Source organism: Rhamphochromis longiceps, linkage group LG7, assembly GCF_057381845.1.
Source record: "Rhamphochromis longiceps isolate RC_006_pf linkage group LG7, R_longiceps_female_GT1.1, whole genome shotgun sequence".
Taxonomy (NCBI): domain Eukaryota; kingdom Metazoa; phylum Chordata; class Actinopteri; order Cichliformes; family Cichlidae; genus Rhamphochromis; species Rhamphochromis longiceps.
The window spans coordinates 67,079,240-67,192,030 of record NC_140563.1 but is presented as its reverse complement, the minus strand read 5'-3'; the positions used below and the strand labels follow the sequence as shown (position 1 = coordinate 67,192,030).

General features: G+C 41.4%; 4 protein-coding genes and 1 long non-coding RNA gene across 6 annotated transcripts in view; 2 read left to right on the top strand and 3 right to left on the bottom strand.

The window, feature by feature from the left end:
• The window catches only part of LOC146666797 (mitochondrial inner membrane m-AAA protease component AFG3L1-like), a 9,496-nt gene extending 9,371 nt beyond the window's left edge, over nt 1-125 (bottom strand). Inside the window, exon 1 of the mRNA XM_085414915.1 lies at nt 1-125. This exon is cut by the window's left edge and continues 146 nt beyond it. The gene's annotated coding sequence lies outside the window, so the exon portion shown is untranslated.
• Nucleotides 126-3,294: 3,169 nt separating this feature from the next.
• LOC146666796 (5-hydroxyisourate hydrolase-like) lies at nt 3,295-6,116 on the bottom strand. 2 transcript variants are annotated; one of them, XM_085411426.1, is made up of 4 exons: nt 6,006-6,116; nt 4,389-4,522; nt 4,029-4,164; nt 3,295-3,562 (listed from the first exon to the last, which is right to left on the bottom strand). In XM_085411426.1, exons 2-4 carry the CDS (start codon nt 4,514-4,516, stop codon nt 3,473-3,475), a joined length of 354 nt encoding a protein of 117 aa, XP_085267552.1. In that variant the 5' UTR covers nt 4,517-4,522; nt 6,006-6,116; the 3' UTR covers nt 3,295-3,472. The 2 variants fall into 2 exon arrangements, with proteins under 2 accessions (XP_085267552.1, XP_085267553.1); XM_085411427.1 differs by having other exon boundaries at nt 4,389-4,519; nt 6,006-6,095.
• A 1,578-nt stretch (nt 6,117-7,694) lies between these two features.
• Nucleotides 7,695-79,512, bottom strand: LOC146666795 (RNA-binding protein Raly-like). Its single transcript, XM_085411425.1, has 8 exons — nt 79,446-79,512; nt 70,441-70,513; nt 45,637-45,687; nt 23,802-23,983; nt 18,437-18,550; nt 15,621-15,772; nt 13,361-13,406; nt 7,695-11,471 (listed from the first exon to the last, which is right to left on the bottom strand). The coding sequence occupies exons 1-7, from the start codon at nt 79,480-79,482 to the stop codon at nt 13,374-13,376; spliced, it is 642 nt and encodes a 213-aa protein (XP_085267551.1). The 5' UTR covers nt 79,483-79,512; the 3' UTR covers nt 7,695-11,471; nt 13,361-13,373.
• An 8,082-nt stretch (nt 79,513-87,594) lies between these two features.
• Nucleotides 87,595-93,343, top strand: LOC146666794 (uncharacterized). The gene is made up of 2 exons (XR_014912801.1): nt 87,595-87,792; nt 93,159-93,343. It is a non-coding gene; the product is annotated as an uncharacterized LOC146666794 (long non-coding RNA).
• Nucleotides 93,344-98,581: 5,238 nt separating this feature from the next.
• On the top strand, nt 98,582-107,278 carry LOC146666793 (fibulin-7-like). Its single transcript, XM_085414913.1, has 7 exons — nt 98,582-98,730; nt 100,727-100,877; nt 101,098-101,268; nt 101,348-101,608; nt 101,780-101,917; nt 102,014-102,149; nt 106,410-107,278. Exons 1-7 carry the CDS (start codon nt 98,632-98,634, stop codon nt 106,768-106,770), a joined length of 1,317 nt encoding a protein of 438 aa, XP_085271039.1. The 5' UTR covers nt 98,582-98,631; the 3' UTR covers nt 106,771-107,278.
• The last annotated feature ends 5,513 nt before the right edge of the window (nt 107,279-112,791 follow it).

The following is a 112,791-nucleotide window of genomic DNA, read 5'->3' as shown; positions in this document are numbered from 1 at the left end:
GTACCCAGATTTTCAGGCCACAAAACACAACTTTTTTTATTTAGTTGGTCTTACTTCTGTCCCTGGGATCCTTCATGTAACGCCTGCAAGTGTTATTAAGTAACAGCGTGAGATGTCAACCGGAGGATGATGTAAAGGCCCTTGAGGCTTCCCATAAAATGCCTGTCAGAAATTGTTACTGAAGGAAATATATTTAGCAATAATGAAACAGTCATATTCCTCATTTTCAAATGTACTACAGCAATATTACTATTTTGAATTTATTCAACAAAATCACATTTATTTGTGTTAAATATAAATTTATTACAATCAGGCATCATACAGGTCCTCATAGCACAGCATGTCACTTATTGGCTTAGAGAGAAAGCCTGGCTCGAGTGCTGTTACCAAAACATGCAATGACTTCGCTTCTTTCCTCATGACATTATTTAATACAGTCCCGATCAAAGGTTTAGGACCACATGCCTTTAAAAAGCCAAAATGTGGATTCATTGTCATTTTGTGTCAGGTAGTCACACTGTCATGAGTCATGACTGATGGCAAAGGAGAAAGAAAAGTTCCCTTTTTGAATGTGGTCGGCTTGTTGAACTGCATAAGCGGGGTCTTTTGCAGCGCGCTATAGCTGCTGAGGTGGGACGCAGTAAGACAGTCATTTGCAATTTCTTAAATGATCCTGAGGGTTATGGAACAAAAAAAATCAAGTGGAAGACCCAAAATTTCACCAGCACTGAGCCGGAGGATCCAATTGGCTGTCCATGAAGACAGTGGAAGATCCTCGATCCAAATTAAGGCCGTTACTGATGCTGACTGCATCCCCATAACCACCAGACAGCATCTGAGACTGAAGGGCTTCAAAAACAAAAATGTCTTCAAAGGTGTCGTCTCCTTGAACGCCACGTTTGGTGCTCTCTTGCATGGGACACTGAAAGGTGGAAGAAAGTTTTATTCACTGATAAGAAAAAATTTAACCTTGATGGTCCTGATGGCAGATGTTTTCTACGCGCAGCGGTGGAGGGGGCACCATAGTGGTCTGGGGTGCTTTTACTTTCAGTGGAACAATGGAGCTTCAGGAGATGCAGGGGCGTCAAACGGCCGCTGGGTATGTCCAGATGTTGCAGAGACCATCCCTCATGACTGAGGGCCCTCGTCTGTGTGGTAGGGCTGCCACAAACGATTATTTTGATAGTCGACTAGTCACCGATTATTTTTGCGATTAGTCGACTAATCAGATCACCATCCATTAGACGTAAAACTACAGCTTATTGCACCAGCAGCATCTGCTCTTATATAACTATCATTAGCTTACAGCTTTAAGTGTTTAAGGTCTGTGCTAACTAAAAATAAAGACAAGATGATAGTTTATTAAATTTTAATGAAATTTGCAGATTGTTTCGGTGAAGTTTAATAAACTCCTTGCTATCTAAAATATAACAGGACACTGGAGTATATTCTGGAGCATCTCACACTTCTGATAATCAGCTGTCTGCTTGAAGTTTATCCATCTGTGTAAAAACTATAACTTTAATCTCAGACAAACTGATTTACTCAGGAACAAATAAAATACTAAAAAAAAAGCCAAACAATAACATTTTAAGTTATCTAAGTGACTCATATATATTTAACCTGAGTAGCGAAAGACGGCGGTGGGTTTGAAAACGATTTGCGGGGAGTCCGGTGTTCTCACGGCGCTAGTGAGCCTAGCCCCCGGCTCGCTAACGAGCTAGTGGGTAACAGATGTCTCCGAAAACGTCGGAGCGCTTTTGAAAATATGTGGTGTCCTGATAAACTGAGCAGATATTTGAGGTTTACACAGCTACATTCTCGCCTGAAAATATGTTAAACGTTTATTTTGTGACCCAGAAAGAATAATAAGAGTAACATTAAAACTAACTAGCTGCCGCCATTGTTGGAAACTGCGCTGGGCCGCGATATGAATTCTGGGACACAGCTGCTTCTTCTTCTTCTTCTTCTTCGGGGTTTAACGGTAGCTGACATCCTTGTACATGCAATGCTGCCATCTTCTGTTTCAGTCCGTTATTACACTCTTAAATCCTGCCACTTATTCCTGCGTCTTTTGTGATCGTACAAAGTTTCAAACGACGCGTCGACTATTAAATCAGTCGTCGACGATTTTGATAGTCGACGTAATCGTGACTAGTCGACAAATCGTGGCAGCCCTACTGTGTGGTAACGATTGAGTTTTTCAACAGGACAATGCGCCAGTACACAATGCCTGCAGAACAAGGGACACTTCCAGGAGAATAACATCACTGTTTTGGACCATCCTGCTTGTTCCCCTGATCTAAATCCAATTGAGAACCTTTGGGGAAGGATGGCAAGGGAATTTCACAAAAATGGACAACAGTTCCAGACAGTAGGTGCCCTTCGTGTGGCCGTCATCACCACTTGGAAAAATGTTCCCAATCACCTCATGGAAATGCTTGCAACAACCATGCCGCAATGAATTATTGAAGTGATCAACAATAACAGTGGAGCTACTTATTACTGAGTTCATGTTTGGAACCCGTTTACAGGGTTTTTTTGGTGGTGTGGTCCTAAACTCTTGATCAGCTGTAAAACAGCCTGTTTCAGTTTAAGCATTGTTTTCAATAAATTGCAGGCTCAAAAAATGTTTGGTCTCTCTCCCATTTCTTCTTATTGCATGTTGAAGCTCTACTTGGAACCTTGTTAAGAGCCAGCCATGCAAAATAAGATTTATTTGCCATTTTTCAAGTTGTCTTAGACTTTTGATCGAGACTGTGTTACATAAAAATTCTGTTCAATTTAACATTCAGTAAATTATATATATTTTAATTTTAAATCAATCTAAATAAAACATTTGGTCACTTTAAGCAAAAAGCTGTGCTTCTGTTGATTTGAAAAAGTGTTAAGTTTCAGGTGCAACTAACTATTAATTGATCTTGTTATTCAAAGTGTTAATAAGTTACTGTTTGGTATATTAAATATTAGAAAAAGGGACACATATTGCTCTTTAGCCACTGATTTTAAGAAAATCAGCAAATACAAAGAAAAAACTAAAGCCAGCAAATGTTTTGTTTGCCTTCTTTTAAAATAATTTCAAATTATTGCCTAATAGAAATGGACTTTTCACTATACTAAAGGAACACTTAAAGAATAATAATAAATAGAGCAAGTGTGTGTGTACTATTGCTTTAAACATAATTCATAGAGATATTAAAGATAAAGAAAAATTAAATTCATTCATGTCACACAATAAGAAGAAGGGACACCCGCAGAGAATCATCAGGTATTTGTACAGAGTGGCAAGTGACCTATAATGCAGACTGTAATGGAGGTTTTAATGTTGTTTTTGATTGGTGTAAATACACTCATGAAGTGAAACTCAACAAATAACAAATGTAGCACACAATAACACCTGAGTAAAATATAAAAGAAGAGAAACCTAAGTCATGAATCTATAAAACAGCAGAAATCCATCTCTCTGCAGCTTTCAGCTTCCTCTGTAAGTGCTGTAGGAGAAGCGACTCATCAGTAGAGGGATGTGAAACCTCTGCTCCAGCTCACTGATGGTGAACACAACCTGGAAACACACAAACGCACACACAAATGATTACAGCAAGATGAAAAATGCCATTTAATGTTTGATACAAAAATGATTTCAACAAAAACATTGGTTGTTGTAGACCCCACTGTCTTTGATGTCACAGTGTTTATTGGACATGAAGATGTGAATAATGCTGTGACATTATTATAAACACTTTGTTGAAGTAAGTATAAGTAAGTAAGAATGTTTTTAAAATTTAAATTTTCCTGTTGCTCATTTGTTGATAATGACATTTGTGTGTTTTAGGAGATTTGGCGACCCCTTGTGGTGAACAAACTAACTGCTACCAAACTGTTTCTGTTCCCAAATAAATGTGTTGTCTTTACATCTTGTCCTACCCGTGACACTTATAAGGATCTATTCACATGTGTGCGTTACTATATACCTAAATCAGACCAGTTTATTTCTTTCAGATATAGGATAGTGACACCTCATGACCCACCTCCACATAGGGGTAGAAAGAGGGCTGACCAAGGCCTTCCCAGTATGAACCCGTCTCAAAGCGGAGCTTGTACATGCCAGGAGTAAAAGTTTCTTGGTTCATGAGTCCTGGGCAGCGGCCATCTTGGTTTGTTGTCCTAAAAATTAATAATTAATAAATTATTAATTAGTTCTATGTGCAGGTTTTCGTCAGCTCACCTGGAAGAAAAGCTCTTCCCTGATTTCTTTAGTTGTCAAAAGAAATCCCCCACCCCCCCCATTTCTGGCCTTTTCAGTTTCTGATTTTATCCAGCTTCAGGCTTTGAATAATAAACACGTTAAGCGGAGATTAAGCTACGTGTAAGAATGTATGAAAGCCTACCCGACACTCAGCATGGCCCAGATCATCAGCTTGGAGTCCAGTCGGTGCAGGCTGAGGGCCATCCTGGCTGCCGGGACGCCGTCGGTAGCGTTCAGCACGTGAGTGGTCAGAGGGCTGGACTCCGCCATGATCTGCTGGATGGCAGGGGACAGGTCAGATTTAAATGTGGGACCTTTAGTTACAGTAATTGACGTCATGACACCATCGTATGGAAGAATGTTCAATCTGTGAGGCCGTTCTGAAGGCAAAAGGGGATCCAAGCCAGTACCCAGTAGCAAATTGTGACCAGTGAAGATATAGAAACAATGATTTCCCTCTTAATACCAGTCTATGGTGGTCATCTGATGCTCATCTACATCTAACACCTCCATGTACAGCAATCACAGTCCTCTTGACACCAAATAGGACAGAAAAAAGAGCAATGCAACAATAACCTTAAGCTTTATTAATGTGGTCAATGATATTATGTCTGCTAACTAAAAAAAGAAACTATCAGGAATCCTCCTCTGTCTAACATAACTGTTTGTGTCTTGTTTTTTTAGATTAATAAAAGTACAAGGATAAAAACCTTTTTGTCTCTTCAAAACTTCTAAAAAAATAGCCAGAGGTGCTTTCATGATCGCTGCCCACCACTTATGCAATAGTTTGCAACTGGTCACAGAGTGAAAGAGCAGGATTGTTAGCAGTGAGTCTGCACTTAGTGATCTGTCCGAGAGAGATTTCTGTTCAGAGACAGGTTGGCTCCCACCAGGCAATGCGCACAATCGGCTTGCGATCAGAAGCAGTTACCTCGGTCAGCCTCTGCGTGTGCAGTGATTACCAAAATTCTTTTTAAAAAAGAAATCAATCACCCAGCAATCCTCCCATCTTATTTTTATAGTGTGGCTGGAGCACAAAGCAGCGTTTTCTATACTGCAGCCAGACACCAAAGGGAGCTGAAGATGCTTTAGCTTCACTTTTGAGAAGCTGTGACATTCTCATCTTTATTTACAGCGATTCAGAATGAATTTACACTTCAGCTCTTCGACATCAGAGTGTTTAATGTAGCAGTCCAACGTTTGAGTGTCACACCTACACTTTCTCAATATGTCCCATTTTAGCAAATGATCATAAGGACAGATTTTGCTATAGACTCTGGTCTGACACCTGCAAATTACAGCTCCGTGCTCCAAGTTTAATAAACTACTCAGAAGACAAGGATTATGATGTCATGATATTACCTGTCAGTCATGTGACCATGTATCTCATGTTTATTTTCCTCAGCGATCACTTTAATGTAAACAAAAATGACTATGAGTTTCATGTGACACCTTCTGTGTGTTAAGACACTGAGTCCATATCAAGAGGTCTCAACACAAACAATTATTGGAAACTTTCTTGAGGAATTAAGGATAAATATCCTTCAAAATAGGAATAAAGAATATTATAAGCCTAAAGAGTTCACATATGAAGCTTACATATCATTATAAGATGACCAGAGGACACATACCACTTCTAAGTGGAGACAAGAGCAGCACATACATGCACTGGTGACACTTTAAAACACTGAAGTGCATCAGTGTGAAACAGAAACACCTCAGGCCTCATTGCTGTAGTCTATAATAGGAGAAGCCTTACCTGTGTGAGAGCTCTCCCCTCTGTTGCAACCAGTTCATTCAGTATTCCAAACTCCTCCAACCAGCTGTGGTATCACTACACACTCCTCCCTCATACACCTACCCACCATGCACTTTAAACAGACCCAGTCTCAAAGGTTGTCCTGATTCTAATAAATCATTAAAACCAGCCAAGAGAGTGCAGCTTTCCTTCAGTCAACAACACGTGATTCATTTAATCACTGGGATTGTTTTGCATGATTAGGCTCATTGTAATGTCAGACATCCCCTACTGTGCACCTCTGACTACGATTTCTTCTGATACCATTTGACTGGAAGAGACTGGAACAATCCCCACTGCCAGCTAGCATTTTAGTTCACAGGCAGAGATTAAATGCAGAAGCTTTAGTTGCTATTGTTACTGGCAGGTTAGGAATAACAGATACTGGGTGAGGCATGGGTAAATTCACAAGTTTGAATACAGTGTTTACCCACATGCAACATAAAAGATGGATGTAAAGCAGGCTTTTGCAAGTGCTGTTCAATGCTGCAGGTTTTGGTATCGATCAGATGCCAATCACATACAGGGCGATATCGATGCCGATATCAATTCTTTTAGCCTATAAAGGAAAATCATGTTAGAGGATGAAGTGTATTGTGTATTTTGTTGTACAGTTATTTTATTTTCAACTTTAATTTATATATTTATCTTTATCTTATTCTTCCCAGTTAAATTTACCCTTCATTCTAATTTGTGTTGTACAGTTATTTCATTTTTAACCTTAATTTATATTTTATTCCTTCCTAGTTAAATTTACCCTTTTTAATTTTTCATATTTATTTCCTATCTTATTCATAGCCTTTTCCTTTTTTGTTCTCTTTAGGTCACGAGCAGTTGTCCAAGCATTTCACTACATATCGTACTGTGTATGACTGTGTACGTGACAAATAAAATTTGAATTTGAATTTGAAGTGCGTCATGATTTACATGTATGAAATGATGATTCATCATCAGTTTGCAAATTCTAAACACATTTTAATGATCACAAAATCACTGTGAGACTTTTACGCTCCATAATCTTAAGTTAATACAACAAATCATAGCTTTCAACTTTCTGTGTGTTTTCAAACTGTCCTCTAAGTTCAGTACGAGCTACGATCGTCCAGGATATGCTCGCTAGCTAGCAACCAGTGTTGCCAACTCCTCAGTAAGGAAAATCGCTATTGGTTGTCCTAAAAGTCGCTAGAAGTCGCTAAACGACGTCATCACCTAATTTGCATAATTGGTCATGCTAATCTAATTGTAACCTATGTTGTTGGAGAGAGAAATAACATCGTGGAAGAGACATAAAGTGAGTAAAAAACGTCCTAAATGCATTTAGAGTTTATTTAGAACTACAAATTAAATTTCTTTTAGCAATTATTGGTTTTTTTAATGTCACAATTCCAAACCTGCTCCTTTACCCGGGCTTGGACCGGTAAAAGTGACCCGAAATAGGCGCTCTGGTGGAGTTACTTTGTGTGTGTGTGTTTATAAGTAGTTTTAAAAATTGTGATCCACAAAACAGCATAAGAGTAAAAGAGTAAAAGAACTGACTGCGTTACAGCACCCGCTGCTTGTTGAGAGTAAAAGCGATACGCGCTTTCACGTCTTTTTTTAGCTAAGGGGTCTGAAAACTCGCTAAATATAGCAACAAAGTCGCTAAGTTGGCAACACTGCTAGCAACCTGTCAGACCCAGTTTCATTGATCCTTTTGCACTAGTTTCAGCCCGATACCAATACCAGCATTGGCATTAATGCTATCGACATTTGGATCAATCCGCCCACCTCTAGCTTTTGCTTCTTTTGTTTTGAAACACCAATCTGACAAGTTGCTAGCTAGCGAGCATAGCTCCTTTCACAACCACCAGTCTCCCCCTGCAGGACACGAAGAAGAATGCAGGTTTAAATTCCACTTCCATGATGGTTTTACCTTTCAGACCTGTCTTTGTGTCTAACATGGATGAAGGATTCATTTTTTAAATTGCTGCAGTGACTCGTCCAATGATATACGGTATATGGTATATCCTTTCATCCAACTCTGCCAAAGGTTTGGATTATTCCCTATGGATAAAATGTGGGAGGTGCTTACCTTTGATTTTTGTTGTTTTTATTTTAATGTGATGCAGTTCAAAATGATTGTCTTTTGTTAAGAGTTCCTGTAGGTGGCGCTTAATGTTTCTGCCTCTACTTATGCAGTTACCCTCGTTTTTCTGAAGATTTTTCATGAAGCTCATTTTTAAACTTGACCTCAAGTACTCTGGTTGTTTATTAGCAGCATCAGATTCAGAGAGCAACTGGTTTTGTCCAGCTATGTTGAACTGTTTCTGATTTTAGCTGGCTAAATGGTAATACTGATCTCTACCCAAACCTGACCACTCACCTGCCCTCTGAAGGGGAGACCTAATTTCCATACAGTAAACTTAAAAACAAAGGAGAGCATTCCAACATATCAAATGATTTGATATGTTGAATTACTACAGATAAAATTCATAAACTCATAAAAAAAGAATCACACCAGGTCCAAATGCACCTCGTTTATGAAAAATACCTTTATTACACTCACAGTTAAATAGGTTACATTCAGCACTGAACAAACACAAAAGCACTGACAGGAGAAGCTACGGCGACGTCAAATCAAGGATTTCCAAAATGAGTCTGCGTCCAAACTCACTGGATTTCTTATTAAAACATTTAGTGTCACTTTGTTTTTAAAGTCTGAAATAAGGTTTCAGTATAAAGAGCTACTACTGTACACATGAATGTGTTCAAGTGTCACCTTTTAAACTGACAAATATTTAGAGCGTATTTACACTGACGGTTGTTCCTTTTAAAAGGTTCAGCAACTGTTTGGTGTCTGTGCTTGCCATTAAACCAATAATAAACATTATTTCATAAAATGAAAGCCACAACAGAAACCAGCAACACTGTAGTGGGAACAACAGTAATGTGTTATATATTGAATATTTTATGTGTAACTGGTCTGTCTTAATTGGCAGTGGTGTATCAAATTGTAAAAACGGGCCATCAAATGTTCAGTAGCATGTCTTTTCAGTAGGGTCATCTATTTTTTTCTATTACCAGTTGAGTCTTTCAAAAATTCTTATTAGCATCAAAAGTACAGTTTCTGTAGCTGTAGGTGTGTCTGTCACTTCTTAGGTTTCATGTATCAATCTGGTCCTTATCAGGTCTTAAAATGACTTAAACACAACCTAAGATGAACACCAACATATGACATATTACACCGTGTCATTATTTACTGATAAAAATTGAAGCCAAACTGCAGAAGCAGTGTATGTACCCTACTAAGTTGCTTTTAGGACCTAATTTAGGAGCAAAATGTTGCAGCAATGGTTTTCTGGGCGACTCGTGTCTCACGTCATTGTGGAGGAACTTGTCTTTACAGCGCTGCTGTTGTTCATTCATGTTTTCAGCATTCATTCATGCACAGCTCTCTTAAACCAACCACAGCGTTTCAGTTGAGATGAGGTCTAGACTTTGGGCCACTGCAGCACCTTGATTTTTTTTGCTTCTTCAGCCAATCTGTTGGCGATTTGCTGCTGTGTGTGGGATCATCGTCCAGTTACATGACCCAGTTTGGGCAAAGCTTTAGCTGCGGGACACACGGCCGCATGTGTGACTTTAGAGCAGTTTGGTGTACAGAGGATTTCATGGTCGACTCAGTGACTGCAAGCTTCCCAAATCATCGTCCCTCCACCACTGTGCTGACAGTTGATGTAAGGTGTTTGTGCTGATGTGCTGTGTTTGGTTTTCTCCAAATGTGCTGCTGTATATTATGAAGAAACAAAGCAAACTTAACATATGCTGCCATGTTGTTTTTAGAGGGAAGAAGTAGCCTCCTAGGAACCCTTCGTAGTCACACTCACTTGTTCAGTCATTTTTTTTCAGTTGATCTGACTTTGGGGTAAATTTGCTGGAATATTTCCTCCTGAGAAGTCTGGCAGCTGTCTTGAATGTTTTCCACTTTCTCGCTGTGGAATGATGCTGTGCTTTCTTTTTACCAGGACTGTAAGTTAAACTTAACTTTTTCATTCAGCTAGATATCTTAGCAAACATGAACCCAACAGTTTTAGTTCACGTGAAGGATATTGTTACCCACACCTGCCAAACTAATCCATGAAATAAACTGAACTCAAACTGTTTGTCAGTTTATTTGTCAGTTAACCCAAGCTAAACTGAAACAAGCACATGAAACCAACTATCACTCATGATCATAGAAAAAGTACATTTCCCTATTCGTATCTACTACATGGAGCTAATGAGCTAATGCTCATTTCAGGAAATTGTCTGGGCCTATATATAACTTTATAAGTGATTTCCTGAGTGGACTGAACAGTGAAATTTACCCAGAAAGTCATAAAGCCGTGCTCACTGAGCCTGTACCGCAGAAGCATTATGTGGTCACACAGCTGGTTACACATAATGAAAACAGGCCTGATGAAAATAAACTGTGCGATAAGGAGCCGCCAGCTGGTCCCACACAGACTTTAATAACAGTGATGAGTCTGACATGAGAAGCAAGGTTAGGGTGATGAAACAGACTCAAACGTTAAGGAAATAATCCAACAGGCTCATGAGTCTGCTCTTGCCTGTGTAGCCCACTAATGCAGTGTTTTCTGGCGGTGCAGAGGTGTTGGCCCAGAGGCCAAAATAAAATAATCTGCTGTGAGGAGGTATTTAGCTGCAGAACCATCAGTATGTTTTATTAAACTTTTCTATGATGTTCAGATATTGTCTAATGTGTCAACATGTGAATGTGGATCACTGGAATGGAAAACATAGGTGACGGCAGTGCAACATACGGTGGCCCCGAGAGGTCAAACGGATTGCAACTTAAGAAAACAACCATCAATTAGCAAAAAACGCTGCAAAAGCACACAAGACACAACGGAAATAGGAAAAAACAGATTTCCAAAAGCACAAGGGAAGTGTTTCTGGGGAGACAATAACCCGTTGCAGGAACCAAAATATGCTAAGATTGCACTGGGAGACACTTAAAAGAAGTTGAGGATCTATCGGTTTTGTGACAAAAGAAAAGATGAGAGATAAGTGTGTTAGCCTAACTATTAGCCTAAAAATCCAGCAAAAAAAAGTTTGGGAACCACTGCGTTAGGTTATTGTCTCCCCAGAAACTTCCCTTGGCTTTTTTCCTATTTCTGTTTCCTTTTCCCTATTTATATTTTGTTTTTCCTGTTTCCGTTTTGTTTTGTTTGCTTTTGCAGCGTTTTTCTTATTGCTGGTGTTTTCTTAAGTTGCAGTTCGTTTGGCCTCTCAGGGCCACCATAGCAACATAATAAAAATGTCAAAGATATGTGAAAAAAATCAAAAATCAGGGGTGGAGGAGAGTCAGTCCAAATGCAGGTCGTGTTGCCAGCGTCGTCTTGAAGCTTTGTCCATCCCAGCTGTTACAGATCTGAGCGTCTGCTTCTGGAAGGAAGTGAACATGGACACAAAGGACACAAAGAGAGAGTAAAACATGCAAAAAAACTCATAAGTTGGCATGAAATACACTTTAAGGTCAATATCAGTGGAGCCTGATGATTTTAAAGATTTGGTTTAAACTACAATAAGGTTTATGTGTCCTTCTTATCCACCAAAATGACTAATCATGAAGTGACTTAAATCTAAATGACCAGCAGGGGGCGACTCCTCTTGCTGCAAAAATATGGCTGTTCCATAGAAGTACAAGGAAAAAGTGTGATCTGTTCCCAGGATTTGTACCTTGGTGAAACACTTTGCTGTTGAGTTTACAGTCGTAATATTTGATTTGAAGTCTTACTAAAAACAATATGATGTTAATTTTGGCCACTATTATTATTCTTGTTGCTATTTTTTGAGTGTTAACTGTCCCTCAATTTCTCAGCTCCACTCATCACCGTCTTGTTTCGAAAAATTAAGATGGTGAGAAAAGTCAGCATGAGGCTTCACAAATAAGATTTGTCAAACTGATGGGTGAGATTACCGTGTCTACAATAATCTTTTATAGTCCATTAACTATGTGCTGTAGGTATTGGGCAGTAAAGGAAAGAGAAAGCAGATCTATCTTCATTATAGGGCTGGATACTTAATGCGCAAATGTCCAACTTCCAATTACTGCTGACCACTGCCGAATGTGTTTCCATGTGTTTTACCACCAAACAGTCATTGGCTTTAGTTGGATAAACTTACAAAGACTCAGAACCACACAGGAAACAGTCCGTTTTTTGCATTCTTTGTTGCTTTAGCAAAAACAAAGAGCAAACACACGTTAACTGCAAAAATCAACTGATGTAAGAGCTAGTTGAAGTCTTCCACAGCAAAGTAAGTGCTACGTTACGGTAGAGGACAGATCTGGAAATAGTTTAAATGATTCTACAATAAAAGAATATTTAAAGTTATGTCATATCATATTATTATTACATCATACTGCTCTTCCTTCTGAGCTCCATTTTTATCCAAAACCTATTAAAGAGGACATATTCTGTTCATTTCCATCTCCATCTCATGCTATAAAGGTCGTAGTGTATTTATATTTGTACGTCCCCTATCTCCTCCTAAGCCAGTGAACAAATCTTGATAAAAACTTCTAGAAACATGGCTTAATGCACAGTGAGTGCAAACATCTGTATGTTTATATGCACATGTACACATGGCACTTATTCTTTATTGACCTAACATTAAAGTGTAGGTTTGCACATTTTTATTAATGGACTCTATTAGAGTAGCTCTGCAGGATTTTTTTTTTTTTTTAACCCATCTTCCTTCAGATTGGCTGCTCCTTGGAAACAGAAGGTTTAAACTGTATGTAGGCGGGGCTTCTGTGCTCACAGCTAGAGCTGTGCACCTGAGATGACCAATATTATGGATAACCTCTATCTTTGACATGATGCAGCTCTAAGAATAGGAACAAATGTCCAAAACTAAGTCTCATGAGGAATACTTGTACAAATGCTGGATCCTTTATTTGAAAGTTTGGCCCTGCTTAATAAAAAGACAGCTGTTACAGAACACATTACTTTTGGACTGAGTGCATTAGCATTATTGAGCCTGAAGTGGTTAACAAGCTGTATTCATAAACTGTAAGGGTGTAATCCTTCACAGTTAATATTATTTCCCAAATAATTTCAATGAAGATGCTCAAAAATGCACAGAAAGCTCAGTTATGTCTACAGCCATAAATTAAAGCACAACGCCCTCCAAACCCAAACCCAATTTTCAGTTTGTGTTTAATTTGAGCATCCAACATTAGATAGACAGACATGAAAGAAAACAAAGAAAAGCAAAGCAGGTTCATTTCAAAGGAACGTATAAGGCCAGGCAGCTTGCCACCTTCATACCTGAACTGCAGCATCACAGGTCCTCCTCCTGATCAGACTGCTTTATCTGAAAACAGAAAGAGAAAGTTACTCTTAACAGGACAGTGGGTTAATTAAAACACTGCTTTAGCCTCTATTTGCACATCGCCTCATGTTCAGTGCAGCCGGAAGTCCTTTATCCTCGCAGTCCACGTAAATGCTCATTTCCTGTTCATAATAACACATTGTGTTACACACACACACACACACACACACACACACACACACACACACACACACACACACAAAGAGGTAAATGGTAATTAGCCTGCTAAAACACTCTTTTATTCATGTACACTCGGCTTCTTCCTGTCAGAGGAACAATGCGACAGATTAAGGGCCGGTCTGTTCTCTGCCTCCTCTCAGATTAATGAGGCAGCTTTGCTCTGTCAGGCAGGTATAGGAAGCCTGCAGGCTAATTCTATGTCATTATGTTTCCCTGTAAAGAAACAGAAACACTGAAAGCATCGCTCCTCCCCTCGGCCGATCTGCTCCACTCCGGTGAGATCCTGAATCAAAAGACCTGCGAGGCGACTGGTAAACACATCTTCCACCAGGAATTATACAGATGGTGTCTCTGCAGTGTGGGTGAGTCACAGATTTACTGCTGGTAAGTCTATATGACTGAGAGATTTAGGAAGACAGGTGAAAGGATGGACTGGGACAGATGAACTGTTTGAAAAAACAAACTCTAACTGGATATATGGAAATCGTGGCGGACATTATTTTTTACTTCTTACTTTCTGTTTGGCAAAAGAAATGTTTGACTGATTATTAAAATAATCTCCATAATAACTAGTGAAACACTGAAAAATAATTCTGAGAGTTTTGACAGTTTTGTTAACGCACCTGAGTCAGAGTTAGCCAATTCTCCACAAGAGGGCAGCATTGCATTAGCTGCTATTGCAGAGCTGGCCACCCCAGAGGTTGTTGAGGTTACCCTGTGGGAGGTACATCGTCTTGTTTGACTAGCTTAGTGTGTAATAGGGATACTTATGCATTCTGTGGGATAGTGATTGAGTATTAAAAGGCTTTAACTTGTTTGGGTAGTAGTAAAACATCTGTACTAGCAGTGATGGTAGCAGGCATGTAAAATTACACTATGGGTAGCTAAATTCATCCTATAAAGTAACTGAAAGGGAAAAACATACTGTGTGTTTACCCTGTGAAGGTATATTTATCCTGTGTAGTAGAATGGGTGAGTAATAGTGATACGTATTCCATGGAGGAGCCTATATATTAATTGTCAGGACCGCTATTGACAAAAGACGCTACCAGTGGCAGACATTTATAGTGGTGGTATATCTCTGAGGGGAGCAGCAAGACCTCAGCACAGAATAGAGAGGGCAGCCATAACAACAGCTCCATAAATGATTAAGTTAGGAAGTGCATGAATGGAGTATCTGGAGGTCGGTTGCAAAGAGGCTTGCAGATTGGATTGAGACTTTCTAAACAAGTCACTATAAATCAATGAATGTCAACAGGTCTGTAGGAGATTGTTCCATCTGCCAGGATTATGGCTGAGCTTTATTTTGTGAACTGTCTGTACTGAAACTATGCTCCATATACTCCATATTTGCTCTGCAGTAGTGGCAACAGTAGGAGTGGTGGTATATAGAGTGAGTAATATATGTTTATCCAGTACTGTTGTGCCATGGGAAAGGGTTTAATTTGGAATTTGTGACAAGGGAACATTCCCCAGAAGACTACAGGCAGAAGAAAAAGGAATAAAAAAATAAATAAAAAAGTTGAACCACTGAGCAAATGTGTTACTGTAATTACTTTTTATTAGGCTTACCATCTGCTGTCTTATTTTCATTTACTTAGGCAATTAGATGAGTTCAGTGAATGCAATGTCACACCATTACTGCAAATATTAGCGCACTGAAGAATAATCGCTGTGTGTAAGCACAGCACATCAGCTGTTGTACTGAAACCCGTTCAAGCTGGTTTTGTGAGACCACAGTGAAACGTCAGGAAAGTAACTGATGGAGTCCCTGCTGCCGTAACACCTGCGTTAACTGCTTCCTGCTGCTGTGTGATGCCACAGCTGTTTAATATCATTAAAAGAAGAAAACAAACTCCTATTTATTCAGCATGAGACTGTGTCTGAAAGCTGGGAGCTATTTGAAGATCGGGAGGCAAAGCTAAAATTTGGCTGTATGTGAAATTGATTGATATTGATTCTGTAAGTCAATGGTAGCATGGGTGTAGCTGTGGGGAAGCAGGGGCGTATATTTACCCTGTGGGTGTAGCTGTAGGGGTAGTAGTGCTGGTAGTGCAGCGGCTCGTCCTCACTGGCCTCCCCTGGCTCCGGACTCTCTCGCTCCAGACTGCTGACTGAACCTCGGCGAGAGGAATCCGACACACTGGGCTCCCTGCTCTCAGGACACTCTTACACACACACACACACACACACACACACACACACACACACACACACACACACACACACACAATATCATGCCACCTAAATGCTACATCTATTCTTGGGTATTAATATGGAGTTGGTTCCCCTTTGCAGCTACAACACTCCTTTGAGAAGACTTTGAAGTGCGTGTGGGGACTTCTGCCCATTTAGAAGAACATTTGAAAAGACAAACACTGATTTTCGAGTTGATCCTATAGGTGTGTCTTTATGAGCCTCTGTTTTGCACTGGGGCAGAGTCAAAGGTGGTCCATCCCCAAATTGTTCACACACAGAAGCACAGAATTGTCCAAAAAGTTTCGGTAAGTGGAGGCATTACGTTTTCCTTTCACTGAAACTAAGAGACCCAGGTCAACTCCAGAAGAACACCCCGCAGCGTTATCTCTCCTCCACCAAACGTTATAGTTGGCACAGTCTTTCAGGTAATGTTCTCCATTCACCTAACCCAGATTCGTCCATCAGATTTGTCACATCACAGAACACGTTTCAATAGCATCCCTGATTTCATACGATCGCTTTTGGTGGAGGATGTCAAAATGCTAACACTGATACTTCAAAGTCCAGAAACCAAATGGGGTGTTGCCGTGGCTACATCCATCTTTTAAATACAGTCCTTTTCTAACAATTTTTTTCTTTAAGCCTTTAATTTCTCCTCATTATACAGAGAGTAGTCACTGTGACAGTTCTCTGTCGATAAATAAGTGGACGTCCAACAGTGTCGAGACGTGGTTATGGATGATTTTAGGTCTCATTAAAGCAAAATCACAAGTCATGTCACAACAAAATATTGTAATTTAAATTTTTATTTGAAACATTTTCAGATCTAATGCAAACCTCTAAAAATGTCAGTTTTGTAGTGAATTTGAACCCTCATAACTCGAATACCCGCAGTATTACCTCCCTCTTCGACGACTCGCTGCATGTGTGCGAGAGAAGTTCTCATTTGAGTGTTGGAACACATTTCTAGGAAATAATCGCAAAAAACTGAAGACCGTCAACGTGTCACATCGGATAATTTCCTCATCTATTTATCAACCCGAGGAGATAAAACCCAAACACACACACACATGCACAGGGACGACACGATAACTCCTGAGCGCTGAAGGGGAGCTTATGAAAGGTTATGAGGACCGTGTTTATCGCTGTTTACCTCACTGTCATAATCCACGCTCCACTGGTGGCAGTTTTGTCATTGAACCATTACTCACAGATGCAGTATGATAGCCGGCTCACATCTGATGGTAAACACAGCGACTCTCTCTGCATCACCGAACGCTCCGACGGATCATTTGCCGTAATAAACTCAAATTTAGAGTTCAGGAAGGATTAGACCTGGATCAGTCTGATGTTTGAGGTTGATATAGGCATTTAATAAAAACGGGATGCGTGTCAGTGTCGAACACCTCTAAAGTAATGACCGAGACTGAATACGTTAGATGTTTCTCATTCGTTTGTAAACAGAAATGTAGTCCTGAATATATTTCAAAGCCTGGTTTTACATTCCTGCTAACAGGCCTTTTCATATTCTGGCAAAGCACCAAAGACAACAACTAGACTGTCATGGGCTTAGGAGATTGATTTCATTGATTTCAAACAGGCAGAAGAAGCCAGCCTGACTTCTTGAAGTCAAGTCTGACCTTGGGGTGAATTTTCTGGGACATCCAGTCCTGGGAAGATTGTGACATTACATCAACACCTGAATGCTGCAGACCAGCAAACTGCCAAAGACGTGTTCACACTTACTGATGTTTAGTTAATCAAGTACATTTGATTGGAAACACCTGACTGCTACTTATATACAGTCTATAGTTACTGTAAATCAGTCCTCCAGGGAAGCTCCAGGGGACCTGGACTTGAATCCACTGTGCAGCCAGGGCCTTTCTGTGTGGAGCTTGCATGTTCTCCCTGTGTCTGTGGGGGTTCTCTCCAGCTTCCTCCCGCAGACCAAAGACATGCACTTAGTAGTGCTAGGCTAACAGGTGATTCTAAATCGACCATATGAATGTGGGTGTGAATGGCTGTCTGTGTCTCTGTCCAGGGTGTACCCCGCTTCTTGCCCTGTGGGAGCTGGGATAAGTTCCAGCACCATGGGGGGATTAAAGAAAATAGATGGATAGATCTTACCACTACAGCACCTTGACAAATTTTATCTATGATGTGCGGTCTGGGGGTCAGTTGATGCATTTCAAAATGGAAGCAATACGTGTAGCAGTCAAGTGAAAAGTCAAGGTCTTCAGTAGCAGATGACTCATGCGGAAGACATGGAAGTAAGGGAAGGTTTGGGGTGAAGCTAATTATCCATCCATTCTCTTCTCCTTATCTTTATCAGGGTCACAGAGGGGCTGGAGCCTATCTTAGGCTTAGGTCACCAATCTGGCATTCACACTTATGTGCAATATAGAATCACCAGTTAACCTAACCCCACTAACTGATGTCTTTGGATTGTGAGTGGCAGTTGGAGTATCTAGACAGAACCCATGCAAACACGGGCTGTGTAAACAAACTCCACACAGAAATATTGCTTCACACACAGACTAAATACAGCAGCTCTAATTTTGAAAATAATTGCAATTAAGGCGTTAGGATTAAATTTTATTATTATTATTTTCAGCACAGTTCTTTGTCTCTACCTGAGCCATCCTTCCTCTGTCTGTCCATCTTGTCTACGCAGTCCAGCAGGCCATCGATCTGAACCTTGATCACTGTCAGCTCCCTTTTGATGGAAAGAAGCTCTGCCATTCTCACTGCAGAGACAGGGAGAGATGTAAGAAAGAGAGGGGGATTAATCTGGCTCATGATGCATAAAATAAAATAAAGACTGACGCATGAGGCTATAACGACTACTCAGGTTAAAAAGTATTCTATGTTAAAATCAACGGATAAAGTTATGTGAATGTGACCGGCTAATGCATGGCTTTATTTACATGTTGTCAAGTGTTGAGAAGATGAAGGCTCAAGCTGCCTCAGTGACCGCACTTGAGATTTGGTTTACTAACAAGGTTCCTTTAGTTCAACAGGAAGCAGAATGACCTAAACGTAGAAGTTGTCTGCACCAACCACCATGTGAAATGTAGAACCCAGAACTTCCCTCCCTAAGCTAATGGGGTAAGAACATTAAACAAGCAAATAAAGCTGTGAAAAACAGACAACCAGAACATTCATGTCAAAAGCAAAGGAAGTAAATCCCCACAAAGAGGCAGGGATCGATCTGAGGAAGCCGAAGAGCTGCTTGGTCTGGGAGAGGGAAAGAGACCCTTTTCTCAGCCTCCTTTAAATAGAGGCAGAACAGTTTATCAATTACTCTGTTACACTGTGAGAGATCTGTGAGAGAGGAAAAAGGAAATGAGGAAACAAACACAAGAGGAGGGTGCATAAAATAGAATACACACAGCTTTTTAGTATGCAAATGAATGCATGTAAAAACCTATAAGCAACAAATGTGCAGTTGTTTAGAACATAAAGCTAAATCTGGGTTTGAATCCTGGACCTGCAGTTTAATGTCAAACCTGCATTTGAAATTTATGTGGTGTACAGATAAGACATAACACGTGGACAGTGACACTAGTTATTAAAAACTAGGGGTGCAACGATACTCGTATCGATATTGAACCGTTCGATACAGTGCTTTCGGTTCGGTACGCATATGTATCGAACAATACAACATTTGTAATTTATTTTATCAACTTTCCTTCTGACGATGCTGTCTGTGTGGAGCGCTCAGTGAATCTGCGTTCGACTACTCTGCCTAGGCTGCACTGTCGAGCGCAGATCCACTGAGCGCTCCACACAGACAGCATCATCAGAAGGAAGAGCGCAGGGCAAGCTAGCGAGACAGAAGTTAAGCTCTCCTTGCAACATGGACCTCCCCCACCCTCATTCAGATCTGGCGTTTGGAATTATTTTGGTTTTCATGTGACGTATGACCCTGAAGGTAAGTGAGTCATGGACTAAAGTAAAACAGTATGTCGGATGTGCCACGCAATGCTCAATTACATTGGTGGGAGCTAGTGTGTTAGCGCAGTTAGCTTGTTAACGTGTTGGCCGTCTAGTCCCATGCACGGGGCGATCAGGGGTAGCTCGTTAACGGAGATTTGCCGTGTTGTGGCGTTAAGGTCATTTCAACGAGATTAACCTGAAAGCACTAGTGGGAACACAACGAATATGACTGCACATTTACGCCGACATCATCCTAGTACAAAGACAAAAACAACAAGCATGCTACTAACTTTAGCCGAGTCATTTAGACAGCTGTTAGCACGTGATTCTCCTTATGCTGCTGAGAATATAGCCCAGAAGAAGCGGATAGTATAGCTTTTATTTTGGAAAGAGCCATTTCTCTGTAATAAACTCTCTTTTCCAAAGATGAGTGATTCCTCAATCAGATACAGGGCTCGCAATATCGCTAGCCCGACGTCCCGGGGCTAGCGTTTTTCCAGTCGGGCTACCAAAATCTATCTCTGCCCTGCCCGTCCGGCTATTGTAGGAAGGAAAAATCTATGTCAATGCTTTTGCATTCTTTCAGAAATGTAGCTGGGTAATTATGTCATTGGCATCGGTGAGCCACTGTCAATATGTGACATATTGAAATTGCGTTTGAATTTGCGCTTGTTTTTTGCTTTCACTTTGCAATCGTGCGAACTGTGTATAGAGAGCGACAGTACTGATTGGTGAGTGATGATAATTTGCGCACCAATTCCTCTGACATTGTCTTATTAATCGTTAGCTTACTACGCAAACATGACAAGTGAAATCTCCCGCAGCAAGCTTAAACATGTGAGAGGTTGATCGCGCAGAGAATCGCTGAGCATTATGTGAGTGCGCGTGTAAAAGCAGCAGGATATATATTTTAGTTCTGCTGAGCCAAATAAGACAGGTCAGGGTGAAGAAGTGACAGCCAAAGAAAAGCTTACCACAAAACGGAAAAGTTATGACAAATCAGACTATAAGGCAAAAAGAAAGTGCAGCTTTATGGTTTCATGGACAAAATAATTTCTGTGGCTGCAATATGACGAGCTATATAACCAGGGCTGCACATAAGTGGTCCGCAGGTGCGCATTTGCTGTCAAAATAAAAAACACGCACAAGGGTTAGAGTTAAATTTAAAAACTGTACTTTTGAGTTAAAATATATATTTATAATTTTAATAAATGACAAATTAAAAAGGCATGAACATTTTTTTGTATCGAAAAAATATCGAACCGTGACACCAAAGTATCGAACCGAACCGTGAATTTTGTGTATCGTTGCACCCCTATTAAAAACATGGGTTTAATTTAAATTATTTGATATCCTAGCGCTGACACACACAAAGTACAGCGAGGGCTTAGAGAAGGGTGTAAAAAGGGAAATTAAAGAAAAATAGATGGTACACCCCTTTGTCTTGCCATGTTTGGGGCATCTTAGTGCCAGTCTAGACAAATCTGCAGCAGACAAAAACATTTTAGACAGCAGTGATTTGTCTGTTTCAATATCAGCGTGCATAAATCCAGCGACATAAAGAAATGTTTCTTTGCAGCTGGGTGTGGAAGAAAATCTCAAATCTCATCAGCAACAGTTTTAATGAACCTCTGTAATCCACATTCCCACAGAGAGAATCAACAACTGGTAGATGGTCTGAGCCCACAAATGACAACAGAAACCAACATGTAATGTAAAACAACTCTGAGCAGTCCTTTTTTCTTCTTCTGTCTTTGCTGCGCTGATGTGTTTCAGGGTCATTTTCTGTTATAAGTGGGCCGATGCAAACTCAAAAGTCAGCGCTGACCGCAGTAGGATTTTACAGCTCCATGCAGATTCAAGTGTCATTCAGTGACCCGTGCAGTCGTCAAGGCCGCGCTCCTGCACCATCAGTTACTCTTAGCGCTGCGCTGCCGCCTTCTTCAGCTGCATGAGCCCTCGCCCTCGCTGTGCTCCGTAATGGACTGACTCTGCTGCACACAGCTCTCCAAATGACCCTGAAAACTACTTCAATCCTGAAAGCTTTTCGACCTCTGAAGCTTGCAAAGGCAATCTAATTTCCTTGTGATGGGGCGCAGTAAAAACTATTAAGGCTTGTAATAAACTAGTATAAACAATTCTTATTTTCCATGCACTATTAACTCGGTCTAATTGTGAGAGCTGATAGGCTCGGCTGGGTTATAGCAGGAGAGGAGAGCCCTGCGGTACAGAAGCTTTTAATGAAGAGACCATCTGGAGCACCCCCCCTCACCCGCCTTCTCTCCAGCACCCTGGGGCCTTACCACTGAGATGAGCTGTCACACAGGCGGGAGATAACATGAAACAGGGTTTTGGAGAGGAAATATCCTCAGAGTGCAGCAGGTTTCCACAGGAGCTGCAGATTTAAAGGGGGGGAAACAGGCTGAACATCACAACTGTGTACAAATGTGAACATCAAGGCCGAGGCTCATGTGTGGGTCTGAAATTTAAAAGCCGTTAATTGGTGAGGGATGTGGCGTTAAACACCCCTGCGTATCGTCCTCTGACAGCAGCGGGGAGTTGGTGTCTCTGCCCTTTTTCGATAAAAGCCTTTTAACAGCTGAACTTCCTGAACTTCTCGTGCCACAGTATTTCCCTTCGTCCTTTACCCTCGGCAGAGTTACAGCCACGACTCTGGATTTAATGTTTGCTGATGTTTTCATTAGGTTTAACGGTCATGTAGCTCTCAGTGGATGGATAAAGTGCACGTCTCTCTGGGACATGAAAAACAGTTTACTGGAAAAGCGAGAGAAGAAGACTCGGAACAGTTTGTGACAACTAGGCGCTGTGAAGGTAAAAGAACGCATATGTACAGTTAACAGGCAAGTGCTAAGCACAGTATTATTTTACTTTATTTATTTTGCCTTGTAAACAAACACGCTTATTAAGTGATTTCAAAAATCCACATGTTTGATGGAGACTTTCTGTCTTTGGTTAACAGAAACTGCCATGACGAGCCTACTGAGCTCACTCTCTGAAAGTGCAGCACCTGTTTAAGTGCATTATGAAGGACTTATAGATATGAGCACCATGTGATTATTTCAGGAGTGTCTAAATGATACATCGAAAAGACCACGTTTTTACACAAAAAAGAGGAAAAGAATAAAGACAATTAAATCAAACAAGGATACAACTTGATCATAGGAATCATAGGATCATAGTAATTGGTCAAACATGCTGATTATAAGTTTCTGTATCTGAACATGGTGGGCAAGGGGGTTGATTGTTTGGGTTTTCACTATATTATTCTCGGGTCTTTACCTTACAGGAAAAAGCACCTTGAGGGCACTGTTGTTGTGATTTGATGATATATAAATAAAATTGAATTCACTCTTTCACTACCAGCAAACAGCCTCCTGCAACCACTCGCTGATCAGGGAATACTCATTTTCCCCTAGCGACTGATGGTTGCCAGGCAGTTGGCAGTAGGTGTGTGACTGGAGCCTTTTCTCAGCACCTGTCCTATTAACCATCTTTCCTTTCTGAATTTAAGCTGAATGAAATCCAAGGTGAAAGATCACTGTGATCACTGCCACTCAACTACACATGTGCAGGCCGGAAAAATGGGCCTTCAACAGAGTTTGAAAATAGCTGGTGAAGAGGAAGCGATGCACGGCCGCCCAAGGCTCCAAACAAATGAAAAACTGGGTTTTTATGTTGCTAAACACAAACATAGAGGTTAAACACACATCTTCACCACTTCCAAGCTGGTGGAGACAAAACTAATTTTCTTTGTTTTTGCAGGATATGAGAATGTGCATAAATATCAAAATAGTGAAATGTTACCACTTTAAATATAGAAAATTAAGCATGTCCACTGCCAGTATTGTTCAATTATTTGGGGTTAATTTTTGTACTTTAATGCCATTTACTTAGAGCTAATATCCACGGCTACATCACCCTATAACTGACCTATAATATAAATAATACCAGAAATATAAACCTTGTAATTTTGTATCTGAAATTGTTTAAACTTTAAAAGTTCAAAGTCATTTTTCTATCAGCACAGCATCCTCTTACATTTGCTGCTGGAGGCGGAGGTGTGTGTGTTGTTGCTCCTTCTGGACGGCCTGCTGCTCCTCATTCTCAGAGCCGCTGTGGACAATGAAGAGGAGGAAGATGACGAAGACGAAGGGCGGGGCTGTTTTACAGGACTGGGATCCGCAGGGACCGAAGAGGGAACTCGCTGATAGTCAAACGCACTGAAAATAAACACACACACATGCAAGCTTTAAATACTCACACCCTCGCAGACAGAGTCCCATGATGCACCAGTGCCTGAGGCGGTAGCGTCATGCTGCTCGTTTCCATCTCGGCTACTTTATTGTTACAATGAAATGAAGGCAAATTTATGTTGTGAGCAGAGTTCATCTTTATGAAGAGCAGCTTGTTTGAAGTCATTTTTATACACAAAAATCTTTGTTATTAAAGTTTTAAAAGCAGAAAGCGGAGAGGAAACAAAGAATAATCTTTTTATTTTTTAAAGGCTTTTATTTCTCTGAACTTTCCCTGCAATGTTTCTGGCTTGCAACTCCAAACACAAATCTTTAGAATGAACTTGTAAAATATATACCTTCATTTAAAAACAACAGTCAATAATTTCCTAATGTAGCTATTTTTCTTAATCTGGAGGAATCAGTGAATTTAAGTGGTGGATTAATCCACATTTGATGCTTCAGTATTGCGTCAGTAAGATGTCTGAGTGACCGAGAGATTTCTCTTATGATCTGCAGAAAAAAAGTCTCAAGGTTAATTTAAATATCTGACGACCAAAATCAAAGACAAACCAAAAACTCATCAGAACAAATAGGAGAATCATTTTGGAGTCGGTGCCCCAGCCTACCATCGTGCGAGTGTTTGAGGTCACACAGGTGTCTCAGAAGGGTTTGCATTATAAGGTGGCTGACGTTCACGTTATAAACCTCCATCTTTGCTCATTGGTGGTCGTCCAGGGAGACAGCTGGCCTCTTTTACACCTCTCTCAAAGCATTTGTGTGAACACCTCAGTGCTCTAAAAAATGTCCCTCTGCACAGCTGACTCTACGAGAAGATATGACTCTACTACTGTGCACCGTGCATCTGTAGAGTACCTGATGTGGTCTCTCCTTGATATATGCCCATGCACTCACATGAGGAAATTGAGCTCTTTTTAAATCTGATCTCCTGAGCCACGTCTCACCTGTCAGGGCCCGGAGAACTGAACCTGTAAACTTGTACAGTACTTGGGAAAAAAATCGAATAAAATTTGCGTTTCATTTCAGTTTTGGTGAATCAAAGTCCAAGATTTTATTCTGTTATTTAGCCCTAATTAGCAGCTATCCGTGTCTTTATGGATACAGACTGCGTCGGTAACCAACAAAGTCATCCTTTGTCCAGATTTGATAACTTCTGCCTCCAATAACCCAAAACGTTGGTGACCAAAGTGTTAATGTTGAGGCTTCGAAAACCAGTGGCCATGTGGTCTACAACAAAGCTGCCCGTGTACCTATTTGTTGCAAATATGAAAGGCAAACATAAGGAAAACAGGGAATACATGCAACATAGGTGCATGGAAAGTAGATTTAATACATTTCCTGACTAAATATTTGCAGACGGTCTGATGTTAAGATTTAGTTCAAATAACCGTCACACTGCTCCCTCCATTCAGAGGTTGAATATGCCAATCAAACTAATAGAGGAAGAGGTTTAATATGGGGATGACATACAACTTGTAGAGCATCACTGTGGATGTGAACCAATTACAGGCCTCAATACTAAAGAGCAGAGACAACAGGGCAGTCTGCTCAAGTGGACAGGTCATGAGTCGTCCTTCAGCTCCTCTCGTTCATCTTCTTGCAAGAATGCTTCATTCCTGATATGAGAAACCAAACTATGAGGCACTAATGTGCTCTATTAATCTGCATTGAGAAGCTGAACCAATAACTTCTCCTCAAACTATTTGTATAGATTTTTTTATGATGCTTTAATGATTTTGTGATCTTTGAGTTTAATTCCCAACTAAAAACCAAATTTCCTTTTAATACTTTCAGATGCAAACGCGTATAGAAGGCTGAGGTTAGGGTAGGTTGCATGAATAAAAAAGTATTTAAAGGTTAAGAGTCTTTTCAAATAAATCTCACACACAGAGACAAACCAACACTGAATGCATCCAAGTGAAACTGTTTGAGTACATTGCATTGCTTTATGCCAAAGAGCTGCATCATTACTCCAAACTATTAAAACCCCATTAATAAGGAATGTTCCATATTCTTTCGTCACCATAAACACTCACACTGTATTTTATTTTAAAATGTTCCCGTCGTGCTTAACTCACTGCTTTAGCAGGATATTAATTAGATTTTTGGAGAACCAAAGTTGAAGTAATATCCTGCTAAAAACATTACCTACACCTTCTCCTCCTGTTTGTTAAAAGCGATGCTGTCCAGCGGTTTGTAAAATACAAATCCATACAGGCTAAACTGTAAATATTTGGACAGGAACATGTTCTAAAAGTTATATATTTTATAGTTTATTTTTCATGCATGCACTTATGCAGTTCTTTCTGAACTGTATGTGAAATACAACACATCAGAATGATGGGATGCTGCCATTCTGTACAGGAAGCCCAGTTTCTTTTCTGTTTTGTCTTTTTTTTTACTTTTTTATTATTTTAATGATTGATGATTGTAACAGGAGCAATGAAGCTCAACAGTAAGACTGATGTTTGTAAAAACAAGCAGAGATATATAGCTTATTGGATAACTTGATGCGAACTTGACATTCATGTAAGACTCATTTAATGCAAAGCATTCCTCATGGCTGGTCTTCGTTTGCATCCAAATCAGCTGATGAGATTAGAACTTGTAGCTTTTTCCAGTTTGATTTGAAAGTTCTTGTTTATTAAAGTGTTGCCTGTTTAGCTCTTATGCTAGTTTTTGAGTCCATTTTGAGTTTTATCAACTAGTCCTTAATTACAGTTTCTGAGTTTATTCAGTCTTTCTAGTTTATTCTGAATTTCCCTGTTCTTGCTTCTTACGTCCTGCTTTAGGTAGTTATTTAGCTCCGGTGTCGCGTTTTTAGTTTTACTTTTCCCTTCTCTGTCTTGACTGTCCACAGCTGTGTCTTGTTACCCTCCTATTCCTCTTATACCTTCTCAAATAGGGAAAATAAACCAGAGTTCAGGTGCAGCTGTGAAAACACTCTTAAATTGACAGGAAGTATACAGAACATACCAACCAGCATTTACAGGGTGTTTGGGAAAAATACTTTTTTCCCCACAAATGTCCAAACTAATTGTTGTGCATCACCCAGAGAACCAACGCTTTTCTCATGACACAGCATAATCACTTCTGTTTCTAAAATGTTTTGCTTATGAGTTTCTAAATTTGGGAATTCAAAACCGTGACTATTTTAGATGGTACGCCATTATTTATTTTGGTGTGTGTGTTAACAACCGTTACCTTGGAAACTATTAAGTAAAATATATAGTAATGCAACACCTATTTATCAAAGGGGACTCTTGGACTTTACCAGCATAGCTTTGCATGAATCAGACTTCAAAATCATACATATGTAAGTCGTCTTGTGGTCCTAACTTCCTTCTGATTGGCTGCCTCTTGCAAACCGTAGGTTAGGACAGCAGCTGTAATGACCATATATAATGACCATGAGCATTTAGAGTGATTGGCTCACACTTACTTGCTGGCCTTGTTATTTAAAATATGAGACACATCTGTCATATTCCAGGATATATATGGTAGAAAATAAAGAAAAACTTCAATTTAAAGCTGTATTTTAAGACACAGCAGGATAACACAAGTGTTTAAAACCTCCCCCTGAAGGAAGTTTTCATACAGCCTAGTTTTTCTCCTTACTTGTAATGAAAGTATCAAATTGATTTATAAGGAAATTAATTGAGAATGAAAGCTGTGCCATTTGTATGTAGCTGCAGTTGAAAGTCAGCTGAAAGTGAATTTGGTCTTAAATCAGTTGCAGCTGCTCCCTCTGTCGGGCTGCGTTACCTGCTGGAGGTGAGATGAAACTTTCTAAAGGACAGAGTGATTTATCTTCTATAAGCGGATAACCAGCACTGATTTCATTTCATCAAATAATCCCAGATGCCCTCCTTTCAGCACTCGCTGCACCTTCTCCCTTTTGGTGTTATGTCGCCGCTCGCTGATGCCGTGTTTTTTCCCGCGGTTGTTGTGGTCTGATAGAGTGTGCTGTGCTGCGGGTGAGAGCTGACTGACAGCTCCAATTTGATGCAGGGAACGATAGAGGAGGCGACTGCGAGGATGAGGAGAAGCCTTTCGTCTCGCTGCCAACCTCTGCTGCCTATCACAGCAGCCATCTACAGCTGGAGGGGCAATGACTGCAGGGGGAACATGAATACACTTCATCTCTTTCACTGTCACACAAATAGAAATGCATACGCACACACACACACGAATATGTCTGCTCAGTACATTTTAAAAGGTTCTTCTGTGACATGGGAAAAAAAATCATTTACACTTTAAAGGCCGGGGAAAGAAGCTGTGTGCACCTACAAACATGCAGAGATATTCAGGTTCAGAATTTAACTCCATCTAGAGCCTGTTTTCTCCCAGTTTTGAGGATTTCATGCCAAATTAGGAAGCCATGAATGACTGAAGGCCACACACATCAGCACATTTAGTGTTTGTAACGTGTCAGAGGATGGCAGCGTATGTTGGGAATAATGGTTGCTGCTTTTTAACAGTTAGTGAGGTGCCATTTCTTGACACCAATGCTGAAAATGTACGTCTGCTATGATGGCCAGAACAGAAGTAGTGAAACTGAAGCAAAGCTGCATGAAGCTATGGAATCCAATGACCACAAGGAGTGTGTACTGCTGCCGAATTTATACACATTCATAGCTTTGTAAATTAAAATGGGAAAAATAAATGCACCCAAGAACCCAAGAAGAAAAAAAGCACCTGGAGGTGACTGTTGCTGTGTTTTGGTGCTCGGCAACCCAACTTTATGTGGTCTGATGTTTCCTGGCTGAGATGATGTGGTTCCTACGTACTTTCACAGCTGAAGGAGAAATAACTGTTGCAACAGTTGCATCCTATTACAGCACCACCCTCCAATTCACCAGCTCTTTACAACAACCCAAATATTTCACAAATGTTTCTAAGGGCAGAATGAATGGCTAGGTGCTTCATTTTATATACCTGTAGCAAATGGACTGGAAACACTTGAATTCAAAGACTAAGAGGTGTGACCCAATACTTTTGTCCATACCTGCCTCTTAAGTCAAGTCCTAAGTTGATGTCTTCCAGGTCCTGGATGTTTCCAGGTCAAAACTCTTCAGTTCCCAAACTCAAAAATACTCTACAGCATGACTGAGAGTTAAAAACTGTCTGAATTCTCTCATATTTAATAAAGTGATCAGTGTGGCTGCTCTACCAGATGTGACCATCAAGTTTAACATCCAGGCATCCATGAAAAACAGGACATAAAGTTATCTCACTGGTTTCCACCTAAAGATGATACACCATGTTCTGAATTAGGGGTTTCTGAAAAATTAAAACCAACAGCTCTGCTATCACTTCAGACATAAATGAAGACAAAAAACTAAACAACAGCAACAGTATGGTTACTGACGTTAGGATCCATGCACACCATCAGCTTAGTCATAATACACTGTCATTAATCTACTGCTGCATGGTTGAGATTACTCACTATATTAAAATTCCTGGTTCTTGGCTTCATGTACCCATTCATATCTTTGTTAGCCTCAGAGTGATTCTTTTCTGACCCGTTCAAATATTTGGTGTCTTGTAATCTGTGAGGTAATGGGGTGTAGTTACATTATAAGGTTTTAAAAACTAAGCTTTAAGATGTCCTGCAGACAACTAGTGGTAATAAAAACCCAGAGAGGCCGGCACTGATCACTGAATATTTTTTGGCAGGGCTTCAGATTAAATAAAGCAAGATACAAAGCATTAAAACACTTCACTAAAATGACAACAGCTTTAATGAACCAGGGATTACATGTCATCACTTAACAACTGGATACTGTATTATTGTATTAACTTCAGTTTTATACTGACTGTTACATCGATAAGTACGCAAATAAAGGTTAAAAAGCAATATAAGTGATGACTTATACATACGTATAAGTACATAAATAGTGTTTGTGAATCTTGTGTTTAATGCTCATGTCTATGGAAACCACCTGAGAGGGAACCTGATAGTTTTAATTTATTAGAATTCAATAGAGTTTGAAGTTGATGGGGAAGGTAAAAGAGAAGCTAAAAATATCAAGCAGCCCTCGTGCAAAGAGGGCTGGAACATCGTGTCGTTAAACAGAAACTTTACTGCCTGCGTCGCTGACGGTGCCTGACAGACCTGACATCTCCTCAAAGAGACTTTATTTTTATCTCCTAATAAAGTTCAGCATTTTGGTTTTTATTTTGTGTCACACAAACAGTTCAGTGCAGTGAAAGCAAAGTTCAGGCATACAGCAGATGTTTTAGGGCATTATCAGCACCCTTGATTTGTGGGTTTGTATGATCTGCACGCTCACAGAAACACACTCAGACGTCCCGCTGTGTTTGTCCCTGCAGTCACAACACATCAGGGTAACAGGTGAACGTGTTGTGCTTGTGTTGGTCGGGGGGCTACTGTACCACACTAAGCTGATAATCCGCAGCCCAGCAGATAAACGCCTATAAATATTTACAGGGCAGCAGTGTTGACACAGCTTTGCATCCTGCCTAGCTTCCTACAGAGTGAGGCAGGGCGGACTAACATTGAAAAACTTCAGTAAATCTTCAGGAAGCTAAACAAATGAATACATTACTTCTGATTATTGTGGGGGGATCTTCACAGAATGCAGCACGGGTCATATTTTGTTCTTCAACTGACTGAAAGGCTCAAATATTCTAATGCTGGACAGTTTTGTACAAAATGACATCTGATCCATGGGTAAAGCATAAAAACAAGGTGCTCAGTCTTGGCAGGAAGACCACAGACTGTATATGAAAGATGTACACAGCGAATGTGAACTTGACTAGTACTGTAATCCTGGTCTGTTAAATATGAAGGCGCATGCTGAGTGCTATTACTGTTGCCAGGTTAGTGTTTTGAAACCAGGTGTGACAAGCGAGGGGCGGATCTGTGAAATTGCACATTTTGTGATTGACAGGTTGTTAGCAAATGAGCAAATCCTGGAAAATCGTCCTTATAAACTTTCCTGGATAAAACCTTCCCATTGGTAAACGATCCACTCTACCTCCACAGCCACAAAAACACAGAAACATTTTCTGTAACCAAAACTATCACCCCCTACTGGCCATTACGAAAAATGCAAACTTATTTTTTGGCTGCCCCTGTGTTGGATTTCTAGTGTCAGAAAAGGCTACAGCTGCTAAGGTACTCATTCTAGCCAGCTGGGTTAGTATAAACTGTATACGTGTAAAATAGATGCAGATCAAAGCTGCTTTTTGGATGGTCTGTTATTACAACTAAATCTACAGGAGGCCATATTACTTCTCAAAAGGCACCAACACAGTCCAGACATCCAGATAAGAGACTCCAACTAGCTGCAACAAAGCCCAACAGACAGTAAACAGCTACAGCCGCCTGTGTGACCCTCCATTAGGACATCAACCTTCAAGCCTCACGTTATTAAAATGGATGTGTTTAAAAAAAAGTATATCCACAAAAATTAAAACCATTTTTGTCGCAGTCTGTAAACACGGCTCTGTCTGCTATAAAGTTGGACATGGAAGTCTACACGGACTGACTCACTTTCGTAGACAGTCTCAAGTGGACATTAGAGGAACTGCAGGTTGGATTAATTTCTGTCCTTTTTTTTAGCCTTAAAGTTGTCCTTTCTTCAGATCAGGTGTACTTTTTCACCTTGGACGGAGTGACTGGCTTTAGCTCTGCACAAACTGGGAACTATCACAGTTTTTAATTAGTCTTTAAACCTCCTTTTCTGATCCTGAAATTGTAGCTAAAAAGACTCTGGCACAGGGCAAACCCCTGAGAGGCATAAGTGTACATAATTGCAATGCATGAAGCACAACCAGAGCTGCCCCACACAAACAAATCATGTGGAAATTGGGCCACGAGTGAGGAGACGTGTGAAGGAAAGACAAAAGGATGATGCAAACTAGTGAACAGAGATAGGATAAGGCTGAGGGAGGTAAACAGTAGATGAGAGAGAGAGCGTGTGGATGTAAAGTGAGTGGAGCGTTTATCTGCCGGCTGCCAACAGATTTGTTTTTAATGCCGTCAGCCTCTTTCTCTCTCCATCTTCTGTTCCTCCCTTTCATCTTCTTCCTCTTAGTCTACAGCCTCCATACAGTTATCCTCCTCCTCCTCCACCTGTCCTTGGCTGCCTGCAGTGATCTGTGTTTTCAGCCCATGGCGGTGAGGTCAGACGCTGTCAGTCCACTGCTGTTCAGGTTTTTTTATTTTTTTTTATTTTAGTCTTTATTTAACCTTTAACTGGGGAAAGTCAAGACAGGAAATGAGGTTGCTGGTTTTCACCAAAGACGGGAGGAAGGCGTCTGAACAAGTGCACAAATCAGGCTTTTAATGTCCTTAATGCAATTATTAAAGCTCCTAATGCTACACTAACAGGTAATAAGTAACTACAACCTTAAACCATTTTAATATTTTTTTTTTTAGCCAAAACTAAGCAAAAGCAGTCTGTGAAAGCCTAAGTACACTTTATGGTTCAGTAACTTGAGGCAACGACTGCAGAATCTTGATTTTTTCATTTTTCAACCATTCGATTTTAGATTTGCTGCTGTGCTTTTCATCAGTGCTGCATTGCACGACTCAGTTTAGACTAAGCTTTAGCTGTTGCACAGATGAACTCACATTTGACTCTAGAAAACTCTGGTACACAGAGGAGTTTGTGGTGTCGGTCTTGAAAAGGCAAACAGCCTGAGGTTATTCATGCTCCGCTTTTGTTCACGTTGCATTTATGTCCTCGTTTGAACTATCTGCAAGGAAATCCGCTGTTTGACTCTCACTGCCTCTCAGTGTGTGATCTGGTTCATTTGCACCCTTGCTGTGAGTTGAGCTTTCCACAGCCGGCAGCTCAGGTGAGTTCATAGCAGGTGATGGAGGGAGGAAGGATAACTGACCGAGTGAGGGGAGATGATTTATACGCAGCCCGACTCCTGCTTTGCACTCAATTGTAGACTCTGTCACGCTGAATTGCTGTAGTTGCAATTTTTTCCAACAAACACGGGCGCAGTGTTTGTTAGTTTCCCTCTGTTGTCCAGAATTTGCTGTGCACACACAAATAAGTCACCTTCAGCAGTGTCAGGCTTTTACAGGCTGCAGATATCCTGTAAAAATGTATCTGGAGCAAAACAAATTAACTTGTGCCACTCCCGTGTTTGCTGATTTGTGAGCTGCTGGTACTGAGAATAATACAATGAACTGTGGCATAACCTGAGACTGACAAATGTGCCGATGAAAAACACCTCAATAAAGAAAAGTACAACTCAAAATTACATTTTCAGGAGGCACAGCATCACTTGAGCTTGTCTGCTCCACAGTTTTTACTGAATAAATAACGCAATTTTTTTTAAATTGAATTTGCTCCAGACATTCGGCAACAACAAGCACTGAGACATGTCATTTGTTTTTAAAATCAATTCTATTCTTTGAAAACAAGTCAGTGAAGTAGAGCTGTGTCCAAGCAGATTTTCATTTAGCATTAAGGTCAGAGAAAAGGAATTGCTCTGTGTCTTTAACATCCATGTAAACTATTAGTTGCGAGCATGTGGTCATCAGTCACAGTGTAAAAACCACAGGGCTACTCATGATCCTTTGGATCCTGTGTGAGTTTGGCTAATTTTAGCGCTGCTGTCTTCTCTAACACATCCACACCCTGGTGGGTGGTTACACATCGCTTCGGTTACCTGGTTATATTTCACTTTAATCTGACAAACAGATATACAGATAGTGAATTTTAACATCAAAGCACAACAGCACTAGTTAGCATGGCTTTTGTCTCTTATCCTTTTCCTCCTTTTCCCTTTAAAAATTTTCCATTAAAAACAAGAGCTTCTTTTTTTAAATCAGTCAATCACAGCATAGCCAGCCAGATCTAAAATCTCGATGTTATGAAAAAAATGAGAGATTGATTGAATTTAAATAAAAAACCAAGCAAAAATAAGTACAAATGAACTGAAGAAGAAACATGCACTTACAAGACGACACTTCTATTTTCCCATTTTCCACATCACTACCATTTTAATTGAATGTAATTTCGTGAGAAAGAAAACCTTAGCTGTGAATTTAGTTCCTAAATCACAGCAAATGTGATCTCATTTTAATGAGGTTGCTTTTTTGTTTAAACTGATGCTTTTATTTCAGTTTTCCTTCACCCAGATCTCGAAAAAAAAATTGTTCTTATTTTCCCATTTTAGAGATGATTAACCAAGGACAGAGATTTACCTGATTATTACAGAATAATAAAATACTAGCATCTCACTCAACAACACTGTAGTGCAGTAGAACACTTCATATTAAACAAGTACTATAATATTAATATGTATTCATATACTTAAATTTCAGTATGATTTATGTCTTTAATATTTTATGTGTGCATGTAGAGAGATGAAGACATCTGGGTATATCATTGTCCTTCCCAGAGGCACACGATGTTAAAGCCTATCCTCATCACTGGTAATTATGAGAATTTTCAAGTATAGAAAAAAGTGGGCAGACACAGTAAAAATAGTTTTTGTTTCTGTGCAAACTACAAGAGGTCATATCTGCCAACAGCATCTCCGTGTTTGTGTGACTAAAGACAGCTGATAATGTTATTAGACAGTGTGTAACTCACAGTCTATTTTATCATTTGTAAGATAATTTTAATAAGAGTGTTTGAGGTACCGAATTCAGTTACCACTGGGTGAACCTTAGTACCAAGCAACTCTAGCGGCCTTTGCAGGCACACCTACTTTAATTCATCTATCATTGGGGGATTAGGGGTGGAGCCTATGCCAACCTATCCTACAGGGCTCCAGACTGAAATCCCTAAAGTTGAACTGAGTAAAACTTTTACTGTTAGATGTCAGGAGATTGCAGTCAACTGAGCTCTGTTTTAATAACCTGCCCAGTTAAAGTGCATAATCCTACTTACAGTGGTTTATCTCAGCTGTCAGTATGCAGAGGGAGAAGCATCCACATCTATTTACTCTGGAAGAGGCTGTAAAACTTTGTCTGATATGGGTCAGTGATTCAGAGTAGCACACTTCTGACCTATGACGGTGATAATCAGGTGAGTTGTTGAGGATATGCTGAACTTTTCTGTCATTAAGACCATTTTTGTTTGTTTGTTTTTTGCCACTGTTAGCTGCTGTTAGCGAAACTGTCTTTGAAGTGGATGTAACCTTGTTTAACTCTGACATTTAGTTAATGAATTCTCATATGATGTGAGAATACAAGCAACACTGTTTATCAGAGGAAAAAGTGACATTTTTAGGACACACAAGGCTAACATTAGCTGGCATAATGTTTGTCTATAACCAGCTGTTGTTGCTGTCTGTAAGTAACAATATCAGAAATAAATGACACAAACAAAAAGAAGCATGTTTGTGCTTCATTTTGTGTGTTAGAGCCCTGACTTCAGTTCTGAGGTTGTCGTCTGAGGCAAAGAGGAAAAAGATAATATTTTATTAATGTAGCCGGATGGACTACTGGCCTTTCTCTTTCTCTCTCTCTCCCTCGCTTGCTATACCACCCTCACTCTCTCCTGCGCTCGCTCTTGGCTACGCAACTAGGTTAATTGTGAATCCACCTGCATATTGATTGCAGGGCAGCGTCAGTCTGTATAAAAGGAAGCCAGTTTTCTCTTGGTTCATTCCTCCCGTGTTTTTGGCGAAAAGCAGAAGTAGATGCTGGGACTGATGGCATGCGAAATGCAGAAATATTGCCTCGAGAGCAGTTTGTGTAACATGTTGTTGACAGTGCTTAAAAAATATGTTTGTCGCGTTGGGAAAGAGAAGGGTTTTCAGGCGGGGTACGCGACCATGGCTATTCCAACCCGTCAGCGTATGGTTTCTAGTGTGGGGTGCACACTAGCTCTAGGTCTGCTCCTGTTGGTACACCCGAGTCTGAGTGGCGTGGGCTAAAGGAACTCCTAAAGCGCCAGCAAGAGCAGTTAAATCAGCTCACGGAGACAGTGGTTTCTTTGCAGAACCCCTGAAGAGGTGTTCGTCCTTCACGGGGTGGCCCGGTGATTTGTCGCCAGTGTCAGCAGCCAGGACACTTTGCTAGGGAGTGGTTCAGGCCCCCCTCGTATGGCAGTTGGCAATCACCTTCCCGCTACCCAGTCAGAAAACTAAAGCCCTCTGAGCTGCAGAGCCACAGTTCAGGTGGGGAGTTCACTGGCTCACCAGAGGATAGGATTGGTCGGCTAATATGATCTTGTCCAAAGAGTGATGTGTTGATTAGCGGGGTGACAGTCCCTTGTTTGATGGATACTGGGTCCATGGTATCCACCATCACAGAGAGCTTATTTTTGGCACAGCTTTGGGCTGCCAATGGGCTTGCCATTCCGTACAGTGGCTATTTGGAGCTCTGTGTACTCCTGTGTGGCAAGGAAATGCCCTTTTGTGGGATCCTTATAGTGAAGGACCCTCCTGGTGCCACGCCCTCTGTTCCTGGCATCTTAGGAATGAATGTAATCCGCCGCTGTTATCAAGAGCTGTTTGGGGCTTTCGGTGGCTCCTTGTTTAATTCACCTTTTGTATCACAGGCACCAAGATCAGTTTTGGAGGCCTTACATCAGTGTCACCAGTCTGCAGCCCAAGCCCCAGAGGACCCTGTCGGTACTGTCAAGGTACAGAGCCCGCGGGCCATGCGGATACCTGGTGGCATCATGCAGCTGGTGGCTACCACCTGTTCTCACCTGTCAGGCCAGGCCGTGCTTTTTGAACCTCCTGAGTCTGGGCTGCTAGTTGGGTTGCTGGCCTCTCCATGTTTGGTCCAGGTTGACCCGTTTGGGAGTGATAAGCCAAGCTACTGTTGTGAGCCTCCCTGCTGGTGTTAGCGAGGAACACTCCTTTCCCGTCACAGTTTCCTCCCATACCACAAGCAACCCTGCTCAAGACATGGTGGATGCGATCGACCTGTCTGCTCTCGCTGAGTCGGAACAACATGAGGTAATTTTACTTTTGCAGAAGTACCACTCTGTTTTCTCTGCTCACGAGGGAGACTTGGGCTGCACCAATCTGATCTCGCATGACATACCTCTACTTGATGACGTACCCATCCGGCAGAGGTACAGGCGAATTCCTCCTTCTGATTATGAGGCTATCAGGGCCCACATCATTCAGCTATTGGAGACCCAGGTAATCAGGGAGAGTAGCAGTCCTTATGCCTCTCTCATTGTCCTCGTCCGCAAGACGGATGGAAGCCTCCATCTGTGTGTTGACTACCGCTTGCTGAATAGCAAAACGAGGAAGGACGCCTTCCCCTTACCTCGCATCGAGGAAAGTCTGGATGTGCTTGCTGGCGCACGCTGGTTTTCTACAATCGATCTGGCCAGCAGGTACAATCGGGTACCAGTTTCTGAGCAGCATAAGCCCAAGACTGCGTTTTGCACACCGTTTGGCCTGTTCAAGTGGAATCATATGTCATTCGGGCTGTGCAATGCTCCTGGTACCTTCCAGTGCCTAATGCAGAGGATGTTCGGGGAGCAGCAGTGCCAGTCGCTACTGCTGTACCAGGACGAAATCATTGTGTTCTCCTCGTCGGTCTTTCAGCACCTGCAATGGCTGGAAATGGTGCTTGCAAGGCTGCAGCAAGAGGGGCTCAAGGCTAAGCTAGAAAAGTGTGCCTTCTTCAGGCAGAAGGTTAGCTACTTGGGCCATGTCATCTCTTGCAAGGGCATCTCCACCGATCCAGCCAAGGTTGACGCAGTAGCCAAATGGCAGTGTCCTCGTTCTGTGTCAGAGTTGCGATCCTTTTTGGGTTTCGCCAGCTATTACCGGCGCTTTGTGCAAGGGTTCGCCACATTGACGGCTCCCTTGCATCAAGTGGTGGCTAAATTGGCTGGCACCAAGTCAAAGAAGGGCTTGGGACAGACTTTGAGTGCCATCTGGACACCTCAGTGTGAGGAGAGCTTTGAGGCCCTGAAAGCGAAGCTCATGTCTGCCCCTGTCCTGGCGTATGCCAACTTCACACGCCCATTTATCTTGGAGATTGATGCCAGCCACAGTGGTTTGGGTGCGGTTCTCTCACAGGAAACAGAAGGTGGTGTTAGGCCAGTGACTTATGCTAGCCGAGGTCTCCGGGCCCATGAGAGCAACATGGACAATTACAGCTCCATGAAGTTGGAGTTTCTTGTGCTCAAGTGGGCCATGACCGTAAAGTTCTGGGAGTACCTGCTGGGGCAGAAGTGTGTGGATTACACTGACAACAATCCACTCAGTTACCTCTCTTCAGCTAAGCTTGGTGCCACCGAGCAGACATGGGCATCCCAACTGGCGGCCTTCGATTTTGAGATTAAGTATCGATCAGGCCACAGTAATAGGAATGCTGATACTCTCTCCCGACAGTATGAGACAAGCTCCAGCCTGGCCGAGGGCATGTTGCCTGGGACTCTTGTCCCAACTTTGCTTCAGCAGGCTCCGTGTCCAGCAGTGTTGCCCTCCATTACTCAGTCGGAGATTGGGGCCTTTCCTTCTCATTCTCCATGGGATATTCGTGCTTTGCAGGAGGCTGACCCCCTCCTGAAGGGTTTCTTGGTATACTGGAGGAGGCAGTCCCTGCCCTCTCGGGGGGAAAGGAGTCAGGTCCCTAAACCAGTCATGGTTCTGCTGCATCAGTGGGATCATCTGGTGGAGAAGGATGGCATCCTCTATCGCTGGATTTTGCGTCCGGGTGGAGGTGAGGAAGCCCTCCAACTTGTTCTTCCGGAGGCTCTGAAGCCTGAGACCTTGAGGCAGCTACATCAGGATCATGGTCCAGTGGTCCTGGTACCTTAGGTGGTGGGTCGTTTTCACACTTTCCTTTGTACAGCACTGGGTGCCGGCTGTCATGATTTTCTTTTCGTGTGGTTTTCTTTTGGGTCCACAGCTACTGGTAAGTCACGGTTCCATGGTTGTTTTATGGTACTTTTAGGACACTGTCAACTATGACGCTATATTCAGTATTTTCTTAATGTTTCATTTTATTTTTGTCAGCATAAATAAAACTGTATTAATATCGGAGCCAACCTGCCTCGGTGTGCATCCTTGAATCTGTGGGTCTCTTTCGTTTTTATCTATTTTTCTTAAATATATATTTCCTGGGGGTGAAATTCCCCTAGGTGGCGTTGTTGTTTTTATTAGTTTTTATATAACCCCTCCGACCACTTGGTCACATTAAGATACCGGTGGTGCTGTCTCTTTCCTTCGCATTCTTGTTTCTTTGGTTAAGATACCCTCTCAGACGATAAAACAAAGCTTTGATCCTTCATATCTGGAGAATGAAAGTGCACACAATGCCTTTTGATTCAAATTGAAATGACACGCGAACGTCTACAACTCCTCTTATCCTCCTTTGACCTACTGCATACGTAAAACACGATTACTTCAGAATACAGATGGTTTCCACAAACCTGCTCCTATGTATCTTTTAATACATTAATTATAAGTGAGTGCATCAATCTGTTAGATGGCATTATTACACAGTATCTATGTATATTTATGATTATAGTATCCTGTTTTTAAGTGCTAACATCTGTGAACTGCAGATGTTAGCACTTAGTACTATAACAGTTTCCTGATGAACAGTTTTCCTGACATTATCTATAACTTGCATGTCAGATCATAACATAATGTTCACTTACATTTGAGACAAGTGAACAAAAACACATTTCTTTTTGAAGTTTTAAGACAGTTAAATTTTTAACTGTGGTCTGTTTTTCAGCTCAATAGTGCAATCTGTCATGTTGTAGAGAGAGGCAGCCATTTATCTTGTTTTTGATTGTCTCTTTTTATGAGTAATTTACTCATATTTCTGTTTTTTATATTTCTTTTCATTCTCTTCATTTTCTTGACTCTTGACATGCATCTGTCTGAGCTTTCTGTTTCTTTTACCATCTCTATCTCATTCTTGCTTTTCTCTTTCAATAATCCTGCTTGATTTTAATCTTCCCAGCTTAGCTCTGTCATTTCCTCCTCTCTGTCTGTTTGGTGCCTGATATTTGGTTCTTTATGACTGTATTGTGTTGCTGAATGTGTGCCCATTTCTGTTTTTATCATAGAGCAAAATATTCTGAGCTGGTTTGGTGGTTTGGTGGATGAGAGGCCAACAGCTGCACTCTTCTTCACAAAATGCCTCTTCAAACTGGCTTAAGTTTGAGCACAACAAGGTCAAACTGAGATTTTTATCTTTTCCCAGAGCCATGAAACAGCTTTCTGAGACAAGCAGATCCTCTCCTAACCACAGTCTTGTGTTGGCTGCCAACCAACAGGAAATCACTTTGCCACTTTGCAAGAGTCGAGACAATTCATGTTCTCAGAGGGTGACCAATTTTCACCTCTCAGCTGTAAAAGTGCAGTCTGAGTCACTCTGAAAATAACTTTTAGAAGATGCTGAAAAGCTGCAAACGTGAGATTGGAGGTGGTTCAGACCTGATGAGCAAATTGTTTGGGGAACATCAAAACAAAAATATCAGCTCAATTGTTGTGTGGAGCGTCATTTTCATTCTCAGGGTGTCAAATGCTGCCATTAGGTCAGAATCTGCCGGGCTGTCAGAGAAAACCTGTTACACGGGGATATAGCACGGGGATATAGCAACTAAGGATACACAGAGACACGAACTAGACAAGGGGATACAGCTGACAGGGGAGACAGAGCAACTAGAGAAGACAGAGACATAAACCATAAGACAGAACTCAAAGAAACCAAAGACTAGAAATTATAAATAATATAATAAACTCAAAAACCCTGGGTCAACGACCCAGGCATCCTAACAATATGCTGCAATAAATGCACTGCCCGAGTGTCCCCTCTCCCCACTGCCTTTCAGCAACAGACAGCAGCAAACAGGTCGTCAGAGGAGGCCAAGATGATGATTACGTTTAACATTTTCTACAATATTGAGCACTTTAAGCACAAGTTTGTTAGTTAATAATTTAGAAATGAATATTGTCTGTATGGACTTCCCCCCCAAAGAAAGTGCACATGTAAAACTCAGGTGTTAAGCGATGCAGTTGAAAAATTGGAGTGCACCTAACTTTTGTGCCGGTACGCCTAAATTTTTAAAGTTAGGCGTACCGGTGCGCCCATGTCAAAAAGTTAGTCTAGAGCCCTGCATATACATATATATGTATGTATATATATGTATGTATGTGTATATATATGTATGTGTATATATATGTATGTATATATTAGAGATGGACCGATCCGATATTACGTATCGGTATCTGTCCGATACTGACCTAAATTACTGGATCGGATATCGGAGAAAAATAAAAAATGTAATCCGATCCATTAAATATCACGAAAGCACCTCACAAAACTTGCAACACGCCGTAACTCGCCTCAGAACGTTAGCACGTCGGAGCAGTATGCATCACGTGATAGAGCGGCTGTGGCATGCGGGACCTGTCGGTGGTCTGGATAGCATGACGGCTGGTAACTGTGCAGGGGCGGAGCTAGCAAAGTTTAGCCAGGGGGGCCGATAGGGCATTAACAGGGAAAAGGGGGCACAAAGACATACTTTTCTTTCTTATTCTCATTTAAAATGTCGAGCTTTTAATAAATAATTATCTGAATCTTACACCCAAAGTTTTAATTTGATGTAAAATGAATAGAAGTCAATTACTGTATATAGTGACTATTAAGTCTAATATATATATATATATATATACCCTAGTAAGCTATAGTACTTTTTCCTTTGGGAAGGTACCATCTGTGCAGTCTGCAATTTTGTTGAAGAAAGATGTTGAATCTATTTAATATTTCTTGAAAAATAATTGATTTCTGTGCATTTTTTTTCACACTGCATCAAATTAAGGTTGATTACGTCGATTAAGCATCATGAGGTGGAGCGTGATGGGTGGTTCCCTATTTTTTATTTATTTATTTTTGTTGTTGCTGGGAGTTGGAACCCTATTAGTTAGGTTGCTTAATATTTACGCTAAGTACTCTTTAAAATACCAGAATAGGGAGGATGGTGTAGGTTTAAGTTTATTAGATTGATCAGTATTGCTGAACTATGAAACATTTTTTTTTTGCATACAGGTATAACAGAATAGCTTTAGTGTAGTTGTTGTTTTAAACTTGAGTATGAACTTATACAAAATGCAGCAAGATATTTAAAAAAAAACAGTTTTGTTGATTAAAAAACACTATATCGGATTCATATCGGTATCGGCAGATATCCAAATTTATGATATCGGTATCGGTATCGGACATAAAAAAGTGGTATCGTGCCATCTCTAGTATATATACACACATATGTTATGTGTGTGTATATATTTTAGGGGTGCAACGATAAATGTATCGATATTGAACCATTCGGTACAGTACTTTCGGTTCGGTACGCATATGTATTGAATGATACAAAATTTTATATTTATTTTATCAACTTTTCTTCTGACGATGCTGTCTGTGTTGAGCGCTCAGTGGATCTGCGTTCGACTACTCCGCCTAGGCTGCATTGTCGAGCACAGATCCACTGAGCGCTGCCCACATGCATGCACTCAAGCTAGCAAGACAGAAGTTAAGCTCGTTGCAACATGGCAACTGCCTCAATGCCACCCGAAGTTGAACCTCCTCCACCGTCATTGAAATCTGGCTTTTGGAACTATTTTGGTTTTCATGTGAAGTTATGTCGGATGTGCCACTCCATGGTTAATTACATCGGTGGGAACACAACAAATATGAATGCACATTTAAGCCGACATCACCCTAGTGCAGAAGCAGACAAAAACAACAGCAAGCACGCATGCTACAAACTTTACCCGAGTCATTTAGACAGCTGTTAGCACATGATTCTAAGAGGGCAAAAAAGATCGACAGGGCAATTGCTACTTTTATTGCTGTCGACATGTGACCCTTTTCTGTTGTAGAAAACACCGGGTTTCAGGAAATGCTGAGAGTACTTGAGCCCCGTTACAGTATTCCTTCACAAACCTATTTCACTGATACCGCAGTTCCTGCTATGTACAAGGAGACAAAAGCCAAATTAGAGATGGCAGTGTCAGCAGCACCCGCTGTTGCTCTAAACACAGACGGCTGGACGTCAAGAGCTACACAGAGCTACCTGACTGTCCGGAATGGCAGATGAAAAACTGTGTTTTGCAGACACACCTGGTCAAAAGTCACACCACTAACGACTTAGCCAAAGGTCTGTCTGAAGCTGGGGAAGATTGGAAGTTAGTGCAACCATATGTGATAATACCTGTAACTACTGACAATGCTAAGAACATAGTTAATGCCGTCACAGCTGCTGGACTGGGGCCACAAATCGGATGTTTTGCGCATACTATTAATATAGCTGCTCAGAAAGGAATGGCAGTGCAGAAGGTTTCCCATCTCCTGGCAAAGATAAGAAGAATTGTCTCCTTTCACAGAAGCACAACAGGATGCAATGTGTTTAAGAAAAAACAGCAACTGCTACAGCTTGGTGAAAAAAAAATGATTCAAGATGTTCCAACTAGGTGGAACTCTTCTCATGATATGATGGAAAGATACCTTGAACAGCAAGCAGTGTATGCTGCTATGGCCGACAACACTGTGAAGAAGAGTATGAAGTACATTCAGAATCTAACTCAGGAAGAACATGCACTGTCTGAAAATCCTGTTACAGTCATGAAAACCCTAAAAACTGTGGCAGTCATGATGTGTGAAGCGTCATCTCCAACAGCTTCCATGTCCTGCCACTTAAAATGAACATCCTGAACTCTATGGCGCAGTCTGGTGATGACAGCCCAGCAGTGAGAAATGTAAAAAAAAAAACAACATCAGGGAGAACCTGGAGCAGAGATACGCTGATCGTGTCCTTCAGAATTACCTACACAAGTGCACAGCTTTAGATCCACGATTCAAGTCCCTGTGACACTTGGATGATGTCACTCAGCTGAGAGTCTATGGAGCACGCACCACAGAGCTTGTCCTGAGCATTGAACAAGTACATTTTTTTTTTCATTTTTGAAATTTTATTTTGCTACTGCTTGATTTATAAATATAAAAATTTATAATATTATTTAAACAAATACAACAGTTTGGTCGTTTATATTTCCTCAGGACCAAGCTGCAGGCACAACAGAAACTGCGAGCTCCGCAGAGACTCAAGCAGCAAACTCTTCAGATTCCCCAACAGCATCTCCACCAGAGAAAAAGTCGGCCATGAAGGAGTTGTTTGGAGAACTGTTCATGGCACAGGAGCCAAGGACCAGGTCTGCAGCCGAAGTGGCAGAGGAGGAAATTAACTTGTACAGTTTAGCAGACTGCATTCCCACAGATGATAACCCACTGAGATGGTGGCAGGAACATCACAGCTTCTACCCTCATCTTTCCAAGTTGGCACAGTGTTACTTGGTTGCACCTGGAACCTCTGTCCCAAATGAGAGGGTGTTTTCCACAGCAGGTGACATTGTCACAGCAAGCAGATCTGTACTGTCAGCAGAACATGTGGACATCCTAATTTTTCTGAAGAAGAACATGGAAATTGTGTAAACTATGTTTTAGTTTGTATTTAAGTGGATCTTTTATTTAAGTTGTTTTTGTTGTATATGCAGCTAAGTGCTAGCACTCCAGAAGATGAGTGTAAGGGGAGGTCCATTAAAGAGTGGTTCATTTTATGGAGACCTGATATGTTCAATATGCTCCCTAGAATATACCCCAGAAGAAGGGTATAGCATAGCTTTTATTTTGAAAAAGGACATTTCTCTGTAATAAACTCGTTTCCAAACTCTTTTATTTTTTTTAAATTATTTTGTTGTTTCAGCAACATTTAATTTAAAAACTGTATTTTTGAGTTAAAAGAAATATTTATGATCTTAATAAATTACAAATTAAAAAAGGCATGAACATTTTTTTGTATCGAAAAAATATCGAACCGTGACACCAAAGTATCGAACCGAACCGTGAATTTTATGTATCGTTGCACCCCTAATATATATATATATATATATATATATATATATATATATATATATATATATATATATATATATATAGATACACACACACACACACCCGTTGTGTTTTGGAGTTTGTACATGCTTTGTCTCTAGAGGCCCCCGTATATATTTATATATAAACGAAAGAGCCGTCTGTTTTTAGTGAGCCGAGCCGAAAGAGCCGCTTCTGGTCATCCAGAAGTTGGAAATGCAACAACCTTCACCTCTGAAGGGCAATCAGTGTCAACCACCATGTGACTGCACGGATTACCTGCCAAGAAGCAACCTGTCTCCAAACAGTTGCAGTCCCTCCCAGTCTGACTGCACACACACAGAAAGATTGTCGAGGGTCTGCAGATAACTGCCGTCTTATTTATAAATGCAGACAAATTGTTTCTTTGATGCAAACATTTCAAAAGCAACAAGGTCACAAGTTCATTGCATATGGTAATCATTTTTGGTCATGTCACAAGCTCCAGCCGCTGTTTTCCATAGTTGATTGCGACTGTGTGGGCTGAGTTTGGGGCACCAAAACTACTTGGACAGGTTTAGAAAAAGGTTCAGTTTTGAGTTAAAATTTGAAAATGCAGTGTTTTTTGTTTGAGTGGCAACAAACCAAACTGAACTTTACCAAAGTGCCAGTGCAACTGAACAACACACATTTAACTTTGTATAGATCACTGATCATTGATCCTTCTTGGGGTCTCCCCCATTTAAAAAGCAGTTCTATGAACCATTCATGGACTTACCGGTTATAGCAGTCATCCGGGTATTTGTCATACTCCATGTCATAATCAGATCTGAGGAGAGAGCAAGAATAAAGAGCTTAGAAATGATTGGAGGAGGATATTCTTCCAACCTGATGTTGGAAAACTATTTGTATTCATTACATAAAATGTTAAAGATTGGACACGTGCCGTCTTCTTGGGACAAACTGGGTCATTTGTTCATGTTTTAATTATTCTGAATCAAATAACAGAGAATGTCAGGTTAATGTTGGAAGGTGGATGGATGGCTCAGCAGACTTTGAAACAGAAGAGTGTTTGTTTCCTGTTTCCAGTCACTAAAGGTTTTCCTTTAACCGTAACCAAAAATCACATCATCACTGACTTCTATCAACAAAATGATACAGTTGCACTAAACATACTGTGATTTTGTGCCAGGCTTTGTCAGCATTGTCACCAAATAAGAGGGGTGTATTTTTGAATTGTGAGAGACAAACGAATCAGTCCTGCTCATTGGGATGTTCTAGATGTAGTGGAAAACAACTACACTACTTTTGAGATGCACACACAGTAAAGCTCACTAGTTCGAGGTAACCACTGATTCTGTTCAAATGTACACACGGTTTAAGGTATTTTTATGTTCAGATCTGACACACAGTCCTTCTTCAGTCTGAGCTTCATGAAGCTGCTCAACAGGCTGAGCAGACCAGATGGCATCCAGACCTACTTATCCCAAAGAGCCTCTGGGCAGGGCTGCACTAGGTTCATTACATCAACAAAGCCACAGGCTGCTTGTACATGTTCTCATTTTCATACTTCTAGGCTGTGCTGGCCCAAATCCCCTAAAATAGTCCAAATGAAGCAGTGGCATGTGACATGAAGCAGCTCAGATTTGGGCAGAACATTTTTGCAAACAAAGGGCAAATGTTTGGTCACCCCTGCCTCATCCTGACCACATCAGAGTTACATTAACTGACTATTTTCCAGCACCGATGGAGTCTTTTCAACAGAAAAACCTCAACGCTGAACTGATTGTGGCTCTTAAATGCAGCACTATGAAGAACAGTGCTGTCAGTGTTGATGGTTTGCAGGGTTAATTTTAAGAGCAAATTTTGATTTAGCTTTAGTTAGAATGTGGGTATTGTTTTAGTTGACTGAATATCATAAGATTATAGTAGATGAATGATACGGTTGACCAAAAAGTGTAAAGAATTTAGTGTGTTCCCTGGAGGGGCTCACAGAGTTTAAACAGCATCTGTATATGTATCCATGTGTCTACTGTTCTCTTCCTCCCAAGGATTGAAAAAAAAAACTGAAGGGCGAGAGAGTGGCGAGCATCCAGGGTGTACCCTGCCTCTCACCCTAAGACAGCTGGGATAGTGGAAGAGAATGGATGGATGTTTCAAATGTGATCAGCTGTACAAGGAAATCACTTCTGATTGGATCACTTCTAAAGTCGGATCTGAATATTTTATAGTTTTTATTCGTTGATGAAAGTAGCGATTTTATCATAGTTTTGCCTTTGTGCATTTATTTTTATTTAATCACTTTGTTGTTTTCATCAGAAAAAAGGTTATTAATGAAAACTAGTTAACCATGTCACAGAGTGCTTGAGCCTTTGGATTCAGCTGTTATTTTGCAGCAGTAATATTTATCAGTAAAACCCTGATTGGCAACAAATTGCTGCACAAAGATTATTTTTAGTTTTTATACTTTACCTACAGTTTGTGAATAATACAGTTTTATGTATAGTGAGGTGTTTTAATAGTGTTTTATTGCTTCCTTCGCTAAAGGAATAAAAAAAAATTTAACAGCATTTTTTGGTAACATAGTAGCTATTTATTTAATTATACAGTTAATAATATTTTACAATTATTCAGCCAGGAATGAGTGCAGAAAGATGAAGAAATCCACACAGAGTGAAGCAAACTGCAGGAGGCTGTCAGCATATTTAAAAGAATAAAAGACAGGCGGCACAAAATGGCACGTTACACTTCTGTAAAAGTCACTGCACGCCACTGCTTTCATAACATTAACCCTACACTGCTGAATCCTCCATCACAATCTTGGATCTTCTGCGATCACTACAGGGACAGAGGCGTAGGTGCTCCTGGGTGCAGAAGCAGCGCACACTACCGGATTATCTGTCAGTGAAGTGAGATGCTTCCTGGTTTAGCAAGCTCCTTATTGGGAGACTTTTGATCACAGTCTGAAATGACACCGGTAACTTCAGCACACACTGCGGCAAAGAGGGGTGAGCCATCAGAATAAAATAAACAGGAAAATTTATCTACCCGCAGAAATGCATAAAACAGAAAAATATATCAACTCTGCATCAACCTCCCTTGATGCATCTGATTATGCTCAAACACCGATTTAAGTCCATTTAGCTTTTATTTCACCTCTTTAAATGCACTGACTGCAATGTTTTAGAGGCTCTGTTTTAAATGCAGAAAAACAAAAACTTCTGGTGGTTTTGACGTGACACCGTCTGTTTTTTTCTTTACTTTTCACCATGAATGTCTCTGTCATAAAAATATTAAAATTTAAATAATTGTTAAAATGTCATTATGAATTATTTGTGGGACACTGAGACGAGTCCAGTCATGCAAAAATCCCAAAAGGTAACAGACATGGAAACTCTGAAGTGATAACAGTCAGAGAGAATCATCGAGACAAAGGAGAGAAGAATCCTTTTTTAATGTGTAAACCACTCTGAAAACAGGTGGCACAACTGGACCTGATAACAACACAGAGAAGAAAAGTGCAGCCCGGACTTGTGGCACTATTCATCCATCCAGCTGTAAAATCAATAACCGTCTCACACAAACACAGCAGAGATGAACCTCTGTAACTGAGGACCGAGCTTAATAAAGATAGGACAGGAGGAGACGCAGCGAGGCGTCCAGAGAGCCGCACAGGGATGAACAGACAGAAAGGGGAAGGCTAATAGGAAAACAGGAGATTTGGGGCAAAATCCATGTCCTTCCACCATCACTCTGGCTGCTGCCATCATTCATCTTCATCAGCAGCTATGGGTATTAATCAGCATTTAACAGCGGCATCGATCAGGCGCCACCTTAGAGCTGCGGCTCAGTCGTGCATCTCCTATCGAGCTTTGTAAGAGCAAAGCTCTAAACGTGACTATTGATCTGTGGGGCAGTTCTGCTCCTCTGCGCCGGGATCACACTAAACAACTCTGTTATGGCGCACACTGCTGGTTTATCTGTGCAATTAGTTTTGATGTTACAGCTCACCTCAGCGGATGTGCGCCGCTTTGATTATGAGCACATAACAGGCCATATAACTAGCTACAAACTCCTCTTAATCCCAGTAAAAAATATCCTTCAGGCTGTTCTGCATTTTATATATGCGCTCAGGCCGACTGTGGCATGTTTAGAAAAATGAATTTTTTCTTCCTCGTGACTCCTGGAGGTGTCAGAGCACTTGTCGCCTGACTGATTCCACAGCAGCTTCATGAGCATTTAAAAGACTCCAGTAAAAGGAATGAAGTGAAGATGTTGTTTAACTCTGATCTAGTTTGAGTGGGCACATTTAAAGTTAATGTATTTCCAACACCCAATTCTACAGGCACTTTGAGAAAAAATTATTATTATGGGGTTCACATGCTTTATGATTATCTGGTATATATTTATCATGTGTACCATCTATTCCCAACTGAAGTCATTCAAATTTTACCTTCATACTCTGAATATTTTTATAGAAGAAGGTTGTAACTTGGAGCCTTTTTATTTACCTCGTTTATTTTTTATAGAATATTAACCCATCATAAAAATTCAGAAGTACAAAACACGCACAGAAAATTTCCAGAATGAAAAACACATTTGAGCATTTCTACGACGTAAATGTTACTGAGATGATGGAAGCTGAACGAGAACTTTCACATGCTCTGTCTTGGTTTGAACAGCCACCTATTCCATAAAAATCCATCCTCTGTCACAGACTGTGAGTCGCTGCAGTTTTGCTACTGAAACGATGATACCTCATGAAAAAAAATTGTCACGGCGGGGTGCGCCGATGTGTGTGGAAACAGGACCCAAAAGCAGATGATGACGAGGAGTTGTAAGGTTAAACAGAAAAGTGAAGCTTTATTTAAATGACGGCAGGGATAAACCAGGAAACCAAAACAAACTGGCAAAACACTAAGAGGTACTAAAACCAAAAACTATAACTGTGGAGAAAATAAACAGGCAAAGACGAAAACTAAGGCTAAGGTCAACATAACAAACGACCTGACAATGACATGCAGAAAACAAAGGGCTTAAATACATACAAGAGCTGATCAGGGGAAGTGAAGACACATGGGGGAACAGCTGACAAACATAACCCTAATGACAGGACCAAGAGAGAGTGAAACTAAATACAATGACCAAAGAACACATGACACTGTCAGAATAAAACAGGAAACACTGAAAACTAAACATGACAACACAATAAGACAGACCTAATACGTGATGAATGAATACAAAACCCCAAAACATAGAAAACCCAGGAACAATGACCAATAACTGCCCAAACTAAAGGCAAAATAGGAAATAACCCAAAAACTAATAACATATCAAAAAATGAGAAAAAGAGAACTCAGAGTGCTGGGTCGGAGACCCAGCCTGTGACAAAAATAACCTGAAAAAGGGCAGATTTCAGCCTTAGAACTTAAACAGTGCTATTTTTTAACTCACCCATATGTTCAAGGGCTGGACTCAGAAAATATTCATAGCATGAAGGTAAAATTTTGCATAACTGGCACAAAAACAAATCAACCAGCTGGAACGGAACATAACTTAAAAATGAAACCATATGCACAGTAAAGTGATGTCCTTGTAGATGACAGCGGGAGGAGGAAGAAAGTGTGTGTGCACTTCAGAAATAGTTCAGACTTTGACTAACCGGGTCACGAATTCTCTCCAGAAATGGCTGATGAGCTTTCAGATGTATTTCGTGGCAGTTTGAGTAAGTGCCATTTAGTTAAATTATATTCAAGAGAACATAGATGTCTACAGCCAGGTAATATATTCAATGCTGTGCAACACACACCAAAATATGGATAAACAGCACTGTGGCCCAGAGAAGTAATTTAAACTCAGGCCTCTTCAAAAATAAATGTTCTGCACTCATATAGCACGTTCGAACTTTAGCGTTTCTGTGAGTACTTTGCAGTGTAAAACACACACACATGCATGGCTAACAAGCAGCGGGACACACTACACAAACATGCATGAACTTTGATCATCTGGACAAATGCTCTGAAAGCAGTCCAACACAGACTGTGCTTGTATTTTATTTCAATATTTCATTGGCTAATCAAGATCAGGAAGAATTTACAGATTGGAAATTTTGGTTCATTCAGGACTTTTTGCAGCTCATCACAGATTAACACAACCTCTGCAGCCGTTCCAGATTGGAGGAGGATTGGAAGTAATCCCATGACATACATCTCAGCTGGCAGTGTTCCTGATGAAATTACTCAAATCCACCTAATCGGTCCACAGTATTTAAAGATAGAAAGCTTTTATTCAGCAGTTTTAACACTTATATTGTGGAGTATTTTGGTCCTTTCAGGGGCATTTCACAACCTCTGCCACAGAGGTTAAGCTGCAGTCTCTCCGTCAGCAGCTTTCACTGAGGTTTAGTGGACAGGATCAGCCTCAGGCTACGACAAGCTAATTAGATCAGGAATATCCAGATTTGAGTCCTGAGGGGGTAAAAGCGGGGTCAGGCGCTGAATTCAAATTAATTTAAAAGTGCCAAAACACTTTCCACAGCCCTCGGGGTGGATTCTAAAATATTAATTTGCCACTCTCTACAAATAAAACACCTAATTTGAAGCACTAATTGCTTTTTAAAAACAAAAAGTTCAGGAGTGTAACACACATGTGACGCCCTGAAATAATAAACATAATTAATCAAATCAGGGGGATATGTTTAAAACAAGTTTTAAAATAACCCTGAAGCCTATGAAGTCATGAAATTAACAGGGTGTTTCCAAAGGTCAGGGTGGCGTCTTCCTAGCCTGTGTGTACCTACATGGATATACATTCCCACATCTTCACTGTCATGCTGAACGATGTTACAGGCAGCATAACGACTTCTCCAGACCCTTTCATGTCTGTCACGTGTGCTCGGGGTGAACCTGCTCCCATTTGGGAAAAGCACAGGGTGCCAGTGATGGACTTGCCAATTCTCATATTCTGTGGCAAATGCCAATCGGGCTCCATGGTGCTGCGCAGTGAGCACAGGGCTCACTACAGGATGTTGGGCCCTGAGGCTATCCTCATGAAGTCTGGTTCTGATTGTTGGGTCACACTGGTGGCCTGCTGGAAGTGATTTTGTAGCTCTGGCAGTGCTCATCCCGTTTCCTTGCACAAAGAAGAAGATACTGGTCCTGCTGGTGAGTTAATTGCGTTCTACTGCCCTGCCCAGTTCTCCTGGGATCGCCTCCATGCTCTTCAGACTGTGCTGGGAGACACAGCAAACGCTCTGGCAGGGACACGTATTAATGTGCTATTGTGGAGCAGTTAGGCTACCTGTGCAACCTCTGAAGGGTCTAGGTATGGCCTCATGCTACCAGTAGTGACACTGACCCTAGCCAAGTGCAAAACTAGTTTAAAAAAAATTGTCAGAAAAGATGAGGAGGAAAGAAATGTCAGTAGCCTCCGTCTGTAAAACCATTCCTGTTCTGGGGGCTGCATCATTTTTGCCCTTCATGTGCACAGATTTGCATGAACAAGTGCAGAAGTGATTAACTCTTGATTTTAATTTAGGAGCTTTTAAGTTTGCTTTTATCAAACAGGACAAAATTAAACTTATTTGTGTCACATCTTCACAAATATGAAACTGTAACAAGAAAAAATATGATACATGATTTAGATTTTCTCAAGAAAATATCACAAAGCCATCTGGATCCAGGGACTTTTCTTTGGTGTCCGTGTCATTTGGTATTAAATTAAGTAATCTTAGTGTATTTATCAAAGACACTGAAAATGTTTACCTCAATATTAAGAATATCTCCAGATTAGCAGGAACAAGCATTTGTACTACTTGCTTCATCACAGACGTTACAATGAGGAACCTTCGCGGTTGAGACTATTTCCTGTGATATCACTGCTCAAAGTTAATGTTAGAAAAAAATTATCCTGAAGAGAAACAAAATGGTGAGATGCAGATGCTTGGAGCTGGTGCATTGATGTTGTCGGAGTCTTTAACAGAGCTTAAATTTGTTTTTCAGCCCTGAACATTTAATGTGTGTGTCTGCCGTGCTTTTGCTGTACAGGTCCGTCGTGGTGAAGATGGAGCACGGTGGAGCTGTGTGTCTATTACACTTTTTAGAGCAATAGGGCTTTGGAGCGTGATGTCACAGGGGTGGGCGTGGAAAGGATTTTGGCCCGATCCGCCATTTTGGGGGTCTAAGTAAGGAGCGAAAGCATAGCCATGGTTCGTACTTGCTGTGTGGTCGGCTGCAATGTTCGATCTTACGACCGGCACGGGAATAAGTTTGGATTGTCTTTTTATGCTTTCCCAACCTGGAAGCAACATGAAGGAGCTCATGTATCGGATATTACCAAACGAAGGCGTCTAGCCTGGATAGCAGCCGTGAGACGAGCTGATATCAAGTTCTGTTACGTCTCCAGATATCAGTTGGTGTGCTCAAGACATTTTCATTCCGGTAAGTTCTAAATATGTTCACATCACACTTTATAGCTGAATAATATCATCGTTGGTGGTCTCGGAAGTTATAGAAATTGCGATCAAACATAGAATGGAGTGACTTGATTGGCTGATGTAAAGACAATAAATGAAATGAGACAGGAAGGACACAAATTGGCGTTAATAATTTGCCCGATTATCAATGTGTTAATTTGCATGTACTTTACAATTATGGGCATATAATATGATAATGATATTTTAGCAGTTCAATGATAAATGTGTAACATTAATTATGGTGGGGGGTGGAAAATGGCTATTTCACTCGATGCACTCCAGCTGACTTACTTTGACGACGTACTCAGAGTTTGGCGGCTTGAAAATAGCCAAATCTTGCACCCAGCCATTTGTAAATTGGATGTGCGCCTCCAGTGACTTGTAATTACGAAACTGGTTCGCTGTGTAAGCGCTTACTCCACAAACAAGATACGTGAAGATATCGGGGTAGGACAGTGGCGGTAAGTCGTCTGGGTCTTTACTCCACTGCCGTATTTCATATGGGTCCAGATTTGCGATGCACTCTATTTTTTTTCCAAGTACCGCTGCTTCGCCTCTGGACGCAATCGGTCTCTATACCGTCCGTTTTCTTTTGAGCTGCTTTTAAGCATCTTTCTTGTCGTCGTCGTTCCAACACAGTGTGTTTGTTTTGATTCGTAGACCCCGAAAATGGAGCTGCGCTCCCACAATGCATTGCGGCGTGACGTCAACTCCAAAGCCCTATACTGGATTGGGAAGCCGCTGTAAAATTCACACTGCAGCTCAACAGAACTATAAATGAAACAACTCATTTTGATTCAGAGTTCGTTCATTAACTGAATTCTCCGACCACTTCATTAGTAAAACAAACCAATCAAATCGTGTCCGTCACTGGCTCGGCCAACAGAGTGCTGCAGGAATGAGTCTGAAAACCCAGAAATGAGTTAGTATTTTTGGCTTTTTGGCTCCCTGGTCAGTGGGTTATGTTGATGGCTTTTTGGTTAGATGCCTGAAGTGTGTTTAAGATGAGCTTTAAACATAACACAGAGTTTATCTTCTGCATTAATCCAAAAGCTGTTGGAAAACCCCACTCACAGGTTTGCCCGTTTTCCATGTCTCACTGACTGATTGCTGATGTATTCACTGACTATCCCACTCCCATTTATCATTTCCCACCAGCTAAGAGGAGAAGTCTAAATTCAAGAGCTCAAATATTCTCAAATGTGATAATAATTAATGGTGTGCTGATTCTTAGCAGTAAATTGTTATTTTACAAAGCTCTTTATTATTATTGTGTTTTTTTTATTGTTATTTAATTTCTTTGTAAATGTTTCCTCAATAGTAGATCACTACACGCGTTGGTGCTGTGGTATAAAATCCAGGACGCTATAAAAGTGTAGAACCGAGCTCCTAATCACACAGAAAAGCCGTTTCAGGTGTTAATAAGGGCTTTAATTTGCTCTGCACTGCACTGCTGTAGACCCTAATGGTGTTATTATCGAGCTCCGTGGCTTTTCTCCTGATGGGAATAATTACACAGCAGCGAGGAACGTCAATGAACATCATGGACAAACACACTGAGAGAGAGCGTTTGTCGAGAGCGGGAGAAATCAATGATGTGTTCAAACATCCCTCCCCCTCTCCACAGAGGGGGATGAGAATCTGCTCGCCGTTTTGTAAAGAAAAACGCGGAGAGAGAAAAAAGCATTTGAATGTTTACAAAGTGAGCAAACATGGCTGAACTAAAACGAACAATGGGAGGTGACACGGCGAGGAAACGACGAAGAATTTGCATTTTACCAACCACCACTTAATGCTAACCCTCCTCCGACGCTAATGATAGCATTCAGCATCGGGAACCCCCCTCCGCTGCTTGCGCTCTCACGCGCTGAACATCAAATCAGTGCGTGCGCGCTCATCAATATTCATGTGCTCCTGAGTGAGTGTCAGACGGCAGGTGAGACCATGCTGTGCACTTCCAACGGTTCCATTTATTCTGATTTACCGCTCACCCTCAGCAGCCCGCCGCAGTGTCATAAATCAGGCGGTGTACCGTAGCTTGGCGAGGAGGAGGTTAATGGGCCATTCAGCCGTACTCGGTCCGAGCAGAAAGCCAGGGCAGGGGGGAGACGTGGCTCGGCTGGTGAGCGCCGTGAGTGTTGAGGTCACCGTGAGCTGGCTGCAGGAGCACTAATATTGTTTTACAAATACAGCTTATGTCAACATCTGAGAAAACCTACAGTTCAGCAAATACAACAAAAAAGTGTCTCAAAAAGTAAAAGAAAGCAGTTTAATATGCTGTTCGTTTATATAATTAAACCAGATTTAACAGGGCTATGAAATTTGAGTCGCCTATGGATCTGAAAGTACAAATCCATTCACTCATCCAAAAGAAAACTCACAGCTGAAGCACTTTGACTCCTTGGATTGCCGTAGTAACACATTGCTGTACATTAGGAAAAATCCCCCAGTAAAGCACTCCAATCAAATTATTTGGATACATAATGAATGTTTCACACCATCAAATTGAACAATTTCTATGAAACTTGAAAAATTCTGCTAATCTCCGTGTTCTTCTTACTGGGCACTACCAGAGCAGCTTTGCAATAGTCACAGTTATAAATAATCCCTGTTTAGCCTAACCTGACCTTAATGTAGCCCCTCAGTACATCCTGTGCCAACTTTCTCCTCCGAAAAGATTGTGAGGCTTCTGTGCACACCACCAGTTATGTGCGTAATATGAGCATATTAGTGATATCCACTTTCTACAATATCCAAAACTGAGTAGGGGAGACCGGGGATAGTTGTAACATTTTTGACATTTCTGTCTGTAAATTGGAGCTCTTTTAAGGTAGTGGATTCAAAATGTAATGCAAAGTATTTACATGTCTCTGCTATTAAATAGTGCAGCTATTTTCTCTGCAGCACAATTACCCATTGCATGGTATGGTCTCAAACACGAAGAGTGAAATGTTACAATTAACCCCATAGTCTGGGTTAGTTGTAACATATCCTGGGGTAAAATGTAACACAATGAAATAAGGGTACTAACAAAACATTAACATGTAATCTTTGTTTATTCAACACATGAATGCACTTACATCCATTTATGTAGCTGTGTGTGTGTGTGACAGAATGCAGAAATCTAACTTTTGAACATATTCCAACCCCCCAAAAAAGATAAATTATGGAATTTTCTATAACTGAATATTTCATTCATTTTGGTTGGTCTTCCTCGAGTTTGGCCTCATTGGCTCAGTGGGCATTATAACCTACAACTCTTGCACCAATTTTGAACATAACAATGAAGCTGAAAAAATGTAGTTGTTCACCAGCATCGCAATTCCATTACTTTTTATCCTGGCTTACCTTGGTGTGGTTTGCAAAGAGCTTCAGAAAGATGAGGAAATCTGTTTCGTGCACCCATCCTGATTTATTTCCACTACCAGTACTTCCTACTGGTCCATCTCTGACACAGTGGTCTGCATAATGTATGTGTGGGAACACAAACAGTGGAGGAATTGTGTTGCCAATGGCATTAACCGCATATACAAAAGCGACCAGTGAACCTCTCTCTGCTGATGTCGTTGCCCCAACTTGTTTAATATAAGTTAAAGTAATAGTGTGGTAAGTTGTAACATCTGCATTATTGTTACAACTAACCCAGACTGTTGCTGTTACAACTGACCCAGACTCCTATAGCCATGAACTAGCTAACATTACAGCCAACGGCTAAAACACTAGCACTAAAGACTTACACAGAATATATCCCCATAGACATACAAATAACATAATTTAAGTTTGATGAGTTTAACTGCAAAGCAGATAATGCTATTAGAAATTGAAATAAAGTAGAAAAACTTACTTTTTGGCATACAAATTACTTTTTTTCGTGTTAAATTGTCTGTGTTTGACAAAATGTGCTGATTTTTCACATGTGATAGCAGAACTGAATTGGGCGTGCACAGGATGAGTCACATCATTTGAAACTTAGCTCTGATTGGAGAAATTGGAAGTGTTACAACTGACCCACGTTACAACTATCCCCGGTCTCCCCTATTTAAAACTGTAGAACTGAGCTCATCAACAGTCTGTGGTTCAGTCCACAGCTATTTGGAGAATAACACACATTTGCTAATTTTCTGCTTCCCTCTGTATACCACAGTGCATTTTAAATCAGTGAAGACGTGACTCAAGTACACATTTCCAGCTTTAAGTCAGAGTATTTACTCGCTCAGTGAAAAATACTCTCGAGGAGGTAGGTGTCTTCTTGTGAAGATCTACAATCAAAAGGCTCCTTTATGAATGGAAATAGACTCTTTTTAACAATGTGCAAACCACTGGTTAGGTCAGATTAGCTCTTAAAAACATCTAAACGCACCTGCAGAGTCCAGGAAAAAAGATCTTTGGGCAGATGGAACCAAGGTGAGTGATGGGAAGAGAAAAGCATGGAGACGGTGAGAAACGTAACATTTACCCTGTCATTTCGTAGCTCAAATGGCTCACACTCCATCACTCTTTACATCTTATTGCCTGAAAACTGACAAATGTGACTTTGATCTTGAGCACAACTTGACTGAAAACAGATGAGTTGATCAACATGTGTAAGATTGCCTTCCTCTCCCTGAGCCTGGTTCTACTGGAGGTTTCTTACTGTTAAAAGGAAGTTTTTATTTCCCACTGTCGCCAAAGCACTTACTCATATAGGATCATCCGATTGTTGGGGTCTTCTCTGTTTTCTCTGTATTATTGTAGGGTCTTTACCTTAAATTTGGTACTTGGAGGCAATAATATTTAAATCCTAAACCGTTAATGCGATACTTTTGTTAAACTCTTTGCAACACTGTGCACAAACCTATGGCTCTAACTGTGACTGTAATTCTAAACTCACCCCCCACCCCAAATACTACTATGTACTACTAATACTATGTATTAGTAGTACATAAACTACTACAAGCAGCATTCAGAAATGTGTGGTAATAATCCCAAAGACAAGTTTCAGGCAGAATATATCCATGGCTCAAACTTCTAAAGCTATTTATTCTGAAGCTATATATGCAGAGCACGCATACAGATGAGAGGAAGGAAGGCTGTAGTTCAAGGAGAAAGACAAAGCACAATCGGATGCGAGAACAGGACAATGTACGGCCTGTGCTTAAACCCAAAAGGTGTAAAAATCCCGGGAAGTATTCAAAGTGGGAATTCAGACTAATTATGAAATATGAATTGCACATCCTGCATTGTGGTTTCTGCACTTTGCTAGATAAATGCTTTAATACAAAAGCACCAAAAACATATTTTAAAGTGAAAAATAATTTGTTTCACTGCATAATAATGGACGATGTGGGGATTATCCTTTTCTCACATTCAGTGAACATACAGAAAAAGATGACAGACGTAAACAGTTTTAAATCTTTTCTCACTGTGAGCTCCAAACAGGACCTGCCGGCCAACCTGCGTCCACAGTCTTATCTTAATTATATTTAAACTGCGTGTTTTGTTTGCATGTAAACACACTCGGCCATTTCAGAGTCGATGAGGTGAAACCGGCAGCCGGCAGCACAGCTCCATCAAAGGCGACATTTAAATTTAAACAAGGAGGCTGTTTAGTTTCCCCTCTTTATCTTCCCTCCGAGTGTGTGTGAGTGCGTGAGTGTGTGTGTGTGTGTGTGTGTGTGTGTGTGTGTGAGTGCGTGAGTGTGTGTGTTAAATGGTTTTTGTTTTCTTGGGAGTTTTTTGTGCCGCCTCTTTATCGAGCCGTTATTTTTCTCCTCAAAAGAAACGCTGATTCATCTCTTTACGCTAAACGCTCATCTCAGCAGGGCGATCGAGGGACAAGAAGACATAATTACAGAGTTCTGCTCGGTGCCCTCGCTCTGTGTCTCTCCCATCATCGCTATCTCTCTCTCCATCTCACCCTCGTCCTCTGTCTCTCCTTTGATTTCTTTTTTTTTGCCCTCGCGTAGTTGATGTGAAGTTAATCAGGAGGTAGGAAAACACACTTTGCAGTCTGAAGATCTGCCTCCAACAAAAGCGCAGATCAATGTGAGGACTGTACAACCCCAGAGCTGCCGGGAACCTGAGAGGCCTCCCCATCGGTTAATTAAATGCTGATTCACATGGATTCAGGAGGCACCGACCTGCAGGCAGCCCTGCACGTGGAAGGAGGAGGCTTCACTGAAGTCAAAAGTTCTCTAAGATTTTTGCAGCTGATAGAAAAAAAGGAAACAAAATAACGTCTCAATTAGAAAATGAGACAGACAGCTATGGAGCTGCAGGTGAAACGGTGGCTGGAACCCACTGAGCGTTTCCCGTCAGGGACACAGTTGTTAAATGTTTCCCTTATTGGACGTTTACAATATCATCAAAAATACAAAATATTGCTTTTAATGCCGTAATTTCACTTGATAGTTAAACACATTTTAAAGTGGACCTACTAAGTAGATCATTACCAGCTCCATGTCTTTATTCTTGGACTGCAGTAGAGCAGCTTTGCATCATTCACAGTTCTACACATTCGTATGTCTCATCCACGTTATGCCATGAACCATTTTAATGTGAGGAGCAGCAGAAAATCTGTAGCTTCTTGTGAAAGTGTTTTTATTTAACTTTATTTAACTCCCAGGTATGGCACGAAAACATCGAGGGAATGTGTCCTGTCATCAATCCTAAATCGACCAACAGCCTGCCTGCAGAAGAAGAACGCTGGAATTCGATGTTTTATGTGTAATTTAATGGACACTGGCAGCAATGCACATGCTCAAGTCTACCTTGTGGACTCACACACACCACTCATTTACATGTACATTACATCCACTCATTTCATACAATAAAACTGTGCATTCATTTAAATATTGTGCATATTGTAATTGGGTTGTATTTATACATGTGTGTGTATAGTATATATCTGTGTATGTATCCATATTGATTGTACTTTGGTCATTGTTTGAGTCATATACATTTCAATAACAATAAATTGAATCTAATCTAATCTAAAATTTCTTTCTCTCTAAGGAAAAACTAGAGAATTAAAGTGACACTTTATTTAACTACAGAGATACAGTCCTGTGAAAGACGAAGTACGCCCTGAGATTCAGTCGCTTGTAGAACCTCCTTTAGCAGCAATAACTTGAAGTAATGATTTTCTACATGACTTTATCGCCCTCTCACATCACATCACATTTTGGCTCACTCTTTACAGAGCTGCACTGAGGTTTGCAGGATTCATTAACAGCTCTCTGAAGGTCCCACCACAGCATTTCGGTCAGTTTGAGGTATGGATTCGTTGGCTTTGCATTATTGTCCAGTTGGTTTGGTCTGAGCTTTAGCTGTCAGACATGTGTCCTCAGATCTGACTCTGATATACAGAGGAGTTAATGGTCAACTCAGTGACCCCCAGGTGCCCAAATCATCAGCCCTCCATCATTGTGCTGACAGTTGGTTTGAGTTGTTTGTGCTGATATGCTATTTTTTGTTGTTGTTGTTGTATTTTTCTCTCTAATGTCCTGCTGTTTATTCTGGACAAATATCTCCACTTCTGGTCTCATCTGTACAAAGGACATTGTTGTGGTGGGTTTTTCAGATACAGCTTGCAAACCTAAGTCATGCAGCCTTTCTGGAGAGAAACAAGCAACACTCGTTCAGTCTTTTACGAATTTCACTGTCAAGAACATTTAAACTGCCGTCCGAGGCCTGTAGAGGCTGAGATGGAGCTCTTGGGTTTTTTGCAGTTTTTCTGCTTGGATGAAGATTGTGGCACACCTGAATGCTCCAGACCACCAAACTGCCAGAACCTCTGTTTTTCTAAAGGTGCTCACTCTTACTGGTCATCAGTTAATCAAGTGCATTTGAGTAGCAGCACCTGACTACTACTTGACATTTTAATTCTTATGTAAGTAATGAGGGTGTACTTAATTTTTCACACGACTATATATCTCTGTCAGGGCAAGGGGCTGAACATGAGCCTAAAATGTTTGTCTAATATTTTTCACCCCAATTTGCGACATTATATTACAAAATACAAATTACAAATATTCTTGATTTCCTGTGACCCTCCTCCCGTCAGCAGACAGGTTAAAAAGAAAATCATGGAAACAGCGCTGTGCCAAACTGGCACATCACACGAGTGTGGGTCTGTCATTGTGTGCTTGGATCCTGAGCAGAGGACTGGACGGCAGCCCCAGAAACTAAAGCGTTGAGCCCGGATCAGTTTGGAAACACCATCTGTCTGTACATCAGTAATCACATTCCTCCAGCATTAGAAAGCACAACCATAACATCGATGATGCCTTTGGAAAGTGACGCCTTTTTTTGGAGACCTAAAATTTTTCAGGAGACTTGATTTTAGAAGAAGAGCACAATTAGTTTTAGGCTGTTGATTAGCCATTAGGATTTAGCAAAAGTGCTAAACAGGCCGAAGTGCAGGACATCGACAGAACACAAAGAGAACACATAAATGTTTAAATTGAGAAAAGTTACCATTTTAGGAAGAATGTTAGCTCATTTTGACTAAATAAAATAAATAAATGGGTTTGTGAGAGTTGCAAATCATTGTGTTCTATTTTTATTTACATCTTACACCCTGTCCCCACTTTTTAAGAGGTGGAGTTATGAAGAACAGCACTGAGAACACACTCAGCATTAAGGATAATTAACACATATCGTTTGACACAAGAGTCGCACGAAAAAGCTAACAACCATGATCCATCCATTCTCTTCCACTTATCCAATCTTAAAAACCGTAAAACCCTCAAGCAGTCAGCAACAAATTCAGTCTGAATTGTTTTTTTTCTCTTCCAACACCAAAGTGAATGTTATTGACTGGCCTGCACAAAGCCTGACTTGAATCCCATTGAAAATGTGAGGGGTGAACTGAAGCCAGGCGACCATCAAATCTGGAGAAGCTCAAGAAATTTTCCAAAGAAGAATCCGCTGGGATCGCTCAGGAGACGCATGAGAGACTCGCTGAAAACTACAACAAATGACTGCAGGCTGTTATCCATTCAATTCAGCTTTATTAATTGAGTGCCAAAATTACAACAACAGTTGCCTCCAGGTGCTTTATATTTTAAGGTAAAGGCCCTAAAATAATAGACAGAAAACACCATAAGAGTCCCGCATGAGGAAACACCTGGCGACAATAGGATGGAAAAACTCCAATTTAACAGGAAGAACCGAGCTCAGGGAGGAGTGGCCAACTTCCGTGACTGGTGGCTTTTTTTTTATCCCACAGAAAGGATACAAAAAGGTTAAGTACTGACATCAGAGGATATAACAGTTTTACCCTGGTGGTTCTTGTTTTTTGTGAAAAGTAAAATAATCCAAGCTTTCAAAATAAAACTAGGATGTTTGGAAAAATGATTCTGTTCTCCAGAAGACATCAGGTTTCTGATATTCCACTTAGTAGTTTTGTGCTTACTGGAAAAAAGTCACAATAGTTAGAAGTGACCAAAAAAATTCAGGGTCCTCAGAAGTACAAAAGTATTTGTGTGTCTGCATGAGTCCCAAACACAGAGGATGCAGCCATCGATCATATCTGAGAGATTCAGTAAAGCTTCTGTGAGAGGCGGCGTAATCGCACAACAGTCCCTCTGTGTGTGTGTGTGTGTGTGTGACTGTCATGTCATGTAAGCCAGCAGCTGCTGGACTTTGTCACACGGCTCATCCACCATGATGACAAACACCCTCGCCTCACACTGACATGCACTCAAAATAAACAAAGATTTGGAGCGAGACTAAAAAACTAGAGCAATTACAGTTCATTTGGGTTTTCCACAGCTGTGGAAGTTTCCACAGCTACTTTTAGAACTATTAACACAGAATTAACACATCAAAAAATGTGGCAGTCCAATAGAAACGGACTTAGTACAAAGCAGCAAGAAGAAGGTGAATGAAAAACCCAAATGGCATCACTTCTCCACCTGTTTTCTAATCATATCAGCTTTTATTTGAGTTACATTCAAGCAGAAACCTCCTTATGGGAACAATGATGTCAATGCAGTTCCTCTAATGTCCACTAGAGGCTCCAGCAGTAAGTCAGACTTCAATGTTACAGCACAAATAACCATGTTCACAGCCTTCTACAAAAAACAAAATTGATTTTTATAGATAATGTTGCAGTTTTACACATTTATCTCTTGCATTTAAACTGCGTGAGGTAAATAAAAGTTGCAGTAGGTGGGCTCACTTACGATCACACTGAATTAGGGACTCACTTTCCTAACCCAGCTAATCAGCTCCGGTGCTAGAATTAGCTGATGACTCTCTAGCTGAGCTTACCTTAAGCCCACCAGTCCCACATCATTCCTCACCCTGTCATCCTCTCAGCTCCCAACAATCAGCCATGCTTTCCACCCCTATCACCAGCCAGTCCTCTCAATACTTTCCAGTCATTTACCCACATCGGCCAACTTGCACTGTCCACAAGCCTTGATCCCTACAGAAGCACCATAAACCGTGCTGTGCGATGCTTCTTCCACTTCTTTGCAGTAATAACAGGTGACACGTGGTATTTTTGGTATTATTTTTGCCAGCATCTCCCTTATGACAACACAAACAGCGTGTTAGGCTATCATAACAATGTTAACAACAACCACTTGGCAAAATCAGGATGTCCTATAGGTTACAGTGAGCTTTCTGATGCAGATCAAACAGTAACTGGATTTGAATCAATCCTGTATTACTGATATAAGAGTAAACTGTGCACTACACTGTGTGGAGGCATCTGAGCAGTTAATTGTGCCCTTTGATTAACGATCATCAAACAATTAAAAAACACAATGCCACCTGCGGTCGTGCTCAGCTCTCAGCATCCCAGAGAGAGCCATGTTTTTTCCTCTGCACTGTTTAACATCACCGGTGCAGTGAAGTATTGATAATGTATAAGTCACGCCACACAGCCCCACTTCCTTCACCTCAGACTGGAGCTCAGAGCCTTCCCCCAGAGTCTCGGTCTCTGAAGCTTAGAGATGCATACGCTGCTTTTAAAAAGTCTTTCTTGCTAACATGAAAGGACGTCTGCAGCGAGGAAAGAGATTTAAAATGCAGGATGGAGCAACCAGAACCTCTCAGAGGGCTTCAAACTGTGAGACAGACCTTTAGAGGATGAGGGACAGAGTTGAGAATCAGAGCGTAAATAATTATTCAGACGATCACACATTTATCAGTGATTATACACCTAAGCATCGCAGTTAGGAAGTTTATTTTTCTAATGTTCTTTATGTTATCTTGCAAGAAAACTGTCATAATAGTTGAATTTTTCAAAAAGAAAACCCAAAAGTAACAAAATTATAAATTTTGAAACTAGGATAATGATAGATTGAGCTACAGAGAAAGCAACGTGTGGCATCATTCAGTTTGCCAAAAACCTCAGACACAAGTTTACCTCGTATCCAGGGCAACAGAGCTGGAAGCTAAAACAAGAAAAAACATGCTAAAGCACGGCGTGTTTTTAATTAACCTGAAAATACTTTCACTATGGGCAACATTTAAAACAGTTTAAGTATGATGATTAATCTACGTGTACCTTTTGATTACTGTTAAATCAAAGTAGCTTTAGAGAAAACTCAAATATTCTTAGTCACCCTGTCATCATATTGTAATGAAATTTCTTTTCTCGGGATGCTTCCTGCACTGGGGTCGGTGCTCTGATGCACTCCAAAATTGGCTGCTGCGAGATGACGCTCCCATTTCAGAGATGTGCAAAGCGACAGTGTAATTTGGAGGGTTAACAGCCTGGAAAACATTGTTTGCCTTCCATTGAGACATTTGTGTTTTGCACTTTGCTTGGATTTTTACTTTCAGCTTGAATGCTGCATTTTTATTTCATTTGACTCAACTTTGTACTTTGAAACGTGCAGTACCTGCAGTACTTTTGTCATGCAAAACTTGAGTGTAAAGAATTTGAAGTCCACTTTGCGGGTTTTTCTTGACTGAACTCTCCTATCTGTGCTAACAGTGTGATTACAATAGAGGTTTGGAAAAAAATATTGCCTGGTCTGATTAGTCTCAGTTACTTATCCAACACTGAGATGGTAGGCTCAGACTTTTTATGTAAACAACACGACACCATGGATCTGTCCTGCTTTGTATCAGTGGTCCAGGTGCTGCTGGCTGTGTATACCTATATGTGTATATCTATATACCTATGCAAATGGGAATACTGTTTTTAGGCACTGCAAGCTAATGAGACAGTTGTGCACATGGTTCCCATTAAGACTCCTTGTAAAACCCCTCCAAGACCCCCTGAAATTACACCACGTTTTTGATTACAGAAGAATTCTCAGGAAGTTTGGGGCTTCCGCAGCAGCTGTGACAGACTCGCCAAACTACTATTTTCCTCTGATGAGCAAACATTACTGAACTTGGGTCGACACGCTGCCGGTTTTTGCATCATCACGTGAACTTTCTTGGCTTGCTACCTGTGAATACTTCTGTCAGTGATAAATGTTGTAGCTACAATGAGCTGCTGTGTGTTTGTACCTCAGGCGAGAGCTCTGCTGCTCAAAGCAGGTTTGGTGTCGTTAGTTTTGATTAGGACACGGAGAAGGAGGCCGAACCCATCTGGAAGACAAGCTGGGGTGTTCAGACGGAAAAATGTCGCAGAAAACACACACTGATGAATAAAAGTCTGTGTACCTGCTCTCCATGTGGCCAAAAGGCTGAAACTTTTTTTAAAAACAATTAGCACATTTGAAAGACAAATCAAATGTAATTTGGCGGGAGATTTCTCGAGGTCAAATTATATAAAAAAAAGACAAAGTGGGAACAAGCTTTGTCCATTTTTCTGTGTTTGTGGACGTATTGTTAATTCTAGCATCCACAAATATTCTCTGGATGTTTGGGCTGAGCTCTGACTCTCCACCTTAGTTTCTCATGATGGTAGAGGTTTAAGAAGTAAAGCTTATTTAAGCCTGCCGCCTTTTGCAGGCTGTGGTAAGTGAATTATGTGAAATCCTGAGCAACGAGGGTTCACGCACAGTGAACTGTTCCCACTGGCTCCCTCCACAGATCCTCACAGCCTCTCTGGGGGTTGGCTGTGCGGCTGCCTGGCTGTAAATCCCAACTCTGGCCGTCGCTGAGTCGTGTTCGTCCCGGCTTTAATCCGTCCAGCGGCGTGCGGCGGTGGGATTTGGAGGACAGTTTGGCTTTAGCTTCCATGTAAACAGAGAATGAGGTTAAAGCTGGGGACAGCTGGACCGTCATTCACTTTCAGCCTCAAACAAAATGCCAACTGCAGCACTAACAACCACAGAAAACCAGCATTGATAGAGCTGCTGTTCTGGTGGTACTACTATAAAAACACAAGTTTAACATGTAATGTTAGCAAAATTACTCCAAAGAATTTAAACGACATAAAGGATCTCGAACACTCAAAGATTCAAATGCACGTCCCTGTATCGCAGAGGAATGCTGTCTCTGTGAACCGCTCATGGATGTCTTCTAATGTAAATGGATTTACTGAAGCAACACTAGTTGTACTTGTTTTTTGGATAATTTGGATTATGGTATAATTCCCTGTAATTAAATGGAATTATAATTTAATTACGTTTAAATTACAATTATATGTACCTACAAATACATAAAGGTTGGTTCACTAGAATAAGGGGGTAGGGAGTCAAGTTTTTACAGGAAACAAAGAAATATTTATACTCTAAATACATTTATGTAGTGTGTAACTTCAGATATTTTACAGGAAAGCAGACAGAAATTATTCTGTACATAATTTTAACTGCAGTGTAAATAAATTAAAGTCTGTAATTTCATGGTAATTTTGCAGAAAAACAATGTTTCTCCATCTCACCTCATAGGTCTGCTGTAGCTTTTGGTCAGGGGCCATATCATGCACAAGACTAATGTTTATTTATTTATTTTAACTTTAAACAAATTTCATTAACTAAATTATCAATAAACTGTTTCAAATCTCTGCTAAATAATTACTAAAAAGTGAGGGAAATTGAATAATAGAACATCATGTACATAAACATAATGATGATAGAGATGTAAAAGTGCAAGATTGAACACTCAGTAATACGGGCCTCGCTCCTCCTATTGTTTGTTTTTCCACAAAATTCCTATTAAATTGTGCTCTACCTAAAGGTACGCATTGCTTTACTTAGTGTAGTGTTTATCTATATCCATACTATGAAGTAATAGCCTTAAATAACATTAAGCATTAAATACATTTAATTTGATAATAATTCTTTCTTTGATTCCTGTAAAAATCAGACTTGTTAGCCCCTTATTCTAGTGTACCTACCTTTAAGTATTTGTAGGTAAATGTAATTACATTGTAATTCAAAATAAAATACCTTTATAATTATAAATGAAATGCAGGGGAGTCGCATGTCGTATTGTAAAGTTTTAACAGATTATGTGTCAAAGCTATTTTGATAGAATGATACAAGGCTGAAAAACGGGGCCTCAGCAAAGGCTCATCAACACAACACAAAACACTATTACTGGCCTTCTTCCTTCCCTGGATTACACTTCTAAAAACAGGGAGGGAAGTTTGGTCTGAATTTCCAGAATTACAAAACATAAGTTTGCACTTGTATGGAGACACTGGGAACAGCACATTTTCTTAGATACAGATTTTCATCCAAATAGACTTTTCAGGTGTCATATTTAAATAGTCAGGTAGGTTGTGTGTATAAGCATCACCTTGATTTGTTATGCTGTCTACTCATCAAACGTGTCTGTTAGATATTAATGTTTCTATTTGTAATAAAGGTTCAGTATCCATCAGATTACTGCAGTGAAGGAAATTAAGCAAGTAAGCAAAATGTATCTACATATACGTCTCTGTTAGTTTTCATTCTAGAACAAAGAACCATTGAAAGGTTTTAGTCGGATGACCTCAATGACCTGCATGATATTTATTAATGCAGGAGTTCACTAATGTCAGCAGACGTGACTATGCAGAGCTCTCAAAGTAATCACCACTTTGGACCATTTATAAGTGACTTACTGAGACTAGTTTACAGTGAATTACAATTGGACACGGGGGAATGGGAGGCAGAGCCTTCAGTTTTCAGGCCCCTCTTCTGTGGAACCAGCTTCCAGTTTGGATTCGGGAGACAGACACTATCTCTACTTTCGAGATTAGGCTTAAAACTTTCCTTTTTGCTAAAGCATATAGTTAGGGCTGGACCAGGTGACCCTGAATCCTCCCTTAGTTATGCTGCAATAGACGTAGGCTGCCGGGGGATTCCCATGATGCATTGAGTTTTTCCTTTCCAGTCACCTTTCTCACTCACTATGTGTTAACAGACCTCTCTGCATTGAATCATATCTGTTATTAACCTCTGTCTCTCTTCCACAGCATGTCTTTATCCTGTCTTCCCTCTCTCACCCCAACCGGTCGCAGCAGATGGCCCCGCCCCTCCCTGAGCCTGGTTCTGTTGGAGGTTTCTTCCTGTTAAAAGGGAGTTTTTCCTTCCTACTGTCACCAAAGTGCTGCTCATAGGGGGTCATATGATTGCTGGGTTTTTCTCTGTATCTATGAAGCGCCTTGAGGCGACTTTTGTTGTGATTTGGCGCTATATAAATAAAATTGAATTGAATTGACACCATTCAACTGAGGCACAAAACATGGACAAAGTAGTATGACAAAGACTATTAACATGGTTATCAAAGCTAAGAGCCTGGTCCAATGTAATAAGTACATTTCTGACTTTTGATTGAACCAATGATGGCCAAGATTGTTGATCACAGTGGCAACAAAGCTGTCAAGAGCACAAACAAGAACTTATAATGATAATGATAACTGATAATTATTTTTGCAACATTCTGTGAAGAAATAAAACGTATAACTGGATATCATGTCATATGTAAGATATGTGACACCTTTAAAAATGCCCAAAACAGAACCTTGAGACACACGACAGGACAAGATAACAGAGGAGAACCCAAAGTTTTCAGAAATGATCAATGTGAGGATTTGGATGATGCTGTTAAATCAAAAATGTTCATCTTTCCTCGTCAAAATTTCATTAGAAATTCTAAGAAGAGCAGCTTCTAAAGAGTGATGATGATAAAATCAAGAACTGCATATATTTTTGTTGTTGTTTTTAATGCAGTGGCGTCTGATTCACATTTGGTTACTAAACAGCTGTGAATGAAGCAATAAAACACTTTTAAGTCAGTTACATGTGTCTGCATGTAAACTGTCTGATTTCTTTCATGGCAAACTTCACGTCTTTATTGTCACACTCATCAACTCTGCCACCTGATGTTATCATTGTAAACCTGTGATGGACGCTAATGATGCTTTAATTAATTAACTCAGAAGGATGAGAAAGAAGGAGATTTGGTCGTTAACTTACTGTTAGGGAGCAGTATTTTTGACATTAATACTAATTTCTCGATGGAAAAATATGAGACAGCTTCTGAACACAAGCTTTGTTTTCTGGAAAGTCTAAGGAGGACATCTAGATGATGTTTAAGATTGATAAATAATCATCTCAACTATCAAGCTCAAGCTATCAAGAAAGGCTGCTGGCTTGTTTGTTTGGATATTCTTTATCTTTAGTTGTTTTTTTAACATTTCCACATTACTTCTTTTGAGTTCTTTAAGATTTATTGGTATTTATAATAATAAACGTATTAAATTATGCACACTTTTCAGTAACCGGTGCAAGATAATGTACAAACGTGCAAACTTTCTACTCCAAAGCAATCAAAGTGTCTTCCTAAAACCGCCTTTTCTCTACCTTGATGATGTACCACTTCCACCTGCACTGAGATTATGAGATGCTACTGCTTCTCTTCATCTTATCATGTCTCTAAGGCAGATCTCTAAATTATCAAGAATGCATAGTGACAACTGCAAAGCCCATTTCCAAGCAATCCCTAAACTTCATGCTGGAAGTTTCCTCCAAGATTTCCCTCCAAATGTGTTTAAATGTCAACATAGAACCAGCATAAAACAATTTCCAGCTGAGGATAGTGAATAGAATTCCTCTTTAGGACACTCTTTAGTCAAACTTTCATTATTTTTAAGCTTATTTCATAGTGTTGTGAGGGTGCAAGTCATGATCTTTTTCATTATTTTTAAATTGAAGTTTCTATAAATGTAACCACAGAAGCAATATCTGTAACTCAGGTGGAGTGGTAGATATGCAGACGCACCTGTCAATGGCGCTGCTTCCTCTCTTGGCTGTCGTGGTCCGACCGGCTCTCAGTTCACCGTTCATCCTGGCGTCTGGAAAACAAACCGTCAAATTAAGTTAGACACTGAGGCCTGGTGTCTCAGCACCTGACGCGAGGAAGACGGTAATGGAGTTAGACATAAAACACTGCCTGAACCCACAGCTGACACACACACACACACACACACACACACCTGTATTACTGACAGTACACTATCCATCACGTTACGTGGCATTACACTGACATACTTTCCTAGAGACTCACTCTTACTTTGGCCTTAAAGCAAGTCTACAAACACTAACTAAAGCCATAAGCCACACACAGCTCTCACACAGCACTTGCACGACTCCCAAAAGTAAATTAATAAAGAAAAACTGTACCACAAACAAAGTGCACAGCTACACACCCTCCCTGTACACAAACACACACACACAGCCCCAGCGGGCTCAGCCGGCGGCCCTAACGAGTGGCCAGAGCAACTAATTGGCTTCCATCTGTCAGACTGGAGTTAATTTTCTCTCACATTCATGCTGCTTTCCTCCTATCAACAACAAGCATGTCTGTCAGCCAAAGAGAGCACAAAAATGGGGTATGCCCTAACAAAAGGGAAGCAGAAAATTTGATTTCAGAAACCCCTGTAAACTCTTGTGCCGGGCTGTTACGTCATGCTGCCGTGATAAATCTCTGAGGTTGTGTCTGGAAGTTACAGCAAAGAGAACGGGCTCCAGAAAAATGAGAGAATTACTCTCCTGAGCAAGTTTCATAAACTGAAAGTAGACATAAATCTGCAAAGGGGAAAAAATTGAAACCTTATCCTGGGGCAAAGTCCTCCAATTTGTTAAATGTTTTTCATGGATTTGTTTATTCATACATACAGGACACGCACAGTTTTTATGTCGCTCTGACCACAGAAGTTGATACTGAGGCTCTGTCTTCATCCATTTAGATGGGAGCTCCCCAAACAACTGCCCAGACTTATTACCAAGTATGACTTTGAGTTAAAAAGTTGCAATCTCTGGGGTCACTGAAAGTTTCACTTCCATTTCACTTCTTAACATCCAAAAAGCTATCTGTAACCATGCAGGTATGCTTTGGTTTACATCTACCTCATGAGAGAAAGTTTCTCAAACAAGACTCACTGGCTGAAAAGATGCTAAAATATACCCGACTAGCATCTATTTTTTCTAGTCGGGTATATTTTATTTTATTTATCTCAAAGTTGGAGATGCAGCATTGTCATCATCTAAACCAGGGGTGGGGAACTCCAGGTCTTGAGTGCCGGTGCCCTGCAGGTTTTAGATCTCACCCTGGGTCAAAACACCTGAATCAAATGATTAGTTCATTACCAGGCCTCTGGAGAGCATCAAGACAAGTTGAGGAGGTAATCTAGCCACTGAAATCAGCTGTGCTGAGAACAATTTAAACTCCAATCCTCGTCCGCTGAAACCCATTTCACATCTGAATGCTAAGCTAACTCAGAAACCACAAGTTTATAATGCATCAGAACAAGCAAGCTAATGTACGACAAGTTCACCATAACGAAATTTACATGTATGCACCAAAATGGTTCAAACTCTATATATTATATGCATTGTGTGGCCATATATATTTATGTAACATAGTAACTCAGTTATTGAGCTTATGCTCTTTACATAAATGCCTTTTTTTTCTGCAAATGTGCTACAGTCAGCTGGCTTTTTGTTCATGTGCTGTGAGGTGGGAAATTTTAGAGTGATTTACAGCTTAGGAGTAGAGATGTGGACTTTTATTTATTTATTGCATGACAGGACACTAACGAGAAGCTAAATTGCAGAGACAGCTGCAAAGCACACAAAGCTAGTTGTGAAGAACCCAGAGTGGTGTATGCAGTCTCCAGCCCAGGAGCCAGAGCCTGATTTTCAGTAGGTAACAAAGCAGTGATGAGCAGCCTTATTTCTACAGTAGAATCAGTGTGGTGATCACAGTGGAGTGCTCTCTGGATTAATATTAGAATGAGTAGTATAATAAATGACGTTTTATCTAAGGCTGTACATGACCCTAACCCTATGTTTGTGAGAAAGGCACAACTGGCATTTTGAAACAAATGTGAAGTTTTTGATGTGTCACTTGGAATTAATTTTTTTTTTCATTCCCCCCAAGTTCAGATTTGGTCTCGGCATTTATGATGAGGTGGTGACCATCTGGCAATCACTGATCAGGAGAGAAAAATGTGTGTTCCCCAGCCAGTTGGCAGCTAACATGAAATTAAGTGCTAAAGCCACATTTACTGTATATACTTATTTAGGCTTAGACAATGTTCAGTGACCCCCTGAAAACCAGCAGTCTAGGGGAAAACGTATATTCTAAGACTGGTTGGTGATTGGTTGCAAGAGGTTGCTGGCAGTCGATAGCGTGATATCGGTTGCAAAGAAGTAGTTTGCTAAACTGAACGCCTCCTTGCACTTGCATTGGTCGCTAGCAGATAGTCATGGTGTCCTATAGTTTGCATGGAAGACAGACATTCTTTGAAAGCCACTGCAGGCATCAGTCTGTCAAATCCTACTCAGAATGTAAATATTCTGCTAGACTACATACTCTACATACTCTGGCTCATGTAGTTTGGCATTAAAATCTAGGAGAAGCTATCACTGTGTTGTGAAATCAGACTGTTTTACATGAACAAAGACAGTAACATGGAGGCAGCTTGGCTCATGCTAACTGCTAACTGAAGCTTATCTTTCCATGATTAGTTGCTGTTGTCATGACAATTAACTAAAGACACCTAAGTGTGAATCTAGTCTAAGTTGTTAGATGCAAGATATTAATTGTTGAGATTTTTCAAACTAAACTTAAGAGGTGGTCACCTTGACCAACATTAGCATACATGGAGCTACGCCATTGTTTCTACGCCATTGTCAAGCTTATATCTGTTGCTGTATTTTTGTAAAGTATCTTCCTTCCAAAGTATTCCTCTGGGTTTCTTTCTGTCCTCTTTCCTTCAGATTTGAACCATTCAGGCACCATTTGGGTTTTGTAATTGAAAGCTGAGAGCAGACTGTCTCTCACGACCTCCATCAGCGCTCCATATTCGGCTCCGAGGACCCCCCGCATGTCAAACCATGTTTGGTGGGACAGCAGGTGGCCCGTCGCCTCCCTTCATCCCTCTCTCCCTGCTCGTATCGCTGACAGTCTGCGGCAGGGTTGTTTATTGCTGGCACGCCGGATGCAGCTTGTAGGACATTAGTCTTTTAGTGCGAGGTTTATGAGTGCCGTCACTCACCATCTGTTAACTGCCGGGGTGCCTTTAATCGTTCCCGCCACCAGAGATCGATAAGCCTGCCAGGTCGCCACAGTGACTGCAGCGCGCTGAACGGGTGACTGAGTGATTACAGCTGTTTCATTGCTTATATTGCATTGCATTGTTTGGCTGGCACATAAGCTTTATAGGGTGGAGACAGAGAAGAAGAGGAGAAATGCGAGACGAGGGATAGAAGAGAGCGATGACAAGATAATTTCACACCCTCCTGGTTATTGGTTTTAAGGGACGAGCTTTTCAGAGTTTGGCAGGAAATCCAGAGCAGAGCAGAGGGCGGGTGCTGGCGTTTGGATGAGGCCAATAAGGCTACTTCTCTCTGTCTATCTGTCTAAGTTTTTAAAGAGCTGTCAGAGAGCGTCCGTTCGCTCTGCAGTGATGATGATGGTCTGTCCGCCTCCATCAGATTCATGAAAAACACAACATTTATCAAAATAGCAACAGCAAAAAAGGCTGTGAAAAATGTATACTAGGCTAAGTAACGCCGACATTTTCTGTGGAATGTGGATGGCTGCTTCAGCAGTTAAATCAGTTTATGACCCTTTATCGGCAGAATACCTGTATCTGCATTTTGCACTGATGAATCAACTGGCCACTTGTATTGCAATCAACATTAATCAGAAGCTTGTGTGTTGCTTTTAAAACAGTCTGAGGCAAAACACAACTTAATACTTTTTATAAAATGCTTCAAACTTAGTAATAAAAGGTTTTAATATAATTCTAAGAGAAAATGAGGATTACAGACATGATTTTTGGTGAGGAAAAGCGCATAAAATTACTTTTTAAAGTTGGAATGAGATTCACATCGTTGAACTCTTGGGATCAATAGCCACTTTTAATATTATTATTATTTTACTCATTTTCACTCGCTTTGTGTTTATACATCTCTCTGCATTTAATCATTATTTATTCTTAATCTCTGGTTCTCTTCCACAGCATGATTGCTGCAGCTGGTTGGGGGCAAGGGAAGCCAGATGTTTCTTCCTGTTAAAAGGCAGTTCTTCCCTTCCACTGTTGCCAAAGTGTTTGCTCATAGGGGGTCATCTGATTGTTGGGGTTTTCTCTACTTTCTTTCTTGTGTAATTTTAGGATCCTTAGCTTACGATGTAAATGTAACAAATTTCCCACATGTAGGACTAATAAACGTTAACTTATCTTAACCTCCCAAGACCCGAACTCTTCCACAGCATGCATTTTTAATTTCTCTTTGATATTTGGCCTGATTGGAACCCGATGAATGTAAAAACAAAGAATTAGCAGATTTTTTTTACCTAATTTTTGTTTTTAAGAAAAATGAGAGCCACATATGAGGATATTCATTTAAAATTTCGATAGAACAGTAGCAGTATAACGTCTTCATAAGTGGATATCAGGCCCTTGTGGAGCAAAATTTAATATTTTGGTCTAAATAACCCAAAATGTGATGTCCACATATGTGGACGCCAGGTCCTAGGACAGGGGTGGGCAATCTCAGTTCACGAGGGCTGGTGTCCTGCAGGCTTTAGATCTCACCTTGGGTCAACACACCTGAATCACATGATTAGTTCGTTACCAGGCCTCTGGAGAACTTCAGGACATGTTGAGGAGCTAATTTAGCCATTTAAATCAGCTGTGTTGGTTCGAGGACACATCTAAAACCTGCAGGGACACCGACCCTCGTGGACTGAGATTGCCCACCCCTGTCCTAGGAGGATAAAGCACCTTGAGGCAACTGTTGTGGTGATTTGGTTTTATATGAATAAAATTGGAACTGTTTCTGCCTTAAAACTTTACTCATCAGGTCGAATCAAGTCTTTAAAGGGGCCTATTGCTTCTGGTTATTTCCTGTCATATATCTCATGTTCCAGCGCTGTTCTCTTCTTTGTCTTTCGATTGCTGCCTTTAGTGGTTGCCAGAGCCAATTCATCTGTCTCTGTCTCATCCTATCCCTAGCATCCTCCTCTGCCTCACCACCCTCTACATGTCCTCCTTCACTACATTTATAAATCTTCTCATCCATTGTCCAACACTTCTGCTGCCCCTCCTCTCCAACTTTCTCTCGAAACCGCTCAACCTCAGCTGTCCCTCTGATGTACTCATTTTTAATCTTGTCCATCCTGATCATCCCAGTGAAGATCTTAACATCTCCAGCTTGAAAACTGTCTTTGTCCAAGCCATATATCCTAGTAGATCTCACTACCATCTTGTAAAACTACAAGTTGGCTGTTCATATTAAATATGCCCAATGAGGTCAGTGTATGTAGAGTGATCTCTTTGAGTCAAAAACTCGGGCTGCAGACTGGTATTTTATTTAATTGACTCTTGGATGTCACAAAAAGGGGAAGTACCTAATATGGTCATCTCAGGAGCAGAGCTTTGGCTCCGAGCAGAGAGACCCCACCCTCCAAATGTCCAAGCCTTTAATCTGCAAGGGTCAGCCAATCAAAAGATTAAAGAGAGGATGGTACCCCAGGATGCAATGTCTCTGGGATACTTTTTTCTTCACACGACTTTAAATCACACCAAGAGCATTTCTAAAGTGCCGTGTTTAGTCTGCACGGGGTCTTTTATTTTGTGACTTGATGAAGCTTCTGTTCATATTTTTAGTGACTGGAAGTGAAGAGCCACTTCTTGCTGCACCAAGGCCCAGCATAAAGACAAGTGTGAATCCAGTGAAGCAACTCGTGTTTTAGGACAAAAAACGGAGCTGGTTTTTGGTTTTAGTTGACCTCATCTGTGGATGCACCCACTGCAAACATTTATAACTCAGGGTAACTCCTTGAAATATATCAAACTTTAGATAGTTTCATATTTTCAGTGTATTTAGTTTTTCACATCTTTCAAGCCACTGGAAGAAGATGAACTGATTTCGAATAGAAATAAATCAATTTATGTAACTGTTATCCGTCATAAAGATGTCAGTTTATGAGAGATTAGGAAAATATGGTGGGAATGGCTGACACATACCAAGCTGACTTTGATGTTTAGTGTAATCTGTGTGATCATATACAGTGTTGAATTGCTGACTATTCTGCAGTATATTGCTATCGTACTGCCACATGAATTACCTTAAAGTGACAATATGCGTACATTACTGTCTACATACATTAGAAAAACATCCTCATTCTATACGTGACAGACAAACGCAGCCATCAGCGCCCATCTGTCAGCTCCTTAATGTCTCCAGGAAGAAATAAAACAGGAGCTTCTCATCCACAGCGTCAGTCTGGATGATCGGTGTGCCGATTACAGATCCATTCAGTTTCCTGTTGCAGCGATCTCCTTATCTCCTCTGCATCCTGCTTTAGTTTGTGACTTTATGTCTCTGATGTTCATCCTGCTGCACTAAAAATTCAGTGTCACAGCTCAGGCTTTCAGAAGATGGTTGACGTCTTAAAATCATTTATCAAAACTGAAAAAGTCACATTGTCGTCGTGTTCTCCACCCTGTGTTAAACTTAAACTTCATGTGTCCTGACTTCTGCTTTATTTTGGAATTTTTATATTTTATTTAATGCCTTCAGCATCTGTTTAAAAGTGTTACTGAGTCCCAAATATTTTAGAGATGCCTCTTCAGCCATGTTCACACCACTTTTACAAACTGTGACACTGATCTGTCAGTGTGGATGGTGAGGATGTTACATGTTTTTCAAGGATGCATAAACACAACCATGAGCTTAACTCTCATTAATTAGTTTTGAGTCCCAAGAGGAGACAACATGATTGGATCTGTTATGATTAGATGAGTGTTTAACAAAGAAAAGGACCTCAGAGTCACTGTCCCTGTGCTGCTGTAGTTAGAGCTTTGTTCTTATTGCTGGAAAGAAGTCAGAAAAACAAAGACTCAAAGGGGACCCACAAGGACCAGACAGAGGTGCAGCTCAGGGGCGTGATTTCCAGGGGGATTAGGGGGTTTATGACCCCCCCCCCCCAATAATCAAACCCAACCAATATAATAATGGATTGCATTTTATATAAGCGCTTTTCGGGGCCCTCAAAGCGCTGTACAATTCCACTATTCATTCACTCTCACATTCACACACTGGTGGAGGCAGCTACAGTTGTAGCCACAGCTGCCCTGACAGAAGCGAGGCTGCCATATCGCGCCATCAGCCTCTCTGGCCATCACCAGTAGGCAGCAGGTGAAGTGTCTTGCCCAAGGACACAACGGCCGAGACTGTCCAAGCTGGGGCTCGAACCGGCAACCTTCCGGTTACAAGACGAACTGCCAACTCTTTGAGCCACGAACCCCCTCCCCAATAAAATTATGAATTATCTTGCATAAATAATGTTGATTTTCTTTTGATCGTTTCAGGTATTACATGCATGGTTAATGCTGAGAAGGAGAACATTTTAACCCAAACAGTGACCATTTCCTGAATCTAAGCAAGTAGTTTTCAGGTCTTAAACCTAGCCAAAGTCCGATTATAGAAAAGAAAGTTTGATTTAAACCCTCTTAATATAAATTAACCTGTTATCGCTGGGTGGGTGTGTCAAAACAGAAACACCAAAGGACGCCTTACCTGTGAGTCAGAGACACCGGAGACATCTGACAGAACAACAGCATCTGAGGTCCTGAGATCAGAACATGTTGGTCATTTTCATGTCTTTTTGTGTCTCTTCTAAGGTGAATGTTGATAGTATTTGATATATTTTAGACTCACACAAACACTTTGAGTACCATCAGGAGGTATTTGAGTTTGTTTTCTTTGACATGTGGACAAGAAGAGGCTCAGACAAGCTGAGATTCATCACTGCTGTGCCGCCTTTAGTCATACCAATCCTTAAAGATTATGATGCTTACATAAAAAAATGTTATTTTTAACATGTTCACGTTATTTTAAAAGTAACCTAGTTTCTGTCTGTGCCGTGTCAAAAACGTTCTGCACCAACAAAGCATGTTCGGAAGCTGAAATCAGCAGCAGAACATATCCACCATACTTCTTGAATAAGTTCACATGGGCACAAAAAACACATCCTGGCTTAAAAAAGCTGTAAATGACTGATTCCTGCTTTTGAGAAACAGCACTGTGTTTCTGAATGCTGTCTAACACCTGCACAGACACCCATTCAGACAAGTGATGTGACAGCATCTCACTTTAGAGCAATGAAGAGGCACAATTTAGTCTTTCAGTGAAGAATGAGATCAAACACACGTATTTCATGTCCATCAACACACTCACACGCTGAGACCACTGTTCCTCATGTGAATGGACTGGTTTTTACATGTCACTTTTCTACTCGAGCAGTCAAAGCACTTTTACACAACATGCCACATTCACTGCTTCACACACACATTCATTCAAGCATTTTTTCTATGTCTAAGTGCTTTATTTCTATCTATCTTTCACACTCCAATGAACACATCAGAAGCAACTCAGGTTTCAGTATCTTACCCACGGATACTTTAACATGCAGACCGAAGCAGACAGGAATCAAACCTTCAACCTTCTGATCAGTAGATGATCTGCTAAACCTCCTGAGCCACAGCTAAAGCTCTTTCAGCCCACTCCTCACATCAGTGTAAAGGGCAAAGCATCTAGTTTCAGCCCAGCTCTTGCTCCATGAGTTGTTTCCATCACATGAACACTTGGTCACACCTGAGATGCACACCTGCACATCACTGCACTCCCGGTGAACCCTAACCACATCGTTCTTCACTCTCTCAAAAACACACTCATGTAACTCTGTGTCTGCGTGTGTCTGTTACTCACATCGGTCTTGGTGGCAGCCGCTTGTCAAATGGGTCATAGCAAGAGGAGAAGGAGAGGAGGAGAGAAATAAAACCAGAGTGTGAATCCTCCTCCTCCGAGAGAGAGGCTGACTGCTGAGTATGGCAGTGGGCTGTACCACCTAACAGCAGAGGGATGGAGGAGGCAGGACCAAATTATTTGTCTGCGGGAAAGTGGGGAGGAAGAGTGAGTGTGCATGCAAAAGAGAAAAATGTGAAATCACCGCTTCAAGTGTTGTAGAGAAGGACACACAGAATCAGTGGAATGAAATATTATTCAAAGGCACATTTCACTTAACTTGTACTTTAAAGTTTAAGATGTATTTCCATTTGTTGTGTACCTTTAGCTGTAACAGCAGGCAGGTGAGCCTCAGTGTTTGGCTGATGGAGGTGTCACACCACCTAGTGGATGAAAGCAAGGTTGTTGAAGGCTAGCAGAAATTGAAGTGCATGCTTTTCTGCCTGTTAAAGCAAAACCCACTGTTCTGCAACACTACTGCATTCTGGGAGGAGGTGATCGCAAACCAAAAGGGAGAATTGTTATTTGAGTTTTGTAATTATTCCCCCACATATATAGAGAATTAATTTTCTAGACAGAACAAATATGATTATCCTGAGCCAGAGTGCAGCTGGAGAGCTGTATTAATTACAGTTTAATAGTAAACTGAAAGATTCAATTCAATTTATTTATACAGCACCAAATCACAACATAAGTCACCTCAAGGTGAGAAAAACCCAACAATCAAATGACCCCCTATGAGCAAGCACTTTGGTGACAGTGGGAAGGAAAAACTCCCTTTTAACAGGAAGAAACCTCCAGCAGAACCAGGCTCAGGGAGGGGCGGGGCCATCTGCTGCGACCGGTTGGGGTGGGAGAAGGAAAACAGGATAAAGACATGCTGTGGAAGAGAGACAGAGGTTAATAACAAGTATGATTCAATGCAGAGAGGTCTGTTAACACATAGTGGGTGAAAAGAAATACTCAATGCATTATGGGAATCCCCCAGCAGCCTACGTCTATTGCAGCATAACGAAGGGAGGATTCAGGGACTAATAAATGTAACATCACCCATTTTTCAACATCAGCGTTTTGGCTGACATCATGTTTTGTGTTTTGGAAACCAGAAGTCACTATTTTAACCTCCAGATGATATCCACATAAAAAGATGTTCCAGAGGTTCCAGGGGCTCCAATTAGCAGCTGGGTCACCATCCACATGTCAATCAAAGAGGCCACACCCCTAATAATGCAAACTAAGCTGTTTTTTGTAGCCAGGTTAAAGATGGTTAATGGGAGTCGAGGGGAACAACCCACTGCTGGAGCTTCAAGTGGAAATTAGGGGAACTGCAGTTTTTGCTTCTTCCAATGTTCTTCTGAATTAATGTTTCAAGCCATAATCCATCTCAGAGTTCAATGTCTTTAAATTCCTAACAGGGTGATATTTATCTAAGAAAAGAATAAATAGGAGATTTAACTCTAATGTGTTGATGAAATCAAAGCCTGCTTCTGTTTCAGCAGCCCTGCTGGCCCAACCCAGCAGTCGCCATCTAACTCATCTTTAATTACAAAATACATTAAATGGTTTCATTTTAATTAAAGCTGTCCTTTCCAATTAAGATATGATGATGAGGAGAGCAGGGCTGTCTCCTGGGCTGCTTTATTTATCTTGGAGTCAGCCTCATGTCAGCAGCTGGCTAACGGCCTCCCCACATGCATTTCAATGAGCAATTACCCATCAGACCACAAGAGGTGTGGGATAACACACAAGAAAGGCTAATTTTATGGACTAATTTGAAAAATCAAATGTGTTTGTCTGTAGAGAAGCTGCAGATTTTTAAAAAATCTGTTGGATTGACGCTCAGCTGGAGCAGTTTTATTCATTTTGTAGCTGTGATTCTTGGCCGGAATGGGATGAAGCCCCACTATAGGTTAGAGATGAGTTGCTGTCCCAAGTGGAGGAGTTCAAGTAGCTCAAGGTCGAAGGTTGGCGGAGTAAAAACTCATTCTACCTTCCTACACTCAGCTTTAGACAGAAACTCTGGGCAGTGAATGAAGGAACGAGACATTTTCAGAAACAAGCAGCGGAGCTCGCTCTGAAGGGTGGCCAGGCTCGGGGTGAGGAGCTCAGTCAATGAGGACCTCTGAGTGGAGGTGCTCCTACACTGAAAGGATTCAGTTCAGCTGCTTCTTTATCTGACTAGAATGTCTTCCAGGTGAGGTGTTTCAGGTATGAAAGTAAATCAGGGGCAGAACCAGGCAGATGATGTCTCTCAGCTGGCTTTGGAAAACCTCAGTGTTCTACCAGAAGAGCCGGAGGAGGCAGCCAGGAAAGCCAGAGCTGGGCATTTCTTAGAAACTGCTGCTCCATTGGATAAGCAGCAGAAAATGGATGCATGAATAGATGTGTAAAATTTTCCATCCATCCATCCATCCATCCATCCTGGGCGCACCAGTCTCAATGGATGGATGGATGGATGGATGGGCAAGCCAAAAGACATAATCTTTCCAGCATTTCTGGAACTGCCTCATGGTCTTCCTTCCAGTAGGAAATACCTGGAACACTTCAATTTAAGTTTTTGTTTTCATTTCATTTAAAGTTTCATTTAATATTTTGCTGTCTAATAACGGCATTTATTGCAGTTAATAGCATGAACAGAACAACATCAACACAGGAGTTAAACCCTCAGCACTGCTGCAATGACAATTCAAGTAACTGCTCTATGATGAAGGTCTAATTAATTTTTTTTTTTTTACTCGAGCCAGAGATGCAGTCCATTTTAATCCACCTGTCACTCTACCTGCTGCTAATCTCTCTGCTGAGTGGAGCCAAATAGAAAATATGCAAAATCACACCTGCAAAGCTTTTCTCTCTCTCTCTCTCTCTCTCTCACACACACACACACACACACACACACACACACACACACACACACACACACACACACACACACACACACACACACAAATCTGCAACAAAAGATAAAGTATCCAAACAAAACCCTAAATCCATAAATTATTTGATTCTACTTACAGAGTTTAGAAATGTTTTTAGAAATCTGAACTGTAACAGAAATAAACCAAAATGTACAGAGAGATCATAACATGTTTTCATCTGTGAAGGGTTACACTTCACAGGTATCAATGATGGGATAGTGTTAGTTTTATTAAAATTAACACAAACTATTGTAAGAAATTCCACCGTAAGTCCCCAGCCATTAACATCTCTCGAATCATTAGCAACCCATCTATTTAAGGTTTGTTTAGTTTAAGTTCAATCCTTTTTAAAGAAGTTTTGCTTGTTTGGAGCCCCAGTAATGGAAAAACTGTCATCTTAATTGAATCAATGAAAAGCCATTTGCGAGCTAATATTATCCAGTTTTTGAAAATGTACCTATTTAGGCTTGTGGCAAACAAAAGCCATTACCAACCTCTGGTAGATTGATGGGGACCTGGTAGATGTCCAACAAACTTACTCCACCATTCATGTAAAAATTAAAAAAGAAATGTTGGTGGGGCTGGTTTGTTTCTTTTCATGGCACAATGTTTTATGAGTTGGCATTTAACTACAAAAATGGCAAAAAGAAACTATGTGTTTGGATTCCTTGATTAGTGCATGTATTCTGGGCTGCATTCCCCACTGATTTATCTGAAGGCCACTGTGACAGTCATCGTGTGGGTCAACACTTCTGGAGTTTAATCACCACTTTGGCACTGTTGGGTGAACCGGATCTTATGTCTTGAAACTTAAATAAGGAGCCTAGAAGCTGAATTTTAATTTACAGTCCCAACTTTAGGGGGTAAAAACAGAACTGAGCAAGAGTTGGTTTTTAGGGTTTTTATCGTTAACTTGGTTGCCCTGGGTCTTTTACTGTGTTGTAGTTGTGTGTCTTACTTTGAAAGAAATATTTACGCGTTACTATAGTGACCAGAGAGCATTAAGGGGCAGAGAGGAGGATGTTACTCTCAATATTGTTGGCGCATTTCAGGTGGATGCTGCTAATAAAGTTGCACAATTACACAGTGAATTCATGTTTATTATTGTACTTACAAAATACCACAGTTTTTGTCTTGGTCGTATCATTTTATTTTGTTGCATTTATCCGCGACACCTTAAAGGCCGGTCCGTGGAAATATTGTCTGACATTAAACCGGTCCGTGGAGCGACAAAGTTGGGGACCGCTGGCCTAATGCCATCAATTTCTTTTGACCTTTTTGAGGAGGAACTTCCAAAATCCCAGTGCACTTCAGACCCAGCAACAACTCAGACAAAAACCCAAGGATGAAACATCCAAGCACAAGCTGAACAATGTAGTGCAGTAAGTAATACTAAAACATTTGCAAAGGAGAAACCAAACAACCACTCCACAAGCACGCGGCACAACACAGGAGAACCACCTCAGCAGGATAAGACCCAGCTCCACATCTGCACCTATCCTGACCCATGTGACCTCAACAGTGTTGGTCAAGTTACTTGAAAAAAGTAATCAGTAACTAATTACTGATTACTTCCCCCCAAAAGTAATCCTGTTACTTTACTGATTACTTATTTTCAAAAGTAATTAATTACTTAGTTGCTTAGTTACTTTTTAAAAACATGATTTACAACCTGAGTAGGTGATAAAGCGATAGATCTTTCAGCCCAATTCTACTTTTTCTACATAATCCATCATACAAAATGTAATCAAATGGAAAAGTCTCTTTTTTTTAAACTTGTTTTACCAGTTTTAATCTTTTAACTTTATGCATCAAGCAAAAATAAAATTATATGCAACATTCTCTGACTTGAAGAAATTTGTTTAACATTTAAACCTATTTTCTGCACATTCCAGCACATAAAATAAAATATTTTTTGTGTTTATCCATGAGTTTCTCTGTGAGTTTCCCATTACGTCGCAGCTACTCGGTGCTTGCTTGGAAGTTTAGGGGTTTTTTTTGCTGTAAAAAGAAGTTTTCTTCCCACGCACAACGGACCCTGATGTTTTTGTCACTTTTTATGGAATCAAACTCAAAGTAAGGTCAGTACTTCCACGCTTTAAACGCTGCACGCTCATACTCTCTCCCACAATCGATATGTGATCCATTGTTGATCTGCACACAGCTGTTGTCACGAACGTCGCACTCGCTTACGTCACTGTCATGAGACATTCTCGCAAAAAAATCACGGTTTTAGTAACGCAGTAACGCAGCGTTCCTACAGGAAAGTAACGGTAATCTAATTACCGTTTTTGCAATAGTAATCCCTTACTTTACTCGTTACTTGAAAAAAGTAATCAGATTACAGTAACGCGTTACAAGTAACGCGTTACTGTAACGCCCATCTCTGGACCTCAATAACTCACATGATGTCAGGGTAAAGAGATGTCTCGCAAATATTTAACGTCTTGGCTCATGATGTGACCCTTAATGACTCACATCATTACAGTGTGGATCAAGACCCTCAGGACCACCTCCAAAGGCACAGCCCAGCCTAGAAGTTTTTAAAATGGAACAAGATTCAGGTCTAGGTACCAGGTAGCTTCAAACACATAAAAACAATCTGTAGCCTCAAATCAAAAACAATTCTCAATTACATTCCCTCATTTGAAGTGTTTTTTTTAGTCATCCACATTTGTAAACTCATTACGTGTGAATTTCTGTTCATATAATTCACCACTGTTTCCTGTCTTGGGCAGGACACACTTGGAAAGCAGATGTCATAACTCATATAATCCTGGTTAAACACAATTTATTTCCACTGAGTCCCTGCAAGCTGTATTAAAAAATTACAGGCCAGAAACTGACTGATTGCAAAATGTATCCAGAACCAATAAGGAAACAACAGCAAAAACCTCAAACAAACATCAGAAACACAGAAAACCATCCGTCAGTTTGCTTCTGCCTGAAAAGACAAACGTGAGTAAATCATCTTTGTTTTCAGAACTCTCAGTTCTCATGTGGTTTGGATCAAAGCATCAAACTATAATCAGCAACTTTGCCAAAGTAAATTATCATTTTCCAAAGTGCGGTGGTGCCACATGGTTGTGAAGAGACCTGAATTCTTTGGTTTTCTGAAAAGACTCAAGCTCCACCTGGTGGACACCAACCAACATCCATAATTTGTCAAGCCAGACTGTTTCTTCCTCTTGTTTTAGCTGTTCCATTTAAGGATTACCACATTGGATCATCTGCCTCCATCTCACTCCATCTGTACCATCATCCTCTGTCACACCAACCCTCTGTATATCATCATCATCATCATCATCATCATCATCATCAACTTTATTTATAAAGCACTTTAAAACAACCACAGCTGACACAAAGTGCTGTACATTGGAACTGTAAAATAAAATTACATGAGATATAAATAAAAAACAAATAAAAGAAGAGTGAAATCATTAATTAAATAACTACTGCATTAAAAAAAGAAACTAAGTCTCACTGAGGTTAAAAGCCAAGGAATAAAAGTGGGTTTTAAGACGTGATTTAAAAGTGGACAGTGAAGGGGCCTCTCTAACATGCATGGGCAAATTATTCCATAATTTTGGAGCCACAATAGAGAAGGCCCCGTCCCCTCTGAGCTTCCTCCTGGATCTCGGTACCTCCAGGAGCAGCTGGTCAGCTGACCTGAGAGACCGACAGGGTATGTGGGGATGAAGAAGCTCAGAGAGGTAAGGCGGGGCAAGACTGTGTAGGCATTTAAAAACAAACATAAGAATTTTAAAATTAACTCTAAAAGACACAGGCAGCCAGTGCAGAGAGGCCAGCACAGGGGTTATATGCTCTCTTTTTCGAGTTCCTGTTAGGAGTCGTGCAGCCGCATTTTGAACCAGCTGCAGACGTGAGAGCAATGACTGACTGACCCCCACATAAAGTGAGTTACAGTAGTCCAGGCGGGAAGAAATAAAAGCATGGATCACTGTTTCAAGGTGCTGCCTCGAAAGAAAAGATTTTAGTCTTGCCAGTCGCCTTAAATGATAAAAACTGGACTTCACCACTGCTCTGATTTGGTTGTCCAATTTAAAATCACTGTCCAACTTAAAACCAAGGTCAGTAACAACAGATTTAAAATAGACTTCCAGGGATCCTAAAACAACAGAGGAGGACTCACAGGGACCACTGGGTCCAAACACCAACACTTCTGTTTTCTTTTTATTAAAATTTAAAAAGTTTCGAGCCAACCAAGCTTTAATGTCATCTAGACATGTCAAGAGAGGTTTTATGGAGATGGCATCCTTGCGTTTTAGTGTCAAATAAATTTGGCAGTCATCGGCATAACAGTGAAATGAGATCCCATGCCTTCTAAGGATAGAACCCAGAGGCAGTAGATACAGAGAAAAGAGCAGTGGCCCTAAAATTGAGCCCTGTGGGACACCACATGACAGAGGAGCAGAAGACGATTCGTAACCGAGAAGGCTGACAGAGAAAGTTCTATCTGACAAATAAGACCTAAACCAATTGAGTGCAGTGCCACCAATACCCACTACATCATGTAATCGAGAAATTAAAATATTGTGGTCTACTGTGTCAAAGGCAGCAGTTAGGTCAAGCAAGACAAGAACAACATGGTTACCAGAATCACATGCCAGAAGGATGTCATTAAAAACCCTTAGTAATACAGATTCTGTGCTGTGAAGGGTTTTAAAACCTGACTGAAAAACCTCAAAGATTCCATTTTCATCTAGAAAATCTTTCAGTTGACTAAAAACAATTTTCTCTAAAACCTTGGAGACTAAAGGCAGCTTGGAAATAGGCCTATAGTTCGCTAAAACTGTGTGATCAAGGCCAGGTTTCTTAAGCAGTGGCTGTACTACTGCATGTTTGAAATTTGCAGGAACCACACCAGAAGACAGACTGCTGTTAATAATGTCAAGGACATACTGTTGTATACTAGGAAAAATTTCTTTAAAGAATTGTGGAGGGACAGGATCCCGTGGGGAACCTGTGGGCTTAATATGGCGAACCACATCCTCTAAAGAGGAGAGCGTCACAAGCTCAAACTGAGTGAAAACAGCAGCGCAAGGGACAGAGACAGAGGGGTCAGAGTCAGGAGCTGTGATAAGAGCCCTGATGGTGACAACCTTTTCAATAAAAAAGTTCAGAAAATCATTGCAAATCTCAGGAGAAACTTCCAAACAGACATTCAAAGGAGTGTTGCAGGAATTGCTGTCTTGTGTGTGACTGGGTGCAGTAAGGAGTGTATGTAATGTGTGTGTGAGCATGCGCGTGAAGGAAACGCGGGGAGCGAAAGAGGAAAAAGAGAGTGAGAGAGTGTGTCATGGGTAGAGGGCGACCGGGAGCAGCGTTCTAACGGGCTACAGGCTATGCAGTGTGTTTCCAAAGTGTGCAGTACTGTTATTAAAGCCTCATCTCTTCAGTACTCTCCGGTGCCTCGGCTGATTTCTGTCTGCCTCACTACTCCACAAAAGTGAAGGGAGTTAACCCCGAAGGAGGACAAACTTCGGCCCTGGAGGAAGCATCTCCCCTCGTGTCTCCCGACCACAGTCAGGGGACTGACGGCGAGGAATGGTTAACACTGGCGACCACGAAGGGACCCTCTCACGTTGTTAAAGAAGTGGTGAGCACAGAGAAAAACCGACAGGCTAAAGCGGCTAACGATAAAGCCGAGTGACTGTAATTACAAGTGTATTAGCCCGCAGCTAAGCTAACTCGCGATGGCCGCTGCTCGCCATTCTCGTGAAAAGTACGGACTTGAGACCAATTACTCCAACCCGTTCATATCGCTGACCAGTGTCTCCGAGGGTGCCGCGAGCATTAGGGAAGCTAACAGAGACAGAGCTGTGACTAAATGTGAACATATGAACCCATTCCTGTGTGCCGAAAGTTGTGCTAACACACACGCTAATGGAGAGTGTGTATTCGCGCCGCCCGATGGTCCTGCCCGGCCGCAGTTTTCCCGCACGAATCCCTTCGTTGATGCTGAATGCCGCAGCTACGGCCGTGAGAGAAACACAGGCAGCAGCATGAACTATTATCCAGCTCCTACTCCCCAAATGAAAATCCACTATCCAGACTCAAACCTATTTTCCTCCGCTCACATGGACAGTTTTGTACACAGCACACCGGCTCAGTTTAACGCAATGTTAAATACACCCATGCAATGTATGCCTTGCAGTAGCCTTAATGAAGCCATTAGCTATGGGGAAATCACTGCACAGCATAAACCCCGCTCGAAACCAGGCAAGACCCGCTGTGTGCCCCGTCAGCCCCTATCTGACAGTGAAGAGGACGGTGACACTAGAGAGAGAGTCCCCACCCTACGTCCGGGCCAATATGACGGCACCACACCGTGGAAGGAATTTCTGCACAGGTTTGAGAGCTGCGCTGAAGCCAACTATTGGTCAGAAAAAACAATGACAACTCAGCTTAAATTCTGCCTAGTTGGAGCAGCAGGGGCCATTATCCACAGAAATCCCTGCTCATCCAAATGGGATTACCGCCGCCTGGTGGACGAACTGGAAACTGCATATGGCCCTTCTTCTGACCATGCAGCTGCTGTTGCTGTAGAACTGAGGCAGCGAGTGCGTAAACCTGGTGAGGCCCTGCATGTTTTCAGAGATGACATTTATGGGAAAGTGGCTGTTGCATATGGTAATAGAGCAGAGATTGAACAAGACTCTATAGCTGTTGAAGTTTTCACCAATGGGCTGGGTGATGCAGAAATAGTACAGAAGTTGCTAGAGAGGCACCCAGCCACACTTGCCTGCGCATACGAAATAGCCCACCGACACGAAACCACTAAAAGGGCTGCATCTTATGTAACCAGTGCCATGCAGCAAGGAGCCCGTAACGCAGCTGAACGCCGGCCCCGAGCTGCCGTCGTCAGAGAAAAAGACAGAGATGAGACTGTTGCTGAGCATGCACCTGCAGCTAGCCCCTCACCGAATCGTTTTGTCCCACACACACCCTCGACAACACCGAACAATCACAGAAATTTTAAAAGGAGTGGGGTTCACTGCCATAACTGTCAAGGTTGGGGCCATGTCCAAAAGCAGTGCCCTTCCCCTCACAAAACCACCAAGGCCTTAACATTGAACAGTAGCCCTTGGGACAGCCCAAAACCCACTGTGCTCCACCTTAAGTGCCAAAGCCAAGAAATGAGTATCCCCATGCGCCTCTACGAAGTGGAGGTATGTGCTGTTTTGGACAGTGGAGCCCGGAGGAGCGTGCTGCCGCTGCCCTACTACAACTCCATCCACCCAGACGTGAGACCACCACTACAGCCCTCAGTTGTTGAGACCTTGCTTGGTGTGGGACCTGGGGACGTGCCGGTGCTAGGTGAAGCCCAGATACCTGTCAATATCAACAATCGACAGGTGGATGTTGATTTCTTGGTGGCAGATATAGCAGGAAATGAGGTGCTGCTTGGGCATCCCTTCCTCACTCAAGCTGAAGCACGTCTTGATTTTGGCAAACGCCGCATCATCCTTTTCGGTGAAGAGGTGCTCTACTACCAAACCGAAGCCAGTACAAAGTCACACGCAGTGAGAATAGCTAGAACTGTGGTGGTGGAACCGGGGCAAGAGTATATGGTGAAAGCCAACGTGCATCCTGGTGCAGCAGCTCGAGGTGACATGATGCTTAGTCCCACCAAAGGTTTTGTTGAGAAGCACAAAGTACTTATCGCCAGAGTCCTAGTCAACGCACAGCCTTCTAAAGCTGTCCCACTTCGCCTTTTTAACCTTGGCAATAAAGCAGTAACAATTAAGGCGGGATCCATTGCCGGGCTCCTCCAGCCAGCTGAGGCCGTGGAACCCTCCATGGTCTCCCCAGCTGCAGACTCTCTGACCAGCCCTCCTGTGGTTCCTCTGCACCTGCAGGAGCTCTATGCCCAGAGCTCCACAGACCTCAATGACTATGAACAGCTCCAACTGAAACGCTTGCTTTGCACTTATGGACATGTGTTTTCTACAGGGCCTGCTGACCTGGGCCGAACCAGCCTTGTGCAGCATGACATCATAACCCGTCCTGGTGCCCCAGTCAAACAAAATCCACGAAGAATGGCAGGGGAAAAGCAGCAAAATGCTGATCAGCAGATCTACGACAGTCTACAGAGCGGTCTCGCCCAACGCAACTGCAGCAGCTGGGCCTCGCCCATCGTTATGGTGCGTAAGAAAGATGGGACATACCGTCTCTGCATTGACTACAGGGCTCTCAACGACCGCACCATAACAGACGCCTACCCGCTGCCCCGCATCCAGGACACGCTGGACACACTCTCAACTGCCAGATGGTTCAGCACATTAGACCTCGCATCTGGCTACTGGCAGGTTGAGCTGACGCCTAGAGCACGCAGGGCCGCCGCTTTCTGCACTAGGACAGGCCTCTTTGAGTGGAACGTCATGCCATTTGGACTATGCAATGCCCCGGCAACGTTCCAGCGGCTGATGGACCGCGTCCTGGCTGGCATGCAGTGGGAGACCTGCCTGGTCTACTTGGACGACATCATCGTGCTGGCTAAGGACGTGTCGGGGATGCTGCAACGGCTTGGCCAGGTATTCTATAGACTTCAACAAGCTAACTTGAAACTGAAACCTGCCAAATGCTGCCTCTTTCGCCGCGAAGTTGCTTATCTTGGCCATGTGGTATCCGAGCATGGTGTGGCTACCGACCCCAGCAAAGTTCAAAAGGTTCAGATGTGGCCCACACCTACGTCCATCCAGGAGGTCAGACGCTTCATCGGCCTGGCCTCATATTACCGCCGGTTTGTGAAAGATTTTGCCTCTATAGCCGAACCCCTGCACAACCTGACCAAGAAGAATGCACATTTTCAGTGGCATGCTGAGCACCAAGCAGCTTTCGACAAGCTGAAGTGTCGACTCACCTCTGCCCCTGTTCTTGGCTATCCACTTGACCATGGAGAAATGACACTAGACACTGATGCCAGCGACACTGGCATCGGCGCGGTGCTGTCACAGATGCAACAGGGCGTGGAACGTGTGCTGGCATATGGCAGTCGTAAGCTATCAAGAACTGAACAAAACTACTGCACCACACGACGTGAACTACTAGCCGTCGTGGATTTCACGTCCCACTTTCGCCAGTATCTCCTTGGACGGCCTTTCAAAGTGCGCACAGACCACAGCAGTCTACGGTGGCTAACAAAAATGAAAGAGCCAGAGGGACAATTAGCTCGATGGCTCGAGAAGCTTGCCGAGTACAACTTTGAGATCATCCACCATCCAGGTCGAGTGCACACCAATGCTGATAGCCTCTCCAGAAGACTCATACAACGCCATTCCGACCCCAGTCAGATGGCCAGGTTGAACGTTTCAATGCCACTCTCCAGAAGATCCTGGCCTCCACAGCAGAGCGTTGTCATTGGGACTGGGACCTGATGATCCCGTACGCTGTTATGGCCTACAGGGCGACCAAACACAGTGCTACAGGTTTCACCCCGAACTTCATGATGTTTGGCCGAGAACTGAGTGAGCCAGTGGACCTTGTCGCAGGTCTACCTCCTGATCCAGGCAACCAACCCTCAGTTCCAGAGTATGTGCAGCAAATGCGTGAGCGGCTGGAGCTGGCCCACCTCATCGCCAGGGAAGCCCTGGGTGAGTCAGTCAAGCGCGCAAAAAGGCAATATGACAAGAACTGTTGCCACACACAGTATAAGACTGGAGATCCTGTGTGGTATCTCATCAAAGGAACACGTCACGTCAAGAACAAGGTCAGAAAGTTCCTCCCATCGTATGAAGGACCATTCTTTGTCCTGGGACAATTGGATGACCTAGTTTATCGGATCCAGAAGAACCCAAGGTCTAAAGTGAAAGTTGTCCACCATGACCAGCTAAAGCATTATCGCTGCCGCGAGCCACTGGACAATACCTGGGTCCTTGATCAGGCTCATCAGTGGTCCCCTACAGAGGTCCCACCACCAGCTTTAGAAGATGACCCAGCAGACCGTGATCTGGGTCTGCACAGTCTGTTCTCTACTGCAACTGGCAATGGCCCCAGCTCCTCTCAGCCTTCTGTCTCAGTTGCAGCTGATCCCGCTCTGGTTGTGGTTGTCCCATCGTCCCCTTCCCATGTAGACCATGAGAATGGTGGGGGTGTGGTGGGTGAGCCAGACCACCCGGGCCAGCAGTTTCAGCGACCAACTCGTCGGCGCAGAGCTCCAGACCGGTATGGAGTGTGGATCACTTAACTTGGTTTACCTACCATGGACAGTTCCAAGTAGGACTGAAGATTCGGTTCAAGTTTAAATCGTTTCAGCCTCCTATACTGTTAGCTACAATGGTTTAAAAGAGTTTTTTTTTTTTTCATTGTTCCAGTGTTTACATTTTTTTTTAAAAAGTATCTGAAGGACCTACGGGGTTATCTACATGCACTTATCCATTTGTATTTGTGCCTTCCTAGATGCTAGGATAAGTTGGTTATTCCCGGTCGCCATGTAATAGTTACAATTGTGTAATTTCTTTTCTACTTAACAGCACTTGAAATGCTTTATTTTGCACATGTATGTACACCTTACTTGAGCCAACCTCTTTGTCACTGAAGTGCACTCGTTGATACTATACCTCACCTTATATGCGGTAATGGCTAACACTTTTATCTCCTGTGGGCTCCAAGTGGTAAAGGGGATTGTGTACCAGTTTTATGCATTACAATGCTGGAGTGGAATTATTGTTTAATTGCCATCCAGAGTGGGGGTAGTGTTGCAGGAATTGCTGTCTTGTGTGTGACTGGGTGCAGTAAGGAGTGTATGTAATGTGTGTGTGAGCATGCGCGTGAAGGAAACGCGGGGAGCGAAAGAGGAAAAAGAGAGTGAGAGAGTGTGTCATGGGTAGAGGGCGACCGGGAGCAGCGTTCTAACGGGCTACAGGCTATGCAGTGTGTTTCCAAAGTGTGCAGTACTGTTATTAAAGCCTCATCTCTTCAGTACTCTCCGGTGCCTCGGCTGATTTCTGTCTGCCTCACTACTCCACAAAAGTGAAGGGAGTTAACCCCGAAGGAGGACAAACTTCGGCCCTGGAGGAAGCATCTCCCCTCGTGTCTCCCGACCACGGTCAGGGGACTGACGGCGAGGAATGGTTAACAGGAGTATTAAGAACAGTGTCAATGGTCCTAAATAACACACGTGGGTTATGACAGTTGGAAGAAATAATATTTGCAAAATATTCCCTTTTTGCCTCTTTAACAGTGTTCTGGTAGCGATGCCAGCAGTCTTTGAGAATTTGAAATGATACATGCAGTTTATCCTTTTTCCACCTCCGTTCTGCTCGACGACATTCCCTCTTAACAGCACGACTGCTCTCATTAAACCAAGGCTCAGGTTTAGCCTTAAGCTGCCTGGTTTTTAAAGGAGCCACAGGGTCCATGATTTTTTGACAGCAAGAATTAAACCAGGAATGTAGGTCTTCTGTGTCAGAGGAAACAAAGTCAGAAGGCCCGCCGAGCTGATTAAAAGCAGCAGAAAACTGCGCAGCAGTGGCGGGGTTAATAACCCAACAGCACCGAGTAGCAGCGCCAGGTTTAACTGCGGTATATGTCAAACCAACGTTGAATAACACAGGCATATGATCTGAGAGTGCACAGTCACAAATCTCCAAGTCAGTGACAGGCAGACCATATGACAGAACAAGGTCCAGTGTGTGTCCGTGCTCATGTGTAGGGCCACGTACGGACTGTACCAGGCTAAAAGAGTCAATAAGGCTTAAAAAGTCCTTTACCAGTGGCTTATCAGGACAGCATACATGTATATTAAAATCTCCAACAATAAGAACACTATCATAGTTGGGCATAATCCCAGCTAAAAAATCAGAAAAGTCGTTTATGAAGTTCTTATTGTATTTCGGGGGGCGATAGATGACAGCGCAGAAAATCGGGTTTGTACGACTCACCTCAAATGAGGTAAGTTCAAAGCTGGAGAACGAAGGCTGTAGAAAACACTGCTTACATTTAAAATCCTTTTTGTAAACAGTCACTGTGCCTCCACCTCTGCCTGACGTCCGTGGCGAGTTAAAATAGCAACAATCCACAGGTAAAAGTTCAGATAGGACACTGGACTCACCAACACTCAGCCACGTCTCAGTCACACACAGAAAATCCAGATCACGGGAACTGAAGAAGTCCCGAAGAATAAAAGTTTTGTTTAAAAGTGATCTGGCGTTCACCAGGCCAATCCTAACGGGAGCTGGAGTTGGCGCTCGGGGTTCAGGAGGTCCAGAAACCCGCCACAGCGATCTCAGATTCCGATAATGTTGACAGCGGAGGTTTAGCCTGGGAGGGCATGGGCAGCGAGGCCGAGGAGCATCATCATCAAAGCCGACCACAGGCACCAAACAGGCATCAACAGGATCCAGAAAACGCCGAGACGCAAACAGCCTTGGCAAGAATCCATGTACTGGTCGGAAAACAGCAGAATAATTCTTTAGGTAAACCTTTAGCTTCACCAGGCGACCGCTTCGTTTACCCCGGCGACGAGGACGCTTTCGCCGGGAAGGTAGCGTGGGAACCCGGTACAGGTAACCCGGGGTTTCCGATGCAAATGGGGGCAGGGGTTGCTGCCCACCAGCTCCAAAGGACACAATATTTTGGACCACAGGTTTGAGGTCCAATAGTGTCTGGCAATCATACCTCAGCAGAGACTTTGTTTCATGGATGACACAAATTAAAAATAACATAAACAGGAACAAACTTGGCAGTGACAGACAAGCAGCCACACACACCGGCGCCATCTTGCCACGTGTGAACACAAAGTTCAAATGTACAAATGCATCAAAACATGCATCAATCTTCTCTGTGGTCTTCTTCTCTTCCTTCTGCACGGCAGATTGTCCTCCACCAGCCTTAGACTTCTCTGCCACTCCCGACTTCCTGATGCAGCACCACATCTTTCTTAGCACCTAATAATATGTATGCAAACATGCCATCTGTAGCGCTCTTCTCAGCATGAAGCCATACTACTGCTCACTGATCATCACTTTCACTTTACTTTCACTTTCACTTTATTTCTAAAGCACTTTAAAAACAACATAACAGCTGACCGCAGTGCTGTCCTTTCTTATTTGTCTGAAGCAGATCAAACAAATAAGAAAGGGCAAGACCATTAAGACACTTAAAAACAAATAAAAGGATTTTAAAATGGATCACATCTCTTCTTAACCTAACCTCAACAACTCTTTTCCTTCCACATGCCATGGCTCATCAGCTTTATCCCTCTGTAGTTACTACAGCTCTGCACATCACGCTTGTCTCTGAAAATCAGTACGAGTACACGTCTACATTCCTCAGACATCCTCTCGTACTCCAAGGTTGTTTTAAACAATCAGGTCAAAAAGATGATTCCCCTCTCTCCTAGATTTCTCCACCACTCCACAGGTATGTCATATGGATAATTTTCCACTCTTTATCCTTTCCATAGCCGCCCTCATTTCCTTGTTACCAACCCTCTGCAGTTCCTGATTCTCTAACTGTCTTCCACCCATCTACTTCTCTCTAACTTTCTTCTCTTCTCTCGTTAGCACATTTCTGTCTCTATCATTAACCACCCTAACCTGCTGCCCATGCTTTCTTCAATCTTTCCTCACTGTACACATCACCTCCCAGTACTCCTGTCTACTTTCTTTGAATCCCTGACTATCCTGCTCTTTCTCTGCTAACTTCTTCCTAAGTGATCCTGTATGTCCTCAGTCCAAAACCAAGTCTCCTTGTCCCCTTTCCTCTGTCCAAAGGTCACATCAAACACCTTTGCAGTTTCCGTCATCACTACAGCCATTCTTATCCAGCCATCTAGCAATTCTCCCCACCACCCAGAGCCTGTATCAGCTACTACACAACATCTCCTTATCACCTGTTCCCTTCAGCTACATGTCCAATGAAGTATGCTCCAATATAATATCAGCCAGCTCTCTCCCTTTACTGCTCATAGACGATACATCCAGTCCCTACTCTCACTACACTTTCCTGCTCTCTCACTGCTTTCTAACATGCCTTCCCCCTCTCCTCTTCCTTTGTCGTTTGCCAACAGTAGTAAAAGTTTTCATTGGCACAAGCACGACATTCAGGATAACTTACTTTTTTTTTCATCACTTTTCTTCTCTTTACTTTCTGTCATAAAGTGTAACCAAGGCAAATCCTGATATTAAACAATTAGAGGAATGATATCTTATTAACAGAGAAAGGTGCTAAAACAAATGTTTTTTCAGCTAATGTGAAAAACCTGAGGGACTGCTTTAAAGCCCAAAAAAAGATGAAGGATTATTTTCATAATCATAAGAATCAAGCTGTTCTAGAAAAGTCCCAGAATAAAAGCATGTATTTCCTGTGGTGTCAGAAATATAACACTTTGATGTTGTTGCATGATGATCATCATCATTTGTTCTAGTCGAAAATGCCAACATATGTTTAGTTTTTAAAAGTTTAAGATTATAACGCTTAAGAACTGAAGTCAGCTATAGCTACATCAGGATCACCACAAAACACCTAAAAGACAGACAAAATTACAAAACAACACCTCTCCACTCAGATGCTCCGTTTTGTAAGAGCAATACAGAAAACCAATGAAATTAATATTTTAACAAATTTCTTGCTGTAATAAAAAAAAATCTGTTAAAAGTTTTAAAACCTGGAAAAAAGATGACAATATGAGCCTTTCACTTCATTCCAGTGAGTGCTTCACAGCTCCACCTGTTTTCCAGGAGGTCTCAGGCTGTCTTTGGTGATACTGGCTGATGAGCAAAGCACAATCTGATAGCTCCATGTGGGTGTTGTTCCCGCATAATCAGACTTAATCTTGGTCCACATTCCACATTGCAAGTGACCACTCACATTTCTGTGATGTCATACTTTTGTGATGTGGACACACCGTTACACCACACACTAAACCCTAACCAGAAGAGCTTAACCCTAACTATAGCGCTACAACCCTAAGCACGATCACATCCCAACCCCCAGCCCCAATCCTAACAGCCTTTTATTTACAATGTTTTCCTGAGTGCTCATTGGCCGTTTTTGTTTTTTTACACGTCACAAAACTATGACATCATAACAATATGCTCACTTGCAATGCTGAACTTGGACCAACATTAATTATGATAATTCAAGAATAACTCTAATAAGAGAATAAAACTAAAGCATCTCTATTTCATACCAGCTGGTATCTGGTATGAATACCCAACCCCCTTTTTGGGGTTTGTATTCTGTTAGTTTACTTATGATGACATATCTGTTATTTAAGCACATATCTTGTGTGGACTCAGTGTTCTAATTTTAGGCATGTTAAAAATCAAAATGTGCTTCTTTTTGTTTTTCCAATAATCTTCCATAAAGACAGTTTTTAGCTGTGCAAATGGTTCTTTTGTGTTTTTAACAAATGCGTGAAAGAGTGTGTGTCCCTCTGCGCTCACTGCACATGAAATTCCAGGCTCTTCAAGGAAATTCAAGGCCTTGTTTGATGGAGTTCAATCATCTTTTTTATTTACTTCCAATTAAACGTTATAATTCCAAATTCAGCAGATGTGTTTTTCCTTTTGGGGATTTTCATGTGTTTAGGGTGCTGTATAGGAGATTATAGTGTGCATGCATACTCTGCCATTATCATACCTTATATATGACTCTGAGTTTAAGTTGAAGTTTGGACTTGTAGCAGCTGCAGGGTCTTTTCTAACATCTCTTCCAGGATCTCTACACCTCTTTTTTTTCTCTTTCTGAGTGGGGGATAACCGAGGCGGGGGCTTCTGCCTCAGATATCGCTGCCTTGTCATTTAGGAGCAACATGACATTATGCTGCAACGAGGCGAGTTTGGGGTTTCAAAAAAAGTGGGGCTTTATAGTGACTGTAATTGGAGCAAGAGCCACATTCCTGAGCTGGAGAGCGAATCTGAAATACTCCCCAACAACGGGGGATGATTAAAAGACACCACTGCCAGCTGACTTCTCCTTATAATTTAAGTCTATTTCTGGATTTGCTGATGGTTTATAAAAAAAAAGAAAGAATGGACAGCATGTTCCAGATGTGGGCCCTCCTTCTTCTCCTCCTCCTCCTCCTCTGGCTTCAGCTTCCACCTCCAACATGCCTGACAGGGAGGTGGGTGGAGGTGAAGGTGGAGGTGGAGGGAGGGTTGTGAGGGAGCGCAGGAGAAATTTGGCAAGTGCCCTTGAAAAGAAAGAGCAGGAGAAGAGATGGTTCAGTTCTGAGGACGCAGCAGAGGAGCTGAAGACGGATCATCATGAGGATGGAGTTTTTTTCCAGGATGAAGGCTGCTGGGGTCATTACGCTGACGATGATGATGATCAGCCTTCATCAGATTTATTCTTCTTCTGCTCAGGTTGGTACCGGTGTCTGACCTGGTCATGCTTTTTAAAAAAATAAGAAAAACGTGAAATCATCTATATTTGGACCGAAGGTCTCATAAGACTAATTCAATATAATGTATGTATTCAATCGAATTCAATGTAATTAAAAAAATTACGACTGTTTTTCTTAAATAAAATACATAAGAATAGTTCTTATCATGTTTGCATTTTACTTTTATAGCTTTTAGGCTATAACACTTTAATGTTCCCAGTCTTGGAGATGATATTCCTGAAAAAAAAAGTCATCCCCTAAAGCTAAAATAATGCATGTTTAACATGTCAGCTGACCCCTCTCTAATTAGTAGGACACTGAAGGAACAATTTTGAGTAAAATGAAAATGAAATATATGAAATCAAAAGTTCATATAAAGTTCAAATAAAAAAATCAAGCAAAATGAAGTAAGTTTAATTTTTTTTTTTTACATTGTACTCATGTAACAAAATTTCATGGTAGATTTACATGTAATCTAATTACTTAAGTCAGCATTTTGGGTCTAAATGTTTTTTGAGTAAAAGTTGACATCAAAATGATTTTATATCCAGGTTTTATTTCTTAGAGAGTCAAAAAAGTTGGAACATGATCTGATCAAGAGAAAGATCGTGATCTTTTTTATATTAAAAATATATTTGAGATTATTTATTGAAGCATAGTGCAGTACCACACACTATGATTATAGATATAACAAAGAAAAATCCATTTAGCTCTGTAAATTTGGCCATATGATGTTCATAATCATCTTCTCTTGCAAGTCCTGAGAGCTTCAAGCATGGCTGATATTTTTAGATTCTTCTATGCTAAACATAAACATCAACTCGTTTTTCAAACTCAATTAAACATTTATGCAGACAATCATCGCTGATGATGAGAGCTCGGTCTCCAACTAAGACTGAGCAGTTTTCAAGAATCCAGTTTTCCAACCTGAAGGCAAAGAGCAGCAGGGACACATGTTTCTCAGCATCTGTAATATCCAGATGTTTCTGAGTCAGAACATTCAGCAGAAATGACCTGACCTGGAATTTCAGGCATCACAAACACATATCTTCAAACTGTAGCTTTGTGTGCTTCAAAAAATTAAGATCAAATTGAAGATTCATCTTTCTGACATGTTGGAGAAGGTCCAGCTAGAAGCAGAAAGTATAAGACGACACATTAGGAGTTCTGCTCAGAGCAAAGGTGCACAGGAGCATGACCTTGAATTTGATTCAGGTAAATTTAAATCAAGTGGAGCTCTTTGAACTTTTTAATCTTGTGTACCGTTAAATAATGTCCAAAAAACTAAAATTAAAAAAAAGAAATTCAACGACTATGACACACCCTTAGCCCTGGTCAAATCAATCAAAGTGCACGAACAAATTCTTGTTTTTATTGTCATTAGAGTTTGATTACTCACACCAACACCAAAGTCTGTTTAAATACATAGTAGCTGCAGCTCAGCACGCAGAGCTCAGGTTCACCCTCCTTAGTCTTCACTGCCTGTAAGAAACCAAAGGAACGCCTCCAAACACCGAAAACACAAACCACAGGTTCGCTGTGTGGCAGCAGCGCCGAGTTAAGCTGTGTTTCAACAGTGATTGTGAGGCGAGCGGCCGCTTCTGGTTCAGTTTTCACCCAGGCTTAAATGCAGCTCTGAAAAACCTCACCTCTGTGTGCAGACCTCACACCTGCAAACAGAATGTGATGGTAATCTTCTGCCTCTAGCCAAACAAATTATTACAACCTTGGAAAAACTTTGTGTTTTCATATTTGGGCCTAAAGATAGAATTAATAGTAATTAATGAATATTTATTGTGATAGGAGGCATTTAGAAGTATACACCCACATCCACCGTGCACATTTGAGCTTGAGTCAGCTCATGGTTTTGGTGTTCTGGCCCCAGAATTTACTCAGCTTATTATAAAAGTGCCAAAAAAGACAAAGATTAGATGGAGGAAGGCCTTCTCTAACCCCTCCTCGTCCCGCCCCCACAGGAGTGTCCATCCACTCACGATCTGCTGAACTCGCTGCGGCAGGTGGAGAAGATGCTGGCGGTCCATGAGACGTCCTACCAGCAGAGCCTGCGCTCCCTAAAGAAGAAGATTAGCACCCTGCACAACAGCACCATGGCCGTCTTTAAAATAGGTAAAAAAATAAATGGTAAAAGTGGGAGGAGTTTTTGGTGTAGTGTCCCTGTGGCGGGGCATGGTTTGTGGCGGAGCTGCAGGGGAGGCTGACACACTGGAGCACCGTCAGTTCCTGGTGTCTGTTCCAGATGACCACAGGGTTTGAGCTGGTGTATAACTTTTCTGAGGTCCAGCAGGTGGATTAAGATTATCTCAGACAGAAATGTTTTGCCTTGCAGCATCCTGCCCCAAACCGGATCCCCCCGCTCACGGCCGCAGACTGGGCAGGGTATTTGGCATCGGACACGAGGTCCACTTCCTGTGCAAGTCCGGCTATGAGCTGATTGGTCCTCGGACCCGAGTGTGTCTGGAGTCTCTGAAGTGGAGCGGTCAGCAGCCCATGTGCAGACGTGAGTCTCCGGAGGTCAATCACAGTTCTGCTTCAAAGTTTTGTGCTTCTGTTTTTTTAAACCTGGTTTTTCTTTTCAGACCTCAACAGCACCGCCAACTCCCTCCCCTCCTTCTCTCCCGCTTCTCCCTCCTCCTCCGCCTCCTCTTCGTCATCATTTCCTGCTTCTGCTGCTCTGTCAGCATCCTCTTCAGCAACTTCACTTTCTCACCAGTCACCCACGTCATCCTCTCCCTCCTCTTCAGTACGACCCTCTCACTGCACACACTTCCTGGGCTCCACCCGCTGCACCTGTGACGTGGGCTTCACCATATCAGGCCGTGACAACAACATCTGCACAGGTGATCAGTCCATACCAATAACCACCACATTAACAAAACGCTGATCATTCTCAGCAGTTAAAAAAATCGATTTTCAATGTCTTCGCTTGAGAACCAAAATTGTTGGATGTAAATTTTCTTTCAATCAACCGACCGATTAATCAACTAGAATTTTGCTTGTGTCTGTTTCAGATATCGACGAGTGCCATCTGTTTCCCCTCGGTCAGCCTGGCCTGCTCTGCGTCCATCAGTGCGTGAACACACCCGGCAGCTTCCACTGCATCTGTCCGTCCGGGTACGACCTGACCAGAGACGGCCGCAGCTGCACAGGTCAGAGTTCAGAGGTCATCCTGTTCTATTTGGGGAATGTTTAAGATGGCTGCACCCTTGTAGTTGTACCTCTCACCTTTGACCTTTCGCATTCAGACATTGACGAGTGTGAAAACCGGATGCACAACTGCACAGCAGACCAGCTGTGTGTGAACACCTACGGAGGTTTCCAGTGCGTGACGGTGGAGTGTCCTCGCTTGAAAAACGCCACGTACATCAAAACATCGTCCATGTAAGAGTACTTACCGACCTTTTTCTCCTCAACCTTCCTCTGAGCTGTTCTCTTCTATCTTACCTTCTGTGTCCCGTTTGTGTCTCCATATCTCCACATAAACCTTTAGTTTGTACAATCTGAAAGTTTGCGAATCTCACTATTTACTTTAAAGGCAAACAGTCTGAGTTTCCAGTTTGCAGCTCACTTTTCACAGTTTCAGCACTACTTGGCAAGTAGTTTTTGATGGTGGACAGACAAACTGGCATCTTCCATGCAAAGTACTGGTGACCATGGCAACCTGTGGTGCCTTAACAATAATAAAAAGGTTTTTGGTACAGCACCAAATACCTGTTTGCAACCAGTTTCACACTAGAAGCAACCACTCAGCAGTGGGTCGAGTGCTAGACACTTTTTCCTATCAACCGATGGTTGCCAAATGATTGCCAACCAGTCTCTAAGTCTGTGTGAGTGGGACTCACTAATATTAACTCGAATAAAGAAAGGTTAGAGTGTGATTTGATCCCCAAAACCAAAACAATCTGTCTGTGATTCAAATGAGCTCAGTGGTGTGATATTTGTCCCATTGGTCAAAAATCAGTCCACATGCTGTTTGAGGCAATCCAGAGAGTTGCAAAACATCTGGAAACTCTCCAAGTTCTATGGACTTCGTCTATTTGTCCAACAACTGTGGATGAAAACAAAACTGACAGTCTGAATTTGAAACTAGCGAACAAGCAGTCAAAAGAATGACTGCCCTGAACTACACTCAATTTAAATCACACATCGAGAGTGCAATTAAACAGCACCCAGAAACACAAAGACACAATCAAAACCATAAACCTGTCACCTCAGAAGAAAAAGAATCAGACATAAAGTCAATGACAGGGACAGCGATAAAGAAATATTTGACAAACAATGACCTCGACCTCACAGTTAACCACTTCCCTCCTCCACCCATCTCTTAGCTCTGGTAGAATCTGGGCTGAGAGTCAGGCTGAGGTTTGGCCTCAGATGAACTGCTGAGTTTTCAGGCTCCAGTTAGCTGATCGGTCAAGAACCTTGAAACGTGTTTACAGCACTGGACGTGTTTACCACAGCAGATTGTTCAAGTACTTTTTCCACACCTGGAATCACGGAGATGCCAAATTGCAAAAATTCCCCCAGTCAAACCCAAGAAACTGCAAGACAAATACAGTCAATACAGTAATTGCATGAAAAGCAAATAATATGAGGATTGACCTGATCACTTCTTTGTGGGGAAAACCACCAAAAGAAAAAATAAACTATTGGGAGAACTTACTGTAAAAGTTGCCCATCATTCATCTTCAATTTGAAAGAGGATGTCAAAGGCATGTAATCTGAGCGAGCCTTTTGTTGGACTCACTAGCTAAAGAGGGACTTGGATAAAGATGATTTAGCAAGCCACAAATTCAACACAAACGTTTGCAGAAAACAGCTGTTGTATCATCTGTTTCCTGTATTTTGGTCACAAAAAACATGAAAATTGCAGGCACACAGGCTCTCCAGGGTGTTTGGCTTAGTTCAAGGGTTCTGCAAAATATTTTCTGAGAAGATTTGCAGTGGAAACGTTACTCTGAAGTATTTTAACTATAAAATTTTAACACATCAATTAAAAACTAAGAATCATTTTGCATAAGACTAGAACAAAAGGCAGCAGAGGAAGGATAAAAGACTGTATGTAGTGAAATTCCTCACATTAGTGCCATCACAAAAGAATTTCTAACTTTGATACAAAACCTTTAACAAATATCAACCCTTGATACCATTTTACAAATGCGTCAAATATTAACATTAACAAAAGCCTCTCGAGGTCAAATCTTATCTAAAATATTTTTTTAAGATTTGCATGATTCACAGTTCAAAATAAATCTTTCATTCATTCACGCTCTGTCTGAAATGAGCTGTTTTAACTCACCCCAACCCCCAACCGGCTGCAGAAGATGGCCCCGCCCCTTCCTGAGCCTATTCCTGTCGGAGGTTTCTTCCTGTTAAAAGGGAGTTTTTCCTTCCCACTGTCACCAAAGCGCTTGCTCATAGGGTCATATGATTGTTGGTGTTTTCTCTGTATGTATTATTGTAGGGTCTTTACCTTTACAATATAAAGCGCATTAAGGCAATTGTTTTTGTGATTTGGCGCTCTATCAAAATATAATTGAAAATTGAACTCCTAGGATAACTCTCTCTGACCACTTAGAGAAAAAATATACATATAAACTGTGAGTTTAGTGGCAGTCCATGTTTCAGACCATCTGAGCTTTTGGCTCACAGAGGTTACTTGTACATATGCTGAGTTATTATCACTCAACTTTTGTTATGTTTAATATGAACGTTCACTACTGGGACAGAAGATATATGACAGAAAACACTAACTCTGTCAAACATTTCAGCATGTTTATGTCTAAAAAACACCGTCCCAAACCTAACTCTGAATCTGGGAGGGTGCAGAGTACGCCTGCACTCTCTCCAGCATATAACAAACAAAATCATGTGTTCACTTTCAGTGTTTGTGTCAATTTCTGAGAAAAGCAGGTCCTTACCCATGAGTACAAGAGCAGGGTATCATTTCAGGAGACTAGGATCATTTCAGGATTTTAACAGATTACTCTGGGGATGACTAAATCAGACTGGATTCTACTATAGAGGAGACAGGAAGTCGATGAAGATGAAGAATACAAGAATGCGTTCCAACCCGCAACCACACTTTGTTGGAGATGTAGAAGATGTTTTTGACCCAAGACTGACCTCAGATGTTTTTTTGCTAACTATGACTCACAAGCTAACCATGAAGTGTAGCTTTACGTGGTAGGAGGCATTAGCATGCTGAAGCTAATCAGATTAAACTGGATTAAAAAGATATACGTCACAGAGTGATGAATATAAAAGCATTTTACAGGAAGTGAAAAGAGTTATTCAAAACCAATGGGTGCCCTCAAAAGAGTCATCACAAAGACAGAACGATAGCTTGAAAAGTTTGATTAATTTTCTCTAACTAATAATCTGCACTTCTCTCAAATTACAGCTAAATCACCTTTTTCAGATCATGTCAAGCATCCAAACAGGTTTCTTCTCTCTCGCTCTCTCGTTCTAATCATCATGTTTTGTCTGGTTTGCTGTATCAGCTAACTTTTTTTTCGAACTTTATTTGAAATGATAAAGCGAACAGTCAGTCATTCCAGTTCAGTTTGTACAGTAGACATACAGGGCAAATAACAGTAACAATATACAGTACAATGAAGTAAGAAGGATTATTTCTGAATGAATTTCAATCAATGATAAACCTTTTTTATTGGAAGTCAATTTAAGAGAGTTTAAGTAATATTCAATTTCAATCAAAAACAAATTAAATGATGAGTTTTGAAATTTGTATCAGCTAACTTATCATATAAGTAGCACTAACACATGACACTTTTTTATTAGAGTTTAGCATCAAGTCCTTCTGTGAGCTCGATCTAGTCAGTTAAGAAACGCTGGTTGTGTCAGTTGCTTTAACGACAGGTGCAGTAGAGGGGCAACCATGAGAAAACTCGAAAACAGGAATGGTTTAGCTTGAGGCGATACGTGGACCTCACAGAGGTTTCACAGGTAATCAGACTCCTTCAGGAAGGCACATCAGGACATTCCTGGGTTTTCGTGCATTTTAAAGACCCATTTTTACTCCTTGGCTTTTAATTCTGTAGGAGTCTGTCATTATTTTATTCTTATTATTTTCCTTTCCTTTTAAATGTTACCTGATTATTCTATTGTACAGTACTTTTAAAAACAACAACTGTGGACCAAAGTGCTATATAAATAAAACTGATTTGATTTGGATCTTTGATTTTTTAAGCAGTGCATGTGAATGTATGAGGCCACATTCAGGCTTGGGAACGGTGGACTCTTTATGATTGCAATAACCCTCAAGTGTGAGGTGACATCACAGGGTCCATGTAGTGCTTTAAAAGTAGACGCTACTCTGAAAGCTGTCTGGACATGTCCAAAAAGATGGTCTTAAGGAGAAGTGAGCCAGTTTTAGAAAATCTTTTTGATCACATGTTAGTTAGTTGTCCTTCTGTAATTGAGTATGTTGAAATCTTGTTCTTCCATTTATCCAATTCAGTGCTGCAGAGGGCAGCTGAAGCCCTGAGGCCTCGGTCTGCTGTTTTTTGTACTTGTTCATCTTAGATTAGGACAGAGAGCAGGCCGGTTGTTCCATAAGAATGACTAAAACCTGTGAATAACTGAAAACCAATAATGTTTACCCTCTTTGTGTTCTTTCAGGCGGTGTGAGAGGAACCCGTGCATGCTGGGAGACAAGCCATGCACTCAGGCACCAAACTCCATCTCCTTCCACTTCCTTTCTGTAGTGTCCAACATGTCCGCCCCGCGCATCCTCTTCCGGGTGTCTGCCACTCGCGTGCTGGGCGACACGCTGCGATTCGGCCTCGCCGGCGGTCGCGGCCGGGGCCACTTTAGTGTGCAGCGCTCGGGCAGACAGACGGGCACCCTCCTCCTGGTGACGCCCATCAAGGGGCCGGCCACGCTAGAAGCCGAGGTGGAGATGAGCGAGCTGGAGCACAACACCCTGCTGGGCCGCTACCTCACCAAGGTCACCCTGTTCGTGTCTCCGTACGAGTTTTAGAAAGGAAGCGATGACGGTTACCCGGGGTTTGTAGAAGGAGATAAGCTGAACTCTGACTGTACTGATGAAGACGTTTCAGGGCAGGATGAAGAGTGGACGTGGAACCACTGAGTGTTTTTGACCTCTTTGTAGGTGACTAACTGTAATTTTCTAGTTCTTTTCAAAAATATGAATTTTGTATATAGAGCATAACATAGCCAGATCCAAGAAGACCTAATAGTTAGTATTTAGGATTTTGAAGTGGGCCTGCTCTGCCTTACATCATTTTCTTGACATATGTGTAATATGTTGTTTTTGAACACAACCAGATAAGTTTCAGATAATGAGGTGAGCACATGTAGAAGTAAACCTTGTGAGACAAAAGCTCAGGCTTCACAAAGTTGTTTTTTTTCTACTGTTGGAATGATGTTACCAAGTAGTAGATATTCCTAATATGGTCATCTTAAGTCCCTCCCATACACTTTTGTTTTTGGGAAGGACAGCCAATCAGAGACAGTTGCCTTAATAAGAAACATGAACTGACAGGAATAAATTAAAGTTGTTGTTTGTTTGTTTTTATAAAGACCTTGACTCTGTTGGGTCCCACCTAGCATCACATTCTTCAATATTTTAAATTATTTTGTATTGAAAAACAATCTTTAAAAAAAAAACAAAAAACATTCTAACTAATCTAATGTTTGTTACATGTTCGTTTTTAAGAGTCTGTTCTCTACCAAAGTCACTTCTGTAGAAAGCTAACACTAACTTGGACTTAGACTGCTAGATGCTACGCTACACTGGCACTACTTAGTGCACCATTCTAAGTATGGATGTTAGAGTACAACCTGTACATTCTCCTTATTGGTTTAGTTCATATTAAAAGGTTTAATACTGCTTTTTACACACATGTTTATACAAAACCTTCCTTCAGTCATATAGAGCTACTCTACGGATGCCATCATTAAAATATGGAGCTGGAAATGAGGAAATTCAGTGACCCTGGACGCAAAACAAAAGTCAGCGAACTGGAGCACAAATTCAGCCAAACCAGTTAATTAAAGGTTGCGCAAATTATATGTTTGAGAAAGTCCTTCCATCACCTCTGAAAAACTACAGGTCAAAGTTCATGTCACTTTCAATTTTAAAACACATGCAGGGATGTGTCGCCCACATTTGTTTTTTTATGTTTACAACTGTGGTTATTGTTTTCCAGTCCATTCACTGGAACAATAAAAACCATAAACAACACATCCATTCAACCATCCATCATCTTACTTCCACTGATTCAGGTCAGGAGCTAGTTCCAGCTAGTTGAGCTAAATGAACATGAAAGGAAGCACAAAGGTTTATGTAACATGTTCAAACAACTGAAGCTGATATCATCACTTATTCAAAAGTTCTGTTTTCTCAAACTCTGTAAGAAAAATGAGGCATTTTGTGTTTTAATATTTTCTTGTGCTGAGGATGTTGTGGATCTCATGAAAACAGTGACTCTGTTTCCTAACTTTAACCACATGATAGCAACCTTGACTTCAGCGATGACAAACTAAACCTCAAGCTTCACTCGTGTGCAGGAATCAAACTACTTCTGGGAACCAGCTGTGTGCAGGAGATAAGAAACTTTTATCTGCCATTTGAACAAGTTAAATGAATTCCAGGAACAAGTTCATTATCTTGTTCTCAAATCAAATCAAATCACTTTTATTGTCACATCACATGTGCCGGCACACTGGCACAGCACATGCGAGTGAAATTCTTGTGTGCGAGCCCCACAAGCAACAGAGATGTGCAAACACAACAACACAAACGAGCAAAATACAAGAATGGCCAACCTGAAACTAATAAATATATGTACGCATTTCTGGATGTGTATACTAAATATTTTCCTACGTGTGTGTGTGTGTGTATACACATTTTTACAAATTAAATAGTAAAAAATAATAATAATAATAAAAAATAATAATAATAATAATAATAATAAAATATATAAAATATACAGAGTTGAATATGTGCAAAACAAGTGGCATTTATATACAGTGTGGAGTACATAATGTTGAATGTTCTCAGGAGGTATTGGTGTGATTTTGTTTTTAAGGGTAATTGTATTGTGAAAAGAAGTTATCCTCTTGTGGGAAATGAGAACACCTGGAACGAGATATTGTCTTCTGGGAACGAGTTAGTTAAATGTTCCCTTCATAAAACATTTTTGAAGCTCTGTAAGACCATAAAAATGTATCCAGCATAATGAAAAGACATCATTTAACCCCGAACACAGCTTAGCACATCTAACCGTCTGTAAATTGTCTAAGCAATCGTTTTATTGGATTTTCCAATGATTCAAATACTGAGAAGCATTTAACCCTGTAACGTATTTGACATGAGTTTTTGAGACCTCTACATCATCAGTGTGACGATTTTTGTTCCTAAATAAATTGCCCCAAAACGCTGAATGGAATAAAGTAAAATAATTTATATGGCAATTATTTCATGATTCATCAGGCTTTGCAAGGTGAAGGATTCTGGAAAAACCTGCGGTGATTTACCTGATGATAACGTCATCAGAGGTGCTGATACACCGTGGCTGTGCAGGCTCAGCATTTTTACTCTGTATTAAAACTTCAAGGTCTTTGCTGATACTGTTCGCAAACTTTGTATTATGATTTTCCCCAAACTACAGAATAAACACATTTACCTCGACATTGCGTCAGCCTTTAACATGTGCCGAGTTAAAAGCTGTAAATAATGGAAGGTATGTTTTTTGTCTTGAAATGTTAAAAACATAAACTGTAGTTTGTCTTTTGTGCAGTATATGACTTCCATGCGTTTCGGTCTGCAGGGCTGAAGAATTTAACACGGCTCTGCGAGACGGCCCGAAGCCTCCACGGGTCAGACAGAACACATAAAAACAGGCAGCACAAACGCAGACATGTATGTTTACCCTGCATGCCTGCAGAGAGTCTCACAGAGTACAGAGAGCACAGCGCAGAACACAGATGTTTGAGGAGAAGCATCCACACTGCCAGATCAGCCCCACCATGAGACAAGGGGAATATCATGATGGAATACAACGTTCCCTGCATTTGATTATTTTCCCCCCTTTAGTTTAATTGGAATCACTTCATACGTTCACATCTTTAAGTACCTTGTTGTGGTCTCAGCTTAGTAACGTATCAAAAACTCTCCAGAAATATGCAGGCGGTTTTAAAGGTCTCATTAATTCAAAGCAGTTGGTTATTGTAGTTTTAGCAAGTTTAATGCAAAGATGAGGAAATGCTCGGTAAATTGAGAAAATACGTAAATCACATTTATCGTCCTCGTGGAAATTCTGTTAGTCTTTGCAGCAATGGCCAGATGAATGCTGCTTAGCAACAACAAGGAAGTCACCACGAATCAAAACACCGCCAAGCTCGAGAGTCACGCACCTCACATCAGCCAGGTTTGTTCAGGAGATTTAGAAAAGATATCAGTGTTTCAGGAAAAGTGGTCCACCACTGACGACTCACAAGCCTGTGTCAGGGAGGGAAACTAGGCAGAGCAAGTTTAAGGCTATCACGCTTATTCACATCCCACTCTGACCTTTATGCTCTTTGCTTCCAGGTTCATCTGCAGGATAGAGTTAGGCACTCAAAATACTTTGTTTTCATGGTTCAGGTACATCCATGTCCGCCTAAAACGTTGCCCTACCTAATAAAGCTTAGTGTGAAAGTCAGAAGAAAACTGTTCTTAGGGGAAGTAAAGATCTACTCTCAGTTGTGAGAGTGTATCAAAGCACCTGGATGTGTTCGTTCAGGCCTTCACTGATGCACACACAGGTGATGTCACCCAGTATTTCAGTTTAGACAGTGCTCGGCCCCACCCAGTTTGAAGGGAAAGCGGGTGGATTCATGGCTGCATCACTGTTGGGCGCTCCGGCTTTTGTGCACCATTTCATTCTGTGAGTGAAGGTCTATTGTTCTGGATAATGGAGCGAGTGCTGTTCACAAATAGAAGCAGGAAAGACCAGAGTGAAAAACACTGGAGCCGCAGGCTGCAGAGGGGAAGCCAGATTACAGCAAAACGCCTAAAACAATGGTGGGCTGTAACGTAAAAGGTACTGTGTGTGATTTAGTTTGCACAACCGCAAAACATGTCCTTTAATTCAGAGGAAGTTTCACTGCATTCATTCACGTTTTGGGGCTTAACTTTGTACTGCATTGTGCAGCGAGCAACCGAGAGAGTCTATAGTTGGAGATGAGAGTGAAGCCACAGCACTGCAACTGTCTGGATGTTGATGTTTGAGGCCACTGACGGGATTTTGCTTGAGAGCTGCAGTCTGACAACGAAGGACGCCACCACATGGTTTTGATTTTTTGTGATCGCCCACTGCAAACTCAAACTTTCAACCACGGAGGACAGTTTTAGTCTCATGAGGCTTTGATTAGTCTCCGAGGCAGTGTGGTATATAAAGTGTTTTTAATGATGTGCCTGGTTACACAAACACTAGTTTAAATAGTTGGGCCACCTTGTGGTACAAATTGGAACTACATGCAAGTACAGCCCGATCCACACTTTGCTCGAGCTGGTCTCTTCCAACACTACACGCAGATTTTTGGACACAGCGGTTTCTTAAGATGAGAACTTTTAACCTTTCAAAATTAAATTGGGATTTTTTTTTAAGCTTCAAAAAAACTGAGCTGAAGCCCCACAAACTGATGTGAAAACAAAGAAAAGTTTTACCATAATTACCTAAAGAATAGGAAACTTATTTCCTAAATGTAAGGGTCTGTTCTGAAGGCATCTTAAACTTACTCATTGATGCCACATAAATATCACTTCAGCAACCGAAGTGCATTTTTAGCAAATCTCAATTTTTCCATATTATAAAAGCAGACACATATACATATGCCATATACATGGACACCCGCTCTGGCTCCTATTCATTTACATCCAGATGTCACACAAATACCTCACTGTAGAAACAAACATCTGTCCCACTTGGAATCAAACATTTCCTCAAAGTTTATATAGATGCACAAAAAAAAAGCACTACATTTAGTGCAGGGCTCAAGTATTACCACATGTACAGATATTACATTTCACAGCGTAAATTCTGGTTGAGCCGGATTTGAAATAAAGAAACAGTGGAGTAGAAACCTTGCAGACTTTATTATTATCATTAACAAACTGTCCAATTTTTCATCTGTACAACAACAACAAAAGAAAAAAAGTGGACAAAAAAAACCCCAAACCAATCAGGAGCTCAATGGATTCAAACAAACAAACAAGAGAGTTTTACAAAAAGATCGGTCAAATACGCCACACGTCACCCTCTGTTGGGTGCAACAGGTCGTCTGGGATGTCCTGTACAGCGGGGCGGCGGTTAGGCACACTTCGATTTAAAAACAAACAAAATCTGATGGAAAAAAGGCATTTCAATGAAGCAGAACGTCTCATTTACAAGCAGAGAGGGCAGCGCTCACCACGCCAAGCTTCAACAGTTAGAAGGGGAACGGTACATGTAGTTTACAGTAAGTTATCGTCACTCAGTATCATACACATGTACATGTGATCAGCTCACGCAGGGAGAGGAGAGGCCCTCGATTTAGTGTTTGCTCACACGTGTTTATATGAGACTGAACGCCTCCTCGGGCATCGACCTGCAGGCTGAGCGTCGCAAACACGCCCTCCGAGCAATCCGTCCTCCTCTACAGAACCACAGACTATATATGTCTGTGTATATGCTTTTACAGAGCCAGAGTGACCGTATCTGGACGAGAGGGGAGAGTTGTAAACTGTGTGAGTGTGCATAACCTGCCAGTTAGTGTTAAAGGTAACATTTGTAACACTTTCACCACCAGGGGGCAGAATTCTTCCAGGGGGTGTACTGAAATATTTCTGCCTTCCCTTAAGAGACTAAGAACATGCTCTTAATCTCTTGCCTTGTTGCCCCATCTCGTGGTAAAAACTGGTATGCACCTGGCAATATCTCATGCTTTGTTAAATGCTGTTGAGACAACTTTACAGTAACAGAGTCATTAGTGGCAAGTAACAAGCGAAAAAAAT

What these genes read in the sequence shown, in the direction of transcription:
- LOC146666793 (XM_085414913.1), top strand. Translation starts at nt 98,632, where the DNA reads ATGAGGATGGAGTTTTTTTCCAGGATGAAGGCTGCTGGGGTCATTACG. An exon ending in TTTATTCTTCTTCTGCTCAG is followed by an intron (nt 98,731 to 100,726) that starts GTTGGTACCGGT and finishes CCGCCCCCACAG; the next exon opens with GAGTGTCCATCCACTCACGA. An exon ending in TACATCAAAACATCGTCCAT is followed by an intron (nt 102,150 to 106,409) that starts GTAAGAGTACTT and finishes GTGTTCTTTCAG; the next exon opens with GCGGTGTGAGAGGAACCCGT.
- LOC146666795 (XM_085411425.1), bottom strand. Translation starts at nt 79,482, where the DNA reads ATGACCCATTTGACAAGCGGCTGCCACCAAGACCGAT. An exon ending in CGGCTGCCACCAAGACCGAT is followed by an intron (nt 70,514 to 79,445) that starts GTGAGTAACAGA and finishes TTTGTTTTCCAG; the next exon opens with ACGCCAGGATGAACGGTGAA. An exon ending in CCTACAGCTACACCCACAGG is followed by an intron (nt 13,407 to 15,620) that starts GTAAATATACGC and finishes TTCTGTTTTCAG; the next exon opens with ATAAAGCAGTCTGATCAGGA.
- LOC146666796 (XM_085411426.1), bottom strand. Translation starts at nt 4,516, where the DNA reads ATGGCGGAGTCCAGCCCTCTGACCACTCACGTGCTGAACGCTACCGAC. An exon ending in TGGGCCATGCTGAGTGTCGG is followed by an intron (nt 4,165 to 4,388) that starts GTAGGCTTTCAT and finishes ATTAATTTTTAG; the next exon opens with GACAACAAACCAAGATGGCC. An exon ending in CTTTCTACCCCTATGTGGAG is followed by an intron (nt 3,563 to 4,028) that starts GTGGGTCATGAG and finishes GTGTGTTTCCAG; the next exon opens with GTTGTGTTCACCATCAGTGA.